Raw genomic sequence first — 124,547 nt, 5'->3', positions numbered from 1 at the left:
TTTACAAAAAAAAAGTTTTAAATGGAAATGTCTTTTAAGAGTTGTTTTCAACAATAAGCACTAAAATGAATCTACATTGATTCCTTTAACCTGCATGAAAGTGTGAGTAAAAGGTGTATTTGTGTTCAAAATGATAAAAATAATTTTCTATTAATCATGCATTATTCACATAACACCGCAGCATTCATTGCACAAACATTTTGAATTGTATTAAGCGGCTGTGTAAATAGCGCCAATGCACCCTCTTAACAACTATTACGAACTGATGACTTTCCACAAAATATACGGCTATATATTCATCATAATATGGACCTTTAAATAGGGTTTTCATTACCCTGTTTTTCATCTTGTACTTCTCACAGGTTCAAATATTAAAGTATATATATTTATGTGCAATACCCGGTGCATGGTAATAGATAGGGTTCATGGTGGATGTGACCGGTCAACAGAGATGCTTACGCATCCTAGGCACCTTATCAAACCTCCGGTATATGCAAGAGTCCGTGTTTGTCCTACTCTTAATTTTGTATTCTTTATAGGAGTTTTGAGATTAGGTAGTGCTAGTTACCTTCACCTTCTCATTCGATTATCGTAACAGATCGTCCTTGACGACAAAACCCAGAAATCACAGGTTGTGTTCACTTCATACTCGACATAAACAAGGTTGCATCTTGTTTTAATGGAGACGTCACCAAGACCAATGAAGGACTCCTTTAGACCTATGCTCGGCGCTTACGGCTATTGTGTAGTGAGGGTTCTTTAGTGTGACACGAGACATCCGTTTTTAAGGTCATCTCCAAGGATCCGTGACATTCACACCCGATGCCGAGCGTTTGGCGTTGGAACCGTAAAAGCACCTTTGACCGTATATAGTGTATGAAAAGGGTGCTATATAAATATGGTATTATTATTACTTGTTTTAACGACTTAGGTCTGTTGCGGTCGGGATTCGAACTCCGACCTTCCGCATGCTGGGCCAATGTTCTACCTCTAGACCAACGCGGTGGTTCATGGAATGTGTAGCTTGTCATAATATCACTACCTGGTATATATATGTTTATTTTATATAACTTTCTATGAATACATGTATATATGCGATTTTCTGTCTTTATATTGCTATAGAATTAAACCAACGAAAACAGTTATATGAAAACGTTTATTTGTGATGATACTAGAAATTAAGATAGGAGTGCTAATAATAAGGTATTCGTTCATTTTGATATTGAATAATGTAAAACAAACCTGCTTTTAAGTAATCTACGTGGGCCATGGTTGGCAGTACAGCTAGTCTGGCTCCGATGCCTTCACAATGATCCATGGCGGTTTGAAAGTCTGCTAGTATGGGCACAAGCAGATAACAGAAATTCAGCGCAGCCGAAAACCGGTAATTTGTCGGGCATCTGCGTTTGGCTGTAAACATAAATCATAAATGAGTAGATTAATCTTTCTACTGTAAATACAAATGTCTCTATAAAACTCGTCTTCCTGTTTTCAGTTATAATAAATTTAGTAAACCTGTATCTTAGGAATTAGTTAGTCAAAGTAAAATGATATTACAAAAATGAGTTGTATAATTATGTACAGGTATAAACAATATGCATTTATGAAAAACAGAATCCAAAAACAAGCCTTGTATATAAATGCTGCTGTGGTGTAGAAGACGTTTCACAGGTGTGAAGTAGGGTGGTGAATATACCATACATAGACCCCTCTCGCTCTGCTTAAAGGTTTAAACTCCAGTTCAATACTATCGTCGCACTCGTCTGGTGTAATTTCGAGTATGTCACAGTTTTTTTTAGATGTGTAATTACATAGTTATCATATACAGACCAATATGCACGAAAACTACTATCACGTTACAGATCCCAGTGGAAAACGAGTAAAGGCGTCGCACACTCTGAGACAAGGCTGCGTGAAATAAGTTTGTCAACATATGATAAAACAGGTCTTTATTACTCAGGGGACTTTTCTGAATACTATATTCAATGATCAGATTTTGATCGAAGTTGGTCATTCATGTACATTTGTGGAGATAAAATTGATATTTCTTTCAGCCAAACTTTCATTTAAAAAAGCACGATATTTACGTGTACTAGATACTCACACCTGAATATTCCTTTATAAATGAAATAAAATGTGTAAAATTCAAACCAAATATCATTTTTTTAAAATAAGGCTTTATATCAAATAAAGCATGTCGTTCGCACATCATCATATTGCTAGAAGATACAGTGAACTTGATTCTGTACTAGTCCATTATATCCTTGTCTTCTTCGAAACGTGCCAGACCCGAGTTGAATACGAAAATCCTACATTTATTTTTATCTCGATACCATTAAAGGGGCACAACTTTGGTAGCAAAATTTTAAAAATATTTAATCAGTAATATGATGGCATTTGATTCGTGTAAAACATAGCAACAAACCTAAATTTCAAAAACTGACACAAAGACGTATTTGAGACATCTAAATTTTTCATTTTCAAAAGAAGGCACGAGCTGTGTTAATCAACTATCAGTTGTCGGCTCTGTTGGGGAAAAAAGCTTTTATACTTTTATAAAGAAAACTTGCAGTTGTTTCTTACTTGTAATTTCGAAATGTTGAATGCTTTAAACTTAGTTTTTAGAAATGTTGGTGTTCTCATTTCCGCAAGTGGATTCCTGCCTATGACAAGCGTATTGGCAAACACGATTGTGCGACCCAGATTTTATGTTATACAAAGTATATCCTGTATGAAAAAAAAATTTGAATCACTTATTTATAAAACAATCCTTATTTCTATCCAAAAAAAAAAAAAGAACCGTAAATTTCAATCCATCAAAAATCGTGCCCATGCCCCTTTAAGACATATATTGTAATGATATCCAACTTTTTAAATTACAATATTATGCACAATGTTATACACCTACAATGGTGGCCTTACCAAAAGGATACAGAACAGGTTATCAGCTCAGTAGAAGATCGAAATTCCAAGCTTATTGCCCTCCTGCAAACTACATGTATGTTTATACTGGAATGACCTTGTCTGTCCGTCCGTAATAGTCAAAGGTATATGAACAGATGTGATTAAAACTTTGTGTACATCATATGAATTATAAAGTTTTGTTCCTTCTATATTGATTCAAGGAAGTTTTATATAGATATTTTTTCTCCATTTTCAGGGATGGGGGTATTACATGTTTTGTATTGCTTAAAGGAGTTATGAGATTGATCACTGTTCGTTATCTTCGCCTTTTATGTATCATATCTTCACTTTTAAAAGAAAGTTCGGGTATATTGTTGTTATCCTGGTCCGTCCATTAAGCGTTTGGAATAGTGATAGGTGGTATCCTGTAGATATACAATAGGATTTTGGAATTTTCAATTTTACCCTGGGGGCCAAATGGGGTGAAAAAATAAAAGAATAACCTGGTTCCCAGAACTTATACATTTTACGCAATAGCCAAATAATCTTTTGGAAGATGATTGGTGGCGTCCGGTAGATTTGCAATAAGATTTCCGAATTTTCATCCTGGGAGCCAAATGGGTTTTTTCTACAAAACTCCTCTTACATTATACGCAGTAGCCAAATTATATTTGGAAGGTGACCGGGGTGTCCTGAAGATGTGCAACAAGGCTTCGGAATTTACATTTTCACTTAGGGTCCAAATGGAGGTCGTCTAAAATTACTGGATCCCAGAATCTTACAATTTACGCAGTAACCAAATCATTTTTTGAAAGATGATTGCGGTTGTCATGTAGCTTTGCAAATAATGTTATGGTTTCATTTTCATCCTGGGGGCGAAGGGGGCGGGGGTTGGTGGTAAAACGACGATTTTCGACAAAAGAACCCCGGGTCCCTAAACTCCTCTTGCATTTTACGCAGTAGTTAAATCATCTTTTGCAAGGTAATTGATGATGTCATATAGATGTGGAATAAGGTTTCAGAATTTTCATTTACACACTAGGGGGCCAATCGGCGGTTGAAAACGATATTTTGCTGTAGAAAAACTTTGTTCCCAGAACTCCTATTGAATGTTATGTAGTAGGTGATTCGTAATGTCCTTGAGGTTTGCAATAAGCTTTCGGAATTTTCGTTTTCACCTTGAAGGGCAGATGGTGTGGGAAAACGACGAACAAAGGCTTGGTGCTCGGTGCATTGTGCCATGTACAACAAGAACATCTTTGTTTTAAGGGTTGGAATCTCCACCATTGTTAAAGATATTTGAAGAATAAAAAAATAATGGGGTTGGGATGACCCTGGGGTGCATGCCCATCAGAATACTCAACAGCATATTGATATGTGCAGCAGAAATATATATGGTTTGGGGTTAGGACCTCCATCGTTTAAAATATAGGTGAACAGTTATCAAATAAGGATGACCGAGGGCATTTGCCCAACAGAATACTCAAAACATTTTGACATATGCAGCAAGAATTTATATAGTATAGAATATTTTATATGGTAACTATTGTAGCATCTTTGCTAGTTACACAAAAATTACGAGACAGATAGTATATTCAAATACAAGCACTTGCGAGCGTGCATTACTGTCTTATGACAGCATCTAGTAATGACATTGTCCAGAATATATCTTACAAACCATTTACCGGTATTTTCAATGAACAAAAAGTCACCATTCCACCACACAAATTGCCCTACGGGGGTATTAGTCCTGTTCTAGTTTCTCGTTGTCTTACATGTAACATCCGATCAGTATTTCCAGATCTTGTAGTAGTATTTTGTTCTATGGTTAGGTTGTGTCCAATATTTGGTTATAAAGAGTAACAGTCAATATGAATATGTTTCTAAAGATAAAGTGCAAGAGCATTTGAATACTGTGCTAAAAAATTTCAATTAAAGTTTTTTTTTAGTTTTTGATTTTATTGTAAAGTTGTACTTTTATGCCAATTCGGTGGGATTTCCATTTTGTAAAATCGACTAACAAGTGTGTGTTTATGTTCATAAATCAATTTGCTCTTACAATTTACATAATATTTACAAAACTGTTTGCTCTTCTTGATTTAATGTTGTGTTCTGATAGATATAGTACTGGAGATAATGAACCGTGGTCAATCTCATAAATCCTATACAAAAATGCAAAATTAAGAGTAGGGCATGCAAATATGGACCCCTGTACACACCAGAAGGTGCCTAGGAGGAATAAGAATCTCCTGTTGGGTGGTTACACCCGCAGTGGCCCTATATATTGATTAGGTAAACGGAGTAATCGGTAGTACGAATCAGTGTGAAAGAGAAAGCATAACAATTTATATTAAGCTTTTCAGACAGCATTCGATCTAATGACAGGTTGTATTTGCAAAAATCATCATTATTAAGACAGTAAAATTCGTGAACTGCCACCTTTAAACAAGACTGCTGAAACACTTGCAACATCAACATATTTGTCAGTAGCCTGTCCTGATTTAAATATTGATCATACACAGAGCATGCTAAGTTTCCCAATGGAGAGCGAGTGTTCAATGCATGGTAAATTCACCTATCCTAAACAATTTATTTCCCTGTCTTTGTTGAAATTTGATTTCTCAATATAAACATAACTTCAGACTTACTATCTCCGCAAGAGTCTAACCTAGATGAGAGTTGAATTCTCAATATAAACATAACTTCAGACTTACTATCTCCGCAAGAGTCTAACCTAGATGAGAGTTGAATTCTCAATATAAACATAACTTCAGACTTACTATCTCTGCAATAGTCTAAGCCAGATGTGAGTTGCACACAGTGACCACCTGTTGAGGCACATGAAGAATCGCATACTGCAGAGGAAAACACCTATTCAAAAATAATGTTAAAATTTTCATAAAACTATGGTATAAAAATGAACGACAGAATGATATCCATGGGGTTTGATGTTTAAGATCTAAATGCACGTGCTTATCTAAAAAAAAAAAAAAAAAAAAAAAAAAACCATTTACAGAGATTTTGCAAAAAATAATAGATATTTACCGATGTCTGTGACGTCATTTGGATATATTGATAATTGACGTTTTGAGTCAGTTCCGTCAAGTTGCTGGGTATGCTCTGCAGAATTTCACACTGCAAACTCTCAGCCTTGTAGTTCACAGCAAGGCAATTTGATCCCCGCATCTCACACTCCCGTGTGCACTGCTTCCTGCCCATTATTGGTAATCTTTCTGATATATCCCAGGGCCAGTACTGACCGTTAGAGGTGACCACCACCTCATCTCCCCCAAAGGTAAGATGCACCAGGCAGAACACCACTATTGCTAGGTTGACATCCATTTAGCAATTAAAAGATTTTCATTGAATTACTTGATCATATATACAGAGAACCTTTGACCTTTAAATAGCATAATTGTCCCTCTTTCTTCAATCATTTAAGACATAGAAAAAGTAAGCAACTTGAATGTATTAACCATTAATTGTGTTACTGTGTCAATTTTTGACTATACTCCAAGAATTGATTTTCCTCTGACAAAACAAATTATGAAACGTCGGTTCTGAAGCACTTAACATTAGTTACAGTTAGAGATATTTAATTGACGTTAGATGAATGATTTCAGGAGAACGATTAATTTGTGGGGATAAAAATGCTTGCTTACTTTTAAATTACCGTATTATTGACGTAAAACTTAAGTGTACATATTGCATTAATTTTTGGCGCAAAGAAAAACAAATACAAATGCTCAGCAATAAAGTGTTAAATGGCAGGTGCTGTGCATATCGATTATGAAATAACATATGCGATTATTATGTATGTAAAATAATCTTGCCTAAAATCTATCAGTCACATGTTCATGCACACGACAAATTTAGTTATGTTGGTATATTGCTGACGTCATTTGCAAATAAAACGTACATTTGCGTTATTTAAAGTAGTATAATGGTATTAATTCGCATTATAGTATGATATATTAGCATGTAAAGTAACAATGACAGAAACAAAAGGTCCACAGGTCTTATCGGTAACCTGAGTACTAGTCAAAAGCATCACTAGTCCCTCAAAAGAGCATATACTAATGAAAAAATGATATATGTATTATCATTAAACGATATACCAAATTTGGACTCACCCTAAATCAAAATTCTGGGGTTGCATTTCCTAAATATGCATTTAGTTTTTATACTGTATCAGGAAACTTGAAGAAGTCCTTCAAATGCTGAAGACAATAGTCATTATAATAACTTTGGCTCCATCCTAAAACCAAACCCTTACTACCTAGGATCATGAAATTTAAACTTTTGGTAAAGGATTACCCACTCCTTCTAAACAACCATTTAGTTTCAATTTAGCATCAATAGCATTAAAGCAGATATCATTTACATGTTTTGCACACATATGTACCAAGTTTGGTCCCGCCCTGGAGTCAGAACCTTTATCCCGGGATCCCGGAAATTTATAATTTAGGTAGAGGCTTTCCTGCTCTATATCACTATGTATTTAGTTTTTCTTAATGATATGCAGTTGTAGAGAAGATTTTCAAAAATTGGCCGGTTTTGTGACAGTTTTTGCCCCGCCCCTAGGCTAAGGGGTGCAGGAGTCCTGAAATTTACAATCTCTGTCCTCCTTTTCCCAACTATGATTCATACCAAATTTGAAAAGAACTGGAATAGTAATTATCAAGAAGTTAAAACAGTTCTATTTTTCATACATTTGATAATAGCCTATTTCGGCCCCACCCTGATACCAAACTCCTTACCCCTGGGATCATCAAATTTACAATTTTGGTAAAGGACTACCTGTTCTTTCTAAATATCCATTTAGTATCAATAGCACTAAAGAAGGTGGTATTTAAGTGTTTTACATATACACAATATATACCAAGTATATACTGTATCAGTAAACTTAAAGAAGTCCTTCAATGATAAAGACGATAATCACTATAATAATTTGACTCCATCCTAAACTAAACCTTTCTTACCTAAGATCATGAAGCTTACGATAATCACTATAATAATTTGGCTCCATCCTAAACTAAACCTTTCTTACCTAAGATCATGAAGCTTACGATAATCACTATAATAAATTGGCTCCATCCTAAACTAAACCTTTCTTACCTAAGATCATGAAGCTTACGATTTTGGTACAGGACTATCTACTCCTTCTAAATAACCATTTGGTTTCAATTTGGTATCGATAACATTAAAGCAGATATTATTTACATGCTTTGAACATAAACGCTATATACTAAGTTTATCCCCGCCCTAGAGTCAGAATCCCTACCCCGGGGAGCATGGAATTTACAATTCAGGTAGAGGCTTTCCTGGTCTACATCTTTAAGAATTTAGTTTTTCTTACACATGTGCGGTTGTAGAGAAGATGTTTGAAAATTGGTCAATTTTTAGCAGTTTTTTACCCGCCCCTACGGCCCCAGGGGTGCAGGAGTCCTGACATTTACAATTTATGTCTTCTAATCCCAAATATGCTTAATTCCAAATCTGAAAAGAATTGGAATGTTATTTGACAAAAAGTTCAAAATATTCTATTGTTAACGTACGACGAGGACGCAGACCAATTGCAATAGAGGTGACGCAGATGACCTAAATGATAGAAGGGCAAATACGGACCTCTGGAAACACCAGAGGTAGGATCAGGTGCCTATAAGGAGAATCATTCCCTGTTTACCTGTTATACTCACCATGAACCCTCTTTCTTAAGTTGAGGGAATAATCCATAGTCAAAACCAGTTTGTAAAGAACGTTGTAGCAATTGATATGAAACACGTCAGACTGCAACTGACTTGATATCAGGTTGTATTCGCACATTAGATCATTATAACGACCATGAAATTCGCAAAATGCTGACTTTTAACGAAACTGTTGAAAGTTGAATTCTGGTCACATCAACATAATTGTAAGCCTTAATTTTTAAATCTTGATTATATGTGAAACATGCTCTCTAAAATGCAGTCAGTTTAGAGACATAAAAACTATATTCGGGTGATAATGGTCCATTGCTCGGCGCTTATGGCCATTGAGCAGGGAGGCATCTGTAAGACAACCTAAATACATAGTGATGTAGAGTAGGAGGGCCTCTACCAAAATTTTGAATTTCATGATCCCCGGGGTAATAGTTTTGATACTATTGTGAGTCCAAAATGGTCGAATTGATTGAATATTTGTACTTGTTTTTACAATTGAACTTTTACTTGACTTTTACTTGATAACTACAATGTACCTTTCCAATTCTTTCCTATTTTGCTCTTAAGCATCTTTGGGACAATGGGGAAATAAATTGTACATTTCAGGACTCCTGGGGCAGGGCACAAAATGAGCAGTATCTAAAACTTTTAACAAGTGCACATCTGTAAGAAAAACTAAATACATACTCATGTACAGCAGAAAGGCTCCTATCATAATTGTAAATTCCATGATCCCCTGGGTGGAGGTTCTGATTCCAGGACAGGGCCAAATTTGGCCTAAATTGAAACTAGATAGATATCTAGATGGAACACGTAGCCCTTTACCAAAATCTTAAATTTCATGATCACAGGGGTAATGGTGTTTGGCTTCAGGGTCCACCGCGGGGCTACAAATATCATAGTGATGATCGTCTTAAAAATTATCATTTGAAAGACTTCTTTAATTTTGCAACATTCTAATGACTGATTGTAAATTCTTCTCGGTTTTGCGGTCTCATTTACCACCCCATTTAGTCGCCTCCTACGGCAAGCAGGGGGTACTGAGGACCTATTTTAACACCCACGGAATCAGATGTTTAAAAAATAAATGTTTGATTTGAAAAGATGATATGCAATGTAGAAGAGCTGCATGAATGACGATGTTTAACAGATATGTAACTTCTAGTCAGTGAATAGATTACCTTTTTCAATTTCCAAAATAAACTTCAAGACTTCACTGAGGAGATGACGTAAGGTTTTGTTGAACACCACAATTTGATGTCAATAAGGACTAGACAAACCAATCACTTGGATAAGATCGGTACTGACTACTTTTCAATGAAAAATGTGCCCCATATAACCATGGTGCAATAAATAAGAACTTAGATTAATCGTTTGTCTTATTTCGGATTGACGGATTGGGGCGGTCGTTCGGTTATATAACATTGACTGGTATGTCCAGGGCTTCGTGTTTGTCCAACTCTTTATTTTGTATTGCTTATAGGAGTTGTGAGATTTATCACTTTTCTTTATCTTCACCTTTTATTGTTGTAAATTTTACTTATGGAACCTCTCTATAAAATATGTGTTAGTTTAAACAAATTTTATGATATATTTCATATCATATCTCATAATCCCTATGAAAAATTCGAAAATAAGAGTATGGCAAACACAGACCCCTGAACATACCAGAGATGGTATCAGGTGCCTAAGGACCCCTGTTGACCGATCAAACCCGCCGTGACTCCTATATCTTGATCTGTTAAACGGATTGATCCGTAGTAAAAATCAGTATGTAAAGAACGGCTTAACAATTGGTATGAAACACATCAGAATTATGAGAAGAGTTATGAGATTGATCACTGTTCGTTATCTTCACCTTTCATCAGACAGCATTCGACCCAGTGACATCTTGTATTTGCAAATTCAATCATTATAAGGATCATAGAATTTGCGAAATGCTGACTTTAAATGAGACTGTTGAAACTCTTGTATCATCATGTTAATTATCAACAGCCTGCCTCGATTTAAAAATTTATCATACGTAGAGCATGTATCGAATCATTTGAAAGACATAGACACCATATGCAGGTGATAATGGAATATTGCTACATAAATATGAGAAGTTAAGATTGAGAAGCTGAAGTCATCCCGTTTATTATTAGTTTGCCGTTAACATATATGCACAAATATACCGTTCGCAGTAGCTCAGTGGTAGATTGTTAGCTTCGTAACCGGGAGATCGTGAGTTCAAGGCCAGCTCGTGCCATAGCCGCGTAAAACCCAATATATTAACCTAGGTAGTGATTACTCCTGCGCCATTTTGGATATGACCTTAAAAACGGAAGTCCCATGTCGCGGCAGGCGTTGGTACGTTAAAGAACCCTATTTCATACGGCTCTGACCGCTACGCATAGCTCTAAATTTCTGGTATTTCACCTACAGATGGTGACGTCTCAATATGAGTAAAAAATTCTCGACGGGACGAAAAACAAACAATCAATCAATGGAAATTCCTGTGGTGTCTTTTACGTGTATTTCGTGACAGATGATAGGGATCCACCAGAGGCCTGTAAGTAGACAGATGGTAGGGATCCACCAGAGACCCGTAAGTAGACAGATGGTAGGGATCCACCAGAGGCCCGTAAGTAGTGACACAATCCGTCGAAGATTGACTGTTCATAATCCCAAATGTCGTCGTCCACTTACAGTGCGCTACAAACCGACGAAGAAGTGTCATTAGCAATGGCGAAACATCTTTTTCATGAGAATCGATACTGTCTTTCTAACACTGATGGAAGACGTAGAATACGGAGATTAAGGAACGTTATGCAAATGAATGCATGCTTGAAAGTGACTCTCGGGTGGTTCGAGCATCATGGTGTGGGGTGAGATTGGACTGTTTCAAAAACTAGAACCGATTGTTTTCCAAAACTTTGGGAATGGAGTAACGGCAGTGCAATACATCGAGTTCTTCGACTCATTATTGTACCACATTTTGCTGAACACCAGAATCACATCTTTCATCTATGGAATGAAATTCAGAGAAGACTCAATAACTTCCATCCAAGGCCGACCTGGCGGCGTCCTTCTGAAGGGTCTGGGCAGACATCCCAATGATATTTAACAACCGTCTGCTTCATTCCATGTACAGAATACGTGTTGCTGTTATTTAATGTCAATGAAGAATATACATGTTATTAGATTAAACACGCTTATAACATAAGTATTGACAAATATTTTGTACCTCTAAAGCGCATTTTGTTATTTGTCATCGTTATAATACTTCATAAACATCAATAAATTGTTTCCACTAAAAGTCTTGGTCCAATTTTTAATATTGATATGAAACCCACATTGTACATAGCTGTGACGTTTCTGTAGCGGTTCAGTATATATTAATATTGATATGAAACCCACATTGTACATAGCTGTGACGTTTCTGTAGCGGTTCAGTATATATTGATATTGATATGAAACCCACATTGTACATAGCTGTGACGTTTCTGTAGCGGTTCAGTATATATTAATATTGATATGAAACCCACATTGTACATAGCTGTGACGTTTCTGTAGCGGTTCAGTATATATTGATATTGATATGAAACCCACATTGTACATAGCTGTGACGTTTCTGTAGCGGTTCAGTATATATTAATATTGATATGAAACCCACATTGTACATAGCTGAGACGTTTCTGTAGCGGTTCAGTATATATTCAGGTATACTCTATGATCCCGTGTATTGATTCACACATGTATGTACAGTATTTTACATAATCTTTCCTTTTAATTACATGTTCTTTTCTCGTAATTACGAAGGTAATGCAATGTGAATTCATATTTACATGCAACTGATAGGCTTTCGTATGATATTGGTATTGAGGAAAACATTTTTTTTCCCGAATTTTCCGCATATCTTCGGCACTGAATTTATCATTTTTAGTTTGCGTTCGATCGGGCACTATGTTATATAGTGAGACACCCCCCCCCCCCCAAGAAGACTGGTTATATAGTGAGACTTTCCCCCGGAAGACTGGCGATATAATAATAATTATTATTATTATTTATATAGCGCCTTATATGACTATAGATAACCACTCTAAAGTGCTGCACACAAAATGATACAGCATGTTATAAAAGTTATAAAAAACAAAATTAGAATAGTATTAAGACAGATAATATTAAAACTATGCTACCAAAACATCAATAATGTGAAGTAAAATTACTAAAGTTTAAAACATGCTGTGCATTAAGAGACTTAGGGGGGCATTAAGAGGATCTATATACTGAGATTCCCCGAAAGCCTGGCTATATGGTGAGACTTCCCCCACCCCACCCCCACCCCCCGAAAGACTGGTTATGTACTGAGACTTTCCCCAATAGTAAGGCTTCCCTCCTACGTGCTTAGTCTGGGTTTTAATTTTTAGATTTCCACCGAAAGACTGCCTATCGGCATTTAGTGAGCCATCTGTGGAGCGCAAAATACACATAAATTCAAATAATTGAAGATATCTTTTAAAATTATTTGACGATTACATGAATTCAATTATAGCACGCAATGATTGAATTGATGCGCGAATCAATTCAATGGATGAGAACAATAATTGACTTGATGTGCGCATCAATTTAATTGATAAGAATTGATATGCGCATTAATTGAATTATTGCTCTCTTTAATTGAATTGTAGCGCGCGTGAAATGAATTGATGATATCTTCAAACAATTAAAGATAACTTCAATTATTTCAGTTTATGTGAATTTGGCGCTCCATAGTCATCCCCTTTAAAGGAGTGGCTATATCCCCCTAACCACTAGTAGTGAATCGTCCCCTACAATACACACTCGTGGTCGGATGCGATTTTATCAATATCTTAGATATCTTGAAGGGGAAGGCAACCCAAAGAATTTTTACATGACAAATGATAGGATTAATTGCAGTGTATATGATAAAAAATTGTCATACTATTCTGTTGATATACGGCCTAGATAAGCTTCGGTACTAATTTGAAAACGTTAAAAATTGAAGTTCCCGCCATTTATAGAGGCTGCCATGATGTGGAACTCTTTTGTATTCAAGACCACAAAAATCAATAATTTTGACGTCACACCGTCTGTTCTGGATTTGATAAGAAAGATGTCCATGTGGTAGATTTTACGAATAAATAGGTTGATGCCTTCCTGTCAAGCAGTTAATTAGACTAAAGATGTTTTTTTTAAAATTCCTGACCCAACCAAATCATCTGAAAAGAAATGACTATGTAAACTATGGATCCATCATTTGCGTAATGACAAGTTGAGGTTCGAGACATTTGTATGAAGAAACATTTATCATCTGCCTGGTCTGTGACTCGACTGATCGTCTTCTTTTCTTAATTTCTTCTTGCGAAAGAACGGGCTCAAATCTATACGGCTCCAAACTTAACTGTTCGTGACAATTCATGTTTACAGTGCTGCTGATGAAATAAACCGGAACCGACGGTGTGACGTCATAAATTAGACTTCGATGGTCGCTCTATAGCGGCGAGTAATTCAAAATATATGATTGATTAATATTGATTTAATCGTTAAGCATGGATTTGTGTTGCTAAAGACTGTCATTTACGATATCAGTAAGTAATACTTTATTCATAAAGGCAACAATGTGGTTAGGGTTGCCTTTCCCTTTAAATGAACGGATGGCATCTTCTATCAGTCGTTCAACTACTGACCTGAATGAGCTTATCAAGGATCATTTTTTGGTTAAGAATTGATCTGAAGTGAATTAAATATACATGTATCATCTATTATTCAAAATAAAGATCATTCCTTTCCAGTAAAGAAACAATTATACCATACACTGAATTGAAGATCTTATTAATAATTCGACTTACTAGTATTGCGTGTCATAATTTGATTTGATTATTGCACACTATACATGAAATTGAAAGTATATCTTGAAGTCAATTACTGTTATCTTAATGTATCAAATCAAATAAACCAAATTACAGTTTTTATCTCGAGGTTTGTTTCTGCCTTCTCAAGTAACCATATCTTCAATATCTATACTCTCTTGTCAAGATTTTCGGGGTATTGGTGCTACATGTAATTTGCTTATAAAATGGGAGAAATGTCGCTATATAGCCATATTTCTGTGGGGTAATGCTGCTAGTTAGCCAGATTTTCTAAATTCGTGTAAAGTATTACTAAATGAACAGGAATGAAAAAGATTTTCCGGAGGGGGAACCTACTGAGGGAGACCTACTCTCTAACACCAGGGGCTTCATCCCATGTCCCCAACAGGGCTTAGCCATGGACACACTGGAGGCATAATGGGGGACTCTTCAGACCCATTGCCTTTAAGGATTGGTCTACGCCCCTCACCCCTCTTGCATCACTCCTGATTGCGCGCTACGATAGAACATCAGATTCCTTTAATTAATTTATGATCATACAGATTGGTTATATTGTGACACTGCAAATGGATGTTGTCCTTCGAATATTAAAAGAGTTATTGAAAAGTTGAAATATGAAAATATTGATTGTTAACACAACCTAGTGCACTGACCGAGATACCGACTGATATGTATAATCGGTCATTTTAAAGTTATCTAATTTCCGGACAATTGCATAAAAGAAAACTTGCTTGTATTTCAATAAGCACATGTAAATTATAGTGAAAAGGACTATATTCCGGATACTAAAGTAAAAAGACAAAGCCTCGTTATAAAGGGGAAGACTGATAGTGAGACATCCCCCCACGCCTGGCTATATGGTGAGATTTCCCCGGGAGAAGTCTCACTACATGTATACACATGTAAACAGTCTTCCGGGGGACAGTCTAACTAAATAGCCAGTCTTCCGGGGGAAAGTCTCACTAAATAGCCAGTCTTCCGGGGGAAAGTCTCACTAAATAGCCAGTCTTCCGGGGGACAGTCTAACTAAATAGCCAGTCTTCCGGGGGAAAGTCTAACTAAATAGCCAGTCTTCCGGAGGAAAGTCTCACTAAATAACCAGTCTTCCGGGGGACAGTCTAACTAAATAGACAGTCTTCCGGGGGAAAGTCTAACTAAATAACCAGTCTTCCGGGGGACAGTCTAACTAAATAGCCAGTCTTCCAGGGGAAAGTCTAACTAAATAGCCAGTCTTCCGGGGGAAAGACTCACTAAATAACCAGTCTTCCGGGGGAAAGTCTAACTAAATAGCCAGTCTTCCGGGGGAAAGTCTCACTAAATAACCAGTCTTCCGGGGGAAAGTCTAACTAAATAGCCAGTCTTCCGGGGGTAAAGTCTCACTATATAGCCAGTCATTCGGTGGAAAGTCTCACTAGATAGCCAGTCATTCGGTGGAAAGTCTCACTAGATAGCCAGTCATTCGGTGGAAAGTCTCACTAGATAGCCAGTCTTCCGGAGGAAAGTCTCACTAGATAGCCAGTCTTCCGGGGGTAAAGTATCACTAGATAACAACGGCACACCATAGATCTTTGTACTGTTATGTATGTTGTATGTGTATAAACGAAAATGATTTTAAGATGTTTGAAGAACACTAACTTAAGGAATCCCCCACCGGATCAGATTTTGGGGGGGCATGATGACCTTAATTATTTTGTCCTTTGATATTCACCAAGAGTAGTCCACTGAATATCATCATGATAGAAGGATGTTGTTTTGTTTTGTTTTTCTTATTTTTTTTTAATTATTTTTTTTTGTTGTTTAGACATTCCTCATCTTATGGCTCGTTGAGGATGGTTTATTCCTTGCACGCATGAATGAGGTTCTGATCAGTTGAGAAGAGATGGGATTTTTAACGCTCATATTTCATTGCTCTAAATGGTGAAAATAGAAAATTCAGACAACTTCAATGAATATGTATCTTAAAACCAATAGGATTTTGCCCACTGTTATCTTTACATTTGAACACGGATGGGTTTTCAATTTTAAAAGTAATCTAAACTAGATTTTGATTTTAAGAAATATTCAATACATGTATTCCATTCTATTATCAATTCATTTAACTACTTGTATCTATTTATGTGTTTGTTTATGGTACTTGACTCAATGCTCGTAGAAAAGATGTTCACAATGGCAAGGCGTTGTGAAATGTACACGAGAGGCTATTCGTCTTGTAAAACTTTGAAATTTACACGAGAGGCTGTTCGTCTTGTAAAACTTTGAAATGTACACGAGAGGCTGTTCGTCTTGTAAAACTGTGAAATGTACACGAGAGGCTGTTCGTCTTGTAAAACTTTGAAAGCATATGTGAGATCTAGACGTCACGTGTTTTAGAAGCATTGACGTCCTAGGTGAAAGATTACATATTCCAAAGGTAAGACATCATACGCGAGAGTTTACATATTTCAAAGCCTTGATATCGTATGGGAGATCTTACATATTCCAAAAGCCGCGAAAGATTACACATCCCTGAAGACCTCCATAGTCCGTGAGAGGCTATAGGTATTTCAAAATCCTTGACATCATACGCAGAATGTTACAAATTCCAACCGCGTGATCGTCTGTATAGGTCGTGGTCCTTTGTCATGACTATCTCGCTAAATTTATTCATAAAGTTGCTAAATACGGAAATGACACTTAAATGCTGTTCAGTATTCTCTCTCTCTCTCTCTCTCTGGTCAAATGTAACTAATCGGAATAACTTATTTGCTCCAAACTAACAAACCAATTTTAGAATGAATATCCATGCATGAGAACATGGACATATGGGGGTTTTCAAGTAGTATTTTCCGATATGTACACAAGCAAATTAAAATTTGTGTCCACATATGTCGAAAAGTCATAACCTGTCTGAACGCTACAATTGTTTTATAATCGTTAGTTCAAACACACGTTGCCACTATGAAATAATCGGTTTCCTAAAAACAACCAATCATTTACTTAATACCAAGTTCAGAGTAAATGTTCGCGCAAGAGGGCAATGATCGATTGATACTAAGCTTCCTTGAGTACTAATATATATAGATATTATATTTTCCTTTCGCTAGATCAAATTTTCTAATGTATCTTTCAACATTTTAAAGAGGCATTAGCAGCCGGAATCATATTTGCCGATTGTTTCCACAATGACTAAAACAGCTGCACAGTAAATAAAAACCACCACTGAAATATTAAAATTCATACATATTGCAAATGGAAACATTAATGTATGGACGTAAACACAGTGCAATCAATGTGGAGAAATATTACATAATTTTCACAAAATTGAATTGGAAGTCGCTTTTGTCACTCTCATATTTATTTTTCTTCATCGTTTAATACATTCAAACATTTTAATCACAGTTCAGAACTGAACATGTTTATACATCCTGTTTGACAGCCAATGCCCCTCTAAAATCGGCGTACGGATTATTTCAAACGGGTCTGCATTAGCAACTGGGTTTACTATTAATATAAAATACATGTCGCAACTCTTTTACACTCAACAAACTTATCAATACACTTAACGAATTATCTCGCTTTGATTGAAAATTGAGATTGTTCAAATTAATTGAATGCCAGATGCATGTACGAATTTAAAATGCAATTATATAATTATGATAGACTGGACCGTAAGGTATTCAATGTATAACGAAAGACTAATGAACAATTTTGAAGGATTTAAATCAACAAAAATGTTTATTGTTAAATATTGGTGGAAGGGAAGTAGATGAAATTCACCTGATTGGTAAATGATTAGAAACTGCCCCTTCTGCACTTCAGATTTTTTGTTACCCGGGCTTTTGTAAAAATAAGGGGAAAAAATCAAATTTTCTAAAAATGTGTGTGGTAAATGATTAATCTTATTTCATATTTTCATAAAGAGATAATGTATGTATCTTTCTACCAAAAGATTTATATGACAATATAATATTTTGATAAAACATGCTCTTCCCACAGACTTTTAAAATGTTAAATTCTAGGTGAAATAAATCAAGCAGTAAACAAAATTTTGAAAATTCTTATGGTGGATTATTTTTATTTGATGAACCCTTCAAAATGATACCACCGCCTCGGTGGTCTTATGGCTAGAGCGTTCGCCCCGCATGCGGAAGGCCGGGATTCGAATCCCAGCCGCGACAGACTTAAGTCGTTAAACAGGTAGTGGAAGTTCCATCGCAAAACCCTCGGCATCAGGTGTGAATGTCATGGGTCCTCGGAGATGACCTTAAAAACGGATGTCCCGTGTCACAGTAGGTGTGGCACGCTAAAGAACCCTCACTGCTCAATGGCCGTAAGCGCCGAGCATTGGCCTAAATTTATTTGAATCCCTTTACCGGTCTTGGTGACGTGTCTATATGAGTGAAAAATTCTCGAGAGAGACGTTAAACCAGATACAATCAATCAATGAAAACGATACCATGTCGGATTACAAAAATCCCACCATCTACTTATGAGATATGAAATATGGTCGTTATACATTGAAGGGAACATTGTTAAACACTACTAAATTCTATGAAAAATAAATGTCATTGGGTTTATCAGATAGAAAATACAGAAGTCCGGAATAATTATGAAGTAAACGTCGAGAGATGTCCATTATCGAAAATATCGAATTTGAAATGTGAACTTTCTGACATCACAACGACCCAAGGATGTAAACAGCGAGAAAGCAACGAATATTGATTGATTTGTATACTGTTTAACGTCCCTCTTGAGAATGTTTCACTCATATGGAAACGTCATCATTGCCATGGAAGGGCCGCAAAATTTAAGCCTATGTTCGCCGCTTACGATCTTTGAGCGGTCGACAGGGGATGCTTACCCCTCCTAGGCACCTGCTGATCCCACCTCTGGTATGTCCAGAGATCCTTGTTTGTACAACTCTTAATTTTATATTCCTTATAAGAGTTGAGATTGATCACTGCTCGATATGTTCACGTTTTCATTCAATGAGATTAAACGATTATGAATAAAATGTTTATCGTTTTAATGCTAATTAATGCTATAATTTAATAATTTAATGCTATTATTTGCTAAATAAGTAATAGTTTAAAGTGAAGTAGATGAAATTCACATGAAATGAAAAAAAGGGGGGGGGGTAAATGATGAATAAAATTATCTTATTTCATATTTTCATAAAAAGAAAGTTTTACCAAAATAATATTTGTATGAAAATGTGATTTCTTTTTAAAATATTTCAATAAAACATTTCTTCCCATATACCTCAATGTAAAATTCAAGGTGAAATAAATCAAACAGTAATAAACATTTTGTAATTACACAACATAGGAATTAAGACACATCACCTGTATATAATATTTATGTCTCCAAATTGATTCCATACACGAGAGCATGTTCTGCGTATGATAAAATGTCGTGACAGGCTACTGCATGACAAATAAGTTGATGTTGGGCTTCGACAATCTTGTTTAAAGTCAGCATTTTTCATTAGATCGAATGCTGTCTGATGCGTTTCATACCACTCATTAGGTCGTTTTTTTTATACTCTGTATTTTAGAATGAATATCCATGCATGAGAACATGGACATATGGGGGTTTTCAAGTAGTATTTTCCGATATGTACACAAGCAAATTAAAATTTGTGTCCACATATGTCGAAAAGTCATAACCTGTCTGAACGCTACAATTGTTTTATAATCGTTAGTTCAAACACACGTTGCCACTATGAAATAATCGGTTTCCTAAAAACAACCAATCATTTACTTAATACCAAGTTCAGAGTAAATGTTCGCGCAAGAGGGCAATGATCGATTGATACTAAGCTTCCTTGAGTACTAATATATATAGATATTATATTTTCCTTTCGCTAGATCAAATTTTCTAATGTATCTTTCAACATTTTAAAGAGGCATTAGCAGCCGGAATCATATTTGCCGATTGTTTCCACAATGACTAAAACAGCTGCACAGTAAATAAAAACCACCACTGAAATATTAAAATTCATACATATTGCAAATGGAAACATTAATGTATGGACGTAAACACAGTGCAATCAATGTGGAGAAATATTACATAATTTTCACAAAATTGAATTGGAAGTCGCTTTTGTCACTCTCATATTTATTTTTCTTCATCGTTTAATACATTCAAACATTTTAATCACAGTTCAGAACTGAACATGTTTATACATCCTGTTTGACAGCCAATGCCCCTCTAAAATCGGCGTACGGATTATTTCAAACGGGTCTGCATTAGCAACTGGGTTTACTATTAATATAAAATACATGTCGCAACTCTTTTACACTCAACAAACTTATCAATACACTTAACGAATTATCTCGCTTTGATTGAAAATTGAGATTGTTCAAATTAATTGAATGCCAGATGCATGTACGAATTTAAAATGCAATTATATAATTATGATAGACTGGACCGTAAGGTATTCAATGTATAACGAAAGACTAATGAACAATTTTGAAGGATTTAAATCAACAAAAATGTTTATTGTTAAATATTGGTGGAAGGGAAGTAGATGAAATTCACCTGATTGGTAAATGATTAGAAACTGCCCCTTCTGCACTTCAGATTTTTTGTTACCCGGGCTTTTGTAAAAATAAGGGGAAAAAATCAAATTTTCTAAAAATGTGTGTGGTAAATGATTAATCTTATTTCATATTTTCATAAAGAGATAATGTATGTATCTTTCTACCAAAAGATTTATATGACAATATAATATTTTGATAAAACATGCTCTTCCCACAGACTTTTAAAATGTTAAATTCTAGGTGAAATAAATCAAGCAGTAAACAAAATTTTGAAAATTCTTATGGTGGATTATTTTTATTTGATGAACCCTTCAAAATGATACCACCGCCTCGGTGGTCTTATGGCTAGAGCGTTCGCCCCGCATGCGGAAGGCCGGGATTCGAATCCCAGCCGCGACAGACTTAAGTCGTTAAACAGGTAGTGGAAGTTCCATCGCAAAACCCTCGGCATCAGGTGTGAATGTCATGGGTCCTCGGAGATGACCTTAAAAACGGATGTCCCGTGTCACAGTAGGTGTGGCACGCTAAAGAACCCTCACTGCTCAATGGCCGTAAGCGCCGAGCATTGGCCTAAATTTATTTGAATCCCTTTACCGGTCTTGGTGACGTGTCTATATGAGTGAAAAATTCTCGAGAGAGACGTTAAACCAGATACAATCAATCAATGAAAACGATACCATGTCGGATTACAAAAATCCCACCATCTACTTATGAGATATGAAATATGGTCGTTATACATTGAAGGGAACATTGTTAAACACTACTAAATTCTATGAAAAATAAATGTCATTGGGTTTATCAGATAGAAAATACAGAAGTCCGGAATAATTATGAAGTAAACGTCGAGAGATGTCCATTATCGAAATTATCGAATTTGAAATGTGAACTTTCTGACATCACAACGACCCAAGGATGTAAACAGCGAGAAAGCAACGAATATTGATTGATTTGTATACTGTTTAACGTCCCTCTTGAGAATGTTTCACTCATATGGAAACGTCATCATTGCCATGGAAGGGCCGCAAAATTTAAGCCTATGTTCGCCGCTTACGATCTTTGAGCGGTCGACAGGGGATGCTTACCCCTCCTAGGCACCTGCTGATCCCACCTCTGGTATGTCCAGAGATCCTTGTTTGTACAACTCTTAATTTTATATTCCTTATAAGAGTTGAGATTGATCACTGCTCGATATGTTCACGTTTTCATTCAATGAGATTAAACGATTATGAATAAAATGTTTATCGTTTTAATGCTAATTAATGCTATAATTTAATAATTTAATGCTATTATTTGCTAAATAAGTAATAGTTTAAAGTGAAGTAGATGAAATTCACATGAAATGAAAAAGGGGGGGGGGGGTAAATGATGAATAAAATTATCTTATTTCATATTTTCATAAAAAGAAAGTTTTACCAAAATAATATTTGTATGAAAATGTGATTTCTTTTTAAAATATTTCAATAAAACATTTCTTCCCATATACCTCAATGTAAAATTCAAGGTGAAATAAATCAAACAGTAATAAACATTTTGTAATTACACAACATAGGAATTATGACACATCACCTGTATATAATATTTATGTCTCCAAATTGATTCCATACACGAGAGCATGTTCTGCGTATGATAAAATGTCGTGACAGGCTACTGCATGACAAATAAGTTGATGTTGGGCTTCGACAATCTTGTTTAAAGTCAGCATTTTTCATTAGATCGAATGCTGTCTGATGCGTTTCATACCACTCATTAGGTCGTTTTTTTTATACACTGAGTTTGAGAATTACTCCGTTTACCTGATTAAGATAGAGGGATCACTGCAGTTGTGAGTGGTGAACAGAGGATGCTTACTCCTAGGTACCTGGTCACACCTTTGGTGTTTCCAGGGTCCGTGTTTGTCCTATACTCAGTTTTGTATTCTTTAAAGGATTCATAAGATTGATCACTGTACGTTATCGTCACGTTTTCATATAGAATACTATTGTGCTTTTTTCTTCTCATTATTGCTATAGAGATAAAAAGGAGAGGGAAAGGGGCAGGTAGTTTATTTGTTTAATAAAAGCAGTTGAACACAACAATACTAAATGTAACAGTTGTAAATGCAATAGAGAATAAACAGAAAATGTTTTGATCTGCTAACTTATTCCTGCTATATATATATATATATATATATATATATATATATATAAATATAAGTCTTGCGTGCAAATAATTTAGAAATTTTCATGTTTTATATCTAATCTTACAATAGGTAAGGATTTTGGAAAAAATTTACCATCACACAAACAATCCAAACATTAAGCACCCCTTTTCGTAGACAACGATAAGATCACTGGATCAGGACCCTAGGCACTGTATTTCCATATGGATGCAATGATCATGTGTATGATGTGGGGAATTTGACTAGTCCACAAGGAAATAACGTGAATGTGATGGTACTCTTTCCCAATAACCAAAGACGGAAACACAGCCATGGACATCGTTCATATAAAAGACCAAGTATAAATGATGTCACGTTTGATTCACTTTTGCCTTACGTCAACAGACAATTAGGTCCACATCATATTCGCACAAAACTTTACTCTGTTTCTTTGAGAGTTTTACACACGTTATTTGAAGAAGCTATGGCTAGTCTATACTTGGATTTTTCAACACGTTAATATAGACTGAACTCTATGATTATGGATGTTGCCCATCACAGGCTCTTTAAACCAGCACAGACCATGGATGATATTCCTTCCAAATCATGCCACCAGTTCCTTAAGCTCCAATTTACAAACAAAGGAATAGATGCCGTCAACATAAGCAACATTCTTCGCCATAAAAGGGTTCAGTCGTGTGTTCCAACTTATTTCAAGTTCAAGTCTACACCCTTGTATTTCCTACAGCTATACTTCTACCATTGCATCCAAACTTTTTAATTATAAACAAACTTTGCAGTGCCTAAATATAGACCACCTTATACGTAATCCACCAACGTGTTCTTGTTCTTCTCTTTCTTTCAACTATAGTCCAGCTGGACATGTCATTACTGGTGATGTTGATATAGTTGAAAATGAGGACCTCAAATCACTTATTCTAAAAGGTCCTAAATACAGAGAACCTCAGTCTTTTAATTGGCGACAGAACTTCATCTCTATTATGAATACGGAACTTTCGGGATGTGCCAGAACGACCGATTAGATTTGACGTTTATACACCGCGGTCACGTGATAGTAAGCAATTGTAGGGCAAAGTTGACATCGTTACAACTGGTATTTCGCTAGCAGACGGTCCGTAAAGAACTATGCGCAATCCCACAATGACAATCCAATTCACTGTTGGTGCTTAGTACCTGGGTGTAAATTAGATGGAAGGAAAAAGGCGCATTTAGACGCGAATCCTTGGATGGAAGGCGTGATGTTTTACCGGTATCCTCAAGATATTCACTAGATTTGTTTTCCTCGCCAACTCACATAATTTAATCAAATGCATTTTCTTATAAATTGGTGTAGTGATTCCTTTCTTTGAAAAATAGCATTTTAATACAGTAATTTGATAGCAATTGAAGAATTCAATGCTTGTTTACTTAGTTGTTATTGTAATCCGGAAGTGACATGCCCTACAATTACGTTTGACGCGCGATAAAAGTCAGAGTGGATACGTATCTCGAAAGTCCCGTAATCTGTCGAAGATTATGCCAGACGATGGGCTAAATATGAAAAAGAACTTGATACATTGTCAGAATGGGTTAAAAGCATAAGAGGAATATTAAAATCCCGCATTCGACATATGAAAACAAAAGTACGTACCATCTATCCTTCTGTGTTTAGTAAACCAGAAGTGATAAAAGAATTAGATAGGTTACATGAGGAATATGTTTTGGTTCCAGCTGACAAAGCTAGTAACAACATTGTCTTTGTTTGTAAGGCTCATTATTACAACTGTATTTTCAACGAACTTGGCATTAATTCCACTTTTGGTAATCGTACTTATACTCCAACTGCCCTTTCAAAAGATGAAATTCTTCAAAACCATGCTTCAGTTTTAGACCCATTTAATATCCCAGTCAATGGGTCGAATGAATATGAGTTACCGTACCTATACTGAATTCCTAAACTACATAAAACCCCTTGCAAACAAAGATACATTGCTGGATCCAGTAAGTGCTCTACCAAGACCCTATTTTTGCTCCTCATGAAAATATTAACAGCTGTGAAGGAGGAACTTCAAACTTACTGTGCTACTACATATGCCAGAAGTGGTGTTAATCAAATGTGGATTCTAAAAAATTCTAAAGAACTTTGAATAAATTTGAAATCACAAAACTTTTCTCAAGTCAACATGTATGACTTTTCAACACTATACACGACCATTCCTCACGATAAATTAAAGACTAGACTTTTTGATATCATAGACAGTTGCTTCTTCAACAAAAATGGAAAACGGAAATATTCATATCTAGTGATCAGTCATTCAAAAACATACTTTGTTAAACACCAATCTGATTCCACGCACAAGTACTCTGAGGTTGAAATAAAAAATATGCTAGAGTTCCTCATTGACAACATCTTCGTGGTCTTTGGTGATCAGGACTTCCAACAGTCTGTTGGAACTCTCATGGGCACGAATTGTGATCCTTTGTTAGCTGACCTGTTTCTATATTCATATGAAGCAGAATTTATTAAAAAACTTCTACGTGAGAAGAAAAAATCTTTCGCTGTGGCCTTCAATTTGACATTTCGATATATCGATGACGTTTTGTCTATTAACAATAATAACTTTCATTCATATGTCGATTTGATATATCCCTGTGAGCTCGAAATAAAGGACACCACAGAGTCGTCCACTTCTGCTTCATACTTAGATATTTTATTGAAAGTAGACATTAACGGCAAACTGACAACTCAACTGTATGACAAACGGGATGATTTCAGCTTCTCCATCGTCAACTTCCCATATTTATGTAGCAATATTCCGTTATCACCTGCATATGGTGTTTATATATCTCAACTGATTCGATATGCAAGAGCTTGTTCTGCGTATAGTCAGTTTTTAAATCGAGGTAAGCTACAAGTTGATGGTACAGGAGTTTCAACAGTCTCGATTGAAGTAAGCATTTCGCATATTCTATGGTCGTTATAACGATGTAGTTTGTCAATACAACCTATCATTGGGTCAAATGCTGTCTGACGTGTTTCATACCGATTGTTAAGCAGTCCTTGGCACACCGATTTTGACTGCGGATAACTCCGTTTACCTGATCAGGATATGGGGCTGATAACTCCGTTTACCTGATCAGGATATAGGGCTCACGGCGGGTGTGACCGGTCAACAGGGGATGCTTACTCCTCCTAGGCACCTGATCCCACCTCTGGTGTGTCCAGGGGTCCGTGTTTGCCCAACTATCTATTTTGTATTGCTTATAGGTGTTCTGAGATTGATCACTGTTCGTTATCTTCACATTGCACTCATAAAATTGAAACTTGATAAAAAAAATTCAATTTATTTCGTTCGTTATACTTACCAACCATAAATATACATTAGGATAAAACAGATTCAAAAGCAATCTGAAATGGATGGAGGAAAAGAAAAAAATTCTTACCTCAAATTCAAAATTTTTAAAAACAGCAATATTCATCTGTCTTGTATTCTGTCCATCAAATATTATGTACACGAACAAACACTGAATGGTTGAAAACTATATACAAAATTGTTCATGTTCGCAACTCGCCGGAGATGATCATATCTCTGACAAAATAACCCCACTATTTACACAGTATGTATCGATCAATTATTTACAGCACATTTAAGAACTGGAACACCCTCATCAACATCTCTTAAGCAGAAATTGCAGAAAGTAGATTCTTTGCTCCAGTCTGCAGAATCTAAAATTGACTTCATAGATGCTCCATTAAATAAAGCCCGAGACGGTCCAATCGCTCTTGTACTATGTCCCGTCACTTTTGATTTATTTTTATTTTTGTAAGCCATGTGTATCGTCTAAACAATCCATTTTGAAATAGTTTGGGAAGTTACAGCTTGATGTGGTTCAAGTAAACTCAAAAATAGTTTGTTGCTATCTGTTTTAAGATCTTTCCGATATTCTTCTGTTTCTTCAAATAAAAATACAAAGATCTCTTGGGATCCAATAACTTGTTTTCTGAAAATGCAGAAACAGATATCTTTGTTCCATGATGATTGGGTATATCCTGCTTTGCCAAACCATGCCGGATGAATGTTACTGCCTTTTTCTGAATATTTATTTTAAAAAAAACTCCCAGTCTAAGAGATTGTAGATTACCGCATCTCTTGAAATTAGTAATACCAATCAGAAAAACAGTTTTGTAAGTTAAGTGTTTCAATGATGCATTTGTAATAGGTTCAAAAGGAGAAAATTGTAACATATCAAGAACCCTTGGTAAGTCTCATTCTGGAACTCCCATGCTTGATAACAAAGACGGGGAAGATTTGGTTCCCCCTTGTTTGTTGATATATTGAATTACAGTAGTGTTGTCGCGTCTGATCAAAACTTATCTGTTCTGAACTTGGTTTTGAAAATGCTTCAGAGATAAAAACACTGCTTCCGTCTCTAGACAATTGATATGAAGATTTTTGTGATGATTCTCCCAATTCCCTTGGACTATCTGATTGTTTAGGTGACCCCCATACCCCGTTAATGATGCATCGGTGGTTATGGTCACCCCGATTTCCTCTGGTTGCAAAGATCTGGAAATGTTCACTGAATCTAACCACCATTGTAGATGTTGAATTAGATGTTGTGTAACAGGGATCATTTTTCCCAATTCTAGAGAACTTGGTTTCCAAAAACTTAGTAGATGCAGTTGAATAGGTCTCATATAGAGACAAACATTCGGAATGAGATCTAAGCAAGAGGCCAATATCCCCAACCACTGGAGAAACTCTCTGGCTGTTCTCTGACCTAGCATTATCATATTGGTTGTTTGTGTTAATTTCCTCAATCTGTCCTGAGAAGGAATCACTATTTTTTGTCTGAGTAAAAACAAAGCCCCCAGATACACAATTTTCTGTTTGGGTTCTAGACAAGATTTCTCTTCGTTGATTATGAAACCTAGTGGAACCAATATATTGAGACATTTTTCTCGATCTTGAATTAACATTTCATTTGATTGGTTTACAATAAGCCAATCGTCTAAGTAAACTGCTAGACGAGCATTGTGTGTTCTCAAATATGTTGCTACTACAGACACCATTTTCGTGAAAACTCGTGGTGCTGATGTTGGTCAGAAACACATTGTTTTCCATTGATGACAGTGGTTTTCTACACAAAATCTTAGAAACGTTTGGTTTTTGAAAATATTGGTATGTGTAGATAAGCATCTGTTAAATCGATTGATATTGCCCAATCGTTTGGTTTCACCAGATTCAACACCTTGTATAAAGTGTCCATTTTGAAATATTGTTTCTTGAGATACTGATTGAGGGGTCTCAAATTCAAAATCGGTCTCATTTTCCCACATTTGTTTGGTTCAAGGAAAAATGTACTGTAAAAACCTGTTTGGCTTTCTTGATTTGAGACAGGTTCTATCGCATTTGTTCCTATTAAATCGTTTTCCTCTTTTAACCAAAAATGTTTTGTACACATGGAATAATTGTCTTTTTCACCCCTTGAAACGGAGGTTTTAACAAGAATTCCAATTTGTACCCATCTTTGATTATTGACAATACCCATCTGTCTTGAGTTATCAAATGCGAATTCTTTGAGAAAAATTTGAGTCGATCCCCAACTGGTATCTCTGGAAGCATTACAATTTGTGCTACCTGTTCTATATTCCAGTCATTTATTGGATTTTTTGGAAAATCCAAAAAGAACTCACTCTGTCTACTGTAGTAGATGAACTAGTAGATGCGGTTCTTGGATTCTTTTGAGCAGATGCCCTGTTGTTTGTCATTATGGACATTCTAGGCTTTTTGAAATTTACAGAGTTGTCAGTATTTTCTGAAATTTTTCGTTTTCGACTTTTTTCACTCCATTCTGGAATTCAGTCTTTAAGAGAATCTTTCTGTACTTTCCTCTATTTGAGTTTCTCTTCTAATTTCTTACCAAAGACTCCATCGTCTGATAATGGTAGACAAATAATCTTACTATGAACATCTTTCAGAGTATATAAACCAGTGTCTTGAGCTGCAGTTTTCCTTCTAATTAAATGGTAATTTAAAGCTCATGTCCTTCCCATTTGATCAAGAGTTTTGGTAGACATTGAGAAAATGTCTTTAATTGCTTGTACCGTCTCTGCATGCTGACAAGCTAACGTGTCCAGCAATGTTTCAAGAGCTTCCTGCATGTAACTTAATGAAATTATACCCATACGAGCAGCCATCTGACCTTGGTAAGCGAAGGTTTCAATGCTCTTGTAAGTTTGGGAAAACAAGTGCCTACTTTTACCCCAACCTTTGTTGGCCTTAGAGCTATGTTTTTTCCCATAACATTGGTTCCAAGATGTCATCTAATCCTGGTACTTGTAAAAGTACTGACGAGTGTGAGTGCACAGGAAAACATTGTCTATATTCCTCTCCATAGGCCGAGAATCTCTCAGGGTCAGCTATTCTCCAAGATTTCTTCTTGAGTCTTGTCTAATATCAAACCCACGTTTTCTTCATCTGTAGAAGAAACATTGCCAAAAATGTCATTTAGCGTTTTGTGTGTTCAACATTTTATTCATCAAATTCTGTTGTTGTTAGAGTCCAGAAAAGTCTGATTATGATCAGAAATAAGAGAAGCAATAGATTCCTCCTGTCTTGAGGATTCGTTTTCTCCTAATAGCTCACTAACTTCTCTAACACTGGGAGCTAAGGATATCATGTCCTCCATTTCAGGCACACTGTCCTTTCAATCTGGACTTCACTATCGAAAGGTATTAACGGACGCATTCCAAAAGAATCAACACTTGATAACATTGGTTCAGGTATCCGCGTGGATAAACCACCGGTATCCTGGTTAACTGACAAAGACACGTGCGACTCATGCACACTTCTAGCATTAGTATTTTCCGAAACAGAGTTAGATAAAGTTTGAATGCTTCCTCTCAAAAATTTCATCATTTACTCTGCTCTCGAGTTGTTCCATTTTGTCCATGGTATCTTTCTTCGAACTGCCGCTCGAAGATTTCCTCAACGCTCGTGTTTTCTTGGTTTTGGCCTCCATGGCTGTTTGTAAATTCTGGCATTCCGAACCCGAATTTAATTTTTCGTTAGTAATACTGGCCTCTTCCATAATGAATGGAAGGAAATACTTACGAAGAAAAAATAACAATTTACAGAATCACTTGATAAGTTCTGCAGGAAAAAAACGAACGTTCTTGTTGCACGTCGGAAGATGAACTGGTATGGGCAAGCTTCTGAGATGGGTTCTCGGTCTTATGAGTGTTTGAATCTTATTCTTTAAAACGCTTGCCCGCGAGTTATGAACGTTAATACGGGGAATATATTCTAATGTATATGTATGACTGGTAAGTATAATGAACGAAATAGAATTAAAATCTACTAGAAGTCAGTGGTGTGTAAAATATAGGCTGAATTGTTGAGGCATCGTCGCGCAAATTTGAACGATATAAAAGCGGCAGATATGAAAAAATGGGCCTACTGCAAGAATTATAACCCAGCCACTCATCCGTAAAACATAGGCCAAAGATGTAACCATTCTAAATCAGAATTATAATCTGGTCATTCATCCGCAAATTAAATTTCAAAGATGCAACCAATTATAAACCGGTCACTCATCCGTAAAATATAGGTCATTATAACCTAGCCACTCATCCGTAAAATATAGGTATGAGATGTAACCATTCTATAAATCAAAAATGGCCGTGTGCATCAATACGCAGCCACTCCTAATCATGTCTGTGTACCCTCGTGGTTATATCATACATGTGAGTTTGAATCATGGACCATTAAAAGAATTTACTGTTAATGGACACGGCAATGCTGGACGTATCAATATAGCTCCCCGAGAGCATTCGTCCCAGTGAGCTAAAATGACAGATTGATCACTGTTCGTTATATTCACCTTTCACATTCCAGATCTTTACAGGACCGACCCGTGTTGTATACTACAATGAAACTAAAACGTAATAGATGAAAGCTTACTATAATATGAGAAATGCTAAGTATCCAATCCCCTCGGAGGAAGAGCTGCTATATGCCAAAATAGCCAGCTTTCCAGGGAATCTGCCATGGGGAATAATCCACCATTGATGATTCTAGGGGCCCATGTTTGCCCTGTTGTTGATGTTGTATTCCTTATAAGGTTTATACTGCGGTATTGATGATCACAGACAAATTGGAGGTGACACAACAGGACATTTTAATACAATAGCGATATAAGCTTAACAAGGTCACAATCCTGATTTCCTACAACAATGTAAAACAGCTTCAATATACTGAAAGTTCATATAACATTGGTTAGACACACAACAATCTGTTAAATATGTAAATAACAATGCTGAGTAGAGTATCAAAATAACAAACACACTGTAATTCACAAATACTTCACGGAAGTTACAATTAAATCAATGAAATATGGACAAGTAACAAGCTACAGCGATCTTAGTCAACTTTGGCTGCAGAAAATATAACACAATTTATGTAGTCGTTTGAACTTTTGTTGGAAAGGGCTAGAGTAAATATAATTCAACAAAACCGTGACACATATGCCTAAAGTTATTGTACATAATAAAACATTTCATTTTTTATTTGCTATGAAAAAAATGTATTTAAATTTTACACTACCTTTCTAAATAAATATATATTTATGATACTCAGTTTTAAATGAGAAACGAGTAAACATGTGTATAGGTTTAAAAATCTACATCATTAATGAAGAATTGCGATAAATATTGTTTCTACTATTACATAGATGGGACAAGATTAATTGAGTTAGACACACTTGGTCCAAGATTTCCATATAACACTAATCATTAATTTCTTCTGTATAGAGTTATCTGATGGGACTACATACACGTGTCTCATCACAAATAATAAGCTGTAGTACTCCGCGTATCCCAGAGTTCCACATCGAACATACACCCTTACACAAACAATATAATAACATTTATCAGATCTAACAACAACTGATTGGCCACTAAGTAAGGTGAGCATAAGTCCTCAGTCTCTAGTACTTTTCTTTCTATTCATCATTTTCCTGGCTTGTAGGGGTTATATTCATCTTCTTTCATGGAAGCCAGTGTATGGTTAACGACCCTGTGGTGAGCCTCATCTGCTCGTATAGCCAACACTACATCCTTCATGGATGCAGTTTCCTGAAAAAACATAGATGAGGTCATTAAGGGTCGTAGGATATGTTTATTCACCGGGTAGAAAGGGGTTGTACTGGTCTGTCCTTAAGGATGCGAGAACATGGTTCACTTTCCGGTGATTAGCTTCATCCGCCCGAATGTTGAATATCACATCTTTCATCGTACCATAGTTCTGTAAATCAGTAGTGCGTTAACAAATGGTCAGCATACTACTAAATGTCTAAAGTCTTATTCAATCATTTATGAGTTAACAAATGGTCAGCATACTATCAAATGTCTAAAGTCTTATTCAATCAGTTATGTGTTAACAAATGGTCAGCATACTATCAAATGTCTAGTCTTATTCAATCAGTTATGTGTTAACAAATGGTCAGCATACTATTAAATGTCTAAAGTCTTATTCAATCAAATATGTGTTAACAAATGGTCAGCATACTATCAAATGTCTAAAGTCTTATTCAATCAGTTATGTGTTAACAAATGGTCAGCATACTATCAAATGTCTAAAGTCTTATTCAATCAGTTATGTGTTAACAAATGGTCAGCACAGTATCAAATGTCTAGTCTTATTCAATCAGTTATGTGTTAACAAATGGTCAGCATACTATCAAATGTCTAAAGTCTTATTCAATCAGTTATGTGTTAACAAATGGTCAGCACAGTATCAAATGTTTAAAGTCTTATTCAATCAGTTATGTGTTAACAAATGGTCAGCATACTATCAAATGTCTAGTCTTATTCAATCAGTTATGTGTTAACAAATGGTCAGCATACTATCAAATGTCTAAAGTCTTATTCAATCAGTTATGTGTTAACAAATGGTCAGCATACTATCAAATGTCTAGTCTTATTCAATCAGTTATGTGTTAACAAATGGTCAGCATACTATCAAATGTCTAAAGTCTTATTCAATCAGTTATGTGTTAACAAATGGTCAGCATACTATCAAATGTCTAAAGTCTTATTCAATCAGTTATGTGTTAACAAATGGTCAGCATACTATAAAATGTCTAAAGTCTTATTCAATCAGTTATGTGTTAACAAATGGTCAGCATACTATCAAATGTCTAAAGTCTTATTCAATCAGTTATGTGTTAACAAATGGTCAGCACAGTATCAAATGTCTAGTCTTATTCAATCAGTTATGTGTTAACAAATGGTCAGCACACTATCAAATGTCTAAAGTCTTATTCAATCAGTTATGTGTTAACAAATGGTCAGCATACTATCAAATGTCTAAAGTTTTATTCAATCAGTTATGTGTTAACAAATGGTCAGCATACTATCAAATGTCTAGTCTTATTCAATCAGTTATGTGTTAACAAATGGTCAGCACACTATCAAATGTCTAGTCTTATTCAATCAGTTATGTGTTAACAAATGGTCAGCACAGTATCAAATGTCTAGTCTTATTCAATCAGTTATCTGTTAACAAATGGTCAGCACACTATCAAATGTCTAAAGTCTTATTCAATCAGTTATGTGTTAACAAATGGTCAGCATACTACTAAATGTCTAAAGTCTTATTCAATCAGTTATGAGTTAACAAATGGTCAGCATACTATCAAATGTCTAAAGTCTTATTCAATCAGTTATGTGTTAACAAATGGTCAGCATACTATCAAATGTCTAGTCTTATTCAATCAGTTATGTGTTAACAAATGGTCAGCATACTATTAAATGTCTAAAGTCTTATTCAATCAAATATGTGTTAACAAATGGTCAGCATACTATCAAATGTCTAAAGTCTTATTCAATCAGTTATGTGTTAACAAATGGTCAGCATACTATCAAATGTCTAAAGTCTTATTCAATCAGTTATGTGTTAACAAATGGTCAGCACAGTATCAAATGTCTAGTCTTATTCAATCAGTTATGTGTTAACAAATGGTCAGCATACTATCAAATGTCTAAAGTTTTATTCAATCAGTTATGTGTTAACAAATGGTCAGCATACTATCAAATGTCTAGTCTTATTCAATCAGTTATGTGTTAACAAATGGTCAGTACACTATCAAATGTCTAGTCTTATTCAATCAGTTATGTGTTAACAAATGGTCAGCACACTATCAAATGTCTAGTCTTATTCAATCAGTTATGTGTTAACAAATGGTCAGCACACTATCAAATGTCTAAAGTCTTATTCAATCAGTTATGTGTTAACAAATGGTCAGCATACTATCAAATGTCTAAAGTCTTATTCAATCAGTTATGTGTTAACAAATGGTCAGCATACTATCAAATGTCTAAAGTCTTATTCAATCAGTTATGTGTTAACAAATGGTCAGCATACTATCAAATGTCTAAAGTCTTATTCAATCAGTTATGTGTTTACAAATGGTCAGCACAGTATCAAATGTCTAGTCTTATTCAATCAGTTATGTGTTAACAAATGGTCAGCACAGTATCAAATGTCTAGTCTTATTCAATCAGTTATGTGTTAACAAATGGTCAGCATACTATCAAATGTCTAAAGTCTTATTCAATCAGTTATGTGTTAACAAATGGTCAGCATACTATCAAATGTCTAAAGTCTTATTCAATCAGTTATGTGTTAACAAATGGTCAGCATACTATCAAATGTCTAAAGTCTTATTCAATCAGTTATGTGTTTACAAATGGTCAGCACACTATCAAATGTCTAGTCTTATTCAATCAGTTATGTGTTAACAAATGGTCAGCACAGTATCAAATGTCTAGTCTTATTCAATCAGTTATGTGTTAACAAATGGTCAGCATACTATCAAATGTCTAAAGTCTTATTCAATCAGTTATGTGTTAACAAATGGTCAGCATACAATCAAATGTCTAAAGTCTTATTCAATCAGTTATGTGTTAACAAATGGTCAGCATACTATCAAATGTCTAAAGTCTTATTCAATCAGTTATGTGTTAACAAATGGTCAGCATACTATCAAATGTCTAAAGTCTTATTCAATCAGTTATGTGTTAACAAATGGTCAGCATACTATCAAATGTCTAGTCTTATTCAATCAGTTATGTGTTAACAAATGGTCAGCACAGTATCAAATGTCTAGTCTTATTCAATCAGTTATGTGTTAACAAATGGTCAGCATACTATCAAATGTCTAAAGTCTTATTCAATCAGTTATGTGTTAACAAATGGTCAGCATACTATCAAATGTCTAAAGTCTTATTCAATCAGTTATGTGTTAACAAATGGTCAGCACAGTATCAAATGTCTAGTCTTATTCAATCAGTTATGTGTTAACAAATGGTCAGCATACTATCAAATGTCTAAAGTCTTATTCAATCAGTTATGTGTTAACAAATGGTCAGCATACTATCAAATGTCTAAAGTCTTATTCAATCAGTTATGTGTTAACAAATGGTCAGCACAGTATCAAATGTCTCAAGTCTTATTCAATCAGTTATGTGTTAACAAATGGTCAGCACAGTATCAAATGTCTCAAGTCTTATTCAATCAGTTATGTGTTAACAAATGGTCAGCATATTATTAAATGTCTAAAGTCTTATTCAATCAGTTATGTGTTAACAAATGGTCAGCATACTATCAAATGTCTAAAGTCTTATTCAATCAGTTATGTGTTAACAAATGGTCAGCACAGTATCAAATGTCTAGTCTTATTCAATCAGTTATGTATTAACAAATGGTCAGCATACTATCAAATGTCTAAAGTCTTATTCAATCAGTTATGTGTTAACAAATGGTCAGCATACTATCAAATGTCTAAAGTCTTATTCAATCAGTTATGTGTTAACAAATGGTCAGCATACTATCAAATGTCTAAAGTCTTATTCAATCAGTTATGTGTTAACAAATGGTCAGCACAGTATCAAATGTCTAAAGTCTTATTCAATCAGTTATGTGTTAACAAATGGTCAGCATACTATCAAATGTCTAGTCTTATTCAATCAGTTATGTGTTAACAAATGGTCAGCATACTATCAAATGTCTAGTCTTATTCAATCAGTTATGTGTTAACAAATGGTCAGCACAGTATCAAATGTCTAAAGTCTTATTCAATCAGTTATGTGTTAACAAATGGTCAGCATACTATCAAATGTCTAAAGTCTTATTCAATCAGTTATGTGTTAACAAATGGTCAGCATACTATTAAATGTCTAAAGTCTTATTCAATCAGTTATGTGTTAACAAATGGTCAGCACAGTATCAAATGTCTAGTCTTATTCAATCAGTTATGTGTTAACAAATGGTCAGCATACTATCAAATGTCTAAAGTCTTATTCAATCAGTTATGTGTTAACAAATGGTCAGCATACTATTAAATGTCTAAAGTCTTATTCAATCAGTTATGTGTTAACAAATGGTCAGCACAGTATCAAATGTCTAGTCTTATTCAATCAGTTATGTGTTAACAAATGGTCAGCATACTATCAAATGTCTAAAGTCTTATTCAATCAGTTATGTGTTAACAAATGGTCAGCATACTATCAAATGTCTAAAGTCTTATTCAATCAGTTATGTGTTAACAAATGGTCAGCATACTATCAAATGTCTAAAGTCTTATTCAATCAGTTATGTGTTAACAAATGGTCAGCACAGTATCAAATGTCTAAAGTCTTATTCAATCAGTTATGTGTTAACAAATGGTCAGCATACTATCAAATGTCTAAAGTCTTATTCAATCAGTTATGTGTTAACAAATGGTCAGCACAGTATCAAATGTCTAGTCTTATTCAATCAGTTATGTGTTAACAAATGGTCAGCACAGTATCAAATGTCTAAAGTCTTATTCAATTAGTTATGTGTTAACAAATGGTCAGCATACTATCAAATGTCTAAAGTCTTATTCAATCAGTTATGTGTTAACAAATGGTCAGCACAGTATCAAATGTCTAGTCTTATTCAATCAGTTATGTGTTAACAAATGGTCAGCACAGTATCAAATGTCTAAAGTCTTATTCAATTAGTTATGTGTTAACAAATGGTCAGCACAGTATCAAATGTCTAGTCTTATTCAATCAGTTATGTGTTAACAAATGGCCAGCATACTATCAAATGTCTAAAGTCTTATTCAATCAGTTATGTGTTAACAAATGGTCAGCATACTATCAAATGTCTAGTCTTATTCAATTAGTTATGTGTTAACAAATGGTCAGCATACTATCAAATGTCTAGTCTTATTCAATCAGTTATGTGTTAACAAATGGTCAGCATACTATCAAATGTCTAGTCTTATTCAATTAGTTATGTGTTAACAAATGGTCAGCATACTATCAAATGTCTAGTCTTATTCAATCAGTTATGTGTTAACAAATGGTCAGCACAGTATCAAATGTCTAGTCTTATTCAATCAGTTATGTGTTAACAAATGGTCAGCATACTATCAAATGTCTAAAGTCTTATTCAATCAGTTATGTGTTAACAAATGGTAAGCACAGTATCAAATGTCTAAAGTCTGATGAAGTTCAAGTAGCATTATCAATCACGGCAAGATTAGAAAATACATGTAATATTAAAAGGGTGTTAAAATGAAAGATCATAGTAAGCAAAGCAATATAGCCTGAATATTCGCCTAAACACTTCAAAATACTTTTTACAACTCTTAATTTCTTTTGTTCATGCAATATCTTAAATTTATACCCAGTAATGCAAAATAGAAAAAAGATAAGATAATGCTATATATATATATATATATATATATATATATATATATATATATATACATTGTAGCAAATACATGTATCTCAATCTGACTAAAGTATAGAGACCTATGTTATATACAGTTTATAATATACATGAAGGTCTGTATTTTAGTCAGATTCCATGTACCTTTGAATGAAAGACGTTTAAAAAATGTTTCCGGTTCAGGGGTGCTTAAAGGGTTGGAAACGGTAATCATAGAAGAAAAATTACAAAACAATTGTTACTTACAGGAAGCTTCCAATATCGAATGGCTACTTCCGGTGCTTTCTTGGTTTTCCAGTGTGTTAACGGACCGGATTCTATATCCTACAACATGAATATTTCCAAATATGATAAAATATGATAAAGACTGGGGAGGATTCATGGAATTCCTCGTGATAAAAAGAAAATGTGAAGAACATGTATAATACAAGTACGGATGTTAAAGAACAATAGTGAAATCAAATTAATTCGCGATAATATGTTCTTCGTTTAGAAAAAAATGCTACAGTATTTCGGGCCAAATACGTATTTAACATCAACACGCCGGTATAGAAATCAATTAGTCCTACAGTTTATATTGGGAAGAGCACAGTAACACATCCTAATTATATTCATTTGTAAGTTTTTACAGTCCGTACCTTGAGACATTTTGAGTAGGTGAATACGGCCTCCTCCTCCAAGTAGCCGACAAATCGATGACAGAATCGAGGGCTGACTAGGTAAGCCATGCTAAACACGGTGACAAACGCACCTACAAAACCATCACAAATTCCTGTGACAAATACTCTAGTACCAAGTGTAATGTATTTCTACCAAGTGAAACATTGCAATACATTTCTATCAAGTGAAACATTGCAATACATTTCTACCAAGTGAAACATTGCAATACATTTCTATCAAGTGAAACATTGCAATACATTTCTATCAAGTGAAACATTGCAATACATGTCTACCAAGTGAAACACTGCAATACATTTCATCAAGTGAAACATTGCAATACATTTCTATCAAGTGAAACATTGAAATACATTTCTACCAAGTGAAACATTGCAATACATTTCTACCAGGTGAAACATTGCAATACATTTCTACCAAGTGAAACAATGATTACAGAGACAGAGACAGCCAGCCTACCTTGAGACAGGATTACGCCACTCCTAAATAACCAGGACGGCTGTCGGAGCTGTAGGGCTGTCATCAGATGCATCCTTTCGTTTTCTGCTTCCTCTGAACAAATGATTTAATAAAACACAATTCAGTTTTGTTACTCTATTTCAGAATCCTTTCTCTACTCTGCACTTGAACATTATTTCGGTTTTTGTTGTTGTTTTTGTGTGCGTGAAATTGCTGAACGAACGATGAACTTTTAAAAAGCAGACTGACTTCAATCTTCGGCCTACTATCTATAACTATTATCTTATTGAACAAAAATTATTCTCAGATTTTTTTTTTTTTTTTACCTAAAAGTGTATGTATCCAGCCATGATCTCGCTTGAGTCTGCGCAATGAATGTAAGTGCCGCGTCATCGCTGCCACCATCCCTGGTACCCCAGCTACAGTTTCCAGGAAACAAATGCGTCTACATAGAAAAATTAATTCTATTCATGCATGCATATCTTGTGGTAATGCATTCACAGTTTGAGCTTAAAAGGTGTAACAATTTCACAACGCAAAGAATGTTCTAGCCCATAAATGTCATGGACAAGTTGAGCATTGAACAACAATTATTCCATTAATGAGTTTAATGATTAAGAAGGTGAACAATAAATACATTAATTAATACACAAATGTGTTTAATTGTAAACTGTCAATAACAGAAATAACTTACAGAACCCATTTTTTCTCAGTTCTCTGGCCCCAGTTGAATCCCGTTAAAAGGTCAAATGAGGATCGTAGAAGCTTTACCGATCGAAATGCGAGCTGTAAAGAACGAAACATGCCGAATGATAGCACATATATTCAAAACAAACAACACAAAGAGTCACTTTATAGAAAACAAGAGACATCTCTTAAGTTTCAGTAATTTTTAAGGACAACTCGCTGAATTGTACACTACATGTATGTGCATTTACACATGTATCTCTATTCAAGTGCATTTACACATGTATCTCTATTCAAGTGCATTTACACATGTATCTCTATTCAAGTGCATTTACACATGTATCTCTATTCAAGTGCATTTACACATGTATCTCTATTCAAGTGCATTTACACATGTATCTCTATTCAAAGTAAACTTTACGGGTGCAAAAAGTCATTGGAAGCAAACAAAAATTATAGGAGGAGAAGCGTTTTGAAATTTATTCATATAAAGATACCCGATACATTTACACACGTAGACACATAATGACAAATGGACGATTACAGTCTTCCACAGCTAAAATTTCCCAAGCGATAACCTTAGGCACACGATTTTTGTTTGCGATTTTGTTAAAATGTGGCTGCAGACATTAATTCTACAGATGCTTACTTTGTCTACGAATCCCTCGGGCGGCTTGTGAGTGACCTTCACATTGTGGAGTTCTTCCTCGGACCTTGAATTAAAAATAAAAATGGATTACACGCATCAATTTAAGAAATAATATAGATTTCAAGCTTTTGTGATAGATTGTTTACTTGATCAATCATATTTTATTCCCGTTTGCTACTAGTACATGTAATGTGATGTATTTTGTCAATAGTTGAAATATATTTTTTTTCTTGAGTATTGGCAAGTCCAAGCATTTGCAATGTAAACATTTGACTGTTACGAGTCCGCGTCACAATCCCAGAGTACGATAGAGGGCTTTCTGTATGTCCGGTCCCATTGTAAATTACACTAATTCAAAACAAGATATGGTTATCAATTACACTATTTAGTGAGTACATGTATAGTATAAATGAATGATTTGACTCGAGTATCCCAAATCAGAAATAGGAGTCGCGACGTTATAGGTACACAAGGAGTTCCATAATATTGTTCTATGCCTGGCGCTCAGGGCCGTACCAGAGAGGGTTCCTTACCGCGCTATTAATGCCTACCGTGACACGAGACTTCCGTTTTAAGGTCTTATCCGAAAGACCCGTGACTTTCACTTCTAAATGCCGGACGCAGCACCAAGAATCGAACCCGGGGCCTCCATATTAAGCTGACTTCCTAACCACTAGGCTACTCCGGCCGGCCGACCGTATCATTATCTAGAAAATATTTTGCATTTACCATATCGGGTGTGGAAGTGTGTGTGTTCCAATGGGCGGAGGGTCCTTCAGGGACTGTACAGCGGCGTCCGTAGACTGGGACTTTCTACAAAACACACAGAATGTCAGAACATTGAAGTTAGGTACGCTCTACACGACATCTCAATTTTATTTAGAGTTATTTTCATCTCCATCATGCAATATTGATTAAAGTTGATTACTGACTGAAGATCGGGAAATATGTGCGCTTGCGTTTTTGCCCGGTATAAGCGGACAGAGCTAGCAAGGCCAGCATCCGCTCATTGTCCGAAAGTGGACACATTTCCCGATATTCAGTTGATAGTTTTTAAAATTACATTTTCCTAATTCTATATATGTATTTCTGATTGTAAAAGTGCACATTTGTCTGCATTTTCAGAAGCAGTCGAAGTTTTACACCCGTCATTATCATCTATACACAAATGTGACGTCACACTAACCTGAAATGTTCAAGATGGCCGGGGTCTGGTATTTTTTCAAAATTTCCTTCTTTGAACTTCTTGATGTTGTCTTCGATATCAGTCTTTGTTGCTGCATGACGCAACTAAAATGTCAAATGTTTAAAATCCAGGATTTTCTTTAACGCGAAAGCAAAAATCAAAGAATCAATATTACACTACCATCATTTTATCTTGAACAAGCAACAAAGCTATACTTTTGAATTAGTATATATTTTATGGTGTCTTTATTTTGGTACTATTATTATCAGGAAGAGATTCAGGGTGGTTTGCCAGGGTGAGGTTTTATAATTCGTTGAAAGCAGTTTAGGTTTGTTCTGTTTTGTTTTTGTGATGGGGGGTGGGGGGGGGGGGGGTAGGGGTGTCCAACTATACGCTTTATTAACTAGTTCTGTATGCATGCATAACAAATAAGAGGTGGGGGGGGGGTGCGACCGTCACCTAGCTGGATCTTTCTATTCACACACAGATCTGACTCGTAAAACAGAGGTTCAGGATCTCTCTGTTCACACACAGATCTGACTCTTAAAACAAACAGAGGTTCAGGATCTCCCTGTTCACACACAGATCTGACTCGTAAAACAAACAGAGGTTCAGGATCTCTCTGTTCACACACAGATCACTGAACGTAATAATGAAAACTAGTGAAATTATCGAACGTAATTGTACTGAACGTAATAAAGAGATAATCGAATAAACGCACTCACAACGTAATGAGAGCACTGGTCGGAACACTGGAATTTACCTTCACTCGGTTACCATTACTAACAGAAACTAAAGGTTGACATTTCACGAATACTTTGTAAGGATAATCACTGCACGCATGAAGGCACTTTAGCTAACGAGTTCAACATACTCCATCTAATATACAGGCACCCGACGTTTTAAATATCTAGAATCAAAAGATAAAAAAATGTCTTCCTATTTGTAAACAAACTTCACAGTTTGTTTATAGGTAAAACGTCGAGTGTCTGTGATTTAAAATGCCGGTGTGAGGAGATTTGAACATTCTTTCCAGTACATTTGATGCCTTTCGGAAGAACTTAGATCTATAATGCATAACGCATAAAGCAAACACAATAGATTAAAAAGTTTTAAATTTGCAGCTTTGATATTCGATCGAATCAGAAGATTTCCCAGGTACAATATTTCTGTTGAAAACCCATTAAATAAAAACCTTTTTATGAAACCTGCTTACATGTTAATTTCAAAGTTCAGTTGTTCTTCATGAATTCTAAAATGCTTTTTTTAAAGGAAAAATTCTAATAGATGTAATCTGAGCCCAGTCCTAACTCTGATTAAGTCTTAAATTGTTCAATATTTTTTTAAATTGATTTTACAATTTGTGCTCTTGTTATTCTTATTTATCATTTTCAAATAATTGTTATAGCTAGGACTTTGAATTAACACTTTCTTAATTTCGTATTCTAACATGATCGTCGGAGATCTAGAGGGGGGTGGGTGGGGTGGGTGTACTCATTTAACATTTAAGGATGTTTGCAGTGATTAAAAAATTAGGTCGAGCTGCTTAATTCACAGGTATCTGAATGTTAATCAATAAATAGTAGAAGAAAAAACTCTTATCCATCTCTATCTTTCTTTCTTTTTTCTATTTACATCTATTTACTGATTAAAATTCTGATACCTGTGCTTAATTCCACAGAAATTGTGAACATATTCGGTTATCATAGACAAATCTTGTTTAAACAGAGATGCTTTGAGGAGAGAGAGAGAGAGAGAGAGAGAGAGAGAGAGAGAGAGAGAGAGAGAGAGGTCTTACCCCATTATTTGTGCGAATTCCGGTGACTCTAAGAAGGATGCTGGACGCGTTTCCTAGATCGTGCAGCTGTTTACTCGATTGCCACGCTCCGTATTCACACAGTTTGGTCACTTGTCGAAAACTCCCCATATCACATCAAATCTTTGTGAAATTTTAAAGACCTTATAACAATTCTTTTTATACCATGCAAAATATGCACAAGGACTTGAATTTATAAATATTCTTGAAAGCACCCACTCCCTTAAATAACCTCTTAGCGCAAGCGCAGATACGGTATTTCGTCACGATATTCTAAATTTACTATGTCCTTCCTTGGGATATACCACTAGTTCCCCTCTCTGTAGCTTAAACTAACACATGTTCAGGTAAAATTTTGAAGGTAGAATCTCTGGTGATATTATTCAGTACGATTTCATAAAAAATATTCATAATTTGATAGGTATATATTAATAAATTAACCTTAAATCGACCTTGTTTACATCCTTGTTAAGGGCACCGACAGGGGAATTACGCAATTCACGTCCTCCTTTCATCATCGTCACGTTTACCCGGTTCAACAATATTCCTCGAGTGTTGGCTAATGAAAAAAAATATATATTCGGAAATTCTTACATCAGAAAAGTTGTTTTTAAAATCTTATGCATGTTTTGGCCAACGATATACAATAAAAATGTTTTCATTGATTTTAAGTCTTGCTAAAGTTAGAACTATAAATAGCTATTAAATATCGAAATTATGATTTTTAAAAATAATCTAAATAACTCGGGATCGACTACACGCATCAGAAACATAAAGACCATAATGGAATCCTCATCGCGTTTTACTCACTAGTATATGTAGACAAAAATCCTTCTTCCATTAATTATCAATCATACTGTTCTCAGTGCATCGCCAGGGGCGGATCCAGGAATTGCGGATACGGGACGCGCCGCTTTATGAGGCAGGGGGTCGGGGGCGCCTTGAGGCCCCCAGTGGGTCCATGGCGAAGCCCTGGTGGGAGGGGGCAAGGGGACAAAGCCCCCGGAAACTCCTGGATTTTACAGATTTGATAGGGCTTGAAATATGTTTTACTCACGGGTATATGTAGACAAGAATCCTTCTTCCATTATAAATCATTGTTCATAAAGGTCTGTGTATAAATATATTTATAACATTATAAATCATTGTTCATAAAGGTCTGTGTATAAATATATTTAAAACATAAATCATTAATATTGTTCATAAAGGTCTATGTGTAAATATATTTAAAACATTATAAATCATAGCAAATGAATATTCTAAACGGCTAATAATCCATTAAAATAACAGGAAAATTTTTAAGACTTTGAAACAGTAATCATACAGGGTATCTATAACTACACCATTATCCTCTGTTAGAGAAGTGAACAGACATAGCTAGTTATTGTAAAGCCCTCAACTTCTCTTAAAAATATAGATCTATTTATTATTGTGTACTATGAATTAAACTTTTCCATCGAAGGGTTTTTACATCATAACGGAAAATGTAACAAAATCATTATTTTAATTTTAAACACAGGATGAATGCATTGGCTTACTCACTTGATTGAATGAATTTTTAAAACTACTCCATTAAAAAAATCACTGATTTAGTATTGGAAGTCGCATGAACCTTAAGAACACAACTAACGTTCACTTCTAGCCGTGACTCGCCAGAAATAGGACTAATCTAAACCAAAATTTTGATTGGACGAGTAATTTGTGGGTTTTCCAATATTATCGAGAAAATAATTAAATTCTTTAGCTTTTATAAATCAATTTCAAAAACTGGTATATAATCACAGGCACCAGACGTTTGAACCCATCCCTTTTTTTAATGAGCAAATCAAAACTAAGGAGAAATATTTTCTGAAAATACGTAGATTCTATATACATGTATATATATATATGCATTGCATCAATTTTTCTAATCCCAATGCATATCATTTATCAAACTCTTAAGTTATACAGTTTTACTAGATCGATCCAGTATACATGTAACTAATAGTTTGATGAAAAAGCAAAATGATATTGGGAATCGGAAAAATTGCATAGTATTTTACAGACGTAGAATTTATGGATTATTATCTTTTGCATATCAAAATGGTGGAGGATCAAAGGGAGTGTGTGTCCAAACAGCAGGCACCTGTTGTAGAATGAACCTATTAACACTAAGTAACCATTCTGTGCAGGTTCACAGGTGGTCAGTTGATTTTAAAGCATTTACACCACAGCCCCCCCCCCCCCCCCCCCCCCACCCCACACACACACACGCTGTTCGAATCACATTGAACTCTTAATGTTTCCAATACAACGTATAGTAACCCCGGTCCATCCAATGACAAACGGAATGTCAATTTTGAAACCAACGCTCCATATTTGGAATGCAATCAATGAGCCTCCGCTAAAGCCAAAGTCAAAATCGGGGGGGAAATCCTCACTCAGTAAAATTACCCAAAGGAGAGAGCCACATAATGCCTTCCATTGTCCAGGACCATCTTTCACAAAATCTTCCAAGGAAACTTTTGAAATCCATTTTTTAGATTTCCGAGCTACTGTAGACTCTTGTTGGATCCAACTCACTGTATGGTAACCGTGATAGTCACGCTATGTTTGTCCTTCCATGACTTGAAGTCTGAGTATAAAACCGTTACTAAAAATTTGAGAACTACTTTGCAAATTAAAAATCATTTAAAATTCAATATATGCATTAAAAACGAGAACATCATACATTTATGAGGTTACAACAGAATTGGTGCACGTTATGAATATCTGTGTACTATGTAGATAACTATCAGTGTACATAACTATCAGTGTACAGTGTGGATAACTATCAGTGTACAGTATATATAACTATCAGTGTACAGTGTGGATAACTATCAGTGTACAGTATATATAACTATCAGTGTACAGTGTGGATAACTATCAGTGTACAGTATATATAACTATCAGTGTACAGTGTGGATAACTATCAGTGTACATAACTATCAGTGTACAGTGTATATAACTATCAGTGTACAGTGTGGATAACTATCGATGTAGTGTATATAATTATCAGTGTACAGTGTGGATAACTATCAGTGTACAGTGTGGATAACTATAGGTGTACAGTGTAAATAATTATCAATGTACAGTGTAGATAACTCAGTGTACATAATTATCAGTGTACAGTGTATATAACTATCAGTGTACAGTGTATATAACTATCAGTCTACAGTGTGAATAACTATCAGTGTACAGTGTATATAACTATCAGTGCACAGTGTGGATAACTATCAGTGTACATAATTATCAGTGCAGTGTGGATAACTATCAGTGTACAGTGTAAATAACTATCAGTGTACAGTGTGGATAACTATCAGTGTACAGTGTATATAACTATCAGTGTACAGTGTATATAACTATCAGTGTACAGTGTATATAACTATCAGTGTACAGTGTGGATAACTATCAATGTAGTGTAGATAATTATCAGTGTACATTGTAAATAACTATCAGTGTACTGTGTGGATAACTATCAGTGTACAGTGTAAATAACTATCAGTGTACAGTGTATATAATTATCAGCGTACAGTGTAGATAACTATCAGTGTACAGTGTAAATAACTATCAGTGTACAGTGTGGATAACTACCAATGTAGTGTAGATAATTATCAGTGTACAGTGTAAATAACTATCAGTGTACAGTGTGGATAACTATCAGTGTACAGTGTATATAACTATCAGTGTGGATAACTATCAGTGTACAGTGTGGATAACTATCAGTGTACAGTGTATATAAGTACAGTGTAAATAACTATCAGTGCAGTGTGGATAACTATCAGTGTACAGTGTGGATAACTATCAGTGTACAGTGTAAATAACTATCAGTGTACAGTGTGGATAACTATCAGTGTACAGTGTATATAACTATCAGTGTACAGTGTAAATAATTATCAGTGTACAGTGTGGATAACTATCAGTGTACAGTGTATATAACTATCAGTGTACAGTGTGGATAACTATCAATGTAGTGTAGATAATTATCAGTGTACACTGTAAATAACTATCAGTGTACAGTGTAAATAAGTATCAGCGTACAGTGTGGATAACTATCAATGTATAGTGTACATAACTATCAGTGTACAGTGTAAATAATTATCAGTGTACAGTGTGGATAACTATCAGTGTACAGTGTAAATAAGTATCAGTGTACAGTGTATATAACTATCAGTGTACAGCGTGGATAACTATCAGTGTACAGTGTGGATAATTACCAGTGTAGTGTGGATAACTATCAGTGTACAGTGTGGATAACTATCAGTGTACAGTGTATATGAATATCAGTGTACAGTGTATATAACTATCAGTGTACAGTGTATATGAATATCAGTGTACATAACTGTCAGTGTATATAACTATCAGTGTACAATGTGGATAACTATCAGTGTACAGTGTGGATAATTACCAATGTACAGTGGATATAACTATCAGTGTACAGTGTATATAACTATCAGTGTGGATAACTATCAGTGTACAGTGTGGATAAGTATCAGTGTATAGTGTACATAACTATCAGTGTACAGGTTATATAACTCTCAGTGTAAGATGTGGATAATTATCAGTGTACAATGTGGATAACTATCAGTGTACAGTGTAAATAAGTATCAGTGAACAGTGTATATAACTATCAGTGTACAGTGTATATAACTATCAGTGTACATAACTATCAGTGTAAGATGTGAATAACTATCAGTGTACAGTGTATATAACTATCAGTGTACAGTGTATATAACTATCAGTGTACAGTGTATATGAATATCAGTGTACAGTGTATATAACTATCAGTGTACAGTGTATATAACTATCAGTGTACAGTGTATATGAATATCAGTGTACATAACTGTCAGTGTATATAACTATCAGTGTAAGATGTGGATAACTATCACTGTAGAGTTTTGACGATACATTATTTTTCATGATTTATGCCACTTGTATACATTGGTCATTTTCTCATAAAAGCCATCCAATATACAAGTTTTTATCCTTGAATAAATGTCTTCGAAACATCATTTTGTAGACTTCATCCATATAGTGTTCTTAAACAGTATTTACATGAATTCGGTATTTCTATCGTACAACTGTTTGAAAATCCCAGTTCTACCATTCATGAGAATATGATATGACATCACGATTAACATCAAGACCAATTGACTACATGCAGCATTGGAAATAATTTCTGATTGGCTACCTGGTTGGCTGGTTAATTGAGGATTTTATGTCACTGCATCGCTTTTTTCAGTCATACCATGACTTCCGATTGGCTACCTGGTTGGTTGGTTAATTGAGGATTTTATGTCACTGCATCGCTTTTTTCAGTCATACCATGATTTCCGACTCGCTACTTGGTTGGTTGGTAAATTGAGGATTTTATGTCACTGCATCGCTTTTTTCAGTCATACCATGATTTCCGATTGGCTACCTGGTTGGTTGGTTAATTGAGGATTTTATATCACTGCGTCGCTTTTTTCAGTCATACCATGATTTCCGATTGGCTACCTGGTTGGTTGGTTAATTGAGGATTTTATGTCACTGCGTCGCTTTTTTCAGTCATGATTTCGAGGTAGGAGATAACCACGAAGTGGAACCCGGACTTGAACCCGTCCTCTTGCAATGCAAGGAAAACTTTTAACCACTACACCACCACTGTCCCTAATTCTGATTGGCTGCTGTCAATTCATCGATTTTGCAGTTAAGCATTGCTTTCCTATGTACTGTTTATTTCCTGTTTTTTGAGAGTTACAGTGAGGTGCATCGTAATAAGTCGTATAATGTGAACCATAGATTGCTATTCTTTAAAAATCTAATTATCAATGAACAAACGAATTTATTTGAAACAAGTTTTCGGTTCACATGGGGCTTTAATGAATGTTGAAAAGTATGCTTGTACATAAGTATAGTGGGAAAATATTTAAGGATTTTTTTGTTTTTATTTTTGTATTAAAATTTTGATTTGGTGATGCAAGAATACAGGATATAAGATGTCAACCATGCGTAGAAAAACTACACTGTAAATCAAAGTTTTTTTAATGAGTGGATCTGCAACTCTCTAATCTGTCTTAATTATTTCCCAGAGACCTACAGTTCTGCAGCTTTAGTATGATTGGATCAGACAGAGGTTTATAAATGCCTGCTGGTTGCACAGTATAGCCGAGGAAAGGGGTCATTTTCTCGAATGGAACTCTATTTCAGAATACCATATTAAACACGAGGAAAATCTAAATCAAAATCCTCTCAATTTACAATGCGGGAAAAGAGCGACGAGCAGGATGGGACTATTTCATATTTTGATTTATATAGCATCATGCATTTAATTAAGAAATCTATCTTAGAGGAGTAAGATTACGTGAATTTAAAAGTGAGATGCCTCCCTCTAGTTATGAATATTTTTAAGAAAATTGTGTGTTCAAAGTTTGCCAGGAGATATATTCAATTCCTGACTTCTAAAGTATTTGGTTCCTGCATATACATGTACCTATGGCATGGTCGGTGACGTCAGTCAAAGAATCACTGCCAAACATGCAAGGGTAGGACTGGAAAAAAAAACGAATCAAAGAAAACAGGCTCATCCAAACCCTACAAACAATTTACTGGGAACTATCTAAAACATACAAATGAATGGCAAAACCTGTAAAGCGACGTTTTTGGGGTATGTGTACATATCACTTATTTTGGATATGATACTTTCGGCACATGTACTGATACATCATTCAAAGATTCAAATTTTAAGCTGATATAAAAATAACTTTATTTTGATGCCTTATGTGAATTAAATCTTGATCAAAACACGCATGGGGAGAGCTGGTTTACCATTATAACCTTGTATAAATCAACGTTTTTCTTGTTATTTTAAATCGGCCGAATATCCCTTTAACAGCATAAGGAAATGCACGCTTGTACATTCTCCTCAATTCTTCATTTTCATATTTGACTGGCAAAGTAAATTAAGCGTCACAGTCATTAACAATGTGCCTCGAGACTACATGTAACTGTCATCCAACATAATGTGGCCGTCACCGTTACAATAAATCATATCTAGGGATGTAAACTAGCATGCTTGCTTTGGATGTTGAGTGTGACATCCAGACAAAGGTTGACACTGCTGCCCCCTCCAAGACCATCACATCATTAATAATGAAAAAAAACAAAACAAAAAAAACAAAACCCAATTCAACATTTAAGAATTCAATACAATGTGTATCATTAAAAATATCGAATTTATTGCTACTAATTTTAAATTACTATCAAGATGAAACAACTGGCATGAAGTATTGTAAGGAGACATCATCGTGCAACAGGAAAAAGTGAACCACTTTTCTTCTAACAATATCTGAAAGGAAATACATAACTTGTTAGATATTAACTTTAAATCTGAAAATTTTATTTTGTTGTAGAAATCCGCTTTTATGACAGTTTTGTATGTAACTTTAACCATAGTCATTGATAAAATTAAAACTAATTTTTAAGATTTTATCAAAATAAAGATTTTGGTTCTATTGAATATTATATAGCATTATATAGAAATAAAGCAGAGTATGTACGAGAATGTGCAGAGTCGCGTACGGGTTGGTGATGGTTTCAGCAATGAGTTTGAGGTGAAGGTCGGTGTACATCAGGCTTAGCCCGCTGCTCTTTATCATCGTCCTTGAGGCCCTGTCACGTGAGTTTCGAGAAGGAGTGCCCTGGGAGGACCTTTATGTCGATGATCTTGTCATCATTTCAAATTCCTTGGAAGAATGAGTCAGTAGACTGTTGACCTGGAAGGAGGCAATGGAGAGGAAGGGACTCAGTCAATGCCAAGAAAACCAAGATCATGATCTGTGGCACAGGCTTGGATCTTCTGCAGAGCTCAGGCGAATTTCCATGTGCCGTGTGTCGTACCGGTGTAGGCAGCAACAGTATACACTGCAAGGGATGTAAGCACTGGGTACATAAGAAGTGCAGTGGCCTTAAACACTTGAAAAAGGATCCCAACTATCGCTGCCCTAGATGCCTAGGAACTGCTCAACCAATAGATGGGAGGCCACAGAAGGAAGTTCAAGTTGGAACAGACAAACTAGAGGTAGTAGCTTCCTTCTGCTACTTAGGTGACATGCTCTCTGCGGCTGGAGGATGTGTGCTCTCAACGATCAATCGTGTGAAGACGGCCTGGAATAAATTCAGGGAACTATTGACTGTCCTCTCTTACTGTCATCTTTCCTACAAGACCCATGGCAGGTTGTACAGCACATATGTGCGTAGCGCAATGCTGTATGCAAGTGAGACGTGGCCCTTGCCAAAACCAGACCTCCTTCGCATACGATGAAATGACAGAGCCATGGTCAGACAGATTTGCAGGGTAAAGCCAGAAGACATGGCTAGTGTCAGATCAAGCGAGCTACTGGCACGACTTGGGATCGATGACCTTGACGCTATCCTGCGGGAGAAGAGGCTACGCTGGTTTGGGCACATTGCCAGATCCAGTGGGGCAATCAATAATGTCTTCAATATGAAAAAAGAGGGAGGATGACAACCAGGGAGACCAAAGATGACCTGGAAAGCACAGTTAGAAAAAGACCAGCATGAGTGGGGACTTTGTGATGTTAACCCTTTGGACAGAGATGCCTGGAAGTCAAATGTTAGGTCTGCCATGCGTGCACCAAGCCAGTTATCTGGAAGGGAGCCCACTGCTGTGGAAGATGCACCTAATCCTGCACGTTAATCAAAATGCCGATGATGATGATGATGAAAGCAATACTAGCTTTCATTTTGGTGTCAAAAATTTTTGTTGCAAAATTGTGATTTACTATTTCAATGACAAAAAAATAAGGTTTATAAACCTTTTTTCATTAATATTAGTGTTAGAAAACCTATCCAGAGGCTCTGAATGAAGCAAAATTACATGAGCCGTTCCTAGCAAAATAGACCCTTATCTTATCCAACAATGTTTTTCAAAACATGTCATAATGAAAAAATGTGACATCATATTTTACATACTTGTAAAGAAAAAGGTCATGATTACCAATCAGAGTTGGTTGTCATCTTTGATTGACTATAATATTTTAACGACAATCAATATTGCTCAAACAGTTTGAGGGGTTGTGCTCTATAGTTCGCACTTTAGCACTAAAATACATAATGGCCCTTTTTGCTAGTAACGGCTCACATTATTGTCTTCCCGTACCAAAATTCATTTCTGTATAATGCTATATATATTCAATAGAACCGAAATCTTTATTTTGGATCAAGACAAAATGGATCAAAATTGCAACATGATCTGGAGTGACCCACAAGGAACCTACATAGCAAGTTTCAGCTTGATATATGAGATAGAGAAATGAAAATACAGACAGACAACCCCAACAAATGGACATTTCTGTAACATAATATGTCCCATCTAAAGAAGGGAGTATAAAAAATATGACACCTCAACCAAGTTGGGCATGCCTCACTAAAAATATTTGAAGTTTAAGATCATTTAGATGACATGTTTGTCAGCATTTTTGTTTCTTTTGCAAAATTCAAATGACTAGATACGAGGATTGTCCCAAAGTTCCGTGGACTGGGCTTATAACTAAGTCTCTTAAAGTATATATACTGCTATATATAATATACATGTATTATAAAGTATATATACTGCTATATATAATATACATGTATCACCTATTATACCATTATTACCCAAGATTTCAACTTTGTATTTCATATAGTTTTTATGAGAAAATTAATTATATTATAATAAGGTTGTGCTTGATGGCCCAGCTTGTGACGTAAACATTTTCTCGCAGTGTTTTACAGGTAAGTTTATGCTCGGAACATGAAATCCTTCTTTGTTTTTCTTCAATTTTTTTAAAAAGCCAAGGTATCCAATGTGCAATTACCCTATGCATTCCTAAATCTCCCGATACAATCAGGTACCCAGTGAACAGACGATTTGCTGATTCCCAAAATTTTTTCCACCTCTTGTACAGTCTAACGTCTTTCTCCCAAAATAGTGTCATCCAATAATTTTACCATTTTTTCGTCGATTCCCTTCAGCTGGCCCCTCTTTCCTAGCGTACTGTTCTCATATCCTTCAGAAAACAATTGTCATTAAAACACCAAGGAAGGAGAAATATTTCTGTGCGATTCTGTCAATTTTAACTTCTTGTGAGTTTCCGTTGGTGTCAAACTGAGTTCCATACAAAATTTTATGACTGCTTGGTGCGCTGCGTTGGACGCTAACATCGCTATTTTGCTGGATATTTGCACCCCCTAACTGTCGCACAATATGCCATAATTCATTTAAATATTATGGCATAGTGATAAAATGTTCCGGGTATATAAATGAATATCTAAACAAATCTTCTATTAACTCTCAGAAATGAAAAGATCAATGTTTTTTCTGCGATTGAAATTCTGCTTCAATTATTTTAATTCGCTATTTTTCTCCCATTGTGCCGCTTTATGCTTCACTCTGATAAAAAACCTAAATTTTTCCTAAGTGTCAATAAATATTGAATTTTTTTTTTTACATCTTTTTATTGAAAATTGTTTGCTTTTCATGTTGTAAAAGTTAGATAACTGAGAAATTTTGGGACAACCCTCATATACCAGGCATACAGGTTCAAACACAATTCCATAAAACTTTAAAACAATCATGGAGTACTACTTAAATTACAGATATTCTCCCTACGAAAAGTCTACAGAGGGGGCTGAACAGACAGAAAAATCACTGCCAGCACATAATGTGAAAGTTTGTTTGTGAAGGATATATATGTGTCATAAATTTACTTCTGCATCAGTTCGATTCATTCTTGACAGAAATTACTTACTACAGATAACTTTAGTGGGGTTCACTTGCTGTCCAGACAAAAACTGAGCAAACTTCCGGATGTCAATCCGAGCCTCTGCGAACTCGTATGGATCTGGATCAGGACCATCACTACTTTGAGAGCTGGGTACTTTATCTCTGCCTATAAAGATAAATAAACATTAGGAAATCTTCTTTACAAAGTTTTGACCTTTACAAACAAACGTTTTGACCGTTACAGTCAAACAAATCTTTTGAACTATTCATTCAAAAGTTAAGACCTCAACAAGTAAAACATTTGACCATTACCAACACTACAAAATTGACAGCCAGTGGGCATGATTTAGTTTCTTATTATTTACACCGGATGTTACCTGTACATGTACCTGCATAACTCAGTGACAAGAGAATACACACAGAGTATAATGCTCAATATTTGACTTACTATTATTTATAGGTTAATCCAGCTTTCAAAAGATTTTGTTTCAATATGTAGTGATTAACAAGAGGTACTGTGAGCATAGCTGCAATAATGTAGCCCTCTCTGATTTTTTTTTTTTTTTTGGGGAGAGGGCTACAACTCCTTAGGATCTCCGTAATGGTGCAAATGCGGGAGTGATTCACTCCCGCAACATTTGCGCTCATTCTAAACATTTCCTGACTTTCTTTACGTAAATAAAATGATATTCTATGTTTCTTAGTCAATACATAAATTTACAACCTGCAACTTAAGATTTGTGAGGCTCTATTCTACCGTTTTCAACAATTTCGATAAATTCCAATTTCTCGATTCATATTTGTGCGCCATGTTTGATGTACTGAAGTTTCAACTTCCGATTGTCAAGTCATTTGCATATGCCATATAAGGTAGTATTTACATCAATGGACAAGTATGGAGGCGAAAGCTATTTCGTCGGTATTGAAAAGGTTTGAATTTAATATCAAGTTAAAAACAGAACAGCAGATTGTAAATTCTTTCTGCAACAATATGATTTTCCTTTCTTTGTCGAAGTGGCTCGAGTAACTACATTTTCGCGCTGATTGTCAATGTTTATGTTTTTCATTAGATCCACCTACGAGATCTCGCGATCACAAGCATGGCGGAGCAGACGAAGAATTTTGCATGCTGTACATTATATTCAATGAAAAACACCTTTATTAGACATGCCCGAGCACAATGTTGGTACTCCTTTTGGTGTAAACAACATTTGGGACTATAACACAGAGTTTATTATCGGTTATTCATAAAATTATTTTGCACCATTACGGAGATCCTATGGAATTGTAGCCCTATCCCGAAAACGTCAGAATAAAAAAGATTTGGATAGGGCTACATTATTGCAGCTACTGTGAGCAATGCTCACTAAGAATACCCCCCGCTTACCCCAATCTCCCAAAGGGTGTTGGTAATAGGTAAAACTTCAGTATTATGATCCAAAAGGTATCTAGGAACACAGCATCTCCATGCGATGAAAAAAGCCATTAAAGAATTTAAATGGAAACCATATTGCTACTTTCAATGTCAAGTGCGCGTGACCTTTGACCCCAAACTTGATAGGGAACATCTTCATCCCATGGGTAGTCCATATGTATGATATGGTGACTGTAGGTGGAAAGGATAACACTTTAGAGCCCGGAAACCATATTGCTACTTCGATGTCCAGTGCGCTTGACCTTTGACCTTTTGACCCCAAAATCGATAGGGAACATCTACATCCCATGGGTAGTCCATATATATGATATGGTGACGGTAGGTGGAAAGGATAATGCTTTAGAGCCCGGAAACCATTGCGTCTACAGACGGACGGACAACCCGATTCCAGTATACCTCCCCCACAACTTGTTGTGGGGGGTATAATAAATCCTCACACTGGTTACTATTACATTTTCTTACATAGTCCTACATTGTATTTAAAACTTTCAGTCCCTACTGTGGTCCCATCCCAGCCCAGGGTGGGTGTCAAGGTTTAAACAAACCTAAGTCTTTATCATATCAGGAAATTTTCAAACAAGATTTGACTTTACTGGCACAGTGTTTCTTGTGTGTGTGTGTTTTTTTTAAATCCAATATTATACAAATGTAGTTCTTAATTATCTCCCTTTGGATTTGAACAAACTCTAATCCCTTTAATGGTATCCAGAGATACTGGGGGCAAATTTTAATTGAAATTGGCTAAGCTATTCTGGAAAAGATGAAAATAACTGCTAGAGAAGAAGTAGATGTGAAAAGTTAACACTGAAAGCAACAAACATATTTTGAATCTAAGGAACCAGTATGAAATCTGACATGTCATCACTTGCTTTATATTCTACTTAATATTTTCTCTTCACAAGAATTAAAAGTCAGTTACTATAGTCACATAAAAGGCAAAATTTTACCGGATATTTTGAGGAATATGAAATCAGTACATGTATTATTCATATCAAATTGAATAGAATCGATTCTTATTCCATCAGAATTTAACCTTGATTTTTATCTATTTTTCATTTGATGTTAGATTTTTTCCACATTTTAGCAAAAATAACCAAGCAATTAACAGTACACATATGCATCTCCTAACACTTTATACTCACTAACTGGGTTGACCAGGTCTCTGAAATGAGTGGAAATTGATACCATGTCCGTTTCGACCATCAATTTCATCTCCCCATTATGATTGGCAGATAGAACCTTTATGAACAAGAAATAAAGCATTTCATTATACACTTAAATAATTGCAAGCTTTCTGATTGGACAAGATCCAATAAGCTAGAAAGAAGAGGCCAACAGTTTCAACAGTAACACTGACCCCGACCTTTTCAGTCACTGGGTATTGGTTAAACGTATCACAAACCCCAAAGTAGATCTATGAAATCTATGATAATTTTATGCCATATTGACCCGACCAGCCCTTGACTTGGAACTTCTACCCCTGGGGTTGCAAAATTCACAATGTTGGTGAATCGCTTTCTGCATTTCCTAAACATGCATTTAATCTTTATACACGATATTTGCAAATTTAAAGAAAGTCTTTCAAATGATAAAGACATTTAATCACAATGACTATTTTGGCCCACCAATGGGATCGTGAAATTTACAATTTTTGGGAAATGGCCACCTGCTTCTTTTAAATATCCATTTAATAGTTTCAATTCAGTGTCAACATCATTAAAAGATGTTATTCAAATATTTTACACATAAACACTATATGCCAAGTTTGCCCTGGAGTCAGAACCTCTACCCCGATGATCATGAAAATTAAAATTTTGGTAGAGGCATTCCTGCTCTACATGACTAATGATTTGACTGGTTATTTCACAATGTGGTTGTAAAGAAGATTTTTGAAAATTGGTCAATTAGGACAGTTTTTACCCTGCCCCTAAGGACCAAGGGGTGCAAGTCTTTGAAATTTAAATTTATGTCTCCCTTGTCCTAAAATACTTCAATCATACCAAAGAAAAGTGTATTTATCAAGAAGTTAAAAATGTTCAATCGTTAACTCACGGCAATAGTAATAGGTCACCTGAGTAACTTTAAGGTAAACATAACATTTGATTTTTACAAAAATAGATAGGGAATTTACAAATTGATACCACTGATTCTCCTTTTTGTGGCTGTTCAACGAAAATTTAACTGTATTTCTCTACTCATTTTTTGATTAGGTTTGCAGGGGACTTCAGTCATGAACTGGAGTTTCAATTGTTCAACAATAGTAACACTGACCCCGACCTAAAGCTGGATGATCAGTAGTAACACTGACCCCGACCTAAAGCTGGACGATCAGTATTAATAGTAACACTGACTCCGACCTAAAGCTGGACAATCAGTATCAATAGTAAGACTGACCACGACCTAAAGCTGGACGATCAGTTTTATTAGTAACACTGACCTTGACCTAAAGATGGATTATCAGTATCAGTTGGAAAGCTGTTAGCTTTAATCATTCAATAATAACATACTTGTGTCTATAATCACTTTCGAATAATTATTTGCATGGCAGAGAAATTAACGTGTTTCCTATAAATCATCAACATATAATAGATGCATTTAATAGACGTATTTTCACTATTATATAGTTTTGGTGTTAAATGAAGTTTGTATTTTCTTAAAGTACAGATTGAGAACCATCTGGAAAGGATATCGTAAAGTTCAATTTTGTTGCCAATCACGTCTACTTGAGATGCGTAAAAATGAGTATCTGCCATGCTATATACAAAGATGTCTGACCAGACATTATTTTGTTTGGTCTAGTAGGCAGTAGTCATTTTCTGTTTTAAATTATTCAATTATATAATATAACAATTTCACGTATTGACCATTTTCTCGGTCAATAAGATGCTTTAGCTACTCCTGATTTACATTATTCACCCCGCCTTCTGTGCTTGGTGTATTTTGTACACTGCAATAACACGGACTACTGTAAATCACAAACCATATAATTGCTGAGGTTCTTCATCTTGTCAACAACATTCTTCAAGATCTTCAGCTGTGGCATGGCAATGGTTACCTTACAAAGTATACCAATATCAATGTCAGTATCATTAACACATGTACAGATGCATGTCTCATCAAATTATTCATTTTCTTCTTAATAACATACAGATTTACAAGTACCTAAGAAATCCAATATAACTTGCGTTTCTAACTCAATATCAATACATATGTGAACTTGAATCCAAAATATTTATATTGAATGGAAAGTCTGAAATGACTCTAGCCACTATTTGTTGTTAATGACATGAATGATGTGAACACTTTGATTTCATGAAACTTGAGGAATTAAAACCTTGTTGTAAAAGGGAATAGAATTTGCATGAATTTATTACTGGTCTTCCTGAAATTCATTCATGTTCAATAAAAATGGGACAATTAAGGATTGTTTCACTTCTAGGTCCATTTTTTATTCACATCATAACAATTACTTTTTTTTTAATTTGAGTACATCAGTGTTCTTAATAATTACACATTTTCATTTAACATGTTTACTATCAAGTAACAAATTTCTATCAAGTCACACCATTCCTTGGTGACAGACTTGATCAGTTCTGACATTGGTGATGGGACATCAGTTAATTTTTATAATCAATCACTGGTTAGAATCAGTTGCTGCTTCTGATGCGATTTTACCAATTATAATCGGAAGACATATTTCTGTTTTAAAAAGCATCATCGGCATGGGTTTTTTCCATTTATATAATAATATCCTTTATTTATACAGGATTGCACAATTACAAACTAGTTTACATTGTGGTCCTATGTATATTTATATGTTTACACATAAATATAATAATATATAAAGTTATGCTTTTTACAACAGTTCATTGCAATCTTTGTGCTATATATAATATCTCAAATGCCACTGACTTGCATCTAGTATGATCCTCTTTAAGTTATGTCAAATATCCATTCTCAATGACTGTGTAGTGAGTGACAGTGTGGTGAGAAAGCAAGTTTTATTGACTTAACTAAATGATCGAGAGGTTTAACATGTTTGTCACGTGCTGCTCCGCAGGTCATGAGTTCAACCTCTGAAATATTTCTTCACTTAGGGTTTGTTGTGTGTGTGTGTGTTTTCAATGTTGTTTCGTTGCTTTTGCATTTCCTATACATATAGATATGCATCTTTAATTCTTTAAGTTTCTAGAAGTGGAAATGAACTACATGTAAATCAAGAATACATTGTATAAGAAATGTATATACATCTGATGATCGATTAAGGGAAAATATAATCGATCATTGAAATAGGTTTTTTCGTCAACAATCGATGTTTTCTGATTATCGTAACAACACTATCTGACATCAAACAAACTGAAATCATAGTGATCTATATCAAAGTCCAGCAATATTTTCAGGGTAGCAGACAGTCTTAACGTTTTCTGAATACTTCCCCACAAACCATCACTGGCATCCTCTGCTTAAAACAAGGAAGACTACCCGTAAACAGAAATTAAACACCAAAACATATTTCAATGTATACGATCGATTCTTTATTTTACACGAGTACTTGATAATTTCCTGAAATGACTTCAGCAAAATAAAAATAGTGAGAAATTCTATTTCAAGGGTGGTACTTCTCGCTAAATCATCTGATTATAAATTCTTTGCATATATTTAAGAATCTACCATTTATAACACTGCGACTACTGGTACATATGACCAAATCAGGTTTTTTTTTAAGGTCTTGATTTCAAGGGGCTGGGCCTTTACAATTGGGAAAAATAGTGACATTTGATTGAGATTGGGAAAAATGTTTCATACAAAGAAGTGGTACCAATACAGAGTACATTAAGGTATGATTGGACTCCTTCTGACTTTCAATTTGGTCAAAGTATACCTCATTCATATAAGTAGAGGTCAGAAAATTAGGTTTACTTAACAATTTTGAAGCCAAAATTGTAATCTGTGGGCCTGTGAAGAAGATTTATGAACAATTAGGCTACCCTGCTTGATTTGTTTTCATTGTTTGGGAATTTCTGAGCAAAAATTGGGAAAAATACCTGCTTTTAAGCATTAAGCCTTATTTCGGTCCCCTACAGACCCTAAAAAATCCCTGCAGATACATGTACATGTAAACAATTATGAAATAGCTGGCGTGCATGTGATGAATGATCGGGAGAATGTATTTCACTCACATCAAACTGCGGCACTTCTGGTTCCTCATAGTCTGCCCAGTGTCTGCGAGGAATCACAACTACAGGAATATCATGTACGACAGTTCGTGAGTGAGATGATAATGTCGGCTGAAATGAATATTCAGAATACACACACTCTTACAGATAAACTTTGCTGCATTAAACATCAGTTTTTACTACAATTTCTTTTACAACAATCCAAATGGTTTTAATGACCTTGAAATGCAAATCTAATAGTGTTTTGCATTTTTTTCTTAATCTATTACGTCCATGGTTCTTATCATAGTTAAATGAAACAATTTTCAAGAAATGCAGTTGTATAATTCAATTATAAAAGATGTAAACAGTCTTACAAGATCCACTTCAAATGTTAGACAAGGAGCGTGCTTCTTCGTGAGTTTGATTTTTATCCATTTCGCACTTTGTGCTGTCTTTAAAGCTTTCATGAGGTTTTCAGGTGCAATTTCTAAAAATATTTCATTGGCTTCTTCTGACACCCCTTCCATGGCATATTCATCAAAGAAATGCCCCTGAAATTATTCACAAAACAGTATGTATATATGATTAATCTTCATCACACATTTTCAAGCTGTTTGCTATTGCATGACAAATATGGACAAAGACTTGTAATTATTAGTTTTTTGTAGTTCTTAAATTCCTTTCATTCCTGGGATGTTCTCATTTTAATTACAAGACAGTAGACCCAAGTACAAACTGAGGGGTCCATGGAATTCGTAGAACCATCAAATAATTACCAAAAACACCAACGTATCATTACACCCACAGGTTTTAAGGTATTCCATGTATAATGAAAGGATAATGAACAATTTTGAAGGATTTAGATCAACATAAAACTTTATTGTTAAATAATGATGGAAGTGAAGCGGATGAAATTCACATGACTGGTAAATGATTAGAAGCTGACCTTTTTGCACTTAAGACTTTTTGGAAGAGTTGTCTGCCCTTTGTAAAAATAAGAAAAATCTAATTTTCTAAAAATGTGTGTGGTCAATGATTAATTTTATTTCATATTTTCATAAAAAGAAAGTGTATGTAACTTTCTACCAAGAGATTAGTATGAATATATAATTTGTTTTTAAAATATTGTGATAAAAGATGCTTTTCCCATATACTTCAATGTTAAATTCTAGGTGAAATATATCAAGCAGTAAACAAAATTTAGAAAATTCCTACCGTGGGTTATTTTTATTTGATGAACCCTTCAAAATGATACCATGATTACAAATATTCCACCATCCATTTATTAGATATGAAATATGGTCATTACACATTGAATACCTTAAGATCATACTTATATATACATTACTAAAATTTCATCGATAATAATAGAAAATTGAATGAAATACGGCTAAGTTTTATTCATGTCTAGCAGTGAAAGCGAAATGTCGTCGGACCGACGGACATGTCCGGTAATTTGACTCTCGGTCCGGTAAACTTCGTTATATTTTTGGTCCGAATGTCCGGTGACTTTCCAGCAACGGTTTCGAAAACTACGCAGCATTTTCCCCCTTATATAACTGGTACCGATAAACGGTATCATTTCCAATGCCAAAAACCGTTGATTTTTCCCAATTTTGAGACTAAAAGTTCCCAATTCACTTGCCGAAAAATAGACCGCTGAAATCGTAATTTTCTTAGTCTGAAACATTGTACGAGTTAACTAAAAGTTCCCTTCCGGTATTAAATCGAAAGTACAGATCATGGCAGTGTGTTTTGTACGATGATTCCTTATGTTTCACAACAACAAATATTACCGTAAAAAAATTTGTAAAGAAATGAATACTTCTTGTTTTGTTGTATTTTTTCTTTTCTTTTAGCTGAAATCATTTGCCTATACATTGGTAGAAAATTCCCAATTTGTTCGATTTTGATGCTATTTTTCCCAATTGAATGGGTACCAGTACCAGTGGGTAGAGAGAATAATCGCTGCTACGTTTCGACTTCCAGTTCCATTTATAAAAAAAAAACATACAAAAACGGCAATATGTTCCAATTAAAATGGAACAGTAATGCAGTCCACAGTAAACCTTTAAAACGAAAATCCAATGACCAGGAGGCTCAAAGTCTTTCATGTTTTAATATAAAAATAATACTACTTTTTTTCGGTCTGGTAAAATGTGATTCGGTCCGGTAATGTTCCTGTGTTTACCAGACCGAATGTCCTGTAAAACATTTCAACATTTCGCGATCACTGGTCTAGTATTTCAGATTGCATTTCTTGGCGGCATCGTTGGCTAAGCACCAAGCAGGCAGCTATTTCATATATCATTTCATAAAATTCATTCACATTGCAACAGGAACTTCTTGAAGATGAGAAAAATACATTTCATTATTACTAAAATTAAATATATGTCTGAAGTCAAAATAAAAGTAGAACAGTGGAGCACCTAGAGAAGCTGATAAAAATTAGCCACAAATCATTTAATTTTCTATCAATGGCAATATGAACAAAACTTTAATTCACTGTTGATTTTTTTCAAAAAAATCATAAATTGGTGATTTCAGCTCACCCTTTAGGAAATGCCCCCGAAATAACCGAAATGCCACCTAAAATCACTGGTATTTCGGTAATTCGAGGTACCGATGTACAATCGACTATTCTCGGGATGTACATTTTGGGTTAAGAATTAGTAACTGTATTACCGTGTGTTTTCGCGAATTCCATCGACCATGGTTATCTGAATTTTAATCGATAAGTAGAATATACATATATATATATGTGTAACTATAGAGATCCCTCCTATTCATTTGTAACAGGAAGGGAAACAAGAGGCCCATGGGCCACATCGCTCACCTGAGTCACCTTGGTCCATATCAGAAGACTTTCCATATCTATTTGCATGTAAAACTGTAGTCCCTATTATGGCCCCAAACCTTCCCCTGGAGGCCATGGTTTTTGCAAACTTGAATCTACACTATGTCAGAAAGCTTTCATGTAAATGTGAACTTCTTTGGCCCAATGGTTCTTGAGAAGAAGATTTTTAAAGATTTTCCCTATATATTTGTATGTAAAACTTTGATCCCCTATTGTGGCCCCATCCTACCCCAGGGGGGTATGATTTTAACAAACCTGAATCTGCACTATATCAGAAAGCTTTCATATAAATCTCAGCTTTTCTGGCTTAGTGGTTCTGGGAAGAAGATTTTTAAAGATTTTTCCTATATATTTGTATGTAAAACTTTGACCCCCTATTGTGGCCCCATCCGATCCCCGGGGGCCATGATCTTAACAATTTATAATCTGCACTACATCAGGAAGCTTTCATATAAACCTCAGCTTTTCTGGCTCAGTGGTTCTTGAGAAGAAGATTTTAAAAGATTTTTCCTATAAATTTGTATGTAAAACTTTGATCCCCTATTGTGGCCCCATCTGACCCCCGGGGGCCATGATTTTAACAATTTAGAATCTGCATTATATAAGGAAGCTTTCATATAAATTTCATCTTTTCTGGCTCAGTGGTTCTTGAGAAGAAGATTTTTTAATGACCCTACCCTATTTTTACCTTTTCTTGATTATCTCCCCTTGGAAGGTGGCCTGGCCCTTTATTTTAACAATTTAGAATTCCCTTTACCTTAGGATGTTTTGTGCCAACTTTGGTTGAAATTGGCCCAGTGGTTGTTGAGAAGAAGTTGAAAATGTGAAAAGTTTACAGACGGACGGACGCCAGAATACGGGTGATCAGAAAAGCTCACTTGAGCTTTCAGCTCAGGTGAGCTAAAAATGCAACGAACCAGACCGGGATTTGAACCCGGGCCCCCCGAATCTCTAGTCAGGTGGTCTACCAACTGAGCTATCTGGCCACCGGCGATCGAACCCGGCTGACCGCTACATTCCTCCCTCCTTAAATGTCTTCACACCTGAAGACATCAACCCAGGATCTTTATCCCCTGGCAGGCATTTTCACCTGTCAGTTCCAGGGGCTGGTCTACGGCACCAAATGTAACAGGAAGGGAGAAAATGCAACGGACCAGACCGGGATTCGAACCCGGGCCCCCTAGTCAGGTGGTCTACAAACTGAGCTATCTGGCCACCGGCGATCGAACCCGGCTGACCGCTACACATTGATTAAAATTCAGATGCATGCACCGCTTACAAACCACCTGTAGTTATTACCTGAGGCAATTCACACCAGATATGAACCCCTCCATTGACTAACTTTTCCGACAGAATGAAGTACCAGTTACCGGGTGTTATTCTTAAAACACACACTTTAATCAGTTTTGACAATGTACCGATGATTCCTGAAAAATAAACACGAAAGTATCACTTTTAAGTCTCTTTAAATTTTATGTATAGTATACAGGGTTATGATCTTCTCAATTTTTGAAATAATATGTTAAAATATATTACTTGTAAAGTGTTGAATACACCCAATATCGGCTATTTTCCCTCTGAATCGCATAATGCTCAAGAAACCAAGAAAGGTGTACAGTAGCCCATTTTAGTTTACATTCTGGCGCCATTTACATATAATAAGAAACCGGAGCCGTAGTAAATCAGTAATATTTAAATGAAGATCGGGGCACGTGTCTAGAAATTGATGAGTGTTTAAATTGAGATACTTAAAAAGTTTAAGGTATAAAGGTTTCAAGGAAAGATGAAGTCTTATCAAAAGGAATAAAGTTTATTTTCTAAAATAATATTTCCGGAGAAAATATACGTCTCATGTTAAAACTTACACAAGCACGTGAATGACAACGATCAAGCATCAACTTAACATTGATAGTTTGTAAACATTTATATGAATTTTGCACCACATATTATATGCAATGTCTGCAAGGTTGAGGAGTCCAGTAAGGGACAAGAGAATAATAGAATTGGCGGCTGAAATTGCTGAAACTAAAGACAGAGGTGTCCCGGCGATTCTATTAAACTTGAGAGGTAATAACACGGTTATCGTTGTAAACATGTTTGGTCATGAATAATTTTTTGTGAAATTGTAGATTTTTTATAAATTTTATGCTAAAATTGAACCAGAGACAAATATAGCAAGTGTTACATATGTCTGTAAAAACCATGCTGTATTGGAAATCAGTGATTTATCCCAAAGACTGAAATTAGAGCTACAAATTTGGAAATTACAACTCAGACATGATTAAAGTGCATTTAATATGTTGTACGGTGTGACCGTTGAGAAGAGCGAAGCCCATTAACATCTTGCAACACGACTTTTATCCGCCTCTTCATTTAACGCAGGAAATATAACGCACTTTTTGTAAACAGTTACAAATTGTGACGTCATATTAGCTGCAATGTTTTTTCTTCTCTCAAACCAAGCAAAAACAAAACGTTTGAAGCTATGAGAAAGCTTGTCTGGAATTTAAAAACGTTAATTGTACTTTCTAAACAATCTAATTATTTTAATGACGGGATTGTCAATGAAGTATACTGCAGTGACTGCGACATTTTTCTGGAGGCATTATGGGTAGTCCCCATCATTTTTCAGCTGATGAAGAACAAACCACGTGACTCAATTGCGTAATCATTGGAGCGAGCTCGTCGCGACGCGAGCTTTGCTCGCTATAAATAGCACACTGATCGAGACATATAATTAGACTCTGTTTGTCTCTATGTAGGTTTTGGTTTGATAAACAATAGAAGGAAATATTTCATAAATTTACTGGATACATGTACATAGTGAATCTTATTCTACATAAACTGTAATAAAGATTAATGCTTCGTCCATACCTCCGCCATATCTTTTAAATGGTCAGTACTGTAAATAAACTGAGGTAGAATCCTTTTGTTTTGATGAAGTTATACCTCAAAATACTTCAATATTTTGTGATCTTTAATGTAATAATGAACACAGCTATATTGATAAAACGATTGTCTCCGACAATCGATTGTCGATTGTTTTTGGCTCTTCGATTCCGATTATTGATTCTTTTTTCATAATTGATTGTCGCCTGTACACTAATGTCTAATCTGAGATTCATCTGACTGCTAATCCCGCTTTTATATTGAGACATGTGCAGGGGACAATCAGAGTGGACTCCACATTGAAGTGGGAATTCAGTGACACCAGCTAGTGTGTATGCTGCACATATCCATAAAACTAAATAGAAATAACCCCAAAAATAATAAACATTAACTACATGTAAATATTGATTATATCGATCATTGATCGATACAGTTCTTCTGATTATGACCGATTATCAATTATGAAATTTTTCCGATTTTTCAACACTAAACACAGCAAAAATAAAACCCATGGAATATTTCCCCCTAAGTTACATTAATTAAACAGAGCAATGAAATAGAACCATATTTTGCATGCACAAGGACTGAAGTACAAATTTGTGGTGGATGAACATTATTTTGGGAGCAAAATATCCAAAATTCAAATTTGTAGCCATCTGCATGATTTTTTACGTGGATTTCTAAATGAACGCTTTTCAATATTGAATATAAGTGTTATTACACACACACATATGTGCATGTACATGTAAGTATCAGTAATAGTACAAGCAGAATACACATCATTTAATATACATGTAGACAATCTATCTCAATTTTTGTTCCAAAGAGAGCTATAGTTCTGCAGCTACATTCAATAACATATTGTAGACTGATGGTAAGTTCACAGATGCACTTTGTCAATTTTCTACAGAAATCCTTGCATCAGCACCAAAAGGAAGTAAGGATGGGATTCGAATAAGAAACGAGTGTTGGGAATTTAACATTCTGCAAGTGCTGGTTTTGGTTCTGAAACAGGATTTCAGCATTGTGGATGGTGATTGGCAGACTGCAGCAGCACTAGCTGCCATTCTCAGGTGAAGCATATTTTATCATCAAGTTTTATTGTACTGTGTGAGTCATTATATTACATAAGATAAGACTAGATGTGTGATTATTCAGTATTACTCTGTTAATTAATTTTGTAACGGGAAGGGAGAAAATGCAACGGACCAGACCGGGATTCGAACCCGGGCCTCCTGAATTCTCTAGTCAGGTGCTCTACCAACTGAGCTAACTGGCCACCGGCGATCTAACCCGGCTGACCGCTACATTCCTCCCTCCTTAAATTGTCTTCGCCCTCGAAGACACAACCCAAGTTCTTATTAGCCCCTGGGAGGACTTTCACCTCCAAGTCCAGGGGTGGTCAACGGCACCAAATCTGTAACGGGAAGGGAGAAAATGCAACGGACCAGATCGGGATTCGAACCCGGGCCCCCTGAATTCTCTAGTCAGGTGCTCTACCAACTGAGCTAACTGGCCACCGGCGATCTAACCCGGCTGACCGCTACAATTTATTAAGTGTTACATAATGATTAAAGTTAATATGCAATATTGCTCTTGTACCATTGGTACAGTGTGTCTTGTTGAATGCCAAAACAGCTAAAGTGAATTTAATCATTGACAAACATATATTTTATTAGAGAATTTTACGATGAAATATGCAGATGATACGTTTTATGTTTTCTTTTTCAGTCAAATATGCCTTGGAATCGACCTTGGAGAAGAATCTCAGAAATCAAAGTTCAGCGAAGAATATCTTCCTGAAGCAATCAATAATCTGTTTTTAGTCACAAGGAGGATACAAGCAAGGCATGGCAATATTCCTGACAGACCAGTATGTTATGTTTTATAACAGTATTGACTATTGAGAAAAGATAGATATTCCTGATAGACCAATATTATATAAATATTTCATGTAGTTTTGTTATATTGAATGTTATGAATATAAACAACAAAGCAGAAAAACGTATGTCTGTTGACATGATGAATCACGGTCATGCAATATTTCATACATGTATAATCGATGCGGGTATTCGTGTTTATTAAATTTTTTATAATATTATATATCACCCGTTGTCAAGTACTGTTACCCGTTGCTAGATACTATCACCCTGGAGCACATGCTTTCTGTTCTTAGAGGGTAACAATATGTTTTTTCAAATGCTTCTCGACCAATCAGATTCGAGTATTTTACATGAAAGTATGATAATATATTTATATTAAGTTACTGCAATAACGACTACTGGTATTGTGATTTTGAAGAAGGCCGCCAATGTTTTACTAAAGTTGAAATGATTTTAGATGAATTACCGTGACTGTTCGGAGACAGAGACTTACTAACTTCGAGAATCACCTTAGTTACTCTGAGACTGACTCAATGACTTTGGTGGCTGCATAACAAAATACATCATAATGGGTGAAATGTCATCAAATTCAGTCAGACAGAGTATAATTAAGTACATCATAATGGGTGAAATGTCATTAAATTCAGTCAGACAGGGTATAATTAAGTACATCATAATGGGTGAAATGTCATTAAACTCAGTCAGACAGAGTATAATTAAGTACATCATAATGGATGAAATGTCATTAAATTCAGTCAGACAGAGTATTATAACATCATAATGGGTGAAATGTCATTAAATTCAGTCAGACAGGGTATAATTAAGTACATCATAATGGGTGAAATGTCATTAAACTCAGTCAGACAGAGTATAATTAAGTACATCATAATGGATGAAATGTCATTAAATTCAGTCAGACAGAGTATTATAAATTAAGTACATGTATGTAGAAGATTTACATCTGCATCTACTTGTGTTTTATTAAACACCTGAGGAAAAGATGCATTAAAATTCTGACAGAAATAGACAGTATGTAAGCTGTTGTGATGTAAGAAAGCTACGATCAGATTCAATAAGTCACTGGTTGAGAGCTGTCACAATTACATGTATATCCTATAACTTGAATGGAAATACATTGTGTATGTGTTCTTCATGTGATCTTACAGTTCTTGTATAGAGGTGAAGTCTACTGTAACTCACTCTTTATTTCAGTTAGGAGGATCATGTACCTGGCATAAACCCTGTTAACATATAGTATATAGAATACTTACTATATAAAGAAATATGTGTTCTATATTAGTTAGGAGGATCATGTACCTGGCATAGACCCTGTTAAAATATAGTATATAGAATACTTACTATATAAAGAAATATGCATTCTATATTAGTTAGGGGGTCATGTACCTGGCATGGACCCTGTTAAAATATAGTATATAGAATACTTACTATATAAAGAAGTATGCGTTCTATATTAGTTAGGAGGATCATGTACCTGGCATAGACTCTGTTAAAATATAGTACATGTATATAGAATACTTACTATATAAAGAAGTATGAATTCTATATTGGAACTATTTTTAGAGTCTTCAGAAAGACAGACAAAGACTGATGATGTGCTACAAGGGAGTTTTAGAATCAGTGGCTCAGATAACATATGGCTACCCCGAAATAGCATCAGACGGTAAGTCATGCAATCAACATATTAACTGAATAAATGGGAGTTTTAGAATCAGTGGCTCAGATAACGTATGAATATATCCTGAAATAGCATCAGTCGGTAAGTCAATCAACATAACTGAATAAATGATGAATTTTACATTATGATGGTGTGTGTGAAATTGTTATGAAAAAAGCAACAAACTTGTACGTAGTATGCTTGCTCTTGTGGAGTGTCAGCTTCAGATGAATTCTGGGATATTTGATGGAGTGTCTATATAGCTTCAGATGAATTCTGTAAGGATATTTGATAGAGTGTCAGCTTCAGATGAATTCTGTAAGGATATTTGATAGAGTGTCAGCTTCAGATGAATTCTGTAAGGATATTTGATGCTCCTTTTTACAACTGAATTGTTTACTTTGCCATCTCTCTGAATCCAAGAAGACAATGTGAACATATGACTTTCACTCTGTATGTTTTTCAAAAAGGTACTTAGTGCTGCTTTGATATCTTCATATCTAAAGTAAATCTGATCATTGTTCACAAATCATTTATTTAAGATGAAATTTGCTCAATATACTACATGTACAGATGTATAATGTCATGTACTGATTTTGTACTGTTTTTGAAAGATAAGTAGAGAAGGCATGAAAATGTTTTTAAAAATGAATAAACTCTAAAGAAATTTATAAAGCTCTGGGTTCAATAAGGAAATTCATGGCAATATATGTTTTGGTCAATTTGAGGCAACTGTGGAGAGTGGTGTTCTGAAAATGATGCTACATATAATATAGATCTATATTGAAATGTCATAACAGTCCTATATTAGGAAGCACACATTTTATTTTCTCTGACAGTGTTGGAGAGCCCGTGGCTGCTCCAGTTGCTGATATCTGATGACCCCAGTGCAGTCTCAGGAATCATGGAACTTCTTCCCAAAATTCTACGATGCAACAAGTATGAGCTCGCATTTTAAAGAACATGTACATAATTTACAAATACAGTGTTTGGGCTCTCTGTGTTTAGCAGCTATTCAATATTCTGAAGAAAATTATATTATTATATATATATATATATCTTATTTATCTTTGATTCCATTGTATTTAATTTTGGAACATATTTTGTGGAAGTTATTAATTGTCCCATAGGAGAAAATAAAATATGTTCAAAACAAACCAAAATCATATCAAATGACAGAGTAATAAAACAGTAAGGTACAAAGGTTGCTGTGAGAAGTCTGTTGGGTTTTTTCCCCAAAAGATGACAGCCAAGGGACATAACCTTTGAAAAAAGTGGATCTATGCATCTATTATCGGAAGAAAATTACTTCAGTCTCTTAAGCATTGTTTACTTAATACCATAACATTAATACCACGTACAGCATAAATTCAGAGATTTAAAGAGATTGATAATCCAATAGTTTAATGAAATTATGTGACATATTTACGCTTGATTTCAATGAACAAAATTTTACACCCCCTTATTAAAAGCTGTAATTTGTTAACTAAGCAACACTGGTATTAATCAATTACAAATATGAATTCTACTTTACATTCAATAAAACTTTTATAGCATATTGCTAAACATTCTGAAAAATGCATGTGTAAAATGTAGATGTACAATTACAATCAGAACTCGAATGTCTTTTTCTGTTACAAAAATGAGCTCAATGGGCTTTCGTTGATTAATAATGAAAATAAACAAGGTCACACTTTTTTTTAATGAAAAAGCTGCAATTTTTATTGTATACATGTATATACATATTGTAGTCTCTGCTGAAATTCATACCTTTCAATATATGGAAGTATGGATTGTATTCATATGAATTATATGATCATCTTGTTTTTGTAGAAATATTATCAATGACATTGATAAGAAACTAAAGTTCAGCATCATGGATGAACTCGTTTACAAGCTTTCTGTCAACACAGATGCCAGTATAGCATCGTAAGTCATACAGATCCATTTGTCAGTCTTTTCACATTCATATCTTCTCTGTTGAATGCTTTCAAAATATATCTGTGTCAATAATCATGTACTTATAACATCACATTAATTCACTAGAAAAAAAATCAGGATAGTACTGGTTCTGTGTGCTAGAACTGGAAGACGACTTGGCGCAGTTTTAAAGTTGATGTTAACTTAATTCTTTTTATGCTCAACTTTTCTTGAAATACCTGATATGGAAACTTTAGGTGATGCATACCTTAATCATCATAACTCTTTATAGGTCTGCCACAAAGTGTGTCTTAAAAATCTGTGATATACACAAGCCAATGATTGATGTTCTGTGCACCAGATACAAGTAAGTCCAACTTTCAAGTTTTGTGTGTGCGAGAATCTTTCAGGCTTATAGGATTTTTCAGGTTTTGATTGAGAGGGGCTATTTATGAAGTAAGATTTTTCAGTTTTTGATTAAGAGGAGCTAATTATGAAGTAAGATTTTTCAGTTTTCAGAGCTTGAAACTAACTTTTTATGTCACCAGTCCAGGGTATAATTTCAACCAGTCCGCAGAAAAATTTACCAGTCCACCATATGCAATTCAACTCAATATACCTTAATAGACAATATTGTAATACTTATGCAGGATTTATATTTACTAATCAGGTTTGCCTGATATCTACAGAGGAATGCCAATTAATGCTCGTTTAAGATTCACAAGTATATTTTTCAGAATGACGTTTTAGAAAATTAACCAGTCCCATCGCACTGACTAAAACAAATGTCAGTCAGTCTGCCAGACTTTTAACCAGTCACGGACTGACGGGCATATGTTAATTTCGAGCCCTGGTTTTTGATAGAGAGGGGCTATATATTATGAAGTACAAAGAGAACTTTTACTTTTTCATTAAATGTGTGTAAAGACCCTGCATAACCTGAAAATACAAGCACTGGCATTTTCAAAAGAAAGAATAGTGCCTGCATGATATCCTTATTAAAATTAAAAGTCATTTGATTTAATATCATGTGAATTCAAAGAGTGATTAACCTATAAATTTCTGTTGAAATCTGCAATGCTAACTGTACACTACGTTTTACAGAGGATTGCGACCCATACTGAACAAATGGGAAAATGCCGGTTTTGGAAGGGATTTACGAGAAATCACAATGATGCTACAGGCCGGAAATGCCAGACAAGCAGAAACTGATGTAAGTCATGCAGTTTATTCCCTTTCTTTGTACACATAAAACTGATAGATGGAAGAACTTTTTGAGATAATTTGGCCCTAATTTGGGTCCTAGGAATGTGAATTGTCAGGCTTGTGGATCTTTCAAGATTTGAAATTTATTCTTTTTGAGTATTAAATTCCTCAGTAACAAAACATATGTTAATATTTATGACCATTTTCATTTTCAGAATATTAGAAATTATACTTTCAGAATTTCTTTTAATTTCAAAATCCTTGAGAACATGACCTACATGTACTTCTCAACTCTTGAGCTATTTTTTAAAGATGCAATCTTGTATGTAGTAAAATTATATAAGATGTTCTCTAATTTGATTTGTTTTACATGTAGATTTATATACATCAGAAATGCATGCATCAAAATAAACATTTCTTTGAAAAATTGAAAGTCATTTTAGAAGTCCAAATTAAGCCCAATATCAATATCCAATCCGTGTATTTTTTGTGTATTTCAATGCTGAACTTTCATATCTTGTTACATACTGATGTTACTGCATTATTGCTGGTCAGTGGATCCACATCAAATGAATTATTTGTACCTTAATTGTACACAGAGATTTGCCAGAGCTGCCACAATCATTCAGATGATATGGAGGGGATTTATCACCAGGAAAAAACTGCGTAAAGCAGACAAAGCCTTCTCAAAATTCCAGAACACCTACAGGTAGAATGAAAATGATTCTGTTACTAAACATTTTTGTGTCACCTGTATGATGGACAAAATGGATGACTTAACTAGGGTGGATGCCTTACAGTAATCACTGTCCATCCATCCATCTGTCCGTCCATCCATCCGTCTCTCAGCACTTTCTATGGCATGCAATAACTTTAATTTCCTCGGAAAGATTTTCATAGATTTTATACATAATAATTATAATTAGATTAGGCAGGAAAAGACTTCGTTTAGTTTTCAGATTTATCAGTTACGGAGTTATGGAACTTAGAATTTTTTATATTACCCATTAATACGATGACAGCAATATCCTACTATGTCACACGGTAACTTGAGATTACATGAGAAGATTTTCATAGATTTTATATGCACAATATTTAGATTAGGCAGAGGAAGAACTCTTGATTTTCAGATTTATCGGCTGTGTTGTTACGGAATTATGGGACTTTAAATGTAAAATATGATAATAGCACTTTCTATGTCATACCTGCCTCTAAAATATTCATTGTGGGGTCCTATCTGACTTCTCAGTTTTCTAGTTTAGTGTCCATATAGGTCAGTCATACTTTAATGTGAAATAGTCAGACTATAGTACTTTATTTCACATTTCTGTAAAACATCTTGGAAATGCATGATTATATATAAATGTACTGCAATGAGATGTATCAGCTGATAGAGGTCAAGGTCACACCCAAGGTCTAGGATAACAGCAGGCTGCTTAATCACATTCAATCATTGACTTGTCTTTCTATTAAAGGTAAAACACAGTTAGAAATTTGTACAAACACAAAGAAAGCATTGGAACCAGATATTGCTCTAAGGCAGACATGAGAGTGTATACATCTTGTGGTAGTTTGATAATGCTTAACAACTTTTCAATATGTACACAAAAGGAAATTTCTGGAAAGTAAATGACTATTACTACAAGATCTATTTTTGCAGAGTATGAAGATACTTGTTCTATTGCCTATTTAAAGAAATTAAAGCACTACATATCCCCCTTCACATTATTTTCCTTTTACAGGAGACGACAAATCGTAATGGAACGAAGGAAGGAGGAGGCAAGAGAAGCCCTGGAACTTGAAAGAAAACTGAAACTTAACAGACAAAAGATAATGAGAGAGTTCAAAGAGAGACAATTTCACACCATTGAAATACTGCCAGCGGGTATGTCAAGGTTTCAGATACAACATTTAACCTGAGAATTGCACTAGAAGTTTTCTTTATATACCACATATTGCCTCTGAGTAGTTTGGTAACCAGACTGAGTTGTTAAAGGTTTGTGGTCAGCATATCCAATGGAATCACCTAGACAGACATTGTCTGCATATTATATTATGTTCTCAATTCAGTAAGATTATGGAATAATGTTCTAGCTTCTCTAAAACTGTACTTTCTTAGTTCTGTCACAACGAGAGGAAATCTGAATTAAGTGTAGTATAGGAGAGACATCGTCTACATGCTATATCGTGTTCTCAATTCTTCTCTAAGACTGTACTTTCTTTGTTCTGTCATAACAAGATGTACTGTGAGCAATGCTCACTAAGAATACCCCCTGCTTACCCCAATCTCCCAAAGGGTGTTGTTAATAGGTATAAATAAACTTCAGTATTATGATCCAAAAGGTATCTAGGAACACAGCATCTCCATGCGATGAAAAAAGCCGTTAAAGAATTTAAATGGAAACCATATTGCTACTTCGATGTCCAATGTGCGTGACCTTTTACCTTTTGACCCCAAAATCGATAGGGAACATCTTCATCCCATGGGTAGTCCATATGTATGATATGGTGACTGTAAGGTGGAAAGAATTACGCTTTAGAGCCCAGAAACCATATTGCTACTTCAATGTCCAGTACACTTGACCTTTGACCTTTTGACCCCAAAATCGATAGGGAACATCTTCATCCCATGGGTAGTCCATATGTATGATATGGTGACTGTAGGTGGAAAGGATACCGCTTTAGAGCCCGGAAACCATATTGCTACTTCGATGTCCAGTGCACTTGACCTTTGACCTTTTGACCCCAAAATCGATAGGGAACATCTTCATCCCATGGGTAGTCCATATATATGATATGGTGACGGTAGGTGGAAAGGATAACGCTTTAGAGCCCGGAAACCATTGCGTCTACAGTCGGACGGACAGACGGACAACCCGATTCCAGTATACCCCCCCCCCCCCCCCACAACTTGTTGCAGGGGGTATATCTAGAGGGAATCTGAATTAAGTTACATGTACATGTATATATTTACAGTGTATGATAGTCATCTAAGCCCTAACCACTTCTAAGAAAAGTATGATATTCAAATTTGAGATTCATTTCATTTTAGTTCATGTTGAAAAGTATATCCAGAATGAACAGATTCAGGCAGCCATTAAAATTCAGAAAAACTGGAGGGGCCATCACTCTCGCCAAACCATGGATGAGAAAAGGGTCATGGTTCAACGCTATAAAGCAGCCGTTATTGTCCAGAGAGGGGTAAGATACATGTACAGAGAGGGGTAAGATACATGTACATAGAGGGGTAAGATACATGTACAGAGAGGGGTAAGATACATGTACAGAGGGGGGTAAGATACATGTACAGAGGGGGGTAAGATACATGTACAGAGAGGGGTAAGATACATGTAAAGAGAGGGGTAAGATACATGTACAGAGAGAGGTAAGATACATGTACAGAGAGGGGTAAGATTCATGTACAGAGAGGGGTAAGATACATGTACAGAGAGAGGTAAGATACATGTACAGAGAGGGGTAAGATACATATACAGAGAGGGGTAAGATACATGTACAGAGAGAGGTAAAATACATGTACAGAGAGGGGTAAGATACATATACAGAGAGGGGTAAGATACATGTACAGAGAGGGGTAAGATACATGTACAGAGAGAGGTAAGATTCATGTACAGAGAGGGGTAAGATACATGTACAGAGAGGGGTAAGATACATGTACAGAGAGGGGTAAGATACATGTACAGAGAGAGGTAAGATACATGTACAGAGAGGGGTAAGATACATATACAGAGAGAGGTAAGATACATGTACAGAGAGGGGTAAGATACATGTACAGAGAGAGGTAAGATACATGTACAGAGAGGGGTAAGATACATGTACAGAGAGGGGTAAGATACATGTACAGAGGGGGGTAAGATACATATACAGAGAGGGGTAAGATACATGTACAGAGAGAGGTAAGATACATGTACAGAGAGAGGTAAGATACATGTACAGAGAGGGGTAAGATACATATACAGAGAGAGGTAAGATACATGTACAGAGAGGGGTAAGATACATGTACAGAGAGAGGTAAGATACATGTACAGAGAGGGGTAAGATACATGTACAGAGAGGGGTAAGATACATATACAGAGAGGGGTAAGATACATGTACAGAGAGAGGTAAGATTCATATACAGAGAGGGGTAAGATTCATATACAGAAAGGGGTAAGATACATGTACAGAGAGAGGTAAGATACATGTACAGAAAGGGGTAAGATACATATACAGAAAGGGTAAGATACATGTACAGAGAGGGGTAAGATACATGTACAGAGGGGGTAAGATACATGTACAGAGAGGGGTAATATTCATGTACAGAGAGGGGTAAGATACATGTACAGAGAGGGATAAGATACATGTACAGAAAGGGGTAAGATACATGTACAGAGAGGGGTAAGATACATATACAGAGAGGGGTACAATACATGTACAGAGAGGGGTAAGATACATGTACAGAGAGGGGTAAGATACATGTACAGAGAGAGGTAAAATACATGTACAGAGAGGGGTAAGATACATGTACAGAGAGGGGTAAGATACATGTACAGAGGGAGGTAAGATACATGTACAGAGAGGGGTAAGATACATGTACAGAGAGGGGTAAGATACATGTACAGAGAGGGGTAAGATACATGTACAGAGGGAGGTAAGATACATGTACAGAGAGAGGTAAGATACATGTACAGAAAGGGGTAAGATACATGTACAGAAAGGGGTAAGATACATGTACAGAGAGGGGTAAGATACATGTACAGAGAGGGGTAAGATACATGTACAGAGAGGGGTAAGATACATGTACAGAGAGAGGTAAGATACATGTACAGAGAGGGGTAAGATACATGTACAGAGAGGGGTAAGATACATGTACAGAAAGGGTAAGATACATGTACAGAGAGGGGTAAGATACATGTACAGAGAGGGGTAAGATACATGTACAGAGAGGGGTAAGATACATGTACAGAGAGAGGTAAGATACATGTAAAGAGAGGGGTAAGATACATGTACAGAGGGGGGTAAGATACATGTACAGAGAGGGTACAGAGAGGGTAAGATACATGTACAGAGAGGGTACAGAGGGGGGTAAGATACATATACAGAAAGGGGTAAGATACATGTACAGAGAGGGGTACGATACATGTACAGAGAGAGGTAAGATACATGTACAGAGAGGGGTAAGATACATGTACAGAGAGGGGTAAGATACATGTACAGAGAGGGGTAAGATACATGTAAAGAGAGGGGTAAGATACATGTACAGAGAGGGTAAGATACATGTAAAGAGAGGGGTAAGATACATGTACTGAGAGGGGTAAGATACATGTACAGAGAGGGGTAAGATTCATGTACAGAGAGGGGTAAGATACATGTACTGAGAGGGGTAAGATACATGTACAGAGGGGGGTAAGGTTCATGTACAGAGAGGGGGGTAAGATACATGTACAGAGAGAGGTAAGATACATGTACAGAGAGGGGTAAGATACATATACAGAGAGAGGTAAGATACATGTACAGAGAGGGGTAAGATACATGTACAGAGAGAGGTAAGATACATGTACAGAGAGGGGTAAGATACATGTACAGAGGGGGGTAAGATACATATACAGAGAGGGGTAAGATACATGTACAGAGAGAGGTAAGATACATGTACAGAGAGAGGTAAGATACATGTACAGAGAGGGGTAAGATACATGTACAGAGAGAGGTAAGATACATGTACAGAGAGGGGTAAGATACATGTACAGAGAGAGGTAAGATACATGTACAGAGAGGGGTAAGATACATGTACAGAGAGGGGTAAGATACATATACAGAGAGGGGTAAGATACATGTACAGAGAGAGGTAAGATTCATATACAGAGAGGGGTAAGATTCATATACAGAAAGGGGTAAGATACATGTACAGAGAGAGGTAAGATACATGTACAGAAAGGGGTAAGATACATATACAGAAAGGGTAAGATACATGTACAGAGAGGGGTAAGATACATATACAGAAAGGGTAAGATACATGTACAGAGAGGGGTAATATTCATGTACAGAGAGGGGTAAGATACATGTACAGAGAGAGGTAAGATACATGTACAGAAAGGGGTAAGATACATGTACAGAGAGGGGTAAGATACATATTTAGAGAGGGGTACAATACATGTACAGAGAGGGGTAAGATACATGTACAGAGAGGGGTAAGATACATGTACAGAGAGGGGTAAGATACATGTACAGAGAGGGGTAAGATACATGTACAGAGGGAGGTAAGATACATGTACAGAGAGGGGTAAGATACATATACAGAGAGGGGTAAGATACATGTACAGAGGGAGGTAAGATACATGTACAGAGAGGGGTAAGATACATGTACAGAGAGGGGTAAGATACATATACAGAGAGGGGTAAGATACATGTACAGAGGGAGGTAAGATACATGTACAGAGAGAGGTAAGATACATGTACAGAAAGGGGTAAGATACATGTACAGAAAGGGGTAAGATACATGTACAGAGAGGGGTAAGATACATGTACAGAGAGGGGTAAGATACATGTACAGAGAGAGGTAAGATACATGTACAGAGAGGGGTAAGATACATGTACAGAGAGAGGTAAGATACATGTACAGAGAGGGGTAAGATACATGTACAGAGAGGGGTAAGATACATGTACAGAAAGGGTAAGATACATGTACAGAGAGGGGTAAGATACATGTACAGAGAGGGGTAAGATACATGTACAGAGAGAGGTAAGATACATGTACAGAGAGGTAAGATACATGTAAAGAGAGGGGTAAGATACATGTACAGAGAGGGTACAGAGAGGGTAAGATACATGTACAGAGAGGGTACAGAGGGGGGTAAGATACATATACAGAAAGGGGTAAGATATATGTACAGAGAGGGGTACGATACATGTACAGAGAGAGGTAAGATACATGTACAGAGAGGGGTAAGATACATGTACAGAGAGGGGTAAGATACATGTACAGAGAGGGGTAAGATACATGTACAGAAAGGGGTAAGATACATGTAAAGAGAGAGGTAAGATACATGTACAGAGAGGGGTAAGATACATGTACAGAGAGGGGTAAGATACATGTACAGAAAGGGGTAAGATACATGTACAGAGAGGGGTACGATACATGTACAGAGAGGGGTAAGATACATATACAGAAAGGGGTAAGATACATGTACAGAGGGGGTAAGATACATGTACAGAGAGGGGTAAGATACATGTAAAGAGAGGGGTAAGATACATGTACAGAGAGGGTAAGATACATGTAAAGAGAGGGGTAAGATACATGTACAGAGAGGGGTAAGATACATGTACAGAGAGAGGTAAGATACATGTACAGAGAGGGGTAAGATACATATACAGAGAGGGGTAAGATTCATGTACAGAGAGGGGTAAGATACATGTACAGAGAGGGTAAAATACATGTACAGAAAGGGGTAAGATACATGTACAGAAAGGGGTAAGATTCATGTACAGAGAGGGGTAAGATACATGTACTGAGAGGGGTAAGATACATGTACAGAGGGGGGTAAGGTTCATGTACAGAGAGGGGGGTAAGATACATGTACAGAGAGGGGTAAGATACATGTACAGAAAGGGGTAAGATACATATACAGAGAGAGGTAAGATACATGTACAGGAAGGGGTCAGATACAGGTACAGAGAGGGGTAAGATACCTGTACAGAAAGGGGTAAGATTCATGTACAGAGAGGGGGGAAGATACATGTACAGAGAGGGGTAAAATACATGTTTAAACTTGTTTATTTTAGAAATAGTAATTGTCACTTTACAGACCAGGCCACTGGGACCTGGAATGTTTTCTTCATCAGAATGATTCAATCAATTACATTGATGAGGAAATAACATAATGATTGAATTAGAATGGAAGACTTCAATGAAAATCACAAAAACAACTAACCACAAAACATTAATTGTGCCACAAAAGCTCTATGGATATATGTTTGCATGGACCTTTTGCCAGCATGTTCCAAATTATCAATTTTTTTTTTGGAAATTTTCAATGGTTTCTAGATAATGTCTTGTATTGTATCTACAATGAATACTGTTTGTTGCAGGTTAGAAAATGGCTGGAAAATGTTAGAAAAAAGAAAGAAAGATTTCAGTTCACTATAAAGCCTCCAGGGTTGACAGAAAACAGAAGGGTTGAGTTACAGCAACAGATAACACAGCACAGAGAGGAGAATCCGGTAATTAATGTACTGTCAATCTGAAGGCAGTCTCCTTCATTAATTAATATACAGTCTGAAGGCAGTCTCCTCCAGTAATTAATATACAGTCTGAAGGCAGTCTCCTCCAGTAATTAATATACAGTCTGAAGGCAGTCTCCTCCAGTAATTAATATACAGTCTGAAGGCAGTCTCCTCCAGTAATTAATATACAGTCTGAAGGCAGTCTCCTCCAGTAATTAATAAACAGTCTGAAGGCAGTCTCCTCCAGTAATTAATATACAGTCTGAAGGCAGTCTCCTCCAGTAATTAATATACAATCTGAAGCCAATCTCCAGAAGCTAGAAATAATATAATATAGACTGATGCATGCTGTGTGAACAAAGTTTCTCTGTCCTTTAGAACTATTTGCATTGACAAGTCTTTCTCTCCAGTATCTAGCTGTCATTACACCGTATTTATGAATGAATTGTAAATGTAACTGGGTCAGTTGCGAATATGGTTCATTACAAAGGAAATTCACCATAGCTATTCACAAAAAGGAATTCATGCCAATGTTTTGTAGGAAATTCACCATAGCTATTCACAAAAAGTAATTCATGCCAATGTTTTGTAGTCACTGATAAAGTTGGTTAAGCGTAACAGTCTGAATGTCGTTAAATCTAGAATTGACAGCATCCAGTTTTAAACAGTAATAACGATATATTCTGTGCATGTCCATTGATGATATCTATTTGTACGATGAATATTTTTTAAATTTCTTTTTTAAAAAGTCTCAATATACCAAGCGAGAGGATTTGCAAAAAATCCACAAAAAGGCAGCAGATATGTTACAAAGACATTATATAACACTGAAAAGTACGAGGGAGAAAAATGCACAAAGAGAAGCTCTATTAGCAAGACTGGACACAGATTCTGAGCTTCTGTCATGTAAGTAGATTATCAGTGGGAGTTTTACATGTAAGTATAGATTATCAGTGGGAGTTTTACAGGTAAGTATAGATTATCAGTGGGAGTTTTACATGTAAGTATAGATTATCAGTGGGAGTTTTACATGTACATGTAAGTATAGATTATCAGTGGGAGTTTTACATGAAAGTATAGATTATCAGTGGGAGTTTTACATGTAAGTATAGATTATCATTGTGAGTTTTACATGTAAGTATAGATTATCAGTGGGAGTTTTACATGAAAGTATAGATTATCAGTGGGAGTTTTACAGGTAAGTATAGATTATCAGTGTGAGTTTTACATGTAAGTATAGATTATCAGTGGCAGTTTTACATGTAAATATAGATTATCAGTGGCAGTTTTACATGTAAGTATAGATTATCAGTGGCAGTTTTACATGTAAATATAGATTATCAGTGGCAGTTTTACATGTAAGTATAGATTATCAGTGGAAGTTTTACATGTAAGTATAGATTATCAGTGTGAGTTTTACAGGTAAGTATAGATTATCAGTGGCAGTTTTACATGTAAATATAGATTATCAGTGTGAGTTTTACATGTAAGTATAGATTATCAGTGTGAGTTTTACATGTAAGTATAGATTATCAGTGGCAGTTTTACATGTAAGTATAGATTATCAGTGGCAGTTTTACATGTAAATATAGATTATCAGTGGCAGTTTTACATGTAAGTATAGATTATCAGTGGAAGTTTTACATGTAAATAGACTATCAGTGGGAGTTTACATGTAAGTATAGATGATCAGTGGAAGTTTTACAGGTAAGTATAGATTATCAGTGGGAGTTTTACATGTAATTAAATTAGAAGACATTATGATTCACAAAATTAGTGTTAATTGTGTATCGGAAAATATTTTGTGATGCTTTATGAGGACGTCCAACTTTGACCATTGTTTGCGCTAGATTCACAGATGTTTAAAATGTGTGATTTACATGTACATGTACATATCATGCGGAAATCTTTGATTATTTATATTTACATTAACTGAATCTTTTCTCTTTTACTTCTTTTGAAATTGACATTGCTTTCATCTTAATAATGAATGCATGTTTGTTGCAAACTAGTTCGATCCGTTTTTTTTTTTTAGTACCATCTTTCTGTGTAATCATTACTAAATATGGAGCATCAAGGTCAAATAGTGCATTGGCTGTTGCATTTAACGTAACAAATGGGTCAACTATATGATATTTTAGAACTTAAATATAGTTTATATTTTTTAAAAATTACATTAGAATATAAATGTAAACAATAAAATGTTTTTCTTTGTTGTTCCATCAGGTGATGAAGGTAGCAGTCATTGCAGAAAAAAATTGCATAAATTAACCCACTTACGTGGGTTTTGATACTTTTCTGCAATGCTTGCTTAAAACCTTCATCACCCAATGAAACACCAAAGAAAGCATTTTCATTGTTTAAATATACATGCATTCGGAATAAATTTCAGACACTTTTCTTCTTTTGAATAACCCGCTCCGTTGCAGACTATACAGTTTTCCCATGTTTCCCTTTTGAGAATACACAAGGGCAAGAACTGAGATGCTTCATTAAGCACGTTATTCACATTCTACTTCAATTTCTGTTGCAACTGCAGCGCATTCTGAGGAAATATCAGTCATTACAAATCTAAGGTAAAAACATAGGTAATGTAATATGATACATGACACACGCAGCCTCGACATTTATTCCTCTTCCCAAATCATATTAACAATCATAAAACTGAGCATTGTTTAATTAAGAATTGTTATAACTGCAGTATTATACTCCTACTTGTATGATAGGAATCCATCTCTTTGAACTGTTTCAGTGGCACCACCTTTAAAGAATGCCGGAGAAAAAGACGTAGAAATGTATTCTAGTAACTTGTTACCGGTAGCAACCAAGGCCAGAACTGATCACATAGAAACATTACGCTTATTGCGACAGCCTTGGTGGAAAAAACTCCGAGATGAGTTACAGGATCAAGAATATGAAGAGGAAGACTACATTTTATTTTAGAATTTTAAAAACTGTGATACATGTATTTGTTTTTCAAGATGTGAACTTGAAAATAATCAAACCTTTCCATGGACCACATGGATCAAGTCGTGAGATTGTTGGATTGCAATCATTGTGGAAGAAAAGCACAGAGTTTAAAGTTACCATCAGTATTTTTATTGGGCGAAGAACATTACGTTTAATTTTGCACGAATTTGCATACATGTACCTATATTGAGTATTGATGTAGCATTTAATTGCATGAAGGAAAGATGGACATTTTCACTATTATATTAAAGTGAAAGGCTATATATTTATTTAAGATACTAAATGTCTAATTTTAGTATGATTAAAAATTCAATGAAGTAATTTTTCTCTGATCAATGAAGCTGTGTCTGATAGGTACATATGTACGCTTATGTATGTAATTTATGCAGCAACTGATAGGAAATAGTGAAAAGAGAATTATTGTGAACATTTTTCATAATATGATCTGCAAGTGCATGTCGATCATGAACAATTACCGGTATATGCTATCGAGAAACGTGGCGTATGACCTTAATCCTACAGTCTTTAGAATTGTATAGATTTACTGTACTAGTATGTAAATATATTCAATGGATTGCAAATGCATTCCTAATATTATACATGCATACTTCTGGAGATACAACTGCATGCAGTTATACAACTTGCAAAACGAAATCAGGCTTTGAACACCAATACTTCTAAGAGTCTCGGGATGTTTTTTCCTTTCAAAATACATGCAAGTAAACCCATGCAGTGAAAACTACAACCCCAGCCGACTTATCCGAACAAGCACATGCTAGTATTCAGATACAGCATGTTAGGTCACATTCATATACACTTCAATGACTTACAATTGTAATTCCCATGACCTGTTGTAACTGACCTAGACGAAGGGTCATGACACATTTGTCGAAAGCATCCTTTGGGTCAAGTATTTTCTGTATTTGTATATTTGGCTACACACCAGTATTTTCTGTATTTGTATATTTGGCTACACACAATCCTCTCTTGTCATGTGCAAGCTTTTTATTTTTGTTAGGCTTTGAATTTGATCTTTTCCCTCCCAGTGGGTGTGGCAAAGCCTCTTGTCAAAGACAGACTTTGTGACAAGAATGGGTATCTGTTGTCGCTTTATGATAAACTTATGTACAGCAAGGACATGAATTACATAATTATGTGATCTGATCATGAACCTTTAATCATCATCATGCATATTTACTGAAGAATTGTCAGAAACATGGCTCACTGGAGACCATGGCTCTACTTAACCTATTCCCTTTGGTTCATAATGTTAAAGGTTTTAAAAAGTATGTCAACAGTTTTGACACCATATGAATGGCCTGGTCTTCAGGCATCAAAATGTGCAATATCAAAGACATATTCCCCCTTGGTTCAACAAATATATTCAAAGTTAAAGTTTTGAAAAGTTTAAAATGGTCTTGGTACCAAACAAAAGGTCTTGTCATGAGGCATCTATGTGAAATATGAAAGCCCCATCCTCCATAAGATCAAAAGATGTAGACAATAAATTTAGTTCTATGCTCATTGCTTATGGCCTTTGAGCAGGAGAGGGATCTTTATCATGCTGCAACACAGGCCCTCAGTTTTTGCAGTCTCATTTAATTGCCTCTTATAACAAGCAAGGGGTACTGAGGACCTTTCTAACACGGATTCCCATGAGTTAAGAAGCCTTGGTACCATATGAAAGGCCTTGTAATGAGGCATCTGTAAATGAAATACCAAATCCCTATCCCCCTTTTGTTCAAAAGAAATAGCCAAGGTTATAAAAGTAGGTTGAAGTCGATGGCCACCTGGCCAAGTCTTCATATTAAAAAACAAGATGTGTTTGTGAAACATAAATGCCCCCGATAATGGCCAATTTCACAAGAACAAATATCTTGGCACCAGTAGAAAGATCCTGTCACAAGAAATGCTCATGAACAATATGAAAGCTCTAATATTCACAATTTAGAAGTTATGACCAACGTTAAATTTTAAAAGTAGGTCAAACTCCAAGCTCAAGGGTAAACAAGATGTGTTTCTGAAACACAAATGCCCCCGATAATGGTCAATTCCAAAGTGGCCAAGGACGCATATCTTGGTACCAGTAGAAAGACATTGTCATAAGGAATGCTCATGTGCAGTATGAAAGCTGTAATATTTACCATTTAGAAGTTATGACCAATGTCAATTTTTTTAAAAGTAGGTCAAATGTCAAGGTCAAAAAGTTTAGTACTCATGGAAAGGTCTTGTCACAAGGAATATTCAAGTGAAATATCAAAGCTCTAGCCCTTACTGTTTAAAAGTTATTAGCAAGGTTAAAGTTTTCAAAAAGTAGGTCAAACTCCAAGGTCAAAAATGTTGGTACCCATGGAAAGGTCTTGCCACAAGGAATACTCATGTGAAATATCAAAGCTCTAGCACTAACTGTTCAACAAGAGTTATTAGCAAGGTTAAAGTTTCAGACAGAATGACTTACTGTGTAGAGATTATTACACTGCTAAAATCCAGAGGGCCGATATGACATGGATTTTAGCATGTAATATTCTATTCATTATAAACCGCATTTTTTTTTTTACACTTGTATACATACAGTATATATTTTGAGGGGGTGGGTGTTAATCTGATCTGGGGTACGAGCCGATATTCTTTTTATAACAAGCGAACTAATGTATTGCTTTTAAAGGTAGATCATGGAATATTTGATCCATTGCCCAACTATGGTAAAAACCTTGATTTATTGTAATGGTAAAAAACTTTAACAGTAAAAATTAATGTGATACATTAACTATGGTAAAAACTCTATTAATACACTGAATATTACAAGCGAATGTGTAATTTTCGTACTGCTACGCATTTTTGCATGCCGGTCCGATATATAGGTTTTTGGACCAGTTGTTGATATCGGTCATTATGAGGTCAACTGCATCACACTGTAAAATCTGCACGATAAATGCCATATTGACCCTGTCCTAGGGTCTGAACCCCTGACCCAGGAATAATCATGTATTTAGTTTTTCTCAAATATACAATGTATATACTGGGGTAGGGAAGATTTTCTAACATTTAGTACATTTTCACCATATGGCCCCACACTAGGGCCTGAACCCCTGAGCCAGGGGTCATGAATTTCACAATTTTGATATAAAGTGCTTCATAGACATAACCATGCATTTAGTTTTCTCCCAAGTGTGGGTGTAGAGAAGATTTTTGAAAACATGGCCTTTTCCAGCATATTTGGCCCTGCCCATGAGTAGCATGAACACAATCTATGCCTATATTCATCTTATCATAGAGATGCTTCACACCAAAAACGGTAACAATTGGCCTTGTAGTTTTCATGAATTAGTTAATAATGTAAAACTGCTAATGGACGAGACCAACAACATTAGGTCACCCGAGTGACCTATCAAACACGATTGTTTTGTCCCCTCAGTAGTTGTATGACTCTGCGAACGATTTCATGGTTAAGGAGTAGCAGTTTGTCAAGAACATTGCGACGAATCCCACTATACGGGTTTTCACAAATGGAACATTCTGAAGAAGGGAATCACACCGATTAAATCCTGTACAAGTTTTCACAGATACCAGAGAATGTTCTGGTCATAAAACATTGTTGGGACACATTTAGTGTAGATATTCAAAACACTGAAATAAATCGCACAGAGTAGCAGAATAGCACTTTTATTCAGCAGACCTTATACACTCAATTCCAGATTTTGTAAACCTTGTAATAAACATACAAAATCGGTATATCCACTGTGAAATTGACACATTGTATTCCATGATACAAAATTTACAGATCAAAAGTTTATTCTATTAAACAAATGTATATAATTTTCTTCCAAATTCGGGTATAAAAATTTAAAAAATAACCTGAAAATAAATTACAAGTTTTAACAATTCTTCATAAATAAACATCAGCACTGAAAATGGACTCTTCTTCAGAGAAGACGATCCACTCCTCTGGACTAGTGTATGAACTATGGACAGAACTACCACGAAAATGACAATGCCTTTCATTCAATCTCAAACCAGGATTTTCCTGTTTATTAGAAAACAAATTGTCTTTCTCCATGCCAGGTAGAATATTCAAGTAGCCTAGTACCCCTGATGGTGGCATGCAGTACGAAAAGTTTTCTTTTTTATGTAATACTTTATTTCATTTTCCTCTTACAGTTGACTACTTTTCCAAGTCCCCAATGCACCACCACAAATATTTTTTTCAAAGACAATTAATTTTCATTGCTTATTTTAGTCCTCTGCATTTTCTGCTGACTCGGCCATTGACTTGCCAGCTTTCTTCTTCTTCTTCTTGGCTGCTTTTCTGGAGGCTGACTGGGAGAGAAGGCCCTATTAAAGAAGACAGCATTGCAGTGTAAATTCTTAATCCTTTTCTGAAGCCAGACTGGGAGAGTGTGCCCCTATTAAAAGACATCTCTATATAATGTTTGTGATAAATCAGAAATTTTACCCCCCCCCCCCCAATCTTTCCAAGGCAGACTGGGAGAAAAGGCCCTATCAACAGTCTTCACGAAAACTTTTTCAACCCACTAGCCAGTGATTCAAAAATTCACTCGCCCAGAAAAAAAAATCTACTAGCCTTCGCTAAATTGTCTCTTTGCTCCCGTTTAAATTTTTCAAAAGCGTTCATGGTGTAAGTGTTTATTTTTACTTAATTACCATTATCATGTCATCGAGACCCTCGTCGAAGTATTAAAATAGAGTAACTGACTGGAAGCGTTTTAAAAGACTTCGATCTCTAATGTTTTCTTAGACAATTTGTACCATACATGTCGTATTTTTTACTAGCACGTCGGGCCAGTGCGTATTCAGATTTTACTAGCCCAGTGTATAATCTAGTAGCCTGGGGCATCGGGCTAGTAAGTGTATAAAAAAAAAAAAAAAAACTCAAGTGTCGTGAATCATATCAAACAAGAGGTACTGTGAGCAATGCTCACTAAGAATACCCCCCGCTTACCCCAATCTCCCAAAGGGTGTAGGTAATAGGTAAAACTTCAGTATTATGATCCAAAAGGTATCTAGGAACACAGCATCTCCATGCGATGAAAAAAGCCATTAAAGAATTTAAATGGAAACCATATTGCTACTTCGATGTCCAGTGCGCTTGACCTTTGACCTTTTGACCCCAAAATTGATAGGGAACATCTTCATCCCATGGGTAGTCCATATGTATGATATGGTGACTGTAGGTGGAAAGGATAACGCTTTAGAGCCTGGAAACCATATTGCTACTTCGATGTCCAGTGCGCTTGACCTTTGACCTTTTGACCCCAAAATCAATAGGGAACATCTTCATCCCATGGGTAGTCCATATGTATGATGTGGTTACTGTAGGTGGAAAGGATAACGCTTTAGAGCCCGGAACCCATATTGCTACCTCGATGTCCAGTGCGCTTGACCTTTGACCTTTTGACCCCAAAATCGATAGGGAACATCTTCATCCCATGGGTAGTCCATATGTATATGGTGACTGTAGGTGGAAAGGATAACGCTTTAGAGCCCGGAAACCATATTGCTACTTCGATGTCCAGTGCGCTTGACCTTTGACCTTTTGACCCCAAAATCGATAGGGAACATCTTCATCCCATGGGTAGTCTATATATATGATATGGTGACGGTAGGTGGAAAGGATAATGCTTTAGAGTCCGGAAACCATTGCGTCTACAGACGGACGAACGGACAGACAGACGGACAACCCGATTCCAGTATACCCCCCCCCCCCCCCCCCCCCCCCCCGCAACTTGTTGCGGGGGGTATAATAAGAATTTATTTACACAATGTCTGACTTGCTTCAACTTACATCAGCCTGGATGGTACATAATACTTTAGCGCTTTTTTTCAAGACTCAAGATATTGCATGCCAAAGAAAGTGCTGTCATCTAATTATAATATTTCAACAAGAGGCCCATAGGCCTTATGGTCAGCTGAGTGCCATAGCCCATACACATACATGTAGACCTGTCATAACAGGGAACCTCATATATTTGCATTTAAGCCTCATTCTGAAGTTTTTTGGACACAGCTTTATGATCTTTCTAAATATACATACAATTCCCATTTAATGACAATAGAAGGAATGAGGAAGTTTGAAATCAGCCCTTATTATGCTGTATTAGCATATAAAGTTTGATAAAAATATCTTGAAGAGTTTCTTTGAAATTTAGCTAAACCTAAAGTGTGAAAAAAGGACAGACGGAGGAAATGGTAAACAATAAATGGGGCGCCCCTGCCATATTCATGGGGCATAATAAAATGTCTCTAACAAATAACACATACTTTAATATCCTCATCCTCGATCTGATACTCGGATTCATACAATTCATCTTCAAATGGTAGTCCTGTTATTTTCAAAGGTCCATTTGGCATCAGAATCACCGTGAACTTGAACTGAGCTACAAACTCACCTGAAATCAATCCAATCTCATATTCATCTCAGGTACAACTTAACTACTCATCATAGTCTCAGAAAAGACTTGCAGGATGTTCATTAATAATGCACAGAAAAACAGTTTTACTGCATGTGTAAGCTACATCTCAGCATGGCATGAAAATTAACGACTAGTATTTCACTTATTCTTCATTAACAATCAGAAACTTCACTGAAATTGTTAACATTGTGTACACAATAAGAATCTTACTGTCTCTTTCATACAGGACTGTAAAGTTAATGACTAGTATTTCACTTATTCTTCATTAACAATCAGAAACTTCACTGCAATTGTTAACATTGTGTACACAATAAGAATCTTACTGTCTCTTTCATACAGGACTGTAAAGGGCTGCATCAGTTCATGCTTTACACACTCCACAACACCCATTTTGGCTTTCTTCTCATCCTCACACAGTCGCAGCGAGAAGGGCATCAGTCCAAATCTCTTGTCTACTTCACTTAAGAATTCTGCAAGATCAACAATTTCAATTCAGTATGCCCACAGTACAATTCTATTCCTGGGGATAACCTAAAAACTGCGGGGTTTCATGTATCGTTGCCCTAGACGCAGCAAAATTATTTGGGAACTGCAAGAAAAGTTAAAAGCTGTAAGTCTGTGAATGCCTCCAGACACACGTACACGTACTCCTGATAATTTATCTCTGCAATAATCCGAGTACACGATTAAGCTTGGTGAACCAGCACAACGAGGGGGTGGGGGGTGTTACCTAGTAGACTGTCAGGTGCCTGTACATGTTTTAATTGTTTAACCAGTAGGCTCAAAATTACCAACAACTGCAGATAAAAACATAACTCATTTTCAGATCATTGACTGGGATTAAAAAGATAACCTGATGATCACACAGCTTGCTGGGAAGCGTGATTCTACCTAAATTATCCCCCCTTGGTTCAAAGCGTGAAATTTTTAAAAAAGAAGGTCAAAGTCCTAGATAACAAGGTCAATACAAGTCAAAATTCTGAACACCTTTCAAAAGTTTATCAAATGAAGTATTAACATGTTATCAAAGATTCACGAAATTTGCTGACGCACAAGTCCTTTGTGTTACTTACATATTACTTTGTGCTAATTACATACCACAAACTTGTTAAATAATGCTCTTACGTCTGGAAGCCTTCATCTTGAGTTGATAGACAATGTCTTTCTTTTTATAAACTGTCGTTCTGGTCTCCTGTTCTCTGCCCTGTAAAAATGTGCATGTTGATGGAATCAGACAAACAGCTGTATCAAGGCTCAAAACTCAACGAAATTCAAGGTTGCCATTTGGCAAGCTGGGCTAAAAATTAGATTGCATGGAACAACTTTAACTGCCCAAATATTTTGAGGTCACAGATTATCACAAGTCATTTACATTTTTAATATTCATAAAATTCAGAATCATTATTGACCAGGATCCAACCAGAAACAGCATACATGCCAACTTTCCCGATTTGTGCAGGATTCTCCCAATTTGAAGTAACTGAAAAGGCAAATCCCGATATCCCGATCGGGATTGCAAAAATACCCCGAAATCCCGATTTTCTAAAAATATCTCCCATTTTACGACAACAAACCCCCATTTCCAACCAGAATTTGAAATCCCGCGTCATTTCTGAACTGGCCAATCAGAAATCGGGACAATAGTCAGCCATTACTGTTTACATGTGTCGCATGGTATCAGGGTGGTTTAATTTACCTGGTCTGCCTGTGTCGGGGTGCTTATTGGACAGTGCGAAGCATGTTTTGATAGTAATTAATCGGGAAGACGGATTTCAAATTGACATATCCTTTACACAAACGTGAATGACAACGATGATAGTGTCACCACCAAACAATCGGACATTCCCGATTTTTGCCTCTCGCTGACAGCATCCAAAATATGTAATAAGGTACGACAAATATTTTTTTTTCCAACTATAATAATATAGGCTATCCAAATCTATAGCGATGTATTATATAGTCTATATAGTGCAGTATTCAATAGACTTTGTGATGCGTAATTCGCACAAGTCTGTACTGAATTCTATATTAGCAAGTTAATTTACAAGTAAAAACGTATATTTTGATGTGTTTTTTCCCTGGTAATTATTTCAGATGTCATGGGTGCAAAGGTTTTGTTCGCAAATTTCATAGCAGGGATGATCACTCCTTTTCTGGTTGCAATGCAGATTGTTCCACCAGACTTTGCAAGCCCGTGTTTACAGACAAGCAAGATCGCCTTTGTAGTCGTACCTAAATGCATGTGCTTTAATTTAAATTTTGATATATAGACCAGCCAATGTTTATATGGTGTAAAAAGATGCAATTTTAAGTATTATTTGATAATATGTAGGTAACTTGTTGTTGAAGAGAATTTTTTGCTGAATACATGATTTTAATAAAATATTTATGTGTATCTTTCAAAGTGTTTTTTTTAAATATAGTTTGTTAAAGTTAATGGTCAAACACACTTGATGTTATGTTAATATATGATACATGTACAATGATTAGATTGATATTTTACTTGACAAGACAAATATTTATTTTCATGGTAAAATGTCGTGAATTTTGAGCTTTGAAAAAGGTCGTCGCGCGCAAAATCCCCCATGGGGATTTTTAAAAGTTGGCATGTATGAAACAGGCTTCCTCCCTATAAAAATGCAACATGACTTACCTGTAGCAAAAAGTTTAAAAGTACACAATTTGAATTCGACAACATGGTCAGAACCCCTACCCCATGGATCATGGAATTTACAATTTTGTTAGAGACCTTCCTGCTCTATATCACTATGCATTTAGTTTTTCTTACACATGTACAGTTGTAGAGAAGATTTTTGAGACTTAGTCAATTTTTGGACACTTTTTGCCCCTCCCCTGAGGATCCAAAGGTGCAGGCACCCTGAAATTTACAATTCATGTCCCCCCTTGTCTAAAAGATGCTTCATACCAAATTTGAAAAGAATTTGAATAGTAGTTTTCAAAAAGAAGTTAAAAAATTATATTCTTCACATATCAATAACTGACAATTTTGGTCCCACCTTAATACCAAAACCCCTACCACCCCTGGGATCACCAAATTTAAAATTATGGTAAAGGACTACCTGTTCTTTCTAAATATCCATTTAGTTTCAATTTAGTATCAATAGCACTAAAGAAGATGTTATTTAAGTGTTTTACACATAAACACTATATATACGAAGTTTTGCCTGCCCTGGGGATCATGAAATTTACAATTTTGGTAGAGGCCTTCCTGCTCTACATCACCATGCATTTAGTCTTTCTTACACGTGTGTGGTTCTTGAGAAGAAGATTTTTGAAAATTGGTCAATTTTGGGCAGTTTTTGCCCCGCCCCTAGGGCCCCATGGGTGCTGGAGTCCTGAAATTTACAATTTATGTCCCCCTTGTCCCAATGATGCTTCATACCGAATTTGAAAAGAATTGGACTGGTAGTTATCAAGAAGAAGTTAAAAATGTTCAATTGTTAAAGCACGACGTACAACGACGGAAGACAACCAATTGCAATAGGTCACCTGAGTTTACTCATGTGACCTAAAAGATTTTTTCTATTTTGTTTCGAACCAAATAAATTTGAAATCCTTTTTTGTATTTTTTAGTGATATACAAAGTATCGTGATATGTAATGTATCGTGTGTCAAGTATCGTGATACGTATCGGCTAGAAAGGGTATCGCCCCACCCTTAGCGGGCAAGAATGATAATCTTTCAATTAAGTTGAATTGGCCTAATTTGCTACCTCTTAGAAATCAAATTGCAAAAACTTCCAACCGCAGGAACTATCTTGTTCCGCAGTTTTCTCGAGCTCTCATGACCTACTAATTTCTGAACTGCAAACTTTTAAACTCACCTTGCCTTCACCAGTGCTGACCAAGACATCCACCCCAAAGATTTCATATGTCTCAAACTCGCATTTTTCATGTTCTTTCCTAAAAACAAAACATTAGTAAAACTAATGAACTCTCCCAACTATATCCAACAAATGAACTACTTTATAAATATGATGAATGACTCCCACAATGATCAAAAACTGTTGAAATACTGTTGAAATCAAGATTTTTATTCATGTATAAGATTTACATTCTGAGTAACCTTGACCTTTAAAATGACCTTGATTGACCTTTCTCCGAGAGCCATTTGCCGATTAATAATTTGTGCGATACATGATCAATACCTGTTCAACAAGAAGCCCATGGGCCACATCGCTCACCTGAGTCACCTTGGCTCATATTTAAAGATTTTTCCTATTCGTATGTAAAACTTTTATCCCTATTGTGGCCCCAACCTACTCCCGGGGGCCATGATTTTCACCAAATTGAATCTGCACTATGTCATGAAGCTTTCATGTAAATTTAAACTTCCCTGGCCAGTGAATTTTAAGAGGATTTTTCCCTATATATTTGTATGCAAAATTTTGATCCCTTACTTTGCCCATCTTACCCCCGGAGACCATGATTTTTACAAACTTGAATCTGCACTATGCCAGGTAGCTTTCATGTAAATCTCAGCTTTTCTGGCTCAGTGGTTCTTGAGAAGAAGATTTTTCAATATTTTACCTATATATTTGTATGTAAAACTCTTGATCCCCTACTGTGGCCCCATCATACTCCTGGGGATCATGACTTTAACAAACTTGAATCTGCACTATTTCAGAAAGCTTTCAAGTGAATTTCCACTTTCCGGGCCCAGTAGTTTTTGAGAAGATTTTTACAATATATTTGTATGCAAAACTTTGATCCCCTATTCAGTATTGTCGCCTCATCTTACCCCCAGGGGCCATGATTTGAACAAACTTGAATCTGCACTATGCCAGGAAGCTTTCATGTAAATTTCAGCTCTTCTGGCCCAGTGGTTCTTGAGAAGATTTTTAAATGACCCCACCCTATTTTTGTGATAATCTCCTCTTTGAAGGGGACATGGCCCTTCATTTAAACAAACTTGAAAGCCCTTCACCCAAGGACGCTTTTGCCAAGTTTGGTTGAAATTGGCCCAGTGGTTCTGGAGAAGAAATTGCAAATGAGAAAAGTTTACAGACAGACGATGGACAATCAGAAAAGCTCACTTGAGCTAAAAATAATAATTTTTAATGAAAACTACAAAATGTAATTGTGTCTAGAGGCTATTTTATTCTGGATCGGATCGCAAAGAGGTTTCAAGACAAAATGTTCTTGCCAAGAACTATTCTGTTCAAGCCATTCAATGTTTGTTCACCATTTCACTGGTGTAGTAGCATGCTTTGGAGTCTGTAAATCTGTTTATCAAAGAGCAATGCCATAATTCAGTACACCACTAGGGTATATGTTTGGGACTACCCACTCCCACATGGTGCGTATTACAGTGGTACCCCGTTAATACGTTTTCCATTTTGTCACGATAAAATAACGTAATACCTAGGTCAACCTAATAAATGTTGCCAGAGAAATCCATTAAAAATATCATTTGGAAACTGTTTATCTTCCGTTGATACTCCGTGAAGGTGTGTGTGTGAACATATCTCTACTGTCTTTGTTTTTAAAGACTATGACACTTGATTTATTTACATCTTATCTTAAATGTCCGTAATTCTTCATGTTCTCATCCCTTTTCTTTATTTCTTGAATAGGATAAATAAGGATACTTTGATAAGCATTGCAGATCTGCTTTCGTTTACACCATTTTGTTAAACTTTAACATAATGTGTTCATATTTAAATTCCTCTCAATAACTCATTCCTGTTCGTATTCGACATTCGTACATAAAACAAAAAATAATAAAACATCGTTTTTATTAAGTTATATCTCTACTACACAATTCAAAACACAATTTAATATATCCCACCCCAAAAAAAATCCTAACAAAATGACGACACAAAATGCACGCGATATCCAACACTTACACACTTTTTTCACCATCAATAAACACGGAGAACAAATGCAATCCACTTTTAAAAAAATAATGCACTAATATTAAGATCACATTTACAACACTAAATGATGGCACTAAAATCACGTTCACATCAAAAAAAGATATCAAGGGATTTTAAAATGTTCACTGAACTAATTGCCTTGCACGAATCGGCCGATAACACTGGGCAGTTTGATCGGCGTATTTATGAATGAAATCTAACAACACCCAAACTATCATGTCAAAATAACTGACAATTGTTTTAATTGAACACTGCCTTTTCTCACTTAACTATGTCCAAGCCGTTACCCAAGCTGTTTTAACATTGCTACGATAAATTTTGTCCTACATGTTTGGTTCCAAAGCTGTCTGCAAATAGAGTTTTCATAGCGAAGGTAATCACACGATGCTGAACACGCATGTGATTGAGAAATTATTATTTATTTTATCATCAAAATATGAAAAATGAAGAAAATTTAATTGAGTACAATTTCTAAATAAACATCATTTAATTGTTTATCACTGGCTTCGATACAGGGTATTCACCTGTATTGATGTCCCTAGATCTATCAAAGCGTGACCAGTCAAGCGTCTCTAATCCCCTAACAGACCAGGAAATTTACATGGTAACTGCCTGGGGCAGTCAAGGTGTGAATGGCTGATTATTTTGAGAATCACTATTGAATAATTAGGGGTTTGTTACATTTTTGTCAGAATTTTTACAACGGAGTCCAGGCATCTTGGGACACATAATAACAAGGTCTATTTTATATAGGTTTGTTAAGAAATGATTTTGTGCTTTGAAATTCCAACATAATATGCGGACTAATGTAATAAAGGGGGAACGTTATAATGGGGTTCCACTGTATCTAAATCAAACTACTCAAAACTTAAAAAGTCACAAACTGTTACACTGTCAGTTGCAACTACATTGAATAAAAAAATTACTGTAATAGACCTGAAGTTCTCTACCAGCACACCAGATTTGATTGAACTAGGCTTTATAGTTTGCAAGATATGACCCAGACATGATTTTACTATGCAGTCATAAAATTCCAATATCAGGTAAAAGAGACCTACTTTTGGGTCACGAACCCCCCTCCCTGGTTGATGGTTGCCTCACCGGATACAAGATATGATCCTGATGATTTGATTATGAATAAACATAAGACACCACACTGACGTATTGTGCGGTTACGACACCTTGATTTTCTACAATGATTGGTAATCCGAAAATTTTCGGGTCGGGTCTAAATTTTTTACTTCGGGTTCGGGTATTTCGGTTCGGGTCTATATAACTATTTTATAAATCTAATATACAGTTAAAAACGAAAACCTTTATCGTATTTTGTCACAATAATTACTTGGGTACGTGGACTGAGGTTTAGACTCGACATCCATGGTACTACACTGTAGAAACAGCATTGTCACTTCTACTCGTTTCCATCCATGCTTTCAATGTTTTGTCATTGACGATGTTGATCCTGTAGTGTATTTTCAATGCGTCTGACATATCTTGAATATACTGTCATTATTTACAGTTTTGTCCAAAATGCAATCATTTAACAATTGATCAAAATACTGCCACCTTTGAGGATTTTGACGACATTTTGTTAATAAACGGACTTCTAATAATGATTCTATTATCAAAACTAAACCCGAACCGAAATACGGAAAAATGGAACCGAACCCAACCCGAAGAACATGACCCGCGGTTTTCGGTTACCCGTTGCAGCCCTAATTGGTATCATCTACAGTGACCCATGATATATATACAAAACAGACCGTACCTTTGTGCCTCTGAAGGATTTTGAATTATTGCCTTTTCCCCATCAATAACGTGTTTCTTCAACTGATGTGAAAGCATTCCTACAATGAAGAAAGAGTCCAAGGTACATTATACAGACGACCGTTAGCTACGTGCTGCATATTAACACGAAGGGACGTGCTACATGTATATTAACACGGAGGGATGTGCTATACGTATATTAACACTAAGGGCTGTGTTACACGTATATTAACACGGAGGGACGTGCTACATGTATATTAACACGGAGGGACGTGTTACATGTATATTAACACGGAGGGACCTGCTACATGTATATTAACGAGGGATGTGCTACACGTATATTAACATGGAGGGACGTGCTACACGTATATTAACACGGAGGGACGTGCTACACGTATATTAACACGGAGGGACGTGCTACACGTATATTAACACGGAGGGACGTGCTACACGTATATTAACACGGAGGGACGTGCTACACGTATATTAACACGGAGGGACGTGCTACATGTATATTAACACCGAGGGACGTGCTACACGTATATTAACACCGAGGGATATTACAGCCCAGGTGTCCTCACCTTCAATGGGTTTACACTTGAATGATTCAGCAACTTTCTGAACTGCATCTGTTACCACATTATTCTACAAATAGAATTCATTCAAATATAAATATTTACATTCACTGAATCTCATCTCTTATATTTCTATTGAAACTGAGATTGCTTTTATCTGGGACAATTATTGCATGTTTGTTGCAAACTAGTTCGATCTGGGTTTTTTTAGTACCACCTGTCCGTGTAATCATTAACAATATGGAGCATCATCAAGGTCAATAGGTGCATTGGCTGTTCCATTTAGCTAACGAATGGGTCAACCATATGATATTTAAATCATGGTATCATTCTGGAAAGTTATTTACACAAAAATAATCCACCAATTTTTTGTTTTGGTATCATTTTGCAGGGTTAACCAAACAACAATAATTCACCAAAGGAATTTACAAAATTGTGATTACTGCTTGGTTTATTTCACCTTGAAATCTTACATTGAAGTCTATAGGAAGAGCATATTTATTACAATGTTCTTAAAAGAATTCATACTTTCATGCAAATCTCTTCTTGAGAAGTTACATAAACTTTCTCTTTCTGAAACTCTGTAGAATTATTAATACAGCAACGCCTGCTGGAATTAGGGCTGTCATGGTTCCAACATTGGGGTCAGGTCGGTTCAGGATTTTTTATTTCAGGTTTGGGTATTTCAGTTTGGGTTTACATGTATATAGCTATTTTAAAAATCTAATCAGCGCTCCAAGTCACATTTGCTATCAGGTCACTAAATGGCAACTAGAAATATTTCTGGTCGCCATTTTCAAAATTTCTACTCGCCATGGTAAAAGATTTCGTTAATAAGACTGACTAGTTTTTTTTTTTTTAAATTTGAACATCTTTCAAGAAAAAAGCAACACCCATACATGGGTTTTTTTGTTTTTGTTTTTAAACTGAATAGAAATGTGCTGTAAAACATGCTGGATGCTAGCATGTCAAGTATATACTCTGGCAAAAGTTGTATTGCATTGGGCCATCCTGCATATTTTACAGTACTTTGCTTCTGGGAAAACCAGCGTTTTACAGAAGGATTTGTTTTAAAATCCTCATTAAGTGGGCCCTCACTGCTTATATGCGAATAAGAGCTTCTACTGTTGTTGGATCTTTTGCTGAACAATCAGTACCAGCATCAACAAGAACACTACATCCCAAGTTTGTAATTGCCTTTGAAAATTAGCAGCAACATTTGCCGCGCTCGACTTACTGCTAATAACGCAGTCTCTTACTGTTCCCGTGAATAGTCACACTTCCACGTTTGAAAGATGTGCACCTGGTCATGGTGAAATCGGACTATGGATGTCCAGAATTGTTGGACGTTACTGCCTGATTGGTTTCACAAATTCTCTGCAAAACATTTTATCATCTCTGTATATCAACCACGAAAATTCCTTCAGCCATTTCCTAAAAGGGTTCTTTCTTTACTTTAGCATTTCTCTTTAGACACTGCTACGTCATCTTTAGATGCAGAACTTTCTCCGCATGATTCTTGAATTTCTTAGTTACATGTACTAGGCTGAGGCATCTGCTTTTTACTACTGATAAATCCAAAGTGCTCTAAACCTCATTTTCCCACCATCTTGATTTTTTTCAAATGCTGCTTTGACCAAGACTGAAAAATATTTAATCAGACCTCCGATCTCGATTATGAAATTTTATTGGATGCCCAAATTTTCTCCACTCGCAAAAATGCGACTTAATCATAATCTCTTGTTGCAAAATTGATTTTCTGGTTGCGTTTTACTCGCAACTTGGAGCGCTGTCTAATATTCAAGTTAAAATCAAAAACCTTTATTATATTTTGTTACAATAACTACTCTTGGACGTGGACTCTGGTTTAGACTCGACATCCATGGTACTAGAAACAGCATTGTCACTTCTACTTGTCTCCATTCCATGCTTTCAATGTTATTTTTATTGATGATGTTGATTCTGTTACATATTCTAATTATGTCTGACATACTTTTGTTTAAACAGATTTCTGATAATGATTCTATCGTAAAAACTGGACCCGAACAGAACACAACCCGTGGTTTTTGGTTATTTTAGGTGCTCGTTGCAGCCCTAGTAGGAATGTTATCTAAAGGAATGGGGAAGCTTCACTTTATTTACTTCCGCTCTGCAACACACAACTTCAATTCTAGGAATTTTCACACAAGCCACACATACCTCATTTCCTGGTTTGACCAAACGAAGGGCAGCTTCTGATGCTAAATGAGCAGCCATGATGACATCTGCTTTTCTTCCTTTAATTTTACTCTCCTACAATAAAATGACCACATCCTTGTCATTTAGCAAAAGCTGGCTACACAACAACACAGCAAGAAGTATAACTGCATGTAACACATTTATCTAAATCATACCTGCCATGTTTTTTTGAATGCAAGAAAGTTCAGTTTAATGACGGACCTGTAATCTATCAAAACAAGTGGGACACAGTCTGCCAATCAGTATTTTAGTACATCAATAGTTGTGAATGTGAAATTACAGAACATTTCGAGACTTGCTGAATTTTCATCATTCCACTGCAACAATCTAGAGTCAAGAAAAGTATAGGTACAGTATATGGCTGGTTTGATTTAATATTAATGATACATCTTTGTTGCAAAAACACTGTACAACTACATGCAATGTACATTACTTAAGTATTTTCAAACAAGCTAAAGATGACCAACAGAACAGTACGTCTCTTACATTTTCAAGATAACTGCTGAGAATTTCAAATTGAGACATCACCAGCTGTACCTAAGCTTAGTGCTAGGCACCATATCAGTGACGGCTCTTTAATTTGCCAATGCATTCCGAGACCTTGCAGTGATTTACCTAGGTTGTTTTTACTACCGGTAAAAGGTACCTTTCCCCTTTGGCAACAAATGCATATTTCCCCTTCAACAGATAAAAAAATTCCCTTCATTTGTAGAAACTTGACAAAATTGGATAAGAATTTTCAAAGAAATTTTTTTTTTAAATTGTAAGTGATTTTCTATAATTGTCAGATTTACAATATTAAGATAAAATGAGTAATCAATTAATTTATATGGCTGTTATAATCTGTGAATATTATATTCCATGGATGTCCCTCATCCCCATCCCCTGGAAGCTCATGACTGGATTTCTCAAAAATTCCCCTTAAATATAAAATGGGTAGAACATCTAAATGCTGGATAAAACCCTGCCTTGGTTCTAAAGATCTCAATCCAAATAACCCGTTACTCTCACTTCTCAATGCCAACTGATTGGAAAGGAGCAGACACTACCTAGGACAACATACGAGCAGGCCTCGAACCAACGTCCTCCCAGTTATGATCAATCACTGTGTTCATAAACATCAAACATGAAAGAACATCCTGAGCAACTGTCCTATGTTTCCAGTGAAGCGCCCCACTGACAATGATCAACTGTCCTATGTTTCCAGTGAAACTCCCCACTGACAATGATCAACTGTCCCATAATGTTTCCAGTGCAGGGTTTGACATTCACTTTTTTTTTTTTTAGCTGAGAGCACTAGAGCAGTCGAGCTACCATTGATGCTTTTATTCTAAAACACACCATTACCTGTTTCTTTGAATTCCAACCAGCATGAAAATTCTTAAGTCCATTTAGAATAAAACGAACTTGACATTTTTTTTTTTAAATTTCTATTTCATAAGCCTGCTTTGTTTCTTCCCTATCATTTTTTCTCTCTCTCTCTCTTGGGACATCTTTCTGTAAGGATGAGAACTTTGGAGAAGTTATATTTGAATAGAGATATTCCCACACATGTCAACATCGAAAAAAGGCTGTTTACGATGTAATTTATTAATTTAATAAAAACTTCCTTACATTTAATTCAAATAAACTGTTTTCTTAATCAAAATGAATTCAATTCAGATCTATTTATCCGAAATAAAACTTTACACACATTCACATTATCAATAAACAACGAGTAGATGTTGTAAAACATCACTTTTGACCACGACTTATTTCTTACAACTAAAAATAGAGATCAAGTCATCATGCGGTCTAAAATTGTTTGCAAAATATTCCCATTATTTTTTCAGTTAATAATAAAATATCTTATGGTTTAAAATAAAGTTGCTTTGTTTATTTTTTCAACAAGACCAGTCAGATTAGTGAACCGACATTTTACTCAACTAGACCTATCATTTAGTAGACTCGGTTGGATATGCCTTAGTGTCAAACCCTGCAGTAAAGCTTCTAACTGACAATGATTAACTGTCCCATGTTTCCAGTAAAGCTCCTCACTGACAATGATCAACTGTCCCTTGTTTCCACTGACAATGACACAGGTAAACTCACCTTTGTAGCACCAACAACAAGTGTGTGTGCAATCACTGCGATGTATCCATCAACCTGTGCTCCCAAATCACTGCCAATAAAGAAACACAGAAGAATTATTGAAGTATTCATCAACCTGTGCTCCCAAATCACTGCCAATAAAGAAACACAGAAGAATTATTGAAGTATTCAATCCAAGAGTATAGTAATTTGAATACACTATAGCTATTCTAGGTGTCAAATATTTCATCAATTCTGCAACACTGAAATTTCGTAAAAGTTACAATCCATATCATTTTTTAAAATCTATAATATGTCTTAAGGTGCAGAGTGCTTGAGATTTCTTTTGAAGTGTCAGACATTTGGTCCGATACTGTTAGAAATAGTGTCAGCCCAAACAAAATATTGTCAGTCCAGAAAAAAAAATGCATTGCTTTTGAGGTTTTCTATCAATTTTATTTATAATCAACTACATGTGTAAAAGTATTCAATCTCCATCTCAGCTATACGTTCATAAATTCTCCTTTCATACGCTTTCGCATCTTCCTCACATTCTGAATCTTCCTCAATTCAACAAGTCACTTTTTTGCTCTATTTCTCTCTCATCCTCCACTTCTCTCTCCCCCTCCACTTCTCTCTCACCCTCCACTTTTCTCTCTATCCTGTCTATTCCTCTCAACTTCTTTCTCATCTTCCTCTGCAATCGTTTAAATTGTAAACTCTCTCTCTCACTTTGGCCTGGATGTAGTTGGTCTCGTGACTTTGAGCAGATCATGAGATGGTGTCACCTAGCAATAGGTAAAACCGCATCAAACAAAAGCCATTGTCTTCCAGATTCCCGATTTCTTTTATCCTCATAGTTCTCACAACAGATTCCTCACGTTTACCTTTCAATGTCTTGCCGGATTTAGCATCGGTTTGAAAATTTATGGGCCACAGGGCCGCCATTTTTCCCGGTAAAAAACGAACTTCGATCCCGATCTTTTATCGGCCATCAGGACTGACAGTTAAGTAACTTGTGTCGGACATTTACTACATTTATCGGATAATCCGACATTACCGACACTTTTCAAGAACTCTGAAGGTGTGACCATTTTTGAGGGCAAAGCAAAAAGTATTGGCATTTATAGAATCTATATACATAACAGGAACAAAAAAAGCATCCCAAAATAAGCACTAAACATGTATGGACAGAGCTCTAACAAAGCATCCTCCTAACTTTAATAGACATTTGATCAACCTTTTCGTTGAACGCGGGAAACATAACGCAATTGATGTAAACAGTGCATTGTGACATCATATTCAGCGTCTTGTGTTTAGCAAATTCACAAACATAGGAGACATCAGCTGGGTGACATGGTGTAATCGCGTTAATCGAGGAATGAATATATATGATTAAGAAAATAAGAATTATATATGAATTTACCGGCCCCCTAAATTTTCATGTTTATCACATACATTATGAAATGCACTATAAAACTGTACGATTAATTTACTGAAACTATGGTTATTACTCATATTCATATCCTCTGTCTATACCAGAAAAACAACACCGTACACGGTATTTTCTCTCTCTCTCTCTTCACCCGCAAGCAAACAAGACTACAAATTCTCGTATTTTCACAAACATGAAAACAGCCCGAGTGCACCTTAGGAAGTAGCCTTCTCTACCAACATCAAAGTAGTCTTCTCTACTAACATCAAATGTAAACGATTGATTAATTCTATAAACTATAGAAATTGCATAAAATCAGAGATAACTGCAATTGATGAAGTTCATTTTAATTGGACAATGCAATACAGCAGCAATTACAGGTGTGCGGTGCGATACTGAACGTGGCCTTTTCTGATGTTTCAACAAGTTGTTCGTTTAATATTCATGTGATCAACATACAAGTTATCTTTACAATTCAAATTATAGTTATTGTTCTTTACAAAATAAACAAACCACGATGTCCAAACACTTACTTTATGTGCCATTTTTTTATTTTGATGATAAGGCGTTTTTTTTTATTGAGTTGGTTTACGGATCCGCCGCACTGATTTTTTGGGATGTTGAAAAAAAAAAAAAGGTTTTTGACTCCTTTTTATATTTCCGACACTGTAATTTTTCCTTTTCACCAAAAAAAAAAAAAGAAAGAAAGAAAAGAAAATAGATTCCGCTGGACTGGATATTTGGACAGAAGCCTCCGTCGAAATCTTGGGACAGTCCATAATATTCACGTCATGTGTGGAATATCAGTCAACTTCAGCCGGTGCTAACAATTATACTGCACCTTAGTAATAATGCTTTTTGCTTTCAATTAGTTATCTGTTTATGAAACTAACTTCTAATTAGCATTAGTTATGCATTGCATACCATTTAGATATGTAAATCCCAAAATAAAAACAAACACTTCAGATGGCATCCATGACGTACGTGGGGTTGCACTAATCACCTAAACAAGTATAACCCTACCTGACCTTACCAGGCATACATTTTGCCGAAGATACACTTTTAAATTCTTATTAATGAATTTTAAAGAAATATTCCTCATAATCAACGTGTAATTCTTCATATATTGAAGGAGGTTGTAAACATTTAACATTACTGAATTCATTCATTGTATAAAATTTGTTGACTACCAACAATAAATTGATCTGACCAATATAAAATTCAGAATTTTTGAATAAATGTTTATAGGGTTCATGAATTTTATTTATAACTTTACTTGACTTCATAAATAAGACTTTAAAACTTAAAAGTAAATTTTTAGACAAAATATATGCTTGGTAAGGTCTGTCAGGATTTTAGTACTTCAGGTGATTAGTGCGTCCCTATATACATCATGGATGCCATTCTTTTATTTTGCGATTTACATAACTAAACGGTAAACAAGGGACATTTGATATAATGATAGAAAGTTAATTTAATAAACAAATAACATTTTTGAAGGAAACAGCATTGTTGACAAGGTGCACAATAGTCACTATATACCACCGTCTTAAGTTGACAGTGAAGAGAATATTAAAGTTGATAATAAAACATTGACTTCAAATCAAATTCATTTTTATTACTTAACATTTTGTCATTTGAACTTTTCTTCTTTTTTTTTCACCTCCTCCGAACGGATTTGAAAATTCTGAAATCGGTAAACCAATTTTTCAAAAAAATTGGCCTAAATTTAAGCAAATAAGACGTTTAGATTATCTAAATCCAACATTATATTTAATGTGACTTACAAAAAGTCTACAAGCCCATCGGACTTCCTGATTTTTAATTTTCACTGACCCAACCGTAAAATTCAATGGCCTTGGTCTTCGGACCACCGAGTTTTCGTGAAGACTGTTATTGTAGTCCTATGAACTGTAAATGTTCACTCTCTAAATATCTCCTTGACACACACACACCCCTCCAATTTCTTTCAAATGGTCAAAATGAACCTTGGATTTCAAAGTTAGCAGAAACACTGTACTGAGTGAAGTTAAAAAAAGGTTACACATGGCAATTAAAAAAAGGGGGGGGGGGCATAAAAATTGGCAGTTGTTAACAATGCCATTTCCAATACCAAAAAACGTTGATTTTTCCCAATTTTGAGACTAAAAATTCCCAATTCACTTGCCAAAAAAAGTATACAGCTGACATCGTAGTTTACTCAAGTCTGAAACGTTGTAGGAGTTAACTATAATGTTCACTTCCGGTATTAAATCGAAAGTACAGATCATGGCAATGTGCATGTTTAAGAGCTACGACGATTCTAGACCGAGCCTTCGACGATTCCTGATGTCTCACAACCGCAAATATTACCATGAAAAATTTTGTTTTTCATTTTGTTTTCTTTGGTTGAAATCATTTGCCAATACATTGGTAGAAAATTCCCAACTAGTTCAATTTTGATGCTATTTTTTCCCAACTGAATGGGTACTGGTACCAGTGGATAGAAAATAAACACTGAGATTATAACAACTCTGAACAGTCTATGTCTGCAATTTTGCTCATCGATTTTTACTTCGTCCCTGTCTATATCAAAAAATAAATTAGGTTAATATCTGCACTTTTACTAGATCAAACAAATTCAGTTGGTCCTGCAAAATGCATCAGACTGTCTGTTCAAATGTCTGTGTCAAAATATGGGGTGGTCCTTTGGACAAGACCACAAAAACCCAGACCCCGTGTCAGAGCAGGTCTATTTTGCAAACACTGCTGCATCACTATTCACATTCACTTGTGAAGGTGACTAATGCCGAATTCCTACAGACAATTACTGAAGCAGCACTAAACTCAGGTAATGTACAAAGATGTTTACACACTCCAGTCCAACTGACAATTCTTCTCAAATTCTGGAGTGATATTTCCTATAATTTAATGTTTTGTGCCCAATATGAGAATTAAAAAAAACCTCTTTAAGTGTAAACTCTATGTTTGAACATACATCTTCACAACATCTCCATCAGCCAGCACTTTTTCTGGGTCACTCTTTAGCGGTGACAAATGGCATATACAGTTGTTGACAGATACACATGTCGGGAAGGCAATTCCTACAATTACAGAAATATATTTCATCTATGAATTCATATTATGCTTTACAGTGAACACCTAAATACAGACGCTGTTTTATTTACAAGTAAGCACCTTTCTTCATTTCTTTGTCCTTCTTAAACACCTTGCTTGTTTCCTCTTGTAATCTGGAGTCCCCAAACCCACAGATATTGTTAATATTTTCACCAGCCACACACTTTGCAACCACTTCTTTCATGATGCCTTTCAAAAGAAAAACATTTATTAGCATATATCATATGATTAGAGAGAAAAACTATACCTATACAATAGAGTGTTCTAGTACAAATATCAGGCTAAATTTCATTTTTAAACAAAAAATATAAGTTCACCATTTTTTTCCTCACATATCATACCATATAATATACCATGCACACTGGTATATGTGTATTTATCTATCCATCTCTATTGTTAAATACAATACACAACTCAGTCTGGGCATCTTACAAATGTGTGATGAATTGGGAAGGGGGGGGGGGTAGCAACAACCATATGCCATGCCTTATCGAAAATGGGAAATACAAAATGTAATTGGCATCAACCGTTTTATTCTAATCCTGCAGACATAATTATCAAGAAAGTTAGAGATAAACCATCTCGCACGTAATTAAAAATACTCAAATTTACACTCTGTTGTGCAATGACACATGTGGGCAAGTCAGCATGGCCCATTATCATTTCGTAAACTGAATTCATTTGATGTTGTAACTTACAAAAGTTACAAATCAATCAAAGTATATTGAATAATTCTTAGTTGTTATTCTTCTCTCACCATTGACCATGTCTCCGGCCATTTTGTACTTAGTAACGACAATATCTGCCGCTGGAGTTGTGTCTTCATCGTTCTGGTCGGCCATTTTGGATTTTCACGTGTTGTTCATAGAATCGCAATGCGTGGCGGGAAATAGATTGCAAATCAAGGGGAAGTAACTTGCATGAGTATTAGAATATTTTCGTGATATTTCGTGTGTCAAAGACATAAGTGGCTATATAAACTTATTACTACTATTGGACCGAAAGATTTGCCAATAAATGTTTGTTTCAGAAGTGAGTATATAATGATACATTTACAATGTATATTTGACTGGAAATTATGCTTTTCTTTTAATTCCCCTGTGTATGGGATATATTAACGTTAAAAAAATATATATTACCAGCTTCAATCAAGAAATAGGAAACGAGATTTTTAAAATATATATATATAAAATAAACAGCAACAATAAATTACTATGCAACTGAAATGAAATAATTTGATAATCAATAAATCAATGCTTCATTCTCATAAATTATGAAGTACGTAGGACTTCATACATCAGTTGCAAAGAGGAGGTTGGAAAATACAAAATACTGCATATACAACATGTACAGGTTTAATTTTTCAAATATTACCATGTATAAAATATAGAAAAAGATTCATTTAACAAACGACCAAGTTTTATCATATTAAGATTATTCATCATAGTAAAGCTACGTAAGGTCCACATTTTCCCTTACAACAAATAGAAAGCATAGCCTAAACTTTTAAGCAAGACAAGATTTGTTTATGTTTACAAATAGTTAGTGGAGTTTTATGATATTTAGATTCTTTATTAAATTTTTAGACAATATTTAAAGATTTTCTGGCGATTGTTTTATTATTTTGTGTACACTAAAAAAGTATGATATTCATCTCCTACTTTGTTTTTTGCATAAATAATATAAACGTCAACTTCTAGGAGTACTATTCCATCTTCCACACTCAATGAGCTGTTTGAAATTATTACATCTAAATTTATATAAAATTAGTGCGTATTTTCGAGGCAAAATAGTGAAATAATTCTCGAATATCAGAGAATCTTTGAAAAGTCCGTAATTTAAACATTTTGGAGAATTAAAGATGAATATTACTCCTTCATTCTAGAATAAATTGGTCTATTAATATTCTTTTAACTTCTTGTTTCATTCAAATTGGATTATATAGAAATTCTGTTGTCCACAAATATGAGTCCACACTCATTTAATATTTTTTAATAAAGACGGTGTTGCACAGAAGCGGAAATTTTCCCTAATCGGAGCTCCGTGCCAACATTCGTGACGTAGAACTGACCCTCATTCATATTTATACTCATTGCGCATTTGCCATTTAAATACCTGAAGGATTCCCCAGTACTAGGGACAAGCCAAATATATTTTATGTGTCAATACATTATACATGTAGTCTAAAGATAATTTTTGAAATCGTGAAAATTAAATTGTCTTCTTTTTTCCCCTGAGTATCAGATACAATGTATACGGTTACATGTTACGAGTGTGTCAAATATTTAATATTCTATACTACTACAATCCAAAAGCTCTTATACTCGTATGTTTTATTTTCTACAACCAACAATTGGCAACTGTGCATGACTTCTGGCCACAAAACAATATATGGGAAGTTTAATACGCATGAATGAAATTCAACATTATTCAAAGTACATGCATCTGTAAAAATTGATTCAACATAGCAATTTGCTACTGGAATACATATAAACTCAAATTGTTTAACGGCTATTTACCTCGTTTGGCCTTAAAGTTTTTCTTCCAAAGTTTTGCAAAGTTCACAACGGTTTTTCGTAAAAGGCACCATGCCTTTGTCAACAACTTTCATTCAGAAAAACATAAAAGTTCTCGTTAGCAGCCTTGACTATCAAAACACTGGTATTGCATGCTGTATTCGGCGTGTTTGTTGAGAGTCTTATTCACAAACTAAACAGTGTCCAGGTTGGAAGCTTATTTCAAAATCGGAACATGGTAATAAACAGCGATTTAACATGAAACATTTATAAAAACTAGAAGCGTGTTTCAATTAAGAAAAAAAATCAGATGGAAAAGGAATATGAAAACAATATGTTCGTGAGGGAGTCGAACCCGGTCGTTTTAAAAATAGAAAACATCTTAACATTTAAGAGTCGACGACCTTATCCACTGAACCACGCAGTAGACCATACATTACTGAGGAAAATTAACGTACAGGTGAAGTTGAAAATAGTACTAGTGAGGTCGTTTCTATTTTTTTAAATTTACAAAAAATGCCCTCGTGAAACAAAATTTCAAAGGACAGTTTTTTAGAGGAAAATTCGAAGAACATGCTTATGCTTTGTTTCACAGAGGCAATTTTTCTGAAATTCGGGGATACCCCTCCATTTTAACGCTAAAAATCATATACATGTAAATCGCTTATTGATTGATTTAAACTCGAAATATTTTGGCTAATTTTGTCAATAAACGTCTTTTAAACTTATTTAAAAAAATTATTGAATCAAGACATACGTTCCAATTGGTTTTATCATATATTTGAATAACTTAAATTTTTCGATCTTTCATGCAACACCTTTAGGGAAATTGACATGAAACGTGCAACACCTTCTTTTCACCATTGAATGTCTTTTTATTTAAGTAAATGAAATATATTAACGGATAATTTATCAGTGTTACTAGAGAAATGAAGTTTTGCCGAAAACTCAATCATTCTTGTCTTAATCACAGCTAAAAGAGATTATCTCCTAAGTTTCCCATCTATCATTCCAATAGTTGTCTTAGTTCTCAAACTCAGTATATATTTACTGAATTTTAGATGGAAGTCTTTTAAAAAATATTTTTGCGAACCCCCATATCTCGCATCCGTATAATATCCATAAAAAATAAACAAGTGACCCACAGGCCTTACTGGTCCTCTGAGATATTAGTTAAAAGTATCAATAACAACAATGATCCAAAAAATACATAATAATTTTCCTTTTCTGCATATATGTTAAACTTATACGGTACCAATTTTGATGCACCAGATGCGAATTTCGACAAATAATGTCTCTTCAGTGATACTCAACCGAAATGTTTGAAATCCGAAATTACGATAAACTTGCTAGAGCTATTTAAGGGAAAACCAGAGTGCCAAAAAGTGGAGTCAAATGTAAAACTTATACGGTACCAATTTTGATGCACCAGATGTGCATTTCGACAAATAATGTCTCTTCAGTGATGCTCAACCGAAATGTTTGAAATCCGAAATAACTATGAAGTTTTAGATCTAAATATAGCCAAAAACAGCGTGCCAAACAAGTGGAGCCAAATTCGTCCAAGGATAAGAGCTATGCATGAGGGAGATAATCCTTAATTTTGAAATGAATTTCTAAATCTGAGCAACTAAACCACCAATTTTTTGCCCAAAAATGTTTGCCCATTACGACGGCGTATTGCCAATTTAACCTAGCAGAAAAAATAAAAATAAATCGTTTGTACGATTTATTAAATCGTAGAAACGATTTAAAAAGTCGTTTGTATGATTTAGAAAGTCGCTTGTACGATTTAGAAAATCGTTTGTACGATTTAGAAAGTCGTTTGTACGATTTTTAAAGTCGTTTGTACGATTTATTAAATCGTAGAAACGATTTAGAAAGTCGTTTGTACGATTTATTAAATGGCAGAAACGATTTAAAAAGTCGTTTCTACGATTTAGAAAGTCGTTTGTACGATTTAGAAAATCGTTTGTACGATTTAAAAAGTCGTTTGTACGATTTATTAAATCGTACAAACGATTTTAAAAGTCGTGTATACGATTTAGAATATCGTTTGTACGATTTATTAAATAGTTTGTACGATTTATAAAGTCGTTTCTACGATTTAGAAAGTCGTTCTACGATTTAAAAAGTCGTTTGTACGATTTAGAAAGTCGTTTGTACAATTTAGAAAGTCATTTGTACGATTTATTAAATGGTAGAAACGATTTAAAAAGTCGTTTGTACGATTTAGAAAGTCGTTTCTACGATTTATCAAATCGTAGAAACGATTTAAAAAGTCGTGTGTATGAATTAGAAAATCGTTTGTACGATTTAGAAAGTCGTTTGTACGATTTTGAAAGTCGTTTGTACGATTTATCAAATCGTTTCTATGATTTAAAAAGTCGTTTGTACGATTTATTAAATCGTTTGTACGATTTAAAAAGTCGTGTGTACGATTTAGAAAATCGTTTGTACGATATATTTAATAGTTTGTTTGATTTAGAAAGTCTTTTCTACGATTTAGAAAGTAGTTTGTACGATTTATTAAGTCGTTTGTACGATTTAGAAAGTCGTTTGTACGGTTTAGAAAGTCGTTTGTACGGTTTAGAAAATCGTTTGCACGATTTATTAAATGGTTTGTACGATTTAAAAAGTCGTTTCTACGATGTTTAGGTCTCGGGTGACATATTGCAATTGGTATTCGTCGGTCATCGTGCGTTGAATTCGGCTCGCAAGTATTTAAAATCGGCCCGAGAATGCCGCCTCCAGCTGGAGGCGATGAATTTCCAGTTTACGTAATGGCGCTGGTTCTGACGTTTTCCTGGCAAGATAAATATCAAATTCATAAAAAAGCCAGAAAAACGTCAGATATATCGGACTAACGGGGATATATGGAATCGACATATGAATATTAATGAAAGTTATTGTTAATAGATAAAACGTTGTCGATATATCTAAATATCGAATTGAAGGCCACAGCAAGAGATTTTTTCTTCTTATGTAGAAGTTTCGGAATGAATTCTGCTATATATATTAGTTTTGGTGAGGATGTACTCAATGATGTTTGTGCCTTAGAATCTGAGAGGAATTCAAGTGCATCATGTTCAGCAAACTTTGAACTGAAACTCTTATAAGAATATATCTGATGAAAAAATATTGAAAATAGAATCAAACGGTTTGAAAGAGGTTGAGAGAAACACCATATGCAGGTGATAATGAAATTTTGCTACATAAATATCAGATAATTCTGCAGATGATTGTAAATGCAAGGTGAAGATAACGAACAGTGATCAATCTCATAACTCCTACAATCAATACAAAATAGATAGTTGGGCAAACACGGACCCCTGGACACACCAGAGGGGGGATCAGGTGCCTAGGAGGAGTAAGCATCCCCTGTTGACCGGTGACACCCGCCGTGAGCCCCATATCCTGATCAGGTAAACGGAGTTATCCGCAGTCAAAATCAGTGTGCCAAGAACGGTTTACAATCGGTATGAAACACGTCAGACAGCATTTGACCCAAATGCGAGGTTGTATTGACGAACTAGATCGTTATAACGACCATAGAATTTGCGAAATGCTGACTTCAATCGAGACTGTTGAAATCCCTGTACCATCAACTTGTTTGTCAGTAGCTTACCTCGATTTAAAAACTTACTATACCCAGAACAAGATCTTGCGTATCGAATCAGTTGAGATATATAAACACCATATGCAGGTGATAATGGAATATTGCTACATAAATGTGGGAAGTTGACGATGAAGAAGCTGAAATCATCCCGTTTGTCATACAGTTGAGTTGTCAGTTTGCCGTTAATGTCTACTTTCAATAAAATATCTAAGTATGAAGCAGAAGTGGACGACTCTGTGGTGTCCTTTATTTCGTGCTCACAGGGATATATCAAATCGACATATGAATGAAAGCTATCATTGTTAATAGACAAAACGTCGTCGATATATCTAAAAGTCGAATTGAAGGTCACAGCGAGAGATTTTTTCATTTCACGTAAAAGTTTTTGAATAAATTCTGCTTCATATGAATATAAAAACAGGTCAGCTAACAAAGGAGCACAATTCGTGCCCATGGGAATTCCAACAGACTGTTGGAAGACCTGATCGCCAAAGACCACGAATATATTGTCAATGAGGAACTCTAGCATATTTTTTATTTGAACTTCAGAGTACTTGTGCATGGAATCAGAGTGGTGTTTAACAAAGTAAGTTTTTGAATGACTGATCACTAGATATGAATATTTCCGTTTTCCGTTTTTGTTGAAGAAGCAACTGTCTATGATGTCAAAAAGTCTAGTCTTTAATTTATCGTGAGGAATGGTCGTGTATAGTGTTGAAAAGTCATAGGTTTTAATGTTATTGATTTGGGGAAAATTCTGTGATTTCAAGTTTACTAAACGTTCTTTAGAGTTTTTTAGAATCCACATTTGATTAACACCACTTCTGGCATATGTAGTCGCACAGTAAATTGAAGTTTCTCCTTCACAGCTGTTAATATTTTCGTGAGGAGCAAAGATAGGGGCTTGGTAGAGCACTTACTGGATCCAGCAATGTATCTTTGTTTGTAAGGGTTTTTATGTAGTTTAGGAATCCAGTATAGGTACGGTAACTCATATTCATTCGACCCATTGACTGGAATATTAAATGTGTCTAAAACTGAAGCATGGTTTTGAATAAATCATAAAATCTATGTGATTGATTTCTGTTGGATGTCGGATTACGTAATTCTGATCCATAGTAGAATTGAGACTTGTCCAGGATAAACTATTATTGCATTTTCAGGATTTGTATTGAATTTCACAGCCAGCAGAAATCACAATATTTTCTATTACAGATTTTCTCGCACTCGATAATTCAAAATGTAAATCTAGACGTTCTGTTTGTTCTCGGGTTTTGTAGTTTAGTTTTAGTGCTAGTCTGCATTCATGTTTTTTTATCTAAGTTTTCATTTCAATGTAAATATTCTGTCGTCTTGAAGATCGATTGACTCTATATTGTTTAACGTACCTCTCGAGAATTTTTCACCCATATGGAAACATCACCATTGTCGACGAAGGGCTGCAAAATTTTGGACTATGCTCGGCGTTTATGGCTTTAGAGCAGGGAGGGATCTTTATCGTGCCACACCTGCTTTGACTCGGGACCTCGGTTTTGCGATCTCATCCGAAGGAACCCCCCCCCCCCCCCATTTAGTTTCTCACGAGAAGCAAGGGCTATTGAGAACCTATTCTAACCCGGGTCCCGGCTACGGGATTTTGTCCTGAAGAAGGAAAATGTTGTTGATTTATAGGACTTTATTTATATAATCATTTTCATTCATATGTCGAGATTCGATAAATCATTCTTACAACTGTATTTTAAACGAACTTGGTATTATTTCCACTTTTGGTAATCGTACTTATACTCCAACTGCCCTTTCAAAAGATGAAATTCTTCAAAATCATGCCTCCGTTTTAGACACATTTAATATCCCAGTCAATGGGTCGAATGAATATGAGTTACCGTACCTATACTGGATTCCTAAACTACATAAAAATCCTTACAAGCAAAGATACATTCCAGTATGTGCTCTACCAAGCCCCTATCTTTGCTCCTCACGAAAATATTAACAGCTGTGAAGGGGAAACTTCAAACTTACTGTGCGACTACATATGCCAGAAGTGATGTTAATCAAATGTGGATTCTAAAAAATTCTAAAGAACTTTTAGTAAACTTGAAATCGTAAAACTTTTCCCAAATCAATAACATCAAAACTTATGATTTTTCAACACTTTACACGACCATTCCTCACGATAAATTAAAGACTAGACTTTTTGACAGCATAGACAGTTGCTTCTTTAACAAAAATGGAAAACGGAAATATTCATATCTAGTGATCAGTCATTCAAAAAATCACTTGTTAAACACCACTCTGATTCCACGCACAAGTACTATGACGTTGAAATAAAGAATATGCTAGAGTTCCTCATTGACAAAATCTTCGTGGTCTTTGGTGATTAGGTCTTCCAACAGTCAGTTGGAATTCCCATGGGCACAAATTGTGCTCCTTTGTTAGCTGACCGGTTTCTACATTCATATGAAGGAGATTTATTTAAAAACTTCTACGTGAGAAGAAACAAGAGTACCGCAAACGGTACATAATACGCCCGTGAAATGCTTACATATGGTGCTTTTCTTCTGCTATAATTTGTATAACTTCGCTTCAGGTAGTATCTACTATCAGCCATCATGAGGCTGTGACAAACTTTCATATGAACAAAGGGTCTTAGCTTAAAAATCGAGATTTCCTCAAAATGGACCAAGTTCAACAACCTGTAATTTTTTCATAAATGGAAGAAAATCAAAACCCTTCCCTAGATGCACATCTTCAATACCCATACAAACACTCCACAGAATAAGATGGTCCTCATTTGAAAACTGTGGGAGGAGTTGGGCGGATAAATTATGTACCCTCCATAGAATATTAATTTCCAAATAGACTAAGTTCAACAACCTGTAATTTTCTCAAATATTGTAGAAAATCAAAATCCATCCCACATGCACATCTTCAATACCCATACAAACACTCCACAAAATAAGAATGCCCTCACTTCAAAACTGTGGAAGGAGTAGGGCGGACAAATTATATACCCTCCATATAATAATTATTTCCAAATAAAGGGGTAAAACTTTTGGAAAAAAAGATCGAAATGGATCAAAATTGCAGTATGATCTAGAGTGACCCACAAAGAAGCTACACACCAAGTTTCAGCATGATATGTGAAAGGGAAATGAAATTACAAAGAGAAAACCCCGAACGGACGGACGTACAGACATCGCTGTACCATAATACGTCCCGTCTAAAGGCGGGCCTATAAAAAATCTCTTGCTGTGGCCTTCAATTCGACATTTAGATATATCGACGACGTTTTGTCTATTAACAATAATAACTTTCATTCATATGTCGATTCGATATATCCCTGCGAGCTCGAAATAAAAGACATCACAGAGTCGTCCATTCTGCTTCATACTTAGATATTTTATTGAAAGTAGACATTAATGGCAAACTGACAACTCAACTGTATGACAAACGGGATGATTTCAGCTTCTACATCGTCAACTTCCCATATTTATGTAGCAATATTCCATTATTACCTGCATATGGTGTTTATGTCTCTCAACTGATTCGATACGCTAGAGCTTGTTCTGCTTATGGTCAGTTTTTAAATCGAGGCAAGCTACTGACAAACAAGTTGATGGTACAGGAGTTTCAACAGTTCCGATTGAAGTCAACATTTCGCAAATTCTATGGTCGTTATAACGATATAGTTCGTCAATACAACCTACATGATATCTATCATTGGGTCAAATGCTGTCTGACGTGTTTCATACCGATTGTTAGGCCGTTCTTGGCACACTGATATTGACTATGGATAACTATCAGCTCCACCATGACAATGTTCAAATGCGAAATTCTGCCCCTATTGATAGAAACCGGACGGTACAAAGGAGAACCAGTCAAGGACAGGAATTGTAATCTTTGCGAAAATAAAATTCAGACCGAAAAACACATTATCAAAATGCTCATGCTAAAGCGATCAAAGAAATTATATTTCATAAAATTGGATTTCGTTATTCATCATAATTATGGTAACTAGAATCCACATTATGATATCTCTTTATTCATTGATATTGTGTGCAACTTCGCACGTCCAACTGCAAACTTTGTATGTAATTCTTCAGATATGAGGCAAAAACACTTAAGGATAAGCAACTAACATCATATATTCCGTGCAAACTTTATGATTGTGTTTGAATTATCTATAGGTCCGGGATTAATTATTACTATCTTTACAGAATGGTAAACTTTGTATCATTACGCGGGCCACTATGATAAATTATTACAGATATTGAATCACATGAATAAGAAAATCAACGAGATTCCCAATTGACCTCAGATGGCTATATAAATACATTTTTTTGTAATAGAAATTGATTGGACTTACGAAATTGATCAATGTTCGTAATTTTCACTGTGAGCCTGGTGAGTATTAGTTCGAATAAAGTCCTCATATTTATTGCAGTGTTCCCTTAACATTAGAGTGTTGTCATAGTTTTGCAGTCATTTAGACTTACAAAAATCAATTATAGCTTACTTGATTTCGAAACAGTCACCTTACGTGCAGTACATGAGAACCAAACAATGCTGACCAGGCTTCAGTGTTTAAGGCAGGGGCTTGGAACGTCACATTTCCAATGAACACAAAGTCATCTTTTGAAAACAAGTTTCTACAACTGATTTATGATACTTGCCAAGCCTTCATAAGACTATACAAAGGAACAAAAAGCTTACCATCGACCACAGGAAATGTGATTGCATTAGAAAGAGCGCAGCTGCAAATATTCCTCTACTGATCAAGGGAACGGGGAAAAGAAAGAACGTTTTCACCGCATTTTATGCTGTGGGCAGCAATATTCTAGCTATACAGGTAGGACAGCACTGGTTCACAGACAGGGTGCTTTGACAGCTCAACAGTATATTGATGAAGTCATAAAGCCACACGTGGTTCCAATAAATCGGCATTCCGGGAGAGGGCTGAGTTTTACTAAACTTCTTCTCTTACGCAAAAATTTCCAACTTAAGAATTTCGTAAGTTTTAACTTGATTGATTGATTGATGTTTTCCGCCACACTTAAGAATTTTTCAGTTATATGGTGGCACCCAGTTTTTATTGGTGGAAGAGAGAACCCGGATACAATGTACCTGGGAGACCACCGACCTTCCGAAATTAAACTAGAAAACTTTCTCATTTACCTGCGCGAGCGGGATTCGAACCCGCGCCAACAGATGTGAGAGGCCGTGTGATTTTGAGCGCGATGCTCTAACCACTCGGCCACGGAGGCCCTGAGTTTTAACTTGAGATACGATGCATCTGTTTTAGTAACATGTTCTTAAGTTTCCATCGTAAATTTAACTTAGGAAATATTCTTAACTTACGATCTGACATTAAAGCTTGTGAATGCAAGGTGAAGATAACGAACAGTGATCAATCTCATACTCCTACAAGCAATACAAATTAGATAGTTGGGCAAACACGGACCCCTGGACACACCAGAGGTGGGATCAGGTGCCTAGGAGGAGTAAGCATCCCCTGTTGACCGGTCACACCCGCCGTGAGCCCCATATCCTGATCAGGTAAACGGAGTTATCCGCAGTCAAAATCAGTGTGCCAAGAACGGCTTAACAATCGGTATGAAACACGTCAGACAGCATTTGACCCAATGCGAATACAAAATAAAGAGTTGGGCAAACACGGACCCCTGCACATACCAGAGGTGGGATCAGGTGTCTAGGAGGAATGAACATCTCCTGTCGACAAGTCACGCCCGCGAGATCCCCATTTCTTGATCAGGCAAACGGAGTAATCTGTAAAGTCAACTTTTTACCTAGTGACAGGCCACACTGAAAAACCAGAACCCAGTGCACGTCGGTTCGTTAACTTTACTGAGAGTTAATTTTCCATTATATTTAACATTTATATAACATTAACCATAGGTGCCTGGGTCAAGGATATTGCACTATAACCTATATGTAAACAATGGAGGAAATTCGAACCACGAATAAATATTTCTCTTCGATCTATGGTGTCACTTTTTACATTTTTTAATATTTCAGGAAGCTTAACTACATGTGTCGTTACCACTATGAATCAGTAGGATAAGAATCTTTTTTCAAAACGTCGAGAATCATGTATATGCTTTTCAACTCATAGACCGAGTTATTTTATACATGTCTTGTTTTATCATACAAGTCTTCAAACTGCTGATGGATGATTGTCATTAGTAGGTAGCAGGGGATAATTTCGTACTATGGCCTGGTCAACTTCCTTTCAAAATGGAAAACCCCATAATTATTTGAAGTGATATTACATATGCAAAATGTGTGAAATAATTTTAGGATATATATCAAGTGTAGCCAACAGATTAATGAAAAATATGCAACATGTGGGTGTCAGCATGAGTTTTAGCATACAGATGGGTGCAAATACGAAACTAAGACATGTCGTAATTGCTGGAAAAAATTAAGATGAAAACCTACATGGTCCTGCGGTTTGGGTGGTGCAGATTTAGCCCAAATGAGATAAAATTAGAACGAGAAAGTTGCACCTGCTCGGAGCATGTTTTTTTTACCAGCACCAGTATGTATGGATTATGAGGTTTAGGGTCATAATTTATTCACTAAACCAATATGAAATACAAGTATTGGCATAAAATGGAAACGTGATTCATAATCTGACTTTGATGTATACGCCCTACCCACATGTTTCAGGACAACCAAAACTGTCCCCTGCCACCTAGGTTTTAATTCAACTTTAATATAAGATTATCCATATACTATACAGTCGTAGTCTAGTTTAGACCGGGTTAGAGAGCGATACAGATACAAACAAAGGAATATATGCCGTTAACATCAGCAACATTCTTCGTTATAAAAGGGTTCAGTCGTGTATTCCAACTTATTTCAAGTTTAAGTCTACACCCTGTATTTCCTACAGCTATACTTCTACTATTCCATCCAAACTTTTTAATTATAAACAAACTTTGCAGTGCCTAGATATAGACCATCTTATACGTAATCCACCAACGTGTTCTTCTTCTTCATCTTCCTTCAACTATAGTCCAGCTTGACATGTCATTATTGGTGATGTTGATATAGTTGAAAATGAGGACCTCAAATCACTTATTCTAAAAGGTCCTAAATACAGAGAACCTCGGTCTTTTAATTGACGACAGAACTTCATCTCTATTATGAATTCTGTCGAAGATTATGCCAGATGATGGGCTAAGTATGAAAAAGAACTTGATACATTGTCAGAATGGGTTGAAAGCATAAGAGGGATATTAAAATCCCGCATTAGATATATGAAAACAAAAGTAGATACCATCTACCCTTCTGTGTTTAGTAAACCAGAAGTGATAAAATAATTATATAGGTTACATGAGGAATATGTTTTGGTTCTAGCTGACAAAGCTAGTAACAACATTGTCTTTGTTTGTAAGGTTCATTATTACAACTGTATTTTAAACAAACTTGGCATGAATTCCAATTTTGGTAATCATACTTATACTCCAACTACCCTTTCAAAAGATGAAAGTCTTCAAAACCATGCTTCAGTTTAAGACACATTTAATATCCGTGTCAATGGGTCGAATGAATATGAGTTACCGTACCTACATGTATACTGGATTCCTAAACTACATAAAAACCCTTACAAGCAAAGGTAAATTGCTAGATCCAGTAAGTGCTCTACCAAGCCCCTATCTTTGTTCCTCACGAAAATATTAACAGCTGTGAAGGAGAAACTTCAAACTTCCTGTGCGACTACATATGCCAGAAGTGGTGTTAATCAAATATGGATTCTAAAAAATTCTAAAAAACTTTTAGTAAACTTGAAATCGCAGAATTTCCCCCAAATCAATAACATTAAAACCTATGACTTTTCAACACTATACACGACCATTCCTCACGATACATTATAGACTAGACTTTTTGACATCATAGACAGTTGCTTCTTCAACAAAAACGGAAATTTTCATATCTAGTGATCAGTCATTCAAAAAATCACTTGTTAAACACCACTCTGATTCCACGCACAAGTACTATGACGTTGAAATAAAGAATATGCTAGAGTTCCTCATTGACAAAATCTTCGTGGTCTTTGGTGATTAGGTCTTCCAACATTCTGTTGGAATTCCCATGGGCACAAATTGTGCTCCTTTGTTAGCTGACCTGTTTCTATATTTATATGAAGCAGAATTTATTCAAAAACTTCTACGTGAGAAGAAAAAATCTCTTGCTGTGGCTTTCAATTCGACATTTAGGTACATCGATGACGTTTTGTCTATTAACAATAATAAATTTCATTCCTATGTCGATTTGATATATCCATGTGACTTCGAAATAAAGGACGCCACAGAGTCGTGCACTTCTGCTTCATACTTAGATATTTTATTGAAAGTAGACATTAACGGCAAGCTGACAACTCAACTGTATGACAAACGGGATGATTTCAGCTTCTCCATCGTCAACTTCCCATATTTATGTAGCAATATTCCATAATCACCTGCATATGGTGTTTATATATATCAACTGATTCGATATGTAAGAGCTTGTTCTGCGTATAGTCAGTTTTTAAATCGAGGTAAGCTACTGACAAACAAGTTGATGGTACAGGAGTTTCAACAGTCTCGACTGAAGTCAGCATTTCGCAAATTCTATGGTCGTTATAACAATCTAGTTCGTCAATACAACCTATCAATGGGTCAAATGCTATCTGACGTGTTTCATGAGTGTGGATAACCCCATTTACCTGATCAGGATATAGGGCTCACGGCGGGTGTGACCGATGAACAGGGGATGCTTCCTCCTCCTAGACACCTGATCCCACCTCTGGTGTGTCCAGGGGTCCGTGTTTGCCCAACTATCTATTTTGTATTGCTTATAGGAGTTATGAGATTGATCACTGTTCGTTATCTTTCCCTTGCATGCAGAAGAGTATTTTTATCTGCTCTCCATTTTGTATTTGCAACAACTTTAATTGCATCAAGAGCTGTTGTACATTTCTCTTTGAACATTGCTATACTGTATAGCAGGTTAATATAAATACGGTGTGACGAGCGAAGCATGAAATGGTAATTGGCCTTCATAATTCGATTAAGTACGATAAATTAGAATCCACTTTAAAATATGTATATTTATTTTATTTATGAAATTCCCCTTGCGCTAAACGCCCAGTAACATCTAAATATCAAAGGTGGAATATATGAGATAATTATATTTTCCCGCGTTTCGTTAGTAATAGCGGGAAAATGTTGTATTGACGGTACAGTATATTGTACAGGTAGAATGGAATGATCCATTATTAGCCAATAGAATGCGAGTTAGAAAAACAGGTTTTCGAGCTGCAATTCAGGTATTCACTTCTAGCCGCCGTTCGTCACGAGATAGACGAAACTTAATGGATAATTAAATCTTATGTTTTCATCCATGCCATGCAAAGGTTAAACATTTACAAATAAGTTGTGAGGTCCGTTCACAACCCCCTGCATCCAGCGGCACTTGGCAACGGACACAGGTTTTCTAGAGTTTTTTGCGATTTTCATCGTTTTATTTCTAGTTTTTTCCTGGCCGGCCCTGATGCTATATAGAGGGGATTTGAGGTATATTTAAAAGTATTGATATTTATGTATTGCTCATATTTTGTATATGGAGTTGGAAGGTTATCTTAATTTTTGTACATGGGAAAACGCCTTGTTTTTCTGCGAATTGTGTATTTAGAATACAATAAATTACGGGCGTCCAGCAATCACGGCTGGCTGTCAGGCAATGTATGTTAGTGTTATGTTTTTGGTGTTAAAATGTAAATGTAGTTAATACATACAATATCCGCCTATTCATTTACCGCGGGAAACATAACGCTAGCCAAAGTAAACCGTGCATTGTGAGGTTACATTAAAGACCCATCTCATGACCGTACGGTCAGTGAAAATGTAAGCGGAGCCTAATCTAAACAGATGTTATTTACCTGGAGTGGCCAGGGTCTACCAAGATGTTAATTGCTATATCCCATGGCACTCAAAGAAATACACAGAGGCAGAACATGGTAGAAATCTACCTGTCCATGCTTTTTTATATATAGTTTTGATATACACAGGACCTGTCTCAGGGACCTCTGCAGAGTTTCTGTGGTCATAGTGTTTGAATAATGGTTGTATTCCTAAGGGTTACTGACACACATTCTACACCCACCCCTCTTTCTCTCTGTCATTGACTCAATGAATAATTTCTGTAATAAATATAGAGGTATCATAAATTGATGGCATAAATTATTTCAATAGGTTACAAGTTTTAGAAATAATTGTGCAAATTATTGTTTGATTTTTGATTGTGTAATTTATAATACATGTACAGGTATATAGAGGGGGAAAATTACAATTATATTGAAATTGCATTGTTCAGGGGCCTTTTTAAAAAAAAATTGAATTACAAGAAAATAGCAGTTGTAGACAGGTCATTGCTATCAAAACTCAGGTAGACTGGGCTTCCTCAAGATCTAAAGAATGCCTGTAGATACTGGCT

At 35.6% G+C, this 124,547-nt stretch overlaps 5 protein-coding genes and 1 pseudogene across 6 annotated transcripts in view; 1 reads left to right on the top strand and 5 right to left on the bottom strand.

Annotated features, from left to right (window-relative positions):
- The window catches only part of LOC125646409 (uncharacterized), an 8,507-nt gene extending 2,005 nt beyond the window's left edge, over positions 1 to 6,502 (bottom strand). Inside the window, exons 1-3 of the mRNA XM_048872658.2 lie at positions 5,950 to 6,502; positions 5,685 to 5,775; positions 1,243 to 1,410 (exon numbers count right to left, since the gene is read on the bottom strand). Coding sequence (XP_048728615.1) covers positions 1,243 to 1,410; positions 5,685 to 5,775; positions 5,950 to 6,246 — 556 coding nt within the window. The 5' untranslated portion in view covers positions 6,247 to 6,502. The remainder of the gene's footprint in view (positions 1 to 1,242; positions 1,411 to 5,684; positions 5,776 to 5,949) is intronic.
- Positions 6,503 to 26,473: 19,971 nt separating this feature from the next.
- LOC125645502 (uncharacterized) lies at positions 26,474 to 31,151 on the bottom strand (annotated as a pseudogene).
- A 149-nt stretch (positions 31,152 to 31,300) lies between these two features.
- Positions 31,301 to 44,489, bottom strand: LOC125646679 (uncharacterized). 2 transcript variants are annotated; one of them, XM_048873172.2, is made up of 12 exons: positions 44,194 to 44,339; positions 43,825 to 43,942; positions 43,366 to 43,506; positions 41,568 to 41,671; positions 41,111 to 41,194; positions 40,382 to 40,445; positions 39,740 to 39,831; positions 39,372 to 39,490; positions 39,046 to 39,138; positions 38,550 to 38,662; positions 38,158 to 38,235; positions 31,301 to 32,279 (listed from the first exon to the last, which is right to left on the bottom strand). In XM_048873172.2, exons 3-12 carry the CDS (start codon positions 43,492 to 43,494, stop codon positions 32,154 to 32,156), a joined length of 1,002 nt encoding a protein of 333 aa, XP_048729129.1. In that variant the 5' UTR covers positions 43,495 to 43,506; positions 43,825 to 43,942; positions 44,194 to 44,339; the 3' UTR covers positions 31,301 to 32,153. The 2 variants fall into 2 exon arrangements, with proteins under 2 accessions (XP_048729129.1, XP_048729130.1); XM_048873173.2 differs by having other exon boundaries at positions 31,301 to 32,448; positions 43,366 to 43,942; positions 44,194 to 44,489.
- Positions 44,490 to 50,565: 6,076 nt separating this feature from the next.
- Positions 50,566 to 65,282, bottom strand: LOC125646469 (checkpoint protein HUS1-like). The gene is made up of 8 exons (XM_048872789.2): positions 65,157 to 65,282; positions 64,920 to 65,047; positions 61,138 to 61,314; positions 60,785 to 60,892; positions 58,585 to 58,659; positions 56,747 to 56,843; positions 54,195 to 54,335; positions 50,566 to 50,731 (listed from the first exon to the last, which is right to left on the bottom strand). The coding sequence occupies exons 1-8, from the start codon at positions 65,206 to 65,208 to the stop codon at positions 50,646 to 50,648; spliced, it is 864 nt and encodes a 287-aa protein (XP_048728746.1). The 5' UTR covers positions 65,209 to 65,282; the 3' UTR covers positions 50,566 to 50,645.
- A 211-nt stretch (positions 65,283 to 65,493) lies between these two features.
- On the top strand, positions 65,494 to 84,697 carry LOC125646464 (IQ calmodulin-binding motif-containing protein 1-like). The gene is made up of 14 exons (XM_048872782.2): positions 65,494 to 65,687; positions 67,420 to 67,582; positions 68,241 to 68,382; positions 69,974 to 70,073; positions 70,907 to 71,006; positions 71,901 to 71,996; positions 72,280 to 72,354; positions 73,092 to 73,200; positions 73,793 to 73,902; positions 74,936 to 75,078; positions 76,246 to 76,394; positions 81,276 to 81,407; positions 82,160 to 82,316; positions 84,163 to 84,697. The coding sequence occupies exons 1-14, from the start codon at positions 65,576 to 65,578 to the stop codon at positions 84,351 to 84,353; spliced, it is 1,779 nt and encodes a 592-aa protein (XP_048728739.1). The 5' UTR covers positions 65,494 to 65,575; the 3' UTR covers positions 84,354 to 84,697.
- Positions 84,698 to 88,027: 3,330 nt separating this feature from the next.
- Positions 88,028 to 108,809, bottom strand: LOC125646468 (proliferation-associated protein 2G4-like). Its single transcript, XM_056141510.1, has 12 exons — positions 108,670 to 108,809; positions 107,973 to 108,101; positions 107,773 to 107,878; positions 103,382 to 103,451; positions 101,252 to 101,344; positions 99,059 to 99,122; positions 98,479 to 98,557; positions 94,656 to 94,734; positions 91,937 to 92,015; positions 91,135 to 91,281; positions 90,660 to 90,787; positions 88,028 to 88,712 (listed from the first exon to the last, which is right to left on the bottom strand). The coding sequence occupies exons 1-12, from the start codon at positions 108,752 to 108,754 to the stop codon at positions 88,614 to 88,616; spliced, it is 1,158 nt and encodes a 385-aa protein (XP_055997485.1). The 5' UTR covers positions 108,755 to 108,809; the 3' UTR covers positions 88,028 to 88,613.
- Positions 108,810 to 124,547: the final 15,738 nt, after the last annotated feature.

The sequence above is a fragment of the Ostrea edulis genome, chromosome 6, assembly GCF_947568905.1.
Source record: "Ostrea edulis chromosome 6, xbOstEdul1.1, whole genome shotgun sequence".
Classification (NCBI taxonomy): domain Eukaryota; kingdom Metazoa; phylum Mollusca; class Bivalvia; order Ostreida; family Ostreidae; genus Ostrea; species Ostrea edulis.
Note: the sequence above shows the minus strand (reverse complement) of the source record. Positions and strands in the feature narration are given on the sequence as shown.

Excerpts from the sequence above, each read along its gene's own strand:
- LOC125646679 (XM_048873173.2), bottom strand. The coding sequence starts at position 43,494 with ATGGGGAGTTTTCGACAAGTGACCAAACTGTGTGAATACGGAGCGTGG. Across the intron at positions 41,672-43,365 it reads GAATTCGCACAAATAATGGG|TTGCGTCATGCAGCAACAAA; the intron begins GTAAGACCTCTC and ends TTGACATTTTAG. Across the intron at positions 39,832-40,381 it reads CCGAGGGATTCGTAGACAAA|CTCGCATTTCGATCGGTAAA; the intron begins GTAAGCATCTGT and ends CGTTCTTTACAG.
- LOC125646469 (XM_048872789.2), bottom strand. The coding sequence starts at position 65,208 with ATGCGATTCAGAGGGAAAATAGCCGATATTGGGTGTATTCAACACTTT. Across the intron at positions 65,048-65,156 it reads GTGTATTCAACACTTTACAA|GAATCATCGGTACATTGTCA; the intron begins GTAATATATTTT and ends TTTATTTTTCAG. Across the intron at positions 60,893-61,137 it reads TAACATTTGAAGTGGATCTT|CCGACATTATCATCTCACTC; the intron begins GTAAGACTGTTT and ends TATTCATTTCAG.
- LOC125646464 (XM_048872782.2), top strand. The coding sequence starts at position 65,576 with ATGTCTGCAAGGTTGAGGAGTCCAGTAAGGGACAAGAGAATAATAGAA. Across the intron at positions 71,997-72,279 it reads ACAGATGCCAGTATAGCATC|GTCTGCCACAAAGTGTGTCT; the intron begins GTAAGTCATACA and ends AACTCTTTATAG. Across the intron at positions 81,408-82,159 it reads AGCACAGAGAGGAGAATCCG|TCTCAATATACCAAGCGAGA; the intron begins GTAATTAATGTA and ends TTTTTTAAAAAG.
- LOC125646468 (XM_056141510.1), bottom strand. The coding sequence starts at position 108,754 with ATGGCCGACCAGAACGATGAAGACACAACTCCAGCGGCAGATATTGTC. Across the intron at positions 108,102-108,669 it reads GGCCGGAGACATGGTCAATG|GCATCATGAAAGAAGTGGTT; the intron begins GTGAGAGAAGAA and ends TTCTTTTGAAAG. Across the intron at positions 88,713-90,659 it reads TCGAGGATGAGGATATTAAA|GGCCTTCTCTCCCAGTCAGC; the intron begins GTATGTGTTATT and ends CTTCTTTAATAG.